We start from the raw sequence: 144179 nt of genomic DNA, 5'->3' as shown, positions 1-144179 counted from the left end.
AGTTCTCCTTTAAGGCATGTCAAAGGGATTTGCTCTCTCTTGCTCACTGTTTGTTGGACTTCATCAAGCCTAAACCTAAAATTCAGGTTGTAAGGCTTTACCACATCTGACACTGCGCCACCATTGCCATGTGTGAAAGTGAGGTATCATAGGTTGGGGTGCAAATGTTTTATTTTGGGAAATCTAAAACCTCTACCCTCTGGCTAATGTAGTGCATAGGAAGGCTCTGTCCACATGGCAAACTTATAAATATGTGGATAAATATGGATACGTTGCACTCGCACATTGCATTTACTGCAAGCAAAGTGTAAAGGGCATGTAAGCTATAAAAATCAATAATATTTGATCTGTTTATGTTACTTGCACCATTTATTCAAAGCTTTGAAGTATGATGTAATGATGCAAACACTTTCCTGCAGGCATATGTGACTTTGAATGTCCCTGATCCTCAAATGGCTGTGAGTATCTGCTTGGTGTCGAGAAATCCTAGGCTACAGTTTTCAGACAATTAAAATTGATCAAATGAGCCATGCATTTTGACATCATTTTAGTGTATTACAGATTATGTAAAGCGGGAACCGATGTGGAAAGATTGAGAAAGTCAAATGTATCACTAAATGAAAAAGAATATAGAGACAATAAAAAAATACAAACAGAGAGAATAATAGGCTACAGGCTTAGAGTGTATGCCTATGCATAGGGCCTTCCTCACCTTTTTGTACCTGTATTTATTGTGATGTTTGTTACTCCATATGTTCTATGTATATAATTCATGTGATTTAGTTGTATAATCACATTTACTTTACAGTGCTACGCAATATGTTGACACTATATAAATACATGTTAATAATAAAATAATGCTCAGTTGGGGCTCTCTTTTCAGCACAAGAGGGGGGTTGTGGGTGCACTCCTAAGGCCATATAAAAAATATTTAAATACAATAATCCCCTGTCTAAAAAGAGAAAAACAGGGTTTTTTGTTACAAAGTTATGATCATAAAATTGGTAAGCCGCCATACCACGTCAAGGTAAACCCCATACGGCGGTCCCTAACCTGTTTACCTGTGATCAAAATTTAAAACCTTGGTTTCAATCTGGACTAGATCCTCCCCCGCCACCTGCATATGCGGCTTTTGAAGGGGAGACTGCCCAGACCAACGCCCATTTAAAAAAAAAAAAAAAAAATGTGATTGTGAAGAGACTATAATGAAGGAAAAGTAAAGTTGTATATATAAGTGCACACTTGTGTGTGTATGTGTGTGAGTATAAGTATAAGTACAGGTGTGAGTATAGATTTAGAGGGAGATGAAAAAGGAAAAGCTAAATGTGGAGTGTGATAGGTGTAATGTGTGTGGGTCTGTGCAAGTGTTACCTAGTGATAAGTGCAGCAAATATAATGAGTGTCTCACAGGCGTTGGTAATAAAAAGGCCAAAGCCTCCCCAGCCGCTAGCATTTGTGGCTTTTAAGGGAGAAAAATTGCCCAAACCAAGGATTAATCAAAAACAACAAGGACATAGGGCCACCGTTAATTTAAGGGGGTGGGTATGAGGGTGCACTAACCACATGAAGCTCAGCCACAGCTTCCGGCTACATTTCAGGTACAAGAGGGGGATTGTGGGTGCACTCCTAAGGCCATATAAAAAATATTTAAATACAATAATCCCCTCTCTTTTCAGCAGCTGAGTTGGCAAGCGTGAAAATCCATATGCACGTTTTTCATTTGGGGTCTGTACATACCACATATTTTGGTAAATCTATGCATACTGGGCATCAAACTATTCAGTAGACCGCTGACCCATATTTAGGGTTATTTTTCTTTGTACGTAAAACATTGTGTGAGATAAATGCAGCAAACTGCGACATTTTTAGACGGTTTTCAGAAATGAATCACTTACAACCCCTTCATTAGTATCCACCCCCTTGGATTTTTCATGAATATCTTGTAAATTATATCCTTATAAACTGTGAGTACTGATGTCATCAGTTATAAACTGTGAGTAGTGATGCCATTTCTGTCACTGAAACTTGTGTATTATAATAAATAAAGTACCCCTTGTTGCAAAATATGAGGATATGAGTCACTGAAACTTGTGTATTATAATAAATAAAGTACCCCTTGTTGCAAAATATGAGGATATTAGAAGTTACCTCTGAGTTCCATGGCCTTCTGCCTCGTGTTTTTATATGGTCATGAAACTCCTCAGTAACTTATAATATACTTATAATTTACAAGAGGGGGTACTTTATTCACTATATAAATAATGCCTAGTGATATCAGAAATTATAATTAGGGCTTAGTGATGTAATTTCTTTCACATGACAGAACGTTTTTGTATTATAATAAATAATGTACCTGTATGTTGTATGAATAATGTTATAAAATATGGGTTTTACTAAACCTCGAATTTATGTAGTTAGGCTTTTTGGAGCAAAAACTTGAATTTTTTGAGATTTATTATACCCCGAAAATCTGCCATCTCAGACCTGTCGAGGCCCTGTATAAATCAATGAGAGAGGCACCTATATCAATTTGAAGTTTTCGTGGTTTGCTCTGTGTTTTGCCAGAAAATCTGACTTTTTTGGCAAAAACTCTAAAAAAAACCCAAACTATTCCGGAAAAAAGTCGGAAAAATTAGAGCGATTTGGGTTCCTCTCAATTTTATCGAGTTTTTCTGCAATCCAATTAATTTTGGTTATTTTATTAATAAATAAGGTCAAATTAAGTATGGGAGTTTTGTTGTGTTTTTAATAAAATATGAGATAAATTCGGATTTTAGTGAATAACCCCCTAAAAGTCACCTTGGAGCTCCATATCTACCTCCTGTAGTGAATAATATACCCTTATTGTAAAATATAAGGATATTATAAGTCACCAAGGAGGTTTCATGACATATAAAAAGGACATACTGTGTGTATATAAAAATATATATACACCACAGTCACAACAGCTGGCATTCATGCATACAAGAATGAAGGATGCAGGAGTACAGTCCAGTATGATAGTAACATAACAGATCCAACAAGTCAGAAAGGTCTGCACTCGCAGGTCTTACGTAGAGACAATTAGGTAATTTTATTGTTGGGGACTGATATCTCGGCTACAACAATAGCCTTTCTCAAACGTATTGTACAACAATTGTGCAATATAGAAAAGTACACATCTAGAAGACAAGCATTATAATAAATACCTATAAATAAGCAGAGATTAGGTGCTATGTGGGAAGAGACACAGGAGGAAGAAAGTCCATACCCCATAGAATTTACATTCAAGGTATTTGATGTGTAATTGATGGACTTAGGAAAGATAGTGGTATTTTCCTTCACGTAAGTTACGATCTTTATACAGATAGTTACTTAAAGATATCATACACCATTACTACAAATTTATACTGTAAATATAAAAGTTAGACAAGCTTTACTTTATGCAAATCAAATCATGCATCTGTTTTATACAAATAGGCCTTACACTAATAAACTCATTGTCCTGCAGACATTTGCCAACTTTTAAACATTTTCAAGCGCACTTTTCTGTTGGTTATGTGTAGCATATAAAGGTTCCATTTAACAGGTAATACAGGGTATACAGTAAATCATAACAGTAATGCAAAACATGCTTTCCTGACTTGATTAATACAATTGTGCTGTATTTTACATCATATCAATTTTTAACTATTCCATTTGTAATGACTACATTAAGAAAAGAAATTGATTCTAGCAATATCAAAAACTGGAATTTGTCTGTATGTTATATAAACAAACAAAAATGAATGAAAACAAAAATGAGGGCATACCAATTAGATACTTACTTCCAAACATCTGACCAATAAATGCTACTTTTGGAGCGCAGTAAATAAAGTAAAAGAGAAAGGTAAGGGAGAGGAGTGCTAGAAAGAAAGAGAACAGGACAACACAAATTTAGAAGAGATGGGGAACACTCTTGCACAGCTTAAAAGACTGATGTTCCATCCTACTGCTGCACACCACTTGTGGCACCTAATTATCTTTGATCCTAACGAAACAGCACTGAAACTAATAAATAGAGCCACAGACATACCAGAAGCTGCTGAATGTAGAGGCGCACTTGGAAACATTTGCAGTCTGAATTCCAGCATACATAAAGGGGCAGATTTATCAAGGGTCGAAGTGAATTCGAAGTAAAATAGTTTGAATATTCGACCATTCGATAATCTAAGTACTGTCTCTTTAAATAAAACTTCGAATTCAATACTTCGCCAAATTAAACCTGCCAAAGTGCTATGTTAGCCTATGGGGACCTTCTAGAGCAGTTTTCTGGTTGATTCGAAGGATTTAATTGTTCGATCGAACGATTTTACTTCGACCGCAGGATACCCAAATTCGATGAAAAAACTTTGAATTCGATATTCGAAGTCGAAGTATTTTAGTTTGTTGGTCGAATTTCTAAGTATTTTTATCTTTGAAATTCGACCCTTGATAAAGCTGTCCCCAAGTGATTGTAGCTTTAGGAATTTTACCCAGCCTAAGCCTCTTGGCTGCTGAAATCTGTATTGTGAAGGCACTGAAAGGCTGAAATATGAATCACAGGGACAGAAGGAAAGAACTTTACTAGCTGTTCATACACCATTTTAATCAGGCTGTGCCTGTGTAGTATCCCCCCCCCCCCCCAACCTATATCAGACAGTCAGATCATGCAAAAATAGGGAGTAGTGCTCACCAATCATTTTTAAAACCATTGACCACAAAATACTTATAAACAAATACAAGAGGTCCTCTGCACTCAACTCATTATCAATATATTTAGGATAATGAGACATTTTGTGCCCTAAGCTACTAAAAAATGCCTTAACCTTTAAACGCAAAACAGGGATTGTTTGTCCATATATATGTATATATGGGACCAAAAGGAGAAAGAATCTTTATATTTTTGAAGAGTTTTTTTAGAGGGAGAGCTGTAAAGTTGTGGAATTCCCCACCTTAAGATGCCTAGCAGTTGTCTTTTTACTAAGTGAGGAAATACAGGGCTATTACTATGAAATCCAAATGCATCATAATTTTACTGGTGGAAACTAAACTGCTCACTTTAACATATGTTTTGTTACTCTTTGTAGAGAAAGCATAAACCACCCTTACCACAATCTTTCTTGGAATTTGGAAAAGTGTCAGGTTATTTTATCAATTGAAAAAAATCCATGGCTATGACTAATAGCAAAGCATATTCCTAAATAGGGAACATGGAGTCTACGGGAGACTGCCTTTCCGCAATTCCTAGCTTTCTGGATAATGGGTTTCCAGATAATGGATCCCATATCTGCACTATGCATTTTACACTACTTACAGCAATTTCACTTCACCTATTCATTTGAAATTGGATTATAACGTACCTACAATTTCTTGATCTTTTAGAACTCTGTCAGACTATTTAGTGCAGTTACCCTTGGCAACTAGTCAGATCATTGCTTTCATTTTCTAATTCTAATTAAAAACTTACTTTTATTGACTGGTGACTTCACTGGTGCAATTTACCGCAGAAGCTAATAAATCAGCCCTATATGTTTATCGTATCGGGGAGCTTTATCAAAATGTAAGATTAGTGCTCACCACAGAAAAATTCACTGACTTTCTTTTCATTCTTATGGGATTTTTTGAATCATATTTATCAAATAATGAACTCTAACTTTCACCCACTGATAAATAAACTTCTCAAAATCCCATCTGAATGAATAGAAAGTAAGTGAATTTTTCTGTTGTAAAACTCTTATCTTATGTTTTGATAAATCTGCCCCTTAGTGCTTACACTACAGGGTAATTTATTATTCCATGAGGTGCAAGTGCTGGCCCACCTACTGTACCTTAGGGGCCTATTTATCAAAGGTTGGATTTTAGTGGTTTTTGAAACCACAACTAAATTCACAAACCCTTAAAACTCCTGGTATTTATTAAAAAATCCCCAAAAAAAAAGTATGAACTGGAAATTATACTGAACGATGCGCTAAAAAATACGAATACCTTGAAAACCTCTAAAAAAAGAGTTTTTCTGACAATTCCTAGCGAAAAACCTCTAAAAGTCCAAATTGATCAGCGCAGCTCCTTTTGACTTCTATAGGACCATGACAACTTTTTATTTGTAAAAAAAATTTGAAAACAAATTTTTTTTGAAGATTTGTGGAAAAAAAATCAAAATTCCATTGTTAGTAAATGTGCCCCTAAGTATTCACTTACCAAGCACTTACTCTGCATTCCTAGCAATTGAGCCACTAGCCATTCTGATCAGACAATCCCCTATGTGCCTATGTGCATATTCATAACAGGAAGTTAATCCACCCCTTAATGCATCACAGACCAGACTGGGCCTTGAACTTTAATTTACAAAATTACTCTTTGGTGTGTCCAACAAGCACTTGTTTTTTGAATGGATAATGGATGTACAAAATAAAATAAAAATTACCTTTAAAAAGATACGGGTTTAAAAGTTTGTAGAACAGAACAAAGGCAATACTATTTGTACTTTAATAAGGGACTGAAGGGGTGTAGTAGAAAATCACTTTTATCACCTAGGCGTCTGAATAGCAGAGCTTGTTACACTATGACCTTATTTCTAAATTGGGCTCTTGCTGTGTTGTGGGAGGAAGAGTGATGGAAGCTCTCAACATACTATGTATGGAGACACCAAGAGGCATCAGACTTCTTTACTGACATCTATCTATCTATCTATCTATCTATCTATCTAGCTAGCTAGCTAGCTAGCTATATAGCTATTATCTATCCAGCTATCTATCTATCTATCTATCTGCTCTCTATCTACTATCTATCCAACTATTAAAATACTATTATTATTAAAATCCCTTTCACAAGAAAGAATGCATGCAAATACAATAATGAAAAAAGAGAAAACAATTGCCTAATAATATTCCGTGCAAAGTGTTTACATTTCAAAGTAAAGGGGTTTTTAGTTGCAAGTTTATGATCATAAAATTGCCACCGTAAGTTCAGACGATCTGGCTGAAACATATTAGAAATGGGTTTTTTTTCACAAGCATTTAGCTACAGTTATATGATCATAAAATTGCCAAGCCACCATACCACGGCAAGGTAACCCCCATATGGTGGAATTTTTCCTTGGTGCTCTTTCCCTTAATTTTGCCTTTAATACTGAACTAGGTTGAAGTATATCATCTGATGCACACTCTTCTTTTCCTTGTATTTTCTGTGCATCTGGTTTTCTCTCTAAGGCTTTGGGATGTGCCTTAGGTCCTTTGTCCAATCTCAGCCTGAAATGCTTGGGGTTCCATAAAGTTACATCTGCTGAGTCGGTTTCCAACTTTTGCTTTCTTGTTTCAGGAATTGAGTTCCTGCATAGAGGGGAATTTTCCTGTACTAAAAATGGTGACTCTCAGATATTTCATTTGCTGCTGTAGAGCCATCTGCTGCTGGTGTGCACGATTGGCACGTTCCATGTCACTTAAAGCTATGTATTCATATATTCCCCTGGTTGTAGAAGAGGGATTCTAAGGAAACATGACATTATTTTGAAGAATCCACTGATTAAGTTGCATAAAATTATGTTGAAGTTGTGCAGAATTGCCTTTCTGTGCCATGGAATAACTAATATTAGGCATCATTCTGTTATCAGTTGCTGGTAATGAAATTCCACCAACAGTCGTTGTTGGTGGGGCAGATGTTTGACTAGTGACAACACTTGTGTTTGCTGCACTGCTAGTACTTGGTATAGCATTAGCATCTTTGGCTACAGTCATTGTTGGTGGGGCAGGTGTTTGACTAGTGACAACACTAGTGTTTGATGCACTTGTAGATATTCGAAGAGCTTTGGCAAATGCATCCTGTAATACTTCTAAATCAGCCTGTTGATGGGTAGATGAACTGGGCTGTGAGATTTTCCTATGCCTTGTAGATTTCTGAGGTTTTTTGCTTCTCTTTCTGCGCTTCTTCTTGGCCTTTTTGTCTTCTCTATGTTTTTTCTTATTTGTTGGCTCTTCGTCACTGGAAGAAGAAGCAGTTATTTTTCTCACAGAGGAGCTGATACTCGGAGCTTCTTCCTCCTGGGTCCTAGCGATGCTTTGCTTGTCCCGAGTGCGTCTTTTTATCTTTTTAGATTTTCAGCTTTTGTGCTGAGGCATTTTGTTGTGATACTGGGGACCATGATATGATATAAGGGACCGTGGAACTGGTCTTATCATCTTTATCAATTCTTTGAGATTTATTACCATGACTATGTCCATATACTGTCATGTCATTGTACACATTCTGTACAAATGTTTTGCTTCAACACAAATTTCTGTAACAATTGATGCCAGCGTCGAAAAAACTTTGATACCGGCGTCAAAACCGTTGTCAGCATCAAAATTTCTCAGCTGTCGTCACCAGCAAATTTTTGCATACAATTCATAAATTTATTCTCCAGCGGCAAAATGGGCAAATTTTCCGCTAATTCACGCCTACCGAATAAATTTGCCCATCACTATTGATGTCATTATTTTCAGCAGTGTTGTCACAATACCACAGATATACAAACAATGATAATCGAATAACAGTGCAATATATTTTATTTTAACATGATTTTTATTTGTTTCTCACATGTAATCATACAAAATACAGTATAAGACTTAGAACACCGCTGTGTGCCTTCCAAATGGTGTATCCGATATATTATAAAATAAACTAGACATACTTAGAACTGAGCCAGGGTTAAATTAAATGTATAACAAGCAAATTAAAAACACAATAGAAATGAAGTTATACAATAAAAACAATAAAACTTTTGACATAAAATGGTATTTCCTTTACATTAGCATGCTCTTCCCTATAGTAACAGTCCCTTGATGAAATATGAATCCATTCTATAACAGATTTTTCCGCTGTTTAACCTGAATAATCACTTCAGAAAGCTACATTGTTCTAGTTAAAACAATCTTTGCATCTTTATATTTCTATCTCAGGTAATGCACCAATAAACTTGTTCCACTTATCCCTAAGGGTAGGACTACACAAACGATTCTGGGGCAATCCAACGCCCTGCTACAAAACAAAAATAAGGTAAGAGATAGAATTGTTGTATGGTGTCGCAGCATTGATCCGACGCGACACTACTGTCTGATGCAGACACAGCACACGTCCCATGCAGTTTGTTGCAGCACGTCAGATCGCGCCGGAATCATTCGTGTAGTCCTACCCTAAATCCTTCAAATATCTCATGACATCATCTGTTGAATGAGCAGTTGGCTTAGTACATTGTAATTGCTTTCCTAGCAGCAGCAAAAATGAGGTTAATAAAAGAATGAGCGCCATTTTGTTCCTGACCTTCTCATTATTGATCATAAAGGATTGTGTAGTATTGAACGTACCTGATCTGATATTTTTTTCTATTATTGGATTAAAAAATATTATCTATTGACCAAAATACTTTGCAGAAAATAAAATACTTTACTCAGCCTTCTCCCCCAACCTTTTCTGTGAAGAATTCCTTTTTTTTGTTTTAAACCTGTAGATTTCAACACAACATACAAAGTCCCCTGTTGATGAAGGGTCCCATGTGGTCAGATAAGTTCAACTGGCCTATGGCTGATACTGCTTGTCAGGCCTTAAATTATCATTGTTAGGACTGAGGTTTTAGAAAAGGGGGCCCCAGACAGTTTTAGCTGTTGATTCAGCTCCTTATGTCGGCAGCTTATCTGCCCAGGCAAGGGGAACTCCAATAGGCCTACCCAACAGATATCTGGAGGAAAATTGAGCAGATATGGATCAGACTGGTTAAAAAATCTATTTGGTCCCACTTTACAGTATGACATTTTTGTTTACTGTTATCTTTACTTTATTAAAAGATGTATGAAAGTGCTGGTGTATCTGTCATCCTACTGCAGTTTTGAGACTATTGAGTAGAGTAAATACATGTTCACCTTAAATGTCACATTAGCTGGACTTCATTTTGAACATAAAAGAATAAATAGGAAATGCTGTCTAACGTTTTCATATATATGACTATGAAGATTTTCATTCATCCAGGTCATAGTATATCTAGTATAGGTCAATCTAAAAACAACTGGACTTGCTGAGTAATCAATGAAGACGTCACTACTCATCCGAGCAGCTTCTTCAGTTCAACTGACTGGTGTGGGAAGTTCTCGGCATATAAACTCTTCCACTAATCCATTTACAATGGCACATTGTAACTCTTCAAAGAGGTGACATCTGAAGAAATTCACAGAGGTGTTGATTCTGTGTAGTTGTGATAGGATTATCCAATGTGTCATGCAACTCCTAGATACAAGTGTTACTTGTGAGAGTTGCATGAATGGATGTGTGAAGTGTTCTGAATCCGCCGGGGTACAGATGTTAGAACAGCATTGTATGTAGCAGACAGGTGGTGTCGAAGTGTTTTCATATATAGTGGTCCATTTATTCACTGTAGAACATTTTTGGAGGTAGACATTAATAAAATTATAATGTTATCAAAATTGGTCAGTGAACAGTCTATGGGGGGATGTCATAAAAATCTGTTTTGGGGTTTCCAATTGGACAACCCTAAATCATCTTAATCTAACTGGATCTTTTGTTTTTCCCCTCTCTCCGCTTTAAATGGACGTTCAGTGGGATGAGGGCAACAGTTTAGGAACTTACAGGCTTCAGAGACAGAATATTGGGTGACTCTTGCACTTGATGGCACCCTGAAGTATTACACAATATCTGGCACTGTACCTCCTTTAAACCCCCTCCCTTTTTTTTACCCTTTTACCACTTTATGTTGCAACACTATACTTTTAATTTAGACTGTAAGCTCTTGCGTCTCATTATGTTATCCCTGATTGTGGATGTTTTTGAAAAGTCTGCACTTTTCTTATTCAAGTATCTTGTTGTGCTAATGTGCATTATTGAAGATCAATAAACAGAGGGTCTCTTATTTAAAGAAAATTTACAGCTAAACACGTGTGTTGGGGTAATTTGGAAATTGCATAAATATTTATTTAAAATTTTTTATGTTTTTAAAGATAACCAGTGATGTTTGTAACTAGTCTTATTTTGCTCTGATAAGCCTCTGATCCCTGCTGGGCTCCACAATAGCATTACAATAAGAGGCCAGGAGGAGTGAGGAGTACAAAAGGAATTTGCATCCCTAAGAACAAACATTGAGGGGGCTTAAACCATTGTGTTGTAATGGGGTCCTCTATGTTTTCTCCCACGTTCTTCTTATGAATTGTTACTATCTATTTAGATATTTAGTGCACTGGGCACAGGGAACCAGGCCCGGACTGGCAATCTGTCGGGTCGGGCAAAGCCCGAGGGGCCGCTTTATATTTTATTGAAGTGGGCCGCTTGCTCCTGATCCTAATTGGAAACTGTGCTGCACCGTCTCTCCCACACTACTGACTCTGGCTGTTTCCGGAAGTCACATGACACACCCCTTCACGGTCAGTGTGATGCTCGTCCCCTGTCTTTCTATCAAGTTAGGGATAGAAAGACAATAAATTAAAAGAGACAACTTTTCACCTTTGCCTTCTTTTAAGTACGCAACTCTTTCCCGGGCCCATGATATCCCACGGCCGCGTTGCCCGACAGCTCGGCCTAGGACCGCATTCCACACTTGATTTATTGAACCCCACATGGGAGGATTAAGACAACCTGGGCTCGGGCGGAAGAGCTGCAGCAGTGTGCTGAAAAGCTATGGCAAGCAAGGGGACACAGACGAGCGAGCTATGAAGATTGCTAACTTTTGGCTGACGGAGAAAGATTTAATTTCCAAGCTGTTTAAGGTACTTGTCCCACTTTTCAACTCACATCACAATAATTATACCAGAATGTATCAGATTTCCAGCCAAGATAACATGGATTGTGCTAAAATGGCAGTAATTGAATACATGGTGCATACCATACTTTAGTATAATACAATATAGTAGTACAGTTGGTTTAGTCAAATTTTAGTTTATGAAACAATGAAATGTGATTATAAATGAAAAACCTTTTTCCTGTGTATTGGAAATACATCACTTGTTTTTTTTCAATATATATATACATTTATAACTTTTAAAAACATTTAAAATAAATAAATAAATAAATTAAAAGAGATAACAAAGTCAGTGTTATGTCTCGGAATCCTTACCAGATGTGAAAATATAGCATGTGCAAGAGAATGTACAACTGTCCACAGCATTCCAAAAATAATGTTTTTTAATTGAAAACTGTATCTTGTGATGGAAGCCGGCCTTCCTGCAGATTATAAGGGATAATGTACCCCCTACTGTAAATGATAAGGATATTAGAAGTCACTGAGGGGTTGTTCTGTGACCATATAAAGGCACAAGGCTGCAGGCTGAGTTATACAGGGAACTCTGAGTATCACTCATGTATTATAAGGGATAATGTACCCCCTACTGTAAATGATAAGGATATTAGAAGTCACTGAGGGGTTGTTCTGTGACCATATAAAGGCATAAGGCTGCAGGCTGAGTTATACAGGGAACTCTGAGTATCACTCATGTATTATAAGGGATAATGTACCCCCTACTGTAAATGATAAGGATATTAGAAGTCACTGAGGGGTTGTTCTGTGACCATATAAAGACACAAGGCTGCAGGCTGAGTTATACAGGGAACTCTGAGTATCACTCATGTATTATAAGGGATAATGTACCCCCTACTGTAAATGATAAGGATATTAGAAGTCACTGAGGGGTTGTTCTGTGACCATATAAAGACACAAGGCTGCAGGCTGAGTTATACAGGGAACTCTGAGTATCACTCATGTATTATAAGGGATAATGTACCCCCTACTGTAAATGATAAGGATATTAGAAGTCACTGAGGGGTTGTTCTGTGACCATATAAAGGCACAAGGCTGCAGGCTGAGTTATACAGGGAACTCTGGGTATCACTCATGTATTATAAGGGATAATGTACCCCCTACTCTAAATGATAAGGATATTAGAAGTCACTGAGGGGTTGTTCTGTAACCATATAAAGGCACAAGGCTGCAGGCTGAGTTATACAGGGAACTCTGAGTATCACTCATGTATTATAAGGGATAATGTACCCCCTACTGTAAATGATAAGGATATTAGAAGTCACTGAGGGGTTGTTCTGTGACCATATAAAGGCACAAGGCAGCAGGCTGAGTTATACAGGGAACTCTGAGTATCACTCATGTATTATAAGGGATAATGTACCCCCTACTGTAAATGATAAGGATATTAGAAGTCACTGAGGGGTTGTTCTGTGACCATATAAAGGCACAAGGCTGCAGGCTGAGTTATACAGGGAACTCTGAATATCACTCATGTGTTATAAGGGATAATGTACCCCCTACTGTAAATAATAAGGATATTAGAAGTCACTGAGGGGTTGTTCTGTGACCATATAAAGGCACAAGGCTGCAGGCTGAGTTATACAGGGAACTCTGAGTATCACTCATGTATTATAAGGGATAATGTACCCCCACAAGGCTTGGGAATCTTAACATATTTTACATTAAACTAAGAGATATCGACACCAGAAATTAAACTCTTTTACATCTATCAAAATATTGCCTTTGAAAGCTACTTATAACTTTGCCATAAAGTATTTGCACAATGCTGTTACATTACCTGCCTGATCCCCCATGTTCCTGTATGAGGGGGCGGCCATATTTGTGCAGCAGGAGTCTGTTAGCATTAGAAACTTTAACTGACAGGCTGAGATGGGACAGTCAGGTTGGCCAAACAGTCAGGTTTAGGAACTTCAACTAACAATAATTTAGATAAACAAACCTCTCAGCTGACCTATAGGTAACTTTTAATGTACATTCATATTTTAAAAAGTAGTTTTTTTAGTGTCAGTATCACTTTAATTACACTTACAATAAGTGAGAAAGGCAGCTCTTTATGCACATATTTTTTTGCAGTTTTACCCATAAGAGTGGATGATTGAAAGACCGTTGCGTGTTTACATGTGGGCTGCTTTGATTTTTTTGCCCAGGCTGCTTTTTACTCCCAGTCCGGTGCTGCAGGGAACATAATACTTGCTATGACACCCCAGAGCTACTCCCCTTTATTTTTTATGGACACGTTACCCCTACAGGCCCATGGTGGTGGTTTACTCCATGGTTCCCCATCGACCGGTACCCTTGTACAAAATTCATACTAGCAGGCACTCCAAGCAACTATGCTGAAGTGCAAGGAACAGGTTTGGACACAAGAACCCTTAATAAATAAGCAATAAGCACACATCCTTGCATCAATTTTGGCTTGGATGATCTTGCACTTGCAGCCAGGGGTGCTTCACCAATGAGGCAAGTTGGGGCTGTCGCCTCAGGCGGCAGCACCCCACTAGGTACCAGGGGCAGCAAAAATGAATTTCCGGTGGAGGGGGGGCAGCAGCAACTGGGGGGCCAGGATCGCCCCTGCTTGCAGCTATAAATGCGCCCTATTATATAATATAATTTTTGTCCTTCTTTGTATATGCAGCTTTTCGTCTGGTCCCCCACCTTATTTGAGTCTGATACTTAAGGTGGCGTCATTTCTATCTATCAGTCTAACTATCCAGCTATCTATTCATCTATATATCATCTATACATCTATCTATTTATTATCTATCTATCCATCTATTTATCATCTATCTCTCTATCTATCTATCTATCTATCTATCTATCTATCTATCTATTATTTCTCTCTCTATATATATATAAATATATATATATATATATATATATATATATAATCTATCAATCTATCTATCTATTGGCTATCTATCTACTATCTATCTATCTATCTATCTCTCTATCTATCTCTTTATATCTCTAACTTTTAATCTATCGATCTATCTACTATCTATCTCTCTCTGTCTCTCTCTCTATATATATTCTATCTATCTATCTATCTATCTATCTATCTATCTATCTATCTATCTATCTATCTATCTATTTATCTATCTATTTATCTATCTCTCTATCTTTCAATTTATCTATCTATCTATCTATCTATCTATCTATCTATCTATCTATTTATCTATCTATCTATTTATCTATCTATCTCTATATATCTCTAACTTTCAATCTAGCGATCTCTCTCTCTCTCTCTCTATACATATACTATCTCTCTCTCTCTCTCTCTCTCTCTCTCTCTCTCTATATATATATTTATATATATTATCTATCTATCTATTTATCTATCTCTATTTATCTATCTCTATATATCTCTAACTTTCAATCTAGCCGATCTATCTACTCTCTCTCTCTCTCTCTCTCTCTCTCTCTCTCTCTCTCTCTTTCTCTCTCTCTTTATATAAATATATATATGAGAAGCAATGGTGCACTCCGTAGACTCAGATGCTACCTGGGTGCCAGCACTGGTTATTTGCAATAGAAAGTAGGCTTGCGGCACTCACAGGGTTTATGTTGCAAAAAACAAAAAAGGTTTATTTAGCCTCAACGTTTCGATCTTCATCAGGAGTAGTATATAGACAAACAAAATGTTGATGCTTAATAAACCTTTTTTTTTTTTTGCAACATAAACCCTGTGAGTGCCGCAAGCTTTCTTTCTATTGCAAATAACCAGGGGGGGGGGATCAAAACATTGTGTGTGTGTGTAGTAATTCCGAATGGGCAGCACTCCGCCTTTGAAGCTTGCCTCGGGTGCAAGGTAAATTAAATAGATAATAAAGAAGAAATGACCGAGTCCTTTAGTGAAAAGATCTATTATCTCTATCTATCTATCTATCTACTATCTATCCAGCTATCTATTATCTATCTATCTACTATCTATCCAACTATTAAAATACTATTATTATTAAAATTCCTTCACAAGAAAGAACACATGCAAATCTATCTATCTATTATCGATCTATCTATATATTTATATATATCTATCTATTATCTATCTATATCTATCTATCTACCTATCAATATATCTATTATCTATCTATCTATCTACCTATCAATATATCTATCTATTATCTATCTATCTATCATCTATCTATCTATCTATCTATCTCTATCCAAATATTAAAATATTATTACTATTAAATCCCTTTCACAAGAAAAAACACATGTACATTTTAATATCTATCTATTATCTATCTATCTATCTCTCTATCTATCTATCTTTCTATCTATCTGTCTCTCGCTATACTTATCTCTATCTATCTATCTATCTATCTACTTTCTATCTACTATCTATCTATCCAGCTATCTATTATCTATCTATCTACTATCTATCCAACTATAAAAATATTATTACTATTAAAATCCCTTTCACAAGAAAGAACACATGCAAATTTAAATATCTAAACCCTATACAGTACTGATAAACCCTACGCTGGTCTTATAGGTCATCTATATATCTTTCTATCTATCATCTATCTTTCTATTGATATATCTATTTATCTATATTTCTATCTATCTATCTATCTATCTATCATCATCTATCTTTCTATCTATATAGGATTATTATTTAATGTATGCTTCTAGGGACACTGCAGGCTTCCAAAAAAGTCATGACATATTTTAATAATAGGCAAAACATTGTAGCCTGTCTCTGAAGTAATGGCTTGAAGAAATACAATAATGAAAAAAGAGAAAACAATTGTCCAATAATATTCCGTGCAAAGTGTTTACATTTCCAAGTAAAGGGGTTTTTAGTTACAAGTTTATGATCATAAAATTGCCACCATAAATAGTAATCTATAGTGGAAGTTCAGGAGATCTGGCTGAAACATATTAGAAATGGTTTTTTTTTCACAAGCATTTAGCTACAATTATATGATCATAAAATTGCCAAGCCACCATACCACGGCAAGGTTACCCCCATATGGTGGGATATTTTTTTTTTTTTAGAAATATATTTTATTATTTAGAAATAATCTATCTGTAAATCATCCTTTTCCTCAGACTACTGAGATTTGATCACACGAAGCAAATCTTTTATTCTCATCCTTAGTGCTTTTTCTTTATGGTGTTAACTTACCACGGCAAGGTAACCCCATAAGGTGGAATTTTGTTTTTTTATCATTTAGAAATATATTTTATTATTTAGAAATAATTTATCTGTGAATCATCATTTTTCTCAGACTGCTGAGATTTGATCACTCAAAGCAAATCTTTTATTCTCATCCTTGGTGCTCTTTCCCTTAATTGTGCCTTTAATACTGAACTAGGTGGAAACATATCCTCTGATGCACACTCTTCCTTTCCTTGTATTTTCTGTGCATGTGGTTTCTCTCTAAAGCTTTGGAATGTACCTTAGGTCCCATGCCCAATCTCAGCCTGAAACGCTTGGGATTCCATAAAGCTGCATCTGCTGAGTTGGTGTCCAACTTTTGCTTTCTTGTTTCAGTAATTGGATTCCTGAATAGAGGGGAATCTTCCTGTACTGAAAATGGAGGCTCTCTCTATTTCAGTTGCCGCTGTAGAGCCATCTGCTGCTGATGTGCATGAGTGGCATGTTCCATGTCACTTAAAGCTATGTATTCAAATATTCAAAGGGATCTGTTAGTAGGGGAACATCTATCAGTGGTATCCTGCAGTTATCCATTTTCTGCCTTATGTCCTCAGTGGAGTCTCAGAGAGACTTTATCCCTTTAATCCGCTGAGCGTGTATTCCTCAGTATCACATAGCATTCTCCGTAGGAAACCTTCAAACAGATAGCGCAGGTCAGCAAACCGCAGGAATTACTGGCAGATAGTATCCCCATTACTATATTTCCTTGCTCTATGGCAGAGGTCAGGGAGCACATGATCAATAGTTATTCTGATGAACTAAAAAAAAAAAAACAATAAGGCAGATCGGTGGTGCCTGAGGGCCACTTTGTTTCCAGGGCCAGATTGTTGGAAGAGTTTTGTTGTGTTCTACAGGGAAGATCTGGTTGTATTTACTATGGTTTTTTTTTATTATTTAGAAATATATTTTATTATTTAGAAATAATCTATCTGTGAATCATCCTTTTCCTCAGACTGCTGAGGTTTGATCACTTGAAGCAAATCTTTTATTCTCATCCTTGGTGTGCTTTCCCTTAAAGGGGAAGGAAACCTAGTCGGCGCAAACCCCCCACCCCCCTCCCATTTGTTGCCCACCCTCCCTCCTCCCCCCTGGCCTACCCGTCCCGCTGGGCAAATGCCCCTAACTTGTTACTTACCCTTCTGCGCAGGTCCAGTCCAGGGAGTTCACAGACGACATCTTCTTCCACGCGATCTTCTTCCTGCTGTGAACGGCGTTTTGGCGCATGCGCAGTAGGATCATTTTGCCGGTACGGATCTACTGCGCATGCGCCAAAAGTCACGCGCATGCGCAGTAGATCGTACCGGCGAAATGATCCTACTGCGCATGCGCCGTTCAAAGAAGGAAGAAGATTGCGTGGAAGAAGATGTCGTCTGTGAACTCCCTGGACTGGACCTGCGCAGAAGGGTAAGTAACAAGTTAGGGCCATTTGCCCAGCGGGACAGGTAGGCGAGGGGGGAGGAGGGAGGGTGGGCAACAAACGGGAGGTGGGGTGGGGGGTTTGCGCCGACTAGGTTTCCTTCCCCTTTAATTGTGCCTTTAATACTGAACTAGGTTGAAGTATATCATCTGATGCACACTCTTCCTTTCCTTGTATTTTCTGTGCATCTGGTTTTCTCTCTAAAGCTTTGGGATGTACCTTAGGTCCTTTGCCCAATCTCAGCCTGAAACCCTTGGAGTTCCATAAAGAGTCGTTGTCCAACTTTCGCTTTCTTGTTTCAGGAATTGGGTTCCTGAATTGAGGGGAATTTTCCTGTGCTGAAAATGGTGACTCTCTCAGATATTTCATTTGCTGCTGTAGAGCCATCTGCTGCTGGTGTGCACAAGTGGCACATTCCATGTCACTTAAAGCTATGTATTCATATATTCCCCTGGTTGTATTAGAGGGATTCTGAGGGAACATGACATTATTTTGAAGATTCCACTGATTAAGTTGCATAAAATTATGTTGTTAGGTTGTGCAGAATTGCTGAGTATTCACGTCGCCGGCGTCAAAAAATTTTCGACGCCGTTGAATTTGCGTCAGCGTATTTTTGCAGCAAATTCGCAAATTTATTTCGCTGTGAATTCGTGCCTGACTAATACATTCACCCATCATTAGTGATGTCATTAATTTCAGCAGTGATGTCTCAATGCCACAGATATACAAACAATGATAATGGAATAACAGTGCAATATATTTTATTTTAACATGATTTTTATTTGTTTCTCACATGTAATCATACAAAATACATTAAAAGACTTAGAACACCGCTGTGTGCCTTCCAAATGGTGTATCTGATATATTATAAAATAAATCAGACATACTTTGAACTGAGCCAGGGTTAAATTACATGTATAACAAGCAAATTAAAAATAGAAATGAAGGTATAAAATAAAAGCAATAACATGTTTGGAGGCAGACATTATTAATATTGTAATGTTATCAACATTGGTCAGTGAACAGTCTATGGGGGGATGTCATAGTTACATAGTTACATAGTTAAATTGGGTTGATAAAAGATAAAGTCCATCAAGTTCAACCCCTCCAAATGAAAACCCAGTATCCATACCCACACCCCTCTCTACTTTTAATTAAATTCTATATACCCATACCTATACTAACTATAGAGCTTAGTATCACAATAGCCTTTTGATATTATGTCTGTCCAAAAAATCATCCAAGCCATTCTTAAAGGCATTAACTGAATCAGCCATCACAACATCACCAGGCAATGCATTCCACAACCTCACAGTCCTGACTGTGAAGAAACCCCTACGTTGCTTAAAATTAAAGTTCTTTTCTTCTAGTCTAAAGGGGTGGCCTCTGGTACGGTGATCCACTTTATGGGTAAAAAGGTCCCCTGCTATTTGTCTATAATGTCCTCTAATGTACTTGTAAAGTGTATTCATGTCCCCTCGCAAGTGCCTTTTTTCCAAAGAAAACAACCCCAACCTTGACAGTCTACCCTCATAATTTAAGTCTTTCATCCCTCTAACCAATTTATTTGCACGTCTCTGCACTCTCTCCAGCTCATTTATATACCTCTTAAGGACTGGAGTCCAAAACTGCACTGCATACTCCAGATGAGGCCTTACCAGGGACCTATAAAGAGGCATAATTATGTTTTCATCCCTTGAGTTAATGCCCTTTTTTATGCAAGACAGAACTTTATTTGCTTTAGTAGCCACAGAATGACACTGCCCAGAATTAGACAACGTGTTATCTACAAAAACCCTTAGATCCTTCTCATTTAAGGAAACTCCAAACACAGTGCCATTTAGTGTATAACTTGCATTTATATTATTTTTAGTGCATAACCTTGCATTTATCAACATTGAACCTCATTTTCCAGTTTGCTGCCCAGTTTTCCAATTTAGACAAATCACTCTGCAAAGTGGCAGCATCCTGCATGGAACCTATATTTCTGCACAATTTAGTATCATCTTCAAAAATAGAAACAGTACTTTCAATGCCCACCTCCAGGTTATTAATAAACAAGTTGAAAAGCAAGGGACCTTGTACAGAACCCTGTGGTACACCACTAACAACACTGGTCCAATTAGAAAATATTCCATTTACCACCATTCTTTGTAGTCTATCGTTTAGCCAGTTCTCTATCTAGGTACAAATACTATGTTCCAGGCCAACATTCCTTAATTTAACCAGTAACCTTTTGTGTGGCACTCTATGAAATGCTTTAGCAAAGTCTAAGTAAATCACATCCACTACCATCCCAGAATCAAGGTCTCTACTTACCTTCTCATAAAAAGAAATTAAGTTAGTATGGCAAGATCTATTATGCATGAAACCATGCTGGCACAAACTCATAGTATTATGATTTGCTATGAAGTCCAGTATCTTATCCTTTATTAACCCTTCGAAAAGCTTTCCTACCACTGAAGTCAGACTAACTGGCCCATAGTTTTGAGGCTGAGAACGGGATCCTTTTTTGAATAGAGGCACCACATTAAAAATCATGAAAATCTGTTTTGTGGCATCCAATTGAACAACCCTGAATCATCTTATTCTAACTAGATCTCTTGTTTTTCCCCTCTCTCCGCTTTTAAATGGCCCTTCAGTGGGATGAGGGCAACAGTTTAGGAACTTACAGGCTTCAGAGACAGAATATTGGGTGACTCTTGTACTTGATGGCACCCTTGTGTATCATTGAATCTTAAACAGCTCCAAGCAGTATTTTAAAACTGCAATGTGTTTATTAGCAGTGATAGCACACTACATGTTTCGGGCAGAGCCCTACACTTGAAAAAGGGCTCTTCCCAAAACATGTAGTGTGCTATCACTGCTAATAAACACATTGCCGTTTAAAAATACTGCTTGGTGCTGTATAAAATTCAATTATTTCTTGGATTACCATAATTTAAGGTGTAACACAGACACCTGAATCTGCAGCCATAAGAAGCTAAGAACTGCAATCTGAATCAGAATAACCTCTTTTGACCCTGATGTATCACACAATGTCTGGCACTGTACAATCGGAGAGACATGTTAGGATAAAGTCACAACACCTCCTTTAAACTCCCTCATTTCTATTTACCCTTTTACTACTCTATATGGCAACGCTATACTTTTTATTTAGACTGTTAGCTCTTACATCTCATTATGTTATCCCTGATTGTGTATATTTTTGAAAGGTCTGCACTCTTCTAATTCAAGTATCTTATTGTGCTAATGTGCATTATTTAAGATCAATAAACAGAGGGTCTCTTATTGAAAGAAAATCTATAGCTAAACACATGCATGTTGGGGTAATTTGGAAATTGCATGAATATTTATTTAATATGTTTTTATAGATAACCAGTGATGTGCTGTTTGTAACTAGCCTTATTTTGCTCTGATAAGCCTCTGATCCCTACTGGGCTCCACAATAGCCTTACAATAAGAAATATCTATCTATCTCTCTATTATCTATCTACTCTCTACCTACTATCTATCTATCCAACTATTAATATACTATTACTATTAAAATCCCTTTCACAAGAAAGAACACATGCAAATTTTTTTATTTTTTTTTTAAAGATTTAAAAAAAAACAAAAAAACAACAGTATTAAACAGTTTAGGTTTACACCAGTCCATCGTGTCTCTGCATATTCATCACTGCAGTAATACCTACTTAGACTGAAACAGGAAAAGATGGTAAAAGCATTTTTAACCTTTTTAACAGAGGATAGCAGGTTTAGTAGAGGGAAGGGTAGCAGAAATAAAAGAGGGGGGGGTAGGCCGAGGGCGATGCATCATAAGAGACTCAGTATATATATCTCGTAGCACATTAACCATTATCCTGCACAGAGGCTGTGTCAAGTTCATCTACCTATGGGCCCCAGATCTTCCCAAATCGGTCCGGGCAACCTCTACTTAGGTATGTTAATTTGTATAGGGGAAGAGCTGCATTCACTAGAGATTTCCAACATCTTAAGGAGGGAGCTCTAGGTAACTTCCAGACTAGGGTAATCGCCTTCCTTGCGTAAAAGTACAGCAACCTCAATAAAATACGCTGGTACTTGTCAAATGTAATGTTTTCAACCAAACCTAGAAGGCATGCCTCCGGTATCCGCACACTCAGTATATTAAGAGTTTGTGTGATGTAGTTAACCACCTTGTCACAAAATTTGATCAACTGCGGGCATGTCCAAAAGGTGTGGAGATAAGTGCCCAGATCTATCCCACATTTAAAGGGGTTGTTCACCTTCAAACAACTAGTTGGTTTCAGATAGATCACCAGAAATAACGACTTTTTCCAATGACTTTCTATTTTCTATGTGTGACGGTTTTTCTAATATTGAAGTGTAAATTGTCATTTCTCTCCTTCTGAAGCAGCTCTGGGAGGGGGGGTCGCCGATCCTGTAAACTGTTCTAAATGGATACATTTAGTTGATACATTTCTTATCTTTGTCCCTGCTGAGCAGAATCTCTGGGTTTCATTACAGGCAGCTGTTAGACTTGATACAATTGTTGCTAATACTCCAGCGATGCTGCTGGGAAATGTATCAACTAAATGTTGCAAAATTGTAACAGTTCAGAGTCTGCACCTGAATTACTGAGCTGCCAGACTCAAACACCACAGACACGAACATTCAACTTTACACTTAGATTTTGGAAAAAACGTAAAAAATAAATAATGGAAAGTATTTGAAAAAAGTCTTTATTTCTGGGGAACAATCTAAAAACAACTGAATTGAAAAAACTGTTTGGAAGGTGAACAACCCCTTTAAAGCATAAATTATCTACTTTAAGGCCCATGGAGTGCAGCCTTGCCGGAGTAAGGTAGGTTCTATGTATCATACGGTATTGTATTAGGATATCATTGCTACCTATTACTGAAGGCAGATATGAATGTGTAATATCGTCCCAGTCATCCAGATCTAAGTGTGGTATGTCATTGTGCATAGGGGTTGCCCCTTTGTTTATTAAGAGTGTTATAAATGCGAGATACTAGCTTCCCCTGATTTGGTGACCTTAGAGTTTCCTCAAGCAAGGAGAGGGACAACTTGGGGGCAGTCGGAAATTGGCTAACTGCTGCATGTCTTATTTGAAAATATCTGTACCACATGTTTCTTGGAAGATTAAACTCAGTTGCCAGGTCCTCATACGATTTAAACCCCTGGTTGTCATACAGCTGGCCAATGTATTTGATATTATATCTTGCCCAAAGTACTGGGTCTTGTATTGTCAGAAAGTGTCTTAGTTTAGGATTGCACCATATAGGTGTGTAGGGGGAGATATCCATTTGACGTGTTTTGTCGTACCTAAGGGCTGTTTCCCAAATTGAAGGTAGCATCTTTAGAGTTGAGGGGGGACAACCCCTATGGGTAGTTCCCCGGAGTACAGGATTGTTAAGTGCCTCAACCGACCCGGCTGCTTCTGCCAAGATAGGGAAGGCAGCGTTCTCAGCTGATAGGTTAAGGCTCCATGCTACATACACTAGTTGAGCCGCCAGATAATACAAAAGAAAATGCGGGCAAGCCAGACCTCCAAGTGTTTTAGGGGCTGTCAGTGTTTTGAGACTTATAAGAGCCTGTTTGTTGCCCCATATAAACGTGCACACAAGCGAGTCAAGTTTGGTAAAAAGATTTAGGGGCAAGGGAACTGGGGAATTATGAAAAAGATACAATAACTTGGGAAGAACCACCATTTTTAAGAGATTGATGCGTCCTAATAGATTAAGTGGGAGTCCCGACCAGCTGGTAAGGTTCACAGTCAGTTGCTGGACTACCGGGTCAATGTTAAGTTCCTTAAACTTGTACGGGTTTGGAGAAACCCAAATTCCCAAATATTTAAATGTCTCTACCCATTTCAAGTCTGCAGACATAGAGTGCGGGGAGGGCTGCTGTCCATTAATAGTCATGTAAGTAGATTTCTGCCAGTTGACCTGTAGCCCTGAAAATTCTCCAAACTGGTCAACTATCCTGAGGAGGGCCCCAAGCGATTGTTTTGCATCTGCAAGAAACACCAAGACATCGTCTGCATATAGGGATATCCGCTCCTCCACCCCACCAAAGCGCATACCAGTGATGTGTGGGCTTGCACGTATCAAGGTTGCCAGAGGTTCTATAGCCAGCGCAAACAAATGTGGCGAGAGCGGGCACCCCTGCCTAGTACCTCTGCCTAAGCTAAAAGAGCTGAAGACTAGCTTATTAGTTCGAATTCTAGCTGACGGATTAGCATATAACAGTTTAACCCAGTTTATAAATTTAGGACCAAAGCCCATGGCTGTCAACACGCCCCACAAAAAGTTCCACTCAACAGAATCAAATGCTTTCTTTATATCGAGAGAGACTATTACCCCTGGGTAGCCGCCAAGTCAATATTGGTGTACAGCCTACGTATGTTGATATCAGTTGCCCGGCCTGGCATAAAACCAGACTGATCAGGATGCACTACAGAAGAGATTATTTTGGTGAGACAGTTGGCTAGCACTTTAGCCAAAATCTTAACGTCATTACAGAGGAGCGAGATAGGCCGATAGGCTGCACAGTCCAGCGGGTCGCCACCTTTTTTGGGTATCAGTACTATAAGTGCTTCCCTAAGGGACATGCTGCCAACCTCCAGTGCAGATTCATATAAGCAAAGTAGTCTAGGGGCTATACTATCTATATTGAGCTTGTACCAGTCTATCGGGATGCCGTCCAACCCTGGCGTCTTACCCGGAGGGAAGGATGAGATAGCATCCATAATTTCGGTAACTGATAGTGGCACCTCCAGTGAGAGGCTTTCATGTGGTGTCAGGGTTTCCAAGGGAATGTTACTCAGAAAGTCACTTAGGGTTTGGTGCGTCATATTAGTGGTGGATTGGTAGAGGTTATGGTAGTAGTGTACGAAGGCGTCGTTAATGCCTCTAGGGGTATCCCGCAGATTCCCCAGTGTAGACTGTATCTGCGTGATTGGGGTGGGAGCGGTGGATTCCCTAAGCAGAAAGGCCAGCAGCTTGCCCCCTTTATTACCTTTTTCAAAAAGGAGGTGATTAGTGTATAATAGCTTTTTTTTCCGTTTTGTCCACTAAGTGAAGGTAATACTGTCTGTGGGCCTGTGCCACCTGTAGATGGTGGTTTGGAGAAGGATCTCTAGCAAATTCCCCTTCTGTCAACAGTATGTCCGCCTCAAGCTCCTCTGATTTACGATTAAGCCGCTTCCTGTGACTAGATATAGCGATTATACAAGAGCCTCTCAGATACGCCTTAGAGGTTTCCCACACCGTTAGTGTAGAGGCTGAGCCTTCGTTTAGAACCCAATATTCCCCCATTTCTTTGATCAGGTGGTCGTGTACCTCTGGGACCTGTAACCACTTGGGGTGGAGTCTCCACTGCATTCGGTTCAATTCCCACTGAGGTCGTAGGGTAAGGGATAGGGGGGCGTGGTCTGATATGCCACTTGGTAGATAAGCGGTGTTGGCTACCTCTGCCAATAAGGGCCTAGAAATTAGAGCAAGATCTATTCTAGATGCTGCAGAGTGGGAGGCCGAATAGCATGAGTACACTTTCTGAGTTCGAAATTTGTGTCTCCATGGGTCTATGAAGTTATACGTATCACACCAATTGGTTAGTGGGTTAATGGTTATATCTGTTGAGTTATGCCTATCCAATGTATGAGACAGGACCAGGTTGAAGTCGCCCATTAGTATCAGCGGCGCTGGGTCCCAGCTGCTGATTTTAGCCAGTATTAAGGAGAGAACCTCTATATTAGCTGGTGGAGGGAGGTAGACATTGGCAATAATGTAAGGTTTGGAACCCCATAAGCACCTCATGAGAATATATCTGCCCTGTGGGTCAGTACATATGTGCTGAATTAAAATATTAGCGGATTTACCAATGAGGATGGCCACCCCGCGGGAGTGTGTAGTGTAGGAGGCATGAAGTCTCTGGCCACCCATGCTTTTTTCAATGCCAGCACCCTACTGCCCACAAGGTGTGTCTCTTGTAGTAAGACCAGATCTGGAGAGCGTTTTTTAAGATACTGAAAGACAAGTCCCCTTTTAATTTTATTCCAGCAGGGTAGCACAAACCTCCCACAGACATACATATCTCCGCGAGCGTGGGCTCCCTTCATCTGGGGTTTCTCACAGTTCAAAGTGTTCCAAAATGTGCTACATACGAATCCCTGCGGCCTTGGGGAAAGGGGAGTAGGGGGAGGGGGAGCAAAGTATAGTGTGAAGAAGAGAGGAAACAATAGCATTAACATCTCAACATAGTTAAGCTTTCCCAAACCCACCCTACCCGACCACCCAACTTGGCGGGCTTTTTCCCAAAACTGTGGCTGAGCATGGAGTGTGCTCCACCTGAAGTTACTCATGAAAAAAGTAATAATAAACTTAAAGAGTATCACTGGCATTACCATCAGGAAAGAAAATATGTAAAGTTCACAGGAACCATAAGTTACCGTTCAATCCTCACACCTGGATATATTTCAGCCGCATCTTACTTTGTCTTTGCTGTAAACCAACAGGGGAGAGGACATCATAGACCCCAACGTGGGTGTGGGATCACAAGGGGAAACAGGTTGTACAAAAATTATGGAGTTCCCATTGAATGAAGACTGACCCTTACGCAAAATGTCCTGGCCCTTACGGTCTTAAAAAAAAAAAATCAAGACCTTCAGTGCAGTGCTATATATCCAGGAAACTGTGAGGTTAAGGTCAGGAGTGAAGTCATTTTACCTTTAACGGTTAGGGCTCACCCGAGGGAACTGGTGAGGACGGCGGTCCAGCCATGCTCCCGCTTCCTCCGAGGAGGTGAAGAAGTGGACCTGCATGCCGTCGGTTACTCTCAATTTTGCTGGATACAACATCGAATATTTCAGCTGTACCTCCCTCATCCGGCGCTTGACTCCCACAAAGGTGTTGCGTTTCTTTTGCAGACTTGAGGAGTAGTCTGGGTATATGGCTATCTTGCTGCCCTCATGAGTAAGGTCTCGCTTGTCTCTCGCCATGGCCAATATGGCATCTCGGTCTCTATAGTTCAAAAGGCGTAACAGGAAAGGCCTGGGGGGTCTACCTGGGACCCGATGTGCCCGTTCCACCACAAAGAAGGCAGACAATGTAGTGGAGCCCAGATTTGCCTTAATCCAGCTTTCAATAAAGGCTACAGGGTTGTTGCCCTCTGCTTTTTCAGGCAGACCAAGTATTCTCAGGCTATTTCGTCGTTGACGGTTTTCGTAGTTATCTAAGAGATCATCTTGGGTATGTAGCTGTTGAGTGAGCTGTTGTATTTGATTTGGGATTGGGTCACACTTGTCCACGAGCCCAGAGAAATGCGTCCCTCCATGGTATTCACTCTCTCTCTGACAGTCTGGAGATCAGCTCTGAGCAAAGAGACATCAACCTTCAATTCTTCGATTTGCGTAGATAGAGCTGTTTTTGATTCTGCTATGGCTGCAAGCAAGATTCGGACCCCGGGGTCATGCTGTGGGTTGTCTGGGGGAGGGGTTTCAGGATCCCCCGAGCCTTCGTCCGAGTCCCTAGGTGGGGAGCTCGAACCTTTGTCGGATTTTTTTGCAAACTGCTCTAAGGTTCTCTGTTTGGGGCCGTGTTTGCCCATTTCTGCAAGTATATCCAGATAATGAAAGCCCTCGGATGTGCGTATTTTATCTAATGGCGTGTAATGCGCTGGACACCTATATTGTTATAGTCTCATGCTGTCGCATCCATATTTTCACCTGTTGGCATGACAGTAAAATAATCAGGGTAATATGAAGCAGGCAGCTATCCGCAACTTGCAGGCGATATATAGAGTCCCAAAATCAATGCAGACACCGAAGCACTAATAATTGATACAGCATATGTGTGTCTGGGCATTTAAGGACTCACTTATTTGAGGGGTGAGTCGTGCAGTAGGTGGTGCTTATACATCCAGGTTAACACCAGGGAACTGGAAGTGGCAGTCAAGTGCTTGCCTTCAGTGGTACTCCGGGGGGGGCCCAGTGTGTGACCCAAAATATGGCCTTTCACCACCTGCGCAATATGTGTGCTTTATGTTTAACAGGTTGGCCAGCAAACAGGTATGATGACCTCGTGGCAGTGGGCACCTTGGTCTCTAGTGGCATATGTATTGAAGGATAGGCTGGGGTGCCCCTGGGGATCTAGAGTCAGGTCAAAGTAGCGAAGGAGTTCAGTGGGGTCACTCTGGCACCAACCTGCTAGCGCTGACAGTGATGCGCACTCCTTCAGGCTGCCAGAGCATGCGCAGCCGTTTGTCCCGCCTGATTGGCGCCTAATTTAGCCCCAGGCTGCCGTCGCGGCAGTAGGCCGCACTACTTTCTCGGCTCTCCTGACCGCCAGCACACCCGTTCCCGCGGGTGCTCGATGCGGGTGCCTTCAGGAACCTCTGCAGGAGGACAGGAGCCTGCTTTAACAGACTCTCCCCGTCGGAAGGCTGATAGTTATGCGATGGCCCCAGGAGCGCCCAGAACCAGCGGCTTGCACGGTTGGCCACGCCCCACACATGCAAATTTAAATATCTACCATGTATCCCTCTCTCTCTCTCTCTCTCTCTCTATATATATATATTATCTTTCTATACATCTATCTATCTATCTATCTATCTATCTACTCTTTACCTACTATCTATCTATCCAACTATTAAAATACTATAAAACATAGAAGTTACAATTACAGAAAACATTTGCTGATATATGTCTTGTCTCTCATATACAAATGTGTAATAAATAATAAAGGGTGTAACAGAGTGATCAATGCTAAAATGTTATTATAATTGCATTCAATTGTGTGGAATTGTATAACTTTACTGTTCCCTTTCCCTTACCTCCCTTTTTTCCTTCTGTACCCCCTCCCCTTTCCTTTTGATGAAAAAACTAAATAAATATTGATTTGAAATAAAATACTATAACTATTAAAATCCCTTTCACAAGAAAGAACACATTCAAATTTAAATATCTATCTCTCTATCATCTGTCTATCTATCTATATATTGTCTATCTATCTATCTATCTATCTAATCTCTATCTATCCAACTATTAATATACTATTACTATTAAAATCCCTTTCACAAGAAAGAACACATGCAAATTTAAATATCTATCTATCTATCTATCTATCTATGTATTATCTATCTATCTATGTATTTATCTATCTATCTATCAATCTACTCTCTATCTACTATCTATCTATCTATCTACAGCGCTGGATTTCTTTGTGGGCCGCCCCCTAGGCCGCGCGGTCCGACCAGGCGGCCGCACAGTCCTAGCGCCCGCCTACACATCCCCTTCCCATCGCTGGTGTAATTGAATGTGGACGCACACGTCCCCATAATGCGGCTGGGCAGCATGCCGCCCCTATTTTTTGCTGCCCTAGGCCCGGGCCTATGCGGCCTTGCCGCAAATCCGGGCCTGTCTATCTATCCAACTATTAAAAATCCCTTTCACACGAAAGAACACATGCAAATTTAAATATATATCTCTCTATCATCTATCTATCTACAGTATCTATTGTCTATCGAACTATCTATCTATTATCGATCTTTCTATATATCTATTAGCTATCTATCTAACTATTTATCTATCTATCTATCTATCTATCCAACTATTAAAATACTATTACTATTAAACTCCCTTTCACAGGGGGGGGCAGAGCCAAATGCTGAACCAGTAAGAAGCATAACCCGGGAGCTCCGCGTAAAAATATCCTGTACAGCCCATATAAAGCTCCTTACTGTGATTTAATTGCCCTCGAGCGGTACCTTAGAACTGTCTCTACCTTCTGACCTGAAATATGCACAAGGGAATGCAAAAGGTACATGCAGAAACGGCTGCAAAGCTTGGGCAGTTTGCTCACAGCACGGAACAGAATGGCGCCCGCAGCCCCACTACACCCCCAAGGCTGGCCTCCTCTCCCAATGCTTCTGCGGCCAGTCAGGAGGAAGCTGCACCATCCGCACAGGATATTATGGCTGCAATTGCGACATGTCAGTCATCCATTACCTCCACCCTCATAACCAAGATAGATGAGGTTAAAGTGGAGATTTCCCAACTCAAGCATGATGTACAGACCATTAGGGAGCGCACTGGTGCGCTAGAGGTGAGAGTAAGTGCAGTGGAGGATCGCACAGCACCTGTTCACAAGGATATCACGCAGCTACAAAAGCAGCTGAGGCTGTGGATAAATTAGAGGACATGGAGAACAGACAGAGGAGATCCAATATAAGAGTTGAAACCTTTGCAGAGCAATGGCTGAAAGAGCTATTGGGTGCAGAGACTTTCGTATAACAGTTTGTTGCTGAACGGGCATACCGTGTCCCCACTAAACCACTACCTCCTGGGGCCCCTCCACGTCCATTCCTGATAAAACTGTTAAACTACCGGGACAGAGACGCAGCATTAAGGGCAGCACGACAAAAAGGTGATTTACATTACAAGGGCGCACGTGTCTCGCTGTACCCTGATTATTCAGCCGCGCAACAGAGACAAAGCAGCTCCTTCTTAGGAGTCAAGAGACAACTACAGGATCTGGGAATCAAATACAGCATGATTTTCCCCGCCAAATTGCGCATAATAGATGGAGACAGGCCACAGTTCTTTGAACGTCCATAAGTGGCACTCCACTGGCTGGAAACACATCCTCAAGGCAAAGACAAAGCCTATGAAAGAGCAACCCTACACTTCAGCTGCAAGACTCTAAACTGGAAAGTTTGAGAAGCCCCTAGGGATAAGGGTCGGTATGGTATCATCACAAAATGGATACCAGTAGGGGGGACAATTTCAATTTCAGTCTATATGTTATATATATATATATATATATATATATATATATATATATATAATTACCTAATAGTAGGCTCTCCTCACACTTTTGTGAGGAATGCAACATTTACAAGGAATGGGAGGAGTCCTGACACCTTAGTAGCGGACATACCCATGGATTGACTTTAATTAACTGTTGGTACTTCCGTTGACCAAGAACTACTATGTTTTGGAGAAATTGCTTTCTTCTGATTTTGATATTTCTTGACTAGCGAAGAATTCTTTGGTTTGGTAATTTCTGGAATACCGTATACCCCAAAGACAAGGGAAGTTCATAGTTAATGGGATTAATGTATCTCCAGGTTTGGGTGGTGATACTGGGTGGGGGTGTTCTGTGGGGGTTTAAAATTATGTACTTAACTGTTCTTCTCCTTTCTGCTTCTGACTATATCTTCCGGATGGGCTCTCCAAGCGATTATTCAGTGGACCAAGAGTCAGTCTGTGAGCGGTCTAAAGGTACTTAACACTGTCCAATCAACACAACACATTCATCATGGCAGGTACTAAAATTAGGCTAATCTCTTGGAACGTACGGGGTCTTATTGATAGGGTAAAAAGATCCCTGGTGCTGGACCACCTTAAAAAAGAGTGGACATTGCACTCCTGCAGGAGACTCATTACGTAGGGCAAAGAGTAAGGGCTCTCAGGAGACACTGGCTGCATCCCACCTTTCATGCTTAGTACTCTACGTACTCTAGGGGGTTGGCAATCCTTTTTCGGAAAACACTTTTACCTATAATTGAGTCTATTATCTCGGACCAGTATGGCGGATATATAATTCTTAAATTGAGTATAGCCTCGACCCCAGTTATATTAGTGTCTACTCCACACCTCCAGGGGGCACTGTTCTCCTGCAGACTATACTGGGGAAAGTGGCTACCCTGGGGGATTTCCCCAAAATCTGGATGGGGGATTTTAATGCAGTACCAATCCTGGGGATTGACGACTTAAACCTACCTACAATCAGTTATAACATGCGTATTTGCTCGGACCATGCTCCTTTGCAGATGGATCTGAGACTTAAACTTCGACCTGGAGAGAGGCAGTGGAAACTACCCCCAAATGGATTCAACATGAATTCATCAGGCAGGAGTTTGTACAGCAATTTATAATGTGTTGGGAGATTAATTCAGGCTCAGCAACGGCTCAAACAGTATGGGATGCAGCCAAGGCCTATACACGAGGCACATAGCCGCAAGGCTGTGGAGGAGGTAGAAAAACCGCACTCAGATAATCCTACAGAGGATTCTGGTGAGGCACTGTTAACTGCAAAGAAATGTCAACTTAGCGTATATGGAGAAGTATTCACAGAGGGAGATGTATCGTGTAGCTAGTTGGTACGTCAAGGGGGACAAGTGCGGCAAGCTGTTGGCAATGCTATGGAATATGAAATGCCTCGTTAATAGAGACACATATGATTAAGTGCTGGAGGGTATGAAACGTGTAAGCTGGGCCAAGTGGGGTCAGTATGTATCCAATTTTTAACATGAATTTGAATAAATTATTAATTTTTACTATTGAAAAGCTTTGGGACATATATCTTTTGATATTAATTGCAAAAACTGACTAACACATCTTTGTCCACTCTAGGCTGCCCAATTAGACATACCTGTGTCAACAATACTTTGAGACACCTAAAGGAGACCCATCCCCTCCTCACTCTCTTTCTTCCTCAGACTATTCTGAAGCTCTATCTCTCTTTCTTCTTTTCTATATAAATGGATGTAAAAACTGCAATAAAGGAAATCTGTTAAAAAAAATCCCTTTCACATGAAAGAACAGATGCAAATGTAATTATCTATCTGTCATCTATCTATCTATCTACTCTCTATCTGCTATCTATCTATCTATCTATCTGTCATTTATCTATCTGTCATCTATCTATCTATCTACTCTCTATCTACCATCTATGTATCCAACTATTAATATACTATTTCTATTAACTATCTATCTATCATCTATATATCTATCTATTTCCTCTCTATGTACTATCTATCTATCTATCTATCTATCTATCTATCTATCTATCTATCTATCTATCCAACTATTAAAATATCATTACTACTAAAATTAATTTCACAAGAAAGAACACATGCAAATTTAAATATCTATCATCTATCTATGTATCTATCTATTCACTATCTATCTTCTCTCTATCTATTATCTATCTATCTATCTATCTATCTATCTAGCTACTATCTATCTATCCAACTATTAAAATTAAAAAAAATCCCTTTCACAAGAAAGGACACACATGCAAATTTAAATATCTATCATCTATCTACAGTATTTATCTATCTATTCACTATCTATCTTCTCTCTGTCTATTATCTACCTATCTACTCTCTATCTACTATCTATCTATACAAATATTAAAATATTATTACTATTAAAATCCCTTTCACAAGGAAGAACACATGCAAATTTAAATATTTATCTATTTTTCTATCTATCTATCTATCTAGCTATCTAGCTATCTAGCTATCTAGCTATCTATCTAGCTATCTATCTACTCTCTATCTACTATCTATCTATCTATCTATCTATCTATCTATTACCTATCCAGCTATTAAAATACTATTATTATTAAAATCTCTTTCAATATCTTTATATTGATCTATCTACTGTATCGATCATATATCTATCTATCTTTCTATCTAAGATTATTATTTAATGTATGCATCTAGGGACACTGCAATAATAATAGGCAAAACACTGTAGCCTGTCTCTGAAGTAATGGCTTGAAGAAATACAATAATGAAAAAGAGAAAACAATTGCCTAATAATATTCCGTGCAAAGTGTTTACATTTCAAAGTAAAGGTTTTTTTTTTACAAGTTTATGATCATAAAATTGCCACCATAAATAGTAATCTATAGTGAAATTGTTTTTTTTCACAAGCATTTAGCTACAATTATATGATCATAAAATTGCCAAGCCACCATACCACGGCAAGGTAACCCCCATATGGTGGAATTTTTCCTAGTGATGCTTTGCTTGCGTCTTTTTATCTTTTTATATTTTCTTTTCAGCTTTTGTGCTAAAGCATACGCGGCGCATCGCCGCATGTGCTTTAGCGCAGGCGACTTTTCATTATAGCCTATGAGAAAACACGCTGAGGCAGGTCGGGGAGATTGTCACTCAGAAGACGAGGTGATTAGTCGCCAGGCGACAAAATTTCCCCGAATCTCCTCATGTGAACTAACCCTAAACCATTCTGTTTCAATGGGGCCATCTAAGTTGGCTCCTATGTTCTTCTTTTGAATAGTTACTATATTTTTTGAGATTTAGGGCTCTGGGCAAAGGGCACTTTATCAACCCTCCCACGGTTGATGAATTGTCCAGCAATACTTGCTATGACACCCCAGGATTACACCCCTATATTTTAATGGACACATTACCCCTGCAGGCCCATGGTAGTGGTTTGCCCCATGGTTCCCCAGCATTGACAGGTGCCCTTGTACAAAATTCATACTAGCAAGCATTCCTAGCAACTATGCTGAAGTGCAAGAAACATGTTTGGACACAAGAACCTTTAATTAATACGCAATAAGCACACAGCCTTACATCAATTTTGTCTTGGATGAGCTTGCACTTGCAGCTATAAATGAGCCCTAGTATATAATATAATTTATGTCCTCCTTTGTATATGCAGCTTTTAATTTGGTCCTCCACGTTATTTGAGTTTGATACTTGTAGGGTGGCATCATTTCCAGTGATTGGCATTCAAATGACATCTACATGTGATTCTTTAGCTGCAAGAACCCTGTAATTCTGGCCATCTTGAAGGTGGTGGTTGTTCCATGGTCAATAGGGTCAATAAGTACATGTGCCTGTGATTCAGAACAGAAAGTGGGATGGATACCCAGTGCAACTATATTGAAGTAATAGTTTTGGGTCCAAGTACCTGTAACAAAAGGGTCAATGTGTGCAACCATTGCGTCCATTTTTGTGTGAGCAGTAGTGTTACCAATAAACACATTAGCCAGCAGGACTCTTTCTACAAATATAACTATACTTTACATTTCCTTCTTCTTTCGTAATATCAAAATACATTTGTTTCCTCAACAGATCGGAGGAACATAGCAAAATGCCACATTTCAATGGGATCTTTTAGTAGGGGAACATCTAGCAGTGGTATCGATGCTGAGTATTCATCTGCTCAGCGTGTATTCCTCAGTATCGCATACAGTAGCACTCTCAGTAGGAAACCTTCAAACAGATAGCGCAGGACAGCAAACCACAGGAATTACTGGGAGATAGTATCCTTGTTTCTGTACTTCCTTTCCCATATAGCAGAGGTCAGGGAGCACATGATCATTATTCTGATGAACTAAAATAAAAAACAAAAGGGCCAGATTTTTGGAAGAGTTTTGTTGTGTTCTACAGGGAAGATCTGGTTTTATTTACTATGTTTAATACACACTCTGCAAACATGGCCAAACATTTTGCATGGCAGTTGTCGACACATTTAAGGGCACTTTAATACCCAACTTTTAGCTTATATGGGACGTTGGGAGCTGGTGGGTCTCATTTCAACTGTTGGAGGTCTTTGCCATGTACATACATCACCCAATATTTAACCCAACTTTCAGCTTATATGGGACATTGGGAGTTGGTGGGTCTCATTTCAACTGTTGGAGGTCTTTGCCATTTACACACATCACCCAATATTCAACCCAACTTTCAGCTTAAATGGGACCCTGGGAGTTGGTGTGTCTCATTTCAACTGTTGGAGGTCTTTGCCATGTACATACATCACCCAATATTTATCTTTTTTTAAAGATTTTATTTTTTGAGTTTTCATAATAAACACAAACAACAATACAAGTTATACACCTTAGAAAGGAAAGAAAAAGAAAAGCAAATGAAGGAAAGAAAAAGAAAAGCAAAGGAAGGAAAGAAAGAAAAAGAAAAGCAAAGGAAGGAAAGAAAGAAAAAGATTCTCAAGGGCCATAGGAGGTGGGGTCAAGTGAGTTACACCTCTATATGATTAAGTACCTATACCACTTTATTATCTTTGCACTGCTACCCAGGTACCCCACACTGCATCAAACTTTTTTGAGCAGACTCTGGCTACATATGTAAGTTTCTGTTTAGGTAAAGAATCATTAATTATTTTTTTCCTAAAATTAAGCGAGGGGGCTGTCATAGATTTCCAGTGAAGTAATACCGTATATACTCGAGTATAAGCCGATCCGAGTATAAGCCGAGGTACCTAATTTTACCCAGGGAAACTAGGAACCTGTATTGACTCGAGTATAAGCCTATACTACACTTTTGCCTGCAGGGTCACATTTTCCTTTCCTGGCACAGCTACCCGCCCATTTCTCCTTCTAACCGGATCTCAGGACAGGCATGCAGGGAGGCTTCTGAAGTTTAAAGGGATCCTGTCATCGGAAAACATGTTTTTTGGTTACCTTCCCATTGTTCTTTTGTTTCGCTGCTGGGGGGGAAAAGGGAGGGGCAATATCACTCCAACTTGCAGTACAGCAGTAAAGTGTGTTTGAAGTTTATCAGAGCACAAGTCACATGAATTGGGCCACCTGGGAAATTGACAATATATCTAGCCCCATGTCAGATTTCAAAACTGAATATAAAAAAATCTGTTTGCTCTTTTGAGAAATGGATTTCAGCACAAAATTCTGCTGGAGCAGCACTATTAACTGATTCATTTTGAAAAAAATGTTTTTTCCCATGACAGTATCCCTTTAAAGGTATCTACTACTTGTAATTTACCTACATTTTGAGGTCTGTTCTCTGGGAAGGGGTCGTGTTCCCCTTTCCAAAAGGAAGGTATTGGAGAATATTCCATTTACTAGGACTTTTGCCTGCAGGTGCGCATGTATTGCCCTGATCCAGTCTCTGAATCGGGGTCCTATGTTATTTCAAGCTAATACCTTGCATAGATATGGCCACCTAACTGTGTCAAACGCCTTGGCAGTGTCTAGAGACACTGCAACTCTCTGACCTGCATTGTCATGTTTAAGTACCAGGTTTGTATAAAGGCGTCTCAGATTAATGTCAGTGGATTTTTGTGGCATAAATCCTGTCTGGTCTGAGTGTACTAGTTCTTCTATAACCTCTTTGAGTCTATTAGAGAGAATGTTAGTGAATATTTTCAAATCGTGATTCAAAAGTGATATAGGTCTGTACTAATCACACCTATCAGGCGGTTTACCTGGTTTAGGAATCTGAGTAATGTAGGCAGGGCTGCCATTAGAAATCACGGGCCCCGTACAACAAAATTTTTGGTTCCCCCTGTGCCCCGCCCATACTGGCGCCCAAGCCCCACCCCATATCCCGCCCACTCCACATCACAGTCAAAAGACCACACAGACATCAGTGCTAATAAAGTAACCTCCCCCACACAAGTTATGAAAAGCTATTGATGGTCTTATAACTTTAAAAAAAAACATTGGCACCAGGGCCCCCCATAAAAGTTTTTTAAAAAATCATTGTTGCCCGGGCCCCCCTTACAAATTAAAAAAAATTGGGGCCCCAAAAGAATATTTTTTAAAAAATACATTGGCACCAGGGCCCCCTTACAAGTTAATAAAAAATTGGGACCCCAAATTTTTTTTTAAAAAAACAACATTGGTGGCAGGTGCCCCATTACAAGTTTTTAAAAACTTGTAATGGGGCACCTGCCACCAATGTTGTTTTTTTAAAAAAAAATGTTTTTAAAAAAATTGGTGCCAGGTCCTCCCTTGCAAGTTACAAAAGAGGGGCGGGGCCTATAGAATATTAAAATAGTACATTGGTGGCCAGGGGATTAAAAAAAAAACCACAAACTGGTGTTCAGTAGAATTGAACTCAAGGCTTCAGGACTTCAACTTCACCTCCTTTCGTGACTTTGGGTCTTTTCGCCGCTTCAGGACTTCAATTTCGGCTGTTTTCGTGACTTTGGGTCTTTTCGCCACTTCGGGACTTTGGCTGTTTACGTGGTTTCGGGTCCTTTGGCTGTTTGGCTTTTCGGCACTTCCGCATTCGGGACTTGCGAATTGACCGCACTGCTTGGGCGCTCGTAAGGGGGGCCCAGCTCTTTTCAAAACTGCAGCACTGCCGGGCCCCCCTTCATGCTCGGGGCAGTCTGCTGTCTAACTGACTTAATTAATGAAATATAGGTACCCCATCCAGGGCCGCCATCAGAAATCGCAGGGCCCCATACGACAAAATTTCCTGGGCCCCCTGGACTGTGCCCACCGCAAGCCCCACCTACAGGTCCGCCCCCACCACACAGTATAAAAACAAAAAAAACATTTGTGGCCAGGGCCCCCCATTAATTCTCCCCCCTGTCCCCCCTGATGGCTGCCCTGACCCCGTCCAATGGCCTTAGCTGTATCTAGGGTTGTCACCTTTTAAAAAAATTTCCACCGGCCGGTGAAGGGGACGGGAACAAAAGGGTAAGCCTTGACGTCAAAAGGGGTGGGTCGTGATGTCGAAGGAGCAGAGCCACGGTGTGCGATTTGATATGGCGGGTCATAGCATAAAAGGGGCGGAGCCACAGCACACGAGTCGCAAGAAGCCGGCAAAAAGGTTAGTTTTCACCAGACTGGGGGGCAGGCCACAGGCTTTTGTAAGGTGTATTACAAATTTACCGGCTGCTTCATTGCCGGTAAATTTGTAATACCGGCCCCGGCCTTGACAGGTGTTTTACCAGCTAGGCCGGTAAAATACCGGCCGGGTGGCAACCCTAGCTGTATCCCATATCACAAAGTCTGATGCTAAGCCCTCATTATCCCCCCAGTATTGCTTTAGGGTGCAGGGAATTTCATTTACTATTTTGGGGTATTGTATCCATTTGGGGGTAGCCTCCATAATGGGCCTTGTTGCTCAGGCTTGCCTCCCACACAAAGAATCATTGAAGCATGGTCTGAGCATATTCTAGGTATTATTTGCACTTCACCCAGGGTCTGTAGTATATCTGCAGTGACTAAGTATAGGTCTATTCAAGATATACCTATACTTAGTCAGCCGTGGCTGTTGAGTAGCATGTGAATTGCTTGGTATGTGGATTCCTCCATCGCCACGCATCTGTGAGTCCTAGTGTTGAAGCCGAATTGGCAAAGGAGGGGTAGTCATGTGGGTTGATTTTCAATCTATCTGTTACTGGTTTCATGACCATGTTAAAATCCCCTGCCCATATTGTGGGTAAGTTGCCATACAAAGCTAGTTTTTGTACAATTTTATTTAGCAGCTGTATGTCTGCCGGAGGTGGATGGTAGATATTTATTATAAGGTAGGATGTTCCCCAGATTTTAGCTTGAAGGATCAAGTATCTACCCATTCTATCAGATGTAAGGCCTTAAAAATGAAAGTTAAGAGATTTTCATACAAGTATACCTACCCCCCCTAGAGTAAGTGGAGTATTCTGAGGTATAAACTGCAGAGACCCAATGCCTCTTGAGGGCATTAATACGTTGCCTCACTAAATGAGTTTCCTGGAGGAGCATGAGGTCAGCACCAGACTTTCTGAGTGTGTCTAATATTACAGATCTTTTGATTTTGTCATTTAACCCTCGCACATTCCAAGTAATAATATTAAAGTTACCGTTCCCATAATTTTCCTGTATAATGTGGTGTAGAACTAGCAGCCTGAGGTGACCTAGGGACTCTAGCCAGCCTCGTTGTTGGCGGGTTGAGTTAAGTACCTTAGTAGTGTTGTGAAGGCAGCTGGCCCCAGGGTGCTCCCAGCGCTGAAGTCCACAACAGTGTCATGATGTCTAGAGGTGGCCCTTGAGATGAAGTTAGAGAAAAAGTAAAAGATGAGAAGTAAAGCAATAAACACAAACCCCAATTAAACATTTCCCCATCCCGGTATCCTACCTCAACATGGAGATACATTTTCCCTAACCATAATTTAAAATGAGAGCAGTCAACAGTTGGGCAAGTGCCCCTTTAAATCTAACGCTTAACTAGTTGTGGGTCTTTTTAGCCCATCGTCCCTTCCGGCAAGATATTGTGCAACTTAATAGTCTGCCTGACTAAACGTCAGTCTTTTTGCTTTAAATATCTATGCTAGTAGCATTATGGTGACCCAGCTTATTAGGGTAGTTAGATAGCTTATTGTCCCTGCTATCCATGGCAGGAGATAGGGTGAAAGTACATGTCCTGGTAGAATTCAGTGGAGTCTATTTTTCTCCAAGTGGTACATTGTTTAGAGTTTGTTAGGTCTTTCATGGTCCCTGATGATTGATCTGTTGGGTCTATAGCAGGTCTTGATTGGAGCATTTTTCCCCAATTGCGGCTTAGAAATCAGATTTCTTGCTATATACAGCTGGGTCAATGAAATGGGTGTTTGTTAGTGTCCCCACCTCTTAGAGTCAATCTTTTCCTTGTTGACTTGAAAAACCATAAATAAACCTAGTAAAGGTACACATATGTAGTAAAGTTCATAAGAGTCTATTTCCCTCTCCCCTACCATGGTGTTAGGCATTTGCGTCGGGTCACCAGTAGTCTTTATAGGTTAATTTTGTTGCCAGAGCATACTATATTGTATTTGCGCATCTCGCAGGCGCTTTTTGACTCCCTGGAATGTTGCTCTTTGCTTTTGGACTGCTATTGAAAAGTCAGGGTAGAAAGAGATGCGCGCATTGTTGTATTGTATATCCCCTTTTTGGCGAGCCGCTCTAAGAACAGCATCTCTATCCCTATAATTGATGGTAAAATTGAAGACTTTAAATAGGAAGGGCTGCGGAGAAGCTCCCAGTGAGGGTGCTTCGGTGGGGACTCTGTGGGCCCTCTCCACAATGAATAAATGACTTTCAGTATCTGATTGTCCATCAGTGCAAAATAATGGACCTGCCCCCCGAGGGTTGGACTGGGCTGGACACCGGGAAAAAAACCTAGTGGACCCTGGCCTTGGTGGGTCCTGCTGGCCCAGGCATGATCCCCTTTGGCCGCTGAACTCCCTCCCCCGACACTCTGAAGGTAAGTTAATTTACACGCTCTAGGAGGAGGCAGCCCCTGTAGGGGTGTGTGGGAGCACCCTGGCCCCCTGGGGCAGCAGCCCAAGTGGGTCCTGTACCACCAGTCTGACCCTTGACCCCCCAAGCCAACAAGCAAATGTCGGAAACTGTGCTATATTTATCCAGAATTTTATGTAAGAACATGCCTTTAATTTTCTAGCAATAGCAAGTCATAGCTGCTATAAGATTTCCCTTAATAAAAAGTTTATATACACTTAATCGCAGGAATGCCCATTATTCATACATGTACCTCACACATATCTGCAAAAAAACAAGGCTATGTCTTAGCAAGCACACTGGTCTTACGCTCTCTTTATAAACGGTGCAGGAATGACATCATCCACAGGTCCTGTTTAGATATTGGTTGGGAAGACTGTCATTTTGGCCCCAGGTCAATGAGCTACAGACTGGGTCATAAGTGACCAGGTGAGCAGTAGTGAGACAAGTTCAAGTCTACACATTGCCCTTAGAGGGGGGTTGATGGTGGATGGTGGGCTATATATAAGGCCACTCCGTTCCCTCCTTGACCTCTCCATTTTCCTAGCCCCACTATGGGGTGACACTCACTTAGATGCTTGCGCTCTCCCTGCCCCTTTCAAAGACATCAGAGATGTAGGGTAATGTAAGTATGACCATGATTGAGTTTGTAGTGTGGATGGGGTAGGTTCATATTGACATAGTTCAAGAGGTGGCCAAACAGGAGGGAGTACAGTTGACCTTCAACAGCCTCCCCAGCAAAGTCAGGAGGAATTCAAGTCAAAATTACCTTTACTATAAGATAGTTGACCTGGTCTCTACTGAATGCCTACAATGTTAATTGCTGTGTGGGACCAAAATGATTGCCTGATCTCTGATATCTGATATTCCCCTATCACCCTGCAGTGATCCAGTTGCCGGTCAATGTGGTGAATACTCTGCTTTTACAAACACTGCAAACAAAGACCATGTATGTCTTATATATACATTTTACAATTAAAATTATTTAATCAAAAACATTGCTGGAGAAATACGTAGACATTGCTAAAGGTCTGATTCTGTCCATAAAACCCTGAGATGTTGCTACAAGCCATGTGTCTCAGGCTATTGGAGTTCCTGGCTTATTCATATCTAAACATTGGCGCTAGCCCTGTGCTCCTTGTGGCCAGCGTCAGGTTGTAAAAGAGTTCAAAACGCTTATATGCCAGGTCTGTTTCTTAATTATGGAAAATAAATGTAAGCTTTTTAAACTCTTTTTATTATTTACACTTTTTATTATTTTATTATTTACACTGAACTGTTCCTTTAAAGGAGTAGTAAATCCCCACATGTCCCCCCAGCTTTTTTTTAGACCATTTGAACCTCTAGCCGACCAGAATTCCCTAGTGCTTATATAACCAGAATCCTATATTATTATGCTGCATCATGGCTAGAGTTATCCAGTACATCCCAGTAGGCAACTTAATTATCTAGACTAGTGATCCCCAACCAGTGGCTTATGGACTTATGTTCCTCACCAACCCCTTGGATGTTGCTACCAGTGGTCTCAAAGCAGGTGATTTTTTTTTAATTCCAGGCTTGGAGGCAACCCCTTTAAGTAGCCTCCATCCAAAACCATGCCATCACCCTTTAAAAACATAAAACTAAAAGGTTTAAAGGGGTGGTTCACCTTAAGTTAATTTTTAGTATGTTATCGAATAATGGATTCTAAGAATATTTTCTCAATTGATCTTCATTATTTATATTCTTCTTTAAGAAAAGTTGGCCTTGTTCGGCTATTTGACCTTCATGAACTAAAACACACAGGCAGGACCAACCGACTATTTTGTGTACCCCTTTGCTTTCTAGAGCATTATATTCATGAAATATTGGACATCTGGCTATGGCAGATGGTCCAGTGAGACTAAAATGCCCAAGCAGGACATTATAGATGCTCTCTCAGGCTGGATACATTTACATTAAGAACAAATGCTCCTTTATAAGTCGGCTAATGAGTTGTGAGATCTCTTTAAATTTCTATTCTGCTCATACATTTCATATCCACTAACATTTATCACGTCATAGGGAAGCCTTATAATTCAATTACTAGGGTTCTCCCAATAGAATATTGCCGCAACTTGAACATGCAATAAAATATATATCTAGTTTGAGGCTCTCCAACTTCTTCAGTGTAGTTGGCCATTGATATAATATTTACTGGAATGGTAATGGGCAGATTTAAATGGCAATAGCAATGGCTCACGCAGAAGGATAATTTTCAGTGTGGGAGGCAGGGTCTTTGCACCAGTCTACATGAATTTCCCCAGGTCCCTGTGATCCTATTTGGACAATACTGTATTTCTGAGATGGTTAGTGTGGGGTGGCAAACATTAGGAAAAAAGTATCAGTGCAATTAATTTCAAAACATAAGCCGACGCCGTGTTTTGATGCATAGGACACAATTGGGCAAATTGCAACTCCCTCTGTCTAATAGATGATCCGGTCTAATGGGATCACTGAATAGGAAAGTGTTTCCCAAACTGTGGGGTGCACCCCCTTTGGCGGCAGGAGAAGGCAGTAGGTCCCTATCAAGAGTGGGTGCTTAACAGCATCTGCTTTGAGTCTTTCCCACTTGTGTGTAGGGGGACATAAATATTTAGCACTATATAATAAAAGTAAATAATTATAGTGTTATCAGTTATGATATACAATATAATGGACATGAACATCATTTTAATACAGAAAATATTGTACATAGTCATTGTATACTGTATACAGTTAGAAATGAGAATAGATTTATTATTTATAAGAAAGATAATGTCATACTTTATGGATAAAATGACAATATCACCCAATGCTAGGGCTGGAAATGTGCATTTGATGAGATGCAATTGAGGTGTAAAGGGCTGCCTTTGGCTCCCTGCTGTGTTCTGCAGCTCCGACTGGATTTTTTATGCAGCATGTGGTGCATCAGGGCAGATTTAACTTAGATACTTGAAATCCTGGTGGGCTGGCGCAGCTGACTTTGTTCACATGTTTCAGTGGGCTTCGCCAGCCCACCACCCATTTGCTGTGATCTAACTGGCATGCCTGAGGTTAATGGAGCTCTGATTGTCCATTTTCTGTAGTGGCATATCTGGGGGCATGGTAGATAAACTTGCATGCAGCATTTTTGCATATTAGCAGCCTTGAGGTGACAAAATGTCACAATTCTGTAGGTGAGAGACACCTAGTGCCGGAGGGTACGAAACGCGTAAGGTGGACCATGTGGGGTCAGTATCTAATTTTTTAATGTAATCTTGAATAAACATTTTGTTTTTACTAATGAAAAGCCTTGGGACATATATCTTTGGATATAACTTTTTGTATGTTGATTGTCTGGGAACTGGGGCAAGTCCCTCTGGTTTGACTGAAGATATACAGAGATCAGGCGTGGATTCCCGACACAACAGAGCCGGGCCAAACCCGGCCAGGTGCCCTAGGATACCTTGCCTGCCACGGCGCTGGCTGAGTGCATGCTGAGTGCATGCGCAAAACTACGCTCAGGTGCGCATGCGTGAAACAGCGCTCGAGCGCACATGCGTGAATCTACATGCATGCAATTACTGAGAGAATATCAGCGCCAGTCGGGGAGAGACGGGACCGGACGATGGGGTAGGTGACAGAGCAGGTACGTGCCTGGCGCCCCCCCCAGCTTTGCGCCCTAGGCACGTGCCTACTCTACCCCTAGTTCCAGCCCTACGACACAATATTGTTAAAATTCTGTAGTAGGCATTAAAATTTACACAATGTCCACTAAATTTAAACAATTGTTCATGCATGTCGATGCAAAGTCCCACTGGAGCTACATTCAATATTTGAGGTCAAGATGACCAATTCCATTGGCTCAGTTAATAATTAATTAGGGATGCACCGAATCCAGGATTTGGTTCGGGATTTGGGCAGGATTCAGCCTTTTTCAGCAGGATTTGAATTTGGCCGAATCCTTCTGTCCGGCCGAACTGAATCTGAATCCTAATTTGCATATGCAAATTATGGATGGGGAGGGAAATCTCATGACTTTTTTTGTCACAAAACAAGGAAGTAAAAAAATGTTCCCCTTCCCATCTCTACCTAATATGCAAATTATGATTCGGTTCGGTATTCGGACAAATCTTTCTCAAAGGATTCGGGGGTTCGGCCGAATCCAAAATAGTGGATTCGGTGCATCCCTGCAATTAATATAGGCTACTATGCGAACCCTTTGAGGAGCTCCAGAGTTCCTCTAGGTCAGTTATCCCCAACCAGTGGCTCGTGAGTAACATGAACCCTTGGATGTTGCTCCCAGTAGCCTCAAAGCAGGTGCTTCTTTTTTGATTTCCAGGTTTGTTTTGGTTGTATAAAAACAAAGTGTACTGCCAAACAGAGCCTCCTGTAGGATACAAGTCCTCCTAGGGGCTACCAATATCCAATCATAGCCCATATTTGTCATTCCTAGTAACTTTTTGCTCTCTAACTTATTTCTACATTTGAATGTGGCAGACGGGTAAAAAAAAGGTTGGGGACCTCTGCTCTAGGTCAATAGTCACACTTATGCACAATTGGCAAGAGAAGGCAACTATGCAGAGGAGTATGGAGCATCTTTGGGCACCAATACATGAAAAGACTGTGGCAACAGTTTTACAACTGTAACTTTCTTTTCAATTGCTGGGCATACTATAAACCCACAAGGCAACGTATCAGAATCCCTAGCATAAATAATAGAATTGATTTCTGGCAGCGCATTCCATAAGTGGAATAAGTGATTTGAAAATTAAGGAAAATGTTTCCTTACGCTCCGCCTTACGCGTTTCGCACCCACAGGCACTTATTCATTGTTTCATTCTGCCTAAAAAAAAGGGGGTCAACTAGACATTGTTAAGTAGGAAATTAAAGTTCCAGCTGTTGAGTACGACGGCTGTGCGAGGGTAAGTTGATGACCTCATCTAATCACTCGTTATATAGGGTTTAGGAAAAATTAATGCAGGCACCGTATGCGCAAGGAATGCATCTGATCTGCAAATAAAAGGAACATGAACTGCTCTCTACACAGTCACAAATGGGGGTTTACTAGTATCTGGCCCACTTGGAAACCTGAAGTGCAATGTAACCAAAGCAATACATTTTCATAACCTTCTTATACCTTTATGTTGCAGTTTCCGTTTTATTTTTGGGCCTTGCTCTTAGACAGTAGGAAAATCCCAATATTCAAAAATACCAACTGTACTTCATTTTAAGGGGCAGTCGTAGGTTTTGACTTTCTGTGCATGGAAAGGTTTGTTCCTGAAAACTGTAAAACTGGGCAACTGCACAGAGCAGTGGTTGTCAGACTTTTTAAGTTCAAGCCCCTTGTACAGGTCCAGCCTATGGTCACTTCTCCCTTGGCTCATAACAGAAAATACTGATATAATGGCAGGGCACCCCCCACCCCACAATGTTGTTGGCCCAGTAAGGACCTAATCAGTGTCGGATTTGGGCAGCAGAGGGCCACCTAGGCTGCGATGTGAAAGGCCCCCTCACAGTCTCCAGGACCCCCCACCCTCAATGTACCCCCCCCATCAAGTGAACGTGTGCATGTCACACCATGTACGTTTTGTCTCCTTAGTCTGAATTCTTTACTGAGCTGCACAGATGGGTGTTTCTTAGACATGCAACAATTTTTCTCACTCCAAATACATTGAAGCCAGTGGGTGTTTTCTTTTATGTTTTCCCCCCGTGAATTTTTTCCACAGCGAAAATTTTCGCAGATGTCACGCGAAAGAATTCGCACTTGGCGTAATTTGGAATTTCGCAGTGAATCCATGGATGGATAGCAGGTGTGATTGCTTTGACTCTGTTGAAGAATGCAAAATAATGTTTTTATCACTAAATATTACACATTATCCAAAAGGAAACAAATACCAATGGTATGAATTAATAGTAATGTTTCTGTAAAAAAAAAAAAAGGCTGACCCAGACACTTCCATTATCTGTGGAGTCGGTGTTATTCAGAAATTTCCTTCAGTGGAGTATGCTTACTAAAAAATGCCAGATAAGCTGCTCATAGATCCTTGCTTGGCTCCTTAATTGCGATTTAACTGTTCTTTTCCGAGTGGGTTGCGCCCTTGTTCTCTGGAGATTGGAAGCTGAATTGCATGATAAGAGATTCTGCACTGAATTCACAGCTTGTCCCCATCCACTTAATCACTCCAGCAAGTTAATTAAAGCTCTTGTTTTATGTATATGTTTCAAAGGAAGCACAGGCCGCCCATGCCCACCAAGCCATTTCTGATGCTAATGTCATTGGCCAGCATGCATTCATTTTAATATTGTACAAAATCTAACGTAGAACTGGAATACAATGGGCAGTGTGGACCTCGTTGAGTTATTTGAGAAGGTGGAACTGCCATAAGGGCAACATGAAGGTGAATAAAAGTCAAGATATTTTGGGTGAGCTTTTGCCCTCGATATCTATATAATATTAGCAAAGTATATGCAGTTCAGGGCACATTGCTATAAATAAAATGTTCTTGCACCCACGCATATTCCTAGTAACCTACAAGGAACACCAATAAGCCTGTCCATCCAGCTCTGATGAACAGTGTGCACAGGCGGATTTTCATTAAGCCTTGGAGGCTAAGCCTCCCCAAATGAAAAAAATCCTCTGTTTGAGAAATTTGAGTTTGTTTGGGGGAGGGGCAGCTGGTGGCTGCTGACTAGTGTCTTTAGAAAAAAAATACTACTTGTTGACTCCAACTGTCCCATTTTCAGAGGGGCAGTCTCTCTTTTGACAGCTCAACCCGCAGTCCCTCGTTTGTACTGGAATGTCCCATTTTCTCTGAACCAAACAGCCAGAAAAAGAAACAATGTTTCTAACTTAATTGGCTTTTGGCAGAGAGCCCAGAACAGCCACAGCTGCAGATAAGATACTTTTGTAACAATTTTGAGATAAGCAAATAAGTAATTGTAACAATATCATATAACAGGTCTCTTGGGAGAAGTTAGATTCACCTTCATTAGTAAAACTGTAATAACTGGAAAAAAAAAGTTGTTCAAACTTTCATAACCTGACAATTTTTCTTTTTATTTCCAAAATGTTGGGAGGTATGTGACTCTAGCGATGTCATCATGAGCCTTTACACTGAAAATCCTGTGAGATTTTGGATGGGAAAGCTTATTTTCTGATCTGTGTGCCAATCACAGTTAGGGAATAGGTGAGACTGAGCTTTTCCCAGGATGGTTGTTTGTTTGTGCTGGGGATCAGGCCCAAGAGACAAAGCAACTGCTAAACCTCCCCCTGCTTGTCTGGTATGTGCAACATTGCATCTCAAATCATCCTGGATAAATGGTTTTGGAAGGAGTTATTGAAAGGAGTTAATGGCATTAATATAATGGTCAATGGAGTTCCATTGAACTATTCAGGTAGATGTTATCTGAAAAAGTTGTGATGCAGTTGTTGTGGTGCTATTCTGACTAGATCTCACTTTCGCATCAATGTGAGTTTCAGCTAACACCTACCTGAATAGTTCAATGGAACCACTGTGATTGGATATTGTCACAGTTTCCTAAAGGGTTTAAAGGCCTTGCTTTCCTTAGCTGCCTGGCAAATACAGATGCCATTCTTTCTTACTGGAGTGCTGCCTTCATTTGTATCACAGACTAGACTGCATCATACATCCCTTTATTGTATTTCCTCCTTCTCTGGGTCAGATAGCAGATCAGTCCTGGTTCCTGTAACCTGCATTGGATGTGCTCCCTACTGACCACTTTTTGGTGGGTGGTGACCGCTTTGTTTTGAGTTTAATATATTGAATGGGAGTAGGTTGCTCCTTTTCTTTGGCCTCATCTTCTTTGGGAGCCTGCGACAACAAGGCTCCAGTAAATAGCATGACTTATAGGACAACCCCATTAGTGAAGATGCGGAACATGTACCCCGTAGATAATCTTTACCAAAACTTCTGCAGATACCCAGACACGGGAAACCGCCGGCCGTTAGTATGGTGACAGATCTACTTTGATGAATCCAGAAGCAAGTTATTATTATTCTTATTTGCCCATAAAAGCTACTAAAGTCTGTTGTCATGTAACTGCAAGTAGGACTTACTATGCACCGACCTGACACACACAAAGGCAAACTTTTCCATTCTATATAAGTCTACAATCTATGCCAAATGACCTTTCAGCCCTCGCTTCCTGGGAAATCTCATGCAAAGGATTCCTCTACTGACATGAAGTCAGACTGCCTAGGAAGGAGAGTAGCTTGCTGTAGAGTAAGGTCCCAGCTAACTAGGAAGATCTAGTAGTATACATAGAAAGTAGTGCTACACAATCATTCTCACCGCTCTTTGCAGTGTCGGGTGCCGACTGTGACTCTGTCTGCCCAGGTCAAATCCAATCTCCAAAATATATTCCAGCAGCACTCCAGTTCAGTGAAAAAATAATTTATTTGTGCGACAAGTGAAGCAACGTTTCGGGGCATAATCAGCACTTTATCAAGCTTATCCACAGTGTAACATGAACTCCCTTAAATAGCTAGGTAGGGGGAGGGGGGACATTCACTCCTCCCATTTAGTGTTACCTCATATTAACCCTTGTGACATAAATGCAATAAATATTTAATAAATATCTCTTAAAACTGTGTGAATTGTGATCAATTCAATAAACTGATCAAAATGTATTGCTTTGGTAACTGCTCCAGTGACACTAGTATCTGAGCCCTGGTCTCTACAGTCTAAGACTAGTTTATTCCTAAGGGTGCTCTTTGTTCCATTTATAGACCTGCACATCAGTACACCTGCAAAATCACTAAATAAGCTTAATGAAAATAAAATCTCTATGTCTGATAAATACCTTTTGCCTAAAAAAATTGTATAATTGCTGTTAACGGGAAGGAAACCATGGAATATAAGCTCCATTACTGAAGAAAACCGATGATCGGCTTTGTACCAATTTCGTTATCAGTTTATCAAATATGTAGTATTTCCGTAAACATAACATTTGTGAGTTTAATTACCACTGCACAGGGCATTCCCCTTTATAATGGACTCCTGCTAACAAATCAATTGCTACAAAGGGTTAAGGGAGGGGTGGTATAATGTTAATTTAACAACCTACCTCACTGTAACTAAACACGGATTAGCTTTAGTTTTCCTGTTTATCTTTACAAATAATAAGCATAGAAGAGTTTTGAAAATGGATATAGAGAAACACATTGCGTCACTAAGAGCCTCATTAAAAAAATGCAAATATCAGTTATATTTCCATTTTGGTACAACTACAGTAGTTTGTCTAATAGTTTGAACAAGGTTTTTTGTTTCACACTATTCTCTGGAAAGTGCAAAGGTTGATGTGCCAAGTATGAAAAGGTCATTACTTCAGATTAAGAAAACTGACTTTAGAAACAAAATTTCCAATCTCAGTTTATTAGTAATGAGTAATAAACTGAATGGGTGTGCATTACTGCAGAAAGCAGGAGTGGATTATGGCAGGGACTGTGCAGAGTTGTGGATTAGAAAGAAGAATTTCACCGGCACACAGGAATTGTAGTAGCAGGGCAAGCCCTTGCAATTTTATTATGCAGTAGTGCAACGTTTCGGGGTCACGCCCCTTTGTCAAGCATGCTTGACAAAGGGGCGTGACCCCGAAACGTTGCACTACTGCATAATAAAATTGCAAGGGCTTGCCCTGCTACTACAATTCCTGTGTGCCGGTGAAATTCTTCTTACCCTTGTTGTGAGGCTGCCGATTCCTCTATCACTGGGCACCAGGATAAGAACCTTTGGGAGTGTGTGGTGTGCGGCTTCTCCATATTCTATCAGAGTTGTGGATTGTCATGTTGTTCTGCGCTAGACTCAGTAGATGTTTGATTCCAGGCGACATTGGTATTATATTTAATGCTAGCATGATATTTTAATTTTGTCCTGGCTGTGCACAATGGGAGCAGGCACCAATACTTAAAAAATGCCCTGCATTCAGCACTGGCGTCTGCTGCTGTGGACTCAGACCCACAGTTCAGATTGAAATCAGTAGTGGAATGCACAGAAAGCCTCTGCATGACAAAGGCAAGTAGAAAAGCATGTGAAAACAAAGCATGTGAGCCTTAGATCAGGGGTGCCCAAGCTTTTTGCAATGAGGGCCAGATTTGGTGAGGTGAAAATGTGTGGGGGCCAACCATTCAGCCCGACATTCTTGAGCCATTAACATAAAATTACAGGAATCGAGTATTCATATCAGTAATATTTGGGCACATTAGTAAAATGATCTGCCACTTGGTCTATACTGCTGCCTGTGTGCTGAAGGTGTTCGCAATAGACATGTAACGGCACGTAGTGACGCCATACTTATTTAGTACGTCTATTAACATCTTCAGCCCTAAAGAAGTATGCAAAAACAGTGCGTCTCTATGTGCCAGTACGTGTCTATTGCAAACACCTTCAGCACACAGGCAGCAGTATAGATCAAGTGGCAGATCATTTCACTAATGTGCCTTAATATTACTGCTATGTGATTCCTGATAGCACTGTGCTGGGGTGCCTCATTATTATTCATTTCATGATGGAGGCTGAGGGCCGGTGTAAATTTGAAAATGGTCCGAAATTGGCCCCGGGCCGCACTTTGGACATGCCTGCCTTAGATGCTTTCCCCACCTTAATTATCATAATAAAGACAACTAATATAGTTATTAAAAAGTCAGATTCAACATATTATTAGAAATTAAACTCTTCCATTTCATTTGACAGCATTTTGATGTAATAAAATCGTTTCGGTAAAATTCCAATTACCAGAAATCCAAGTACCGTGTATACTCGAGTATAAGCCAAGCTTTTCAGCACCCAAAATGTGCTGAAAAACTTTACCATGGCTTATACTAGAGTCAATACGCGAAAGGCTGAGAAACCGAAAGGCTGCGCTTCAGGAGCTCCTGCTCTCTCACCCATATCCTGGCGGAAGTCCGCTTCAGTGCGTAATCAGGTAGCGCCGATGTCTCCTGGCTGGTGCGTGTGGCGTGGGCGGTGTCCATGTGTTTATTTTGGCTGTACAGACTGAGCAGGGAGAGGAGTCAGTTCCAGGGATGGATGGGACACGGAAAGTGATGAGGTATCCCTTAGCACTTCCCTGGGATCACTTCTCCGCCTGGCTGCACGCGGTGTATGTGGTGGGATTTGATCTGGAGCTGGGACAGACCGTGGAGGTGAGTGTGTGCGGAGTAGAACTTGCTGCAACTTTCCGGTCACACAACTATGTTCAACCTCAGTCTCTCCAGCCCTCCTTCAGCTTCAGCACCCACTGTGCTCAGTTCACTGGCTTGTAGTTCGCTGGTACCTGCACACAGTCGGGATCAGGAGCGTGTTCTGCTGAAGATGTCCTAAAATGCATTTCTCACCCTAGACTTATACTAGAGTCAATAAGTTTTCCCAGTTTTTGTACTGGGCTTATACTCAGGTCGGCTTATACTCGAGTATATATGGGTAAACACTTAATTTTTCTCACTGAACTTTGTGCTTGAGAAATGTCTTGGAAACGTTCTCGATTTTTTAAGTTTGTTTGTATTTACTTAGCCATGAAACTAAAAATATATAAGAATTGTCCAGAATAATGGTAAAGCAACTCATTTATGAAATAAATAGGTGGTAGGGAGATTTAAATTAAAACTAATACAAAATGCTGTTCAGAAGACATGAAAAAAATAATATAGGTGGAATATGCCAGTACAGTGATGCATTTGTACCGCTATTTAAGCATCCCATTGGTATTCCATGAAAACTTCTGCAATTTACATGTAGACAATACCTTTGCACATAGCAGTTGTTACATCCAATCCAAGTTGAATTGCCTTGTGGCTTAAATATTGATGTTAGGATCATTTCATTGTACATTTATAAACCACCTTCAGTATTATTAGGATGGTTGTAGTGTTGTTTCATGTTTTGTAAAGAATAAAATGAAGATCATGGTGAAGCTGTTACATCGACAGTCCGTTTGTTTATGGCTTAACTCAAACCTTATCTGGGTTGGATGGCAACTGTAGAAGACATTTGTCTTTTGACTCCTGAGTATTGATGTCACTTTTTTGGTTATTTTGTATTAAATGAGAAGGAAAGGCTAAAATTAAGTAATCTTTATCAGAAAGGTCTATATAAATACACCAATAAACCCTCAGAGTAATGCTGCTCTGAGTCCTCTGTCAAAAGAAACACCACATTTCTTTCCTTCTATTGTGTATACATGGGCTTCTGTATCAGACTTCCTGTTTTCAGCTTTCCTTCTCCTTTAAGGATTTTTTGTTTTATACAACTGGTGAAAGAGTTACTTCCTAACATATGATTTTAAGCAGTGTGCATGTTGGAAACCATTCAATAAACAACTACCAACCAATTATTTGTGGTTTTTCCAAACTCCTATTACAGAGACAATTACCAGACACCATTTAATGTAAGCAAGCAATAGAGGCTCAGCTAGAGTGCTACAGACAGTTAAAATGATCTTGAAAATGATTACCCTAAATTCAGACACCTCACCAATCTTTCTACCACCTATAATGTTACCAGTTAATACAGCCTGATGTGGTAAGGTCGTGTACTCAAAAAGTGAGGCTGTGCAAACAGAACTTTTATCCTGGGTACCAATATGGGCACTAAATATTAAAAGTGTAATATTAGGCTTCATTTATTATTAGAACCTTGGCGGTGCTCAAATTTGCAACTTTTTGGGTTTTATGTAATAAAAGGCACTAAATTGGCCCAGGGGCACTAACCCATAGCAACCAGTCAGCAGGTAGAATTTACTGGTCACATGGGTGACTGCTATTGGGCAAACAGTGCCTTTTATTACATATGGGGGGGTTTTCTTGAAGCTGTGCTCTGTGCATGGGCACTAATGTGTTGCCATGAGGGATGGATGTTAACAGGTAATATGTGAAATGCCGGTTGTGATGCAATCTAGCTACAATTTAGATTGGGTTGTAGCTGTAGCTTGGGTAACTCCAATACCGATATAATGTGTCCACTTTTCAACACAAGTTAAAAAATAGGACTTCTGCTGAACATAAATGTTGCCTTTTTTTTTTAAAACTATGTTTTTTTGCTATATCTAAACAGGGAAGAAGCTACATTTTTGATTCTTGCAAAACAGATACTAGATTATCAAAGGATATCTGATCTTTGATAATCTAGTCTACCTTACAAGAACCAAACATGGAGTAGCTTCAATTTCAATGTTTGATAAAACAATAGGAGCAATATATATTGAGCACAAGCAATATTCACTAAACTTATCTTTAATAAGTTTATTTTGGTATATACACAATACACAGACACCTATGTACCCGGCAAGTTTTTCTTTAAAAAAACAAACAAAAAAAAACAAACACATTGTTTGAACTTGCAGTAGTTAACATAATGATGCTGCTTGTTCAGGAGAAATGATTAAGAAAGCCATCAGGATCCCAATTCCCACCACTGCTAAATTTGAGGAAACTGCACAATGAAAAAAATATTTGTCTCCCATGGAACACCTGGCTCTGGCAATGACAAGTATCACATGATTTCCTTGATCAGTCATCTTTAACCTGTTCTTTATATGGCACAACACAACAGAGATATAAATTAATCAATTAATAAATATCTAAATGCAAAGTACTCAAATTACTATTGCAAGAATCTTTAAAAGTTGCACTGCTGTAAAAAATTATAATAATGTACAACTTATTTAATAATTATTTTCTGACAGTTGTAAAAAGACAGACTGCTTTTTGACAGAAGAACAGATTACTTCTTGTATAATGCTTTATGAAAAGCTTCATGCAAGAGATGACAAAAAGTTTTGCAAATCTCCCTTTTTACTTGGCTCTCTCTCTTCCTGACTAAGGAGCATTTTTAACTTTGAAAAATGAAATTTCCCCTTTTTTGAAGACTTCACAGAGGTGGCTGGAGATGAATGCGCAGATGCACAGGATCTATAAAACAAGCATAAATAATTCAATTGTAAAGTAGTCAATATTTTTCCTGTACTTTTTTTTTTTTTTTTTAATATAAAAAAAAATCCAAGCGCAGAGAAAAAAGCAGTTGTCCCATCTATTGACATGATTATTTGTGTTTAAGGTCTAAATAGGGCACATTTGCAATGTTAATGTCTTGTGAACAGAAGTAATTAAGCAATATTGCAACTTTTATTTTGAACTTTTTTTTTAATTTTTATTAACAGATCTTGAAATCTATTGAATAATTATGATAAAATTACAGATTATTTAAACAGTCTGAAGAAAAGATGGTTAGCTGGGGGACAACACAGAGAGGAGAGATAATGGGAGAGAGAACCTTGAGATTTCTGAAACAACTTGAAACTAGTTTGTTACTACAGTAACTTGTGTGTTCAGAAGTCAACAACAGAGTCCAACAACAACATAAACACTAGACTTGACATCAATTTCTTGTGCAATCTTAGCCCTAGTTTTAAATGAGTGTTTATTCATCAATAACTGAATGTTAATAATGTAATCGATTATAAAAACCCTAGAGTACTCTAAAGAAATAGACTTTGTACCTTGGTGTTAAAACAGGACTTCTGCCTTTTGAGCTCAGCTTCTCTTCACTGTAAGAAAGGTTTGCTTTTCTGCTTGAACCAGGTGTCCTTATTCTTAAATCTGTGGGTGCACTCATTCGCAAGGGCTTTGGGGTACCTGGGCAATTCGCAAGAAGATGTCTGCTTTCACCAGCATACTTTGAGACTTTACTGCATGTACTACAGGTAACCATCTAGAAATATAAGTGAATTTTACTTTTTTTTTTATGCACAGATTAACACTCAATTGGCAGCATTGAAATGAACAGCTTTGAAACATAAGGCAAATTATGTGTGAAGTGTTAAAACATGCACTTTTTTTTAAGGAGTTGTTTTCAGACATAGATGTAAAATACACCAATGGCTAGCACCAACCCTTTGAGAAAAACAGTGCTTTCATTTGTTGTATACAATAGTTGGGTCAGTGTCTCAAATCCCACTTGAAAAAGAAAAAAAGCAAATAGTACATATACAACATCAAATGTTGCATCTGAGCAATTTTGTTTTCTGAAAAGCATATGCTTGTTTTGAATTTTATGCCAGCAACACATTTCAAATAAGTAGGGACAGGAGCATCAAAAGACTGGAAACTGGAAGTTGTGTAGTGCTAAAAAGAGTGGATCCCAGAGAGGCTGGGTCTCTCAGAAGTAAAGATGGCAAGGGGGTACACCACTCTGTGAAACACTACAAGGGCAGGATGTTCCCCAGCGTAAATATGCAAATAATTTTGGGATATCGTCAACTATAGCACATAGTATCATTAAAAGATTCAGATAATCCAGAGAAATCTCTATAAGCACAGGACAAGGCAAAAAGCCAATATTGTCAGGACCTCAGGAGGCACTGCATTAAAACCAGAAACTATTCTGGTCTGTGGTCCGACTAACATTTGAAATTAAAAACACACAATAGGAATTTTTATATTATTGTATACTGTATGTATGTATGTATATTTTTATTTGTAAAGCGCTCCTTGAGGGCAAAGCACTGTACAACAAAACAATAAATTAGTAGTAACAAACAAGGGGTCATTGGAATAAAAAGTAACAATAAGTGCATTATTAGAATACAATTAACAAAAATATAATTACAATGCAGATTAAGTGCTCAGTGTCAGCTGATGAGCAGCAAATCAGCAGAAAAGAAGACGGGAAGCTACTGGGGCATCTTTGGAGGTAGGGCTGTGGTTGCTCTTTAGTTAAGCTTTAGTTCTCCTTTAAGGCATGTCAAAGGGATTGACTCTCTTGCTCACGGATTGTTGGGCTTCATCAAGCCTAAACCTAAAATTCAGGTTGTAAGGCTTTACCACATCTGACACTGCACCACCATTGCCATGTGTGAAAGTGAGGTATCATAGGTTGGGGTGCAAATGTTTTATTTTGGGAAATCTAAAACCTCTACCCTCTGGCTAATGTAGTGCATAGGAAGGTTGTTATGAACTTGTTCTGTCCACATAAACTTATAAATATGTGGATAAATATGGATACGTTGCACTCGCACATTGTATTTACTGCAAGCAAAGTGTAAAGGGCATGTAAGCTATAAAAATCAATAATATTTGATCTGTTTACGTCACTTGCACCATTTATTCAAAGCTTTGAAGTATGATGTAATGATGCAAACACTTTCCTGCAGGCATATGTGACTTTGAATGTCCCTGATCCTCAAATGGCTGTGAGGATGTGCTTGGTGTCGAGAAATCCTAGGCTACAGTTTTCAGACAATTAAAATTTATCAAATGAGCCATGCATTTTGACATCATTTTTGCATATTACAGATTACATAAAGTGGGAACCGATGTATATAGAGACAATAAAAAAATACAAACAGAGAGAATAATAGGCTACATCAGTGAAAGGAAAACGCATATTGAAAATGACAGTGCTTAGAAAACCATGCAAACTTTATTCAAGGGAAAGTCATAGGATGGTATACAGAATGCATATTTTTATTCACCCAACACTGACAAAACATTTGCTTAATACTTTAAAATCAGTAATTATTTTATGATAATAAAGCAAAAATACAATGGAGCTTTTAGCAGTCCCTTAGATGGTAACTGCATATTAATAAGCAGAGCTTATTTGGAAAACATTAAGGTATTATGTGATATTGTGGGTCATCCCCCTCCACCCTCACTATACAGGCGCTTGTATCCCCTAGTAATGGAAAACTCCCACCAATACCCTGGAAATAGTTTGAATCCACAAAAAAACACCATCTAAAACGTCAATGTAAAGTAGGAGTCAATGGAAGAGGTCACTTGAACCACTTGAAGACGTTAATAGCCTTTGTGATTTTCAAGATTTTTTTGGAGGGTTTTGCCTGAAAACTCAACTCAAACGTCTTGAGGGTTTTTTTTTTCGCTGAAAGCTGAATCGAATTTTGTAAACTGCCATTTTAAGTTTTACGGTCCTCCATTTTGGCTCATAAGAGGCACAGTACTCACACAAAAACCAAGGGAATGCATACATGCTAGGTTATATCAAGTAATGAAAGTTTGCCTGGTTACGTGTGGTTAAGGACTATTGCACTGAAATATATAAAGTTTTTCTATACTTTGGCCACTATTTGCATGAATACAAAGTGTAATGTTCAAATTGTATTGTCTACATATACTAAATATCCTCTTATATTCACCTACGGTTTTAGAATACAATCAAATGAATGTAGCAACCACCTCACAAAAATAAGTCTTACCAGCACACTCTTTGCACATTTATATTTTCTCAGTAATCTTGTTTGTTTCAAGGTGAGTCGGTGGTTCTTTGCTTCTTTTTTTAAAAGTCTTTCAATAGATGGAGATATTTTCAATTTTGGCTTCAAGCGAACTTTATAATTATCAGGCATAAACAACTGGAAACAGAATGGGCATACATTTTCTACAAGGCCTTTCTTTTCTGCATAAAAAAATAAATAAAAGCATCATTATGCTTCTTCAAAATACTTTATCCCCTATGTAATAAAACTCACAAAGTTTCCTCGGGTGCATATCAACAAATAATATGTATGGCCAATAAATGGCACCTGCTGGTTGACATGGATGATGAGACCTGTAGCAAACTCTGGACCTTATATTAAATAATCCCATATTAAAGTGGACCTGTCACCTACACATAAAAAGCTGTATAATTAAAGTCCTTTGCAAATGAAACATGGAAAACAAATTATTTTTTCGTTAAAACCTGTCATAAATGTGTTTAAATATCTGAGCTGTCAATCAAATATTGTATTCTGGTGCATACACAAGATTTTTTTTTTTGGGGGGGGGGGGATACACAATTTGTCTTAATAACAGTGTCTACAAAATGGTGCCTGCCTTCTTGCTGTGATTGTGTAATTCCAAGACTAAATGAAACACAATTTAAATAATAAATATAGTATAAGTGAAGTTTATTTTGCTCAACTAATGTGATAGCCAAGAATTTGAAATTATTTCTTAGGGTGACAGGTCCCCTTTAAGGATAAATATATACAATGAAGGACCGGCACCTGATTATGTGTTAATAGTAAAAGTATTTTATTAGACCGTTTGATTAGGCTAATTGTGAGGACATATAACCTTATATTTTAAATTACAGCATTATTTTCGTTAATGGATGTAAATGTTAGAAATTAGTTGCTATGGGGTTACTGCTCCTGGGGAAACTTTGTGTCTTTTATTACATAACCCATAGTGTGTAATGGAAATACTTTAGACTTTTGTCTATTGCATTAACGGCCTGAGGTATTTTTGTTGTTGTTTTTTTAATAAAATATCTTGACCTCCATTTACCTAAACAAACTAAATAAGGCAATGACCAGACTGTGGAATTGGCTTTAAACATAATATTTTACATGTACAAAATAGCAATAATTGAGTTAAATTTAATTAATAAATGTAACTGTTTCTATTGTAACTGGTAACAATAACCGTTAGACTCTATATTAACAGTAGTGCAAATGAGGGTAATTTGAATTTTAAATTTTTCTGTTTTTAATTTGTCACAACTTTGCCCATTCATATTGTTCCAAATTATTGTACTTACTTTCTGCAGTGCCTCGTACGGATCTGAAAAAAGGCAGAACAATGTAATATAAACCAAACCAACTGACCATTTATTTGAAATAAACCTGATCACCCCCACAAAATCAAACATTCAATATGTTTTAAAATAAGCATCAAACTCTTTTATCATTCTCTGGATAGCAACATACAATAAAAAGGACTGCAGATAACTACAACCTGTACAGTATAATACAGAAAGCTCCATAATGCATACATTACATTAGCTATAAAGTCCTATTTAGGCAAACTATTCATATTCTTTTAAAAATGTCATTTTAGCTTTTTATTCAGAAGTTCTCCAGTCTACAGTTTTAGAAATCTGGTTGCTAAAATCCAAATTACCCTAGCAACAGAGCACTGATTTGAATAAGAGACTGGAATATGAATAGGAGAAGTTCTGAATAGCAAGATAAGTAATGAAAAGTAGTACAGGTATGGGACCCGTTATCTGAAAACCCGTTATCCAGAAAGCTCTGAATTACAGAAAGGCCGTCTCCCATAGACTCCATTTTATCCAAATAATCCAAATTTTCTAAAATGATTTCCTTTTCACTGTAATAATAAAACATTACCTTGTATTGGATCCCAACTAAGATATAATTAATCTTTATTGGAAGCAAAACCAGCATACTGGGTTTATAAAATGTTTACATGATTTTCTAGTAGACATGAAGATCCAAAATACGGAAAGATCCGTTAACCGGAAAACCCCAGGTCCCAAGCATTCTGCATAACAGGTCCCATACCTGTAATAACAATACATTTGTAGCCTTACAGCGCATATGTTTTTTATATGGGGTTATTGACCCACATTTGAAAGCTGGAAATACACACACATATCACAGTTACATGAGGTCTTATAAGACTTCACGGACGGTACCCCCAACATTTTGGAAATAAAAAGAGGGACATAAAAAGTTGGTGCGTGTAGTGCGGCAATTTTTTTTTTTTAACCAGGCACATTGTTGTGGCCACACCCATAATTACCATGTTCATTTTACAAGCTTGAACATATTTCTGTGTTTTTTTCAATTACGGTTTTGCTAATGAATGTGAGTCCAAGTTCTCACAAGAGACCTATATTTAATCTAAATTGTTGCAATTACTTATTTGCTTATCTTAAAATTGTTACAAAAGTATCTTAGTTGCACCTAGTAGCTGTTCTAGGCTCTCTGGCAAAAGCCAATTAGTTTAGAAACTGTGTCTTTTTGTGGTTGTTTAGTGCAGAGAAAATTGGGACATTTCAGAACAAATGCGGAACTGCTTGTTGAGCTGTAGAAAGCGGGACTGTCCCGCTGAAAAACTATTGATAGTTGGGACTGGTATGGTATGTGTTTAAGTCAGATGAATGATCAGAGATGATGCGGTTGATATAAGATGTTATTTCTCTGGAGGATACTAGAACTGTAGAGTCTGCAGACAGGCACACTCTGAAGGCTTAAAAAAACTATTGGCGAGCGTTTTCTAATAAAGCACATGGCGTGCGATCACACAGCCACCGTAACTTACAGCAGATAACGTGACATCTCTGGACAGGAATCTTTCAAAACTAAGGCTGCCGATTCCAAAAAGCGCGTTCGAGAACCCATGTTCACCAGTTTTTCGTAACCAAAGGAAAAGCACTACGAACCCGGAGTCATGTGACTGAAGCCGGGCCAGTTTATATCTCGTGGTGTCCGTAGTACGTAAGTAGCATCTAGTTCCTGTTCTCGGAAAGGACGTTAATGGCGTCGTGATCATGTGACTGGCATGTCACTGCCCTGCGGAGGATTAGTAGAGCGGTAGATTCAAATGGATGTGGGTTTGATCTGTGAAACTGTGGGTAGGGGAACTTTTCATGAACTTTTAGCTTGCTGTTAGGGTGGGAATATTCTGTGCCACATGCTGCTGGTGAGTTTGGGGGAGCATTTGTTGTTGGGGGGGGGTACATAGTGCCACTTACTTTTGGTGGGAGTGGGGGGTCACTGTACCACATGCTGCTGCTGGAGTCAAAAGGGTCACTGTGCAAATTGCTGGGTTTGCGGGGAGAGGGTACACTGTGCCATTTGCTGTTGGTGGGGTATGTGGAGTCACTGTGCCACCAGATGCTGTTATAGCAGTGGGGGATTCAGCGCTGTCAACCTCACCTATTTTTTCTGGATTTACCAGATTTTGGCCTCTCCCTCCAGTCTCCCATACCATGTTTTCCTGCATGTTAAGCATTATTTAACCCTTTAACCGCCAAGCACGTACGGCATACATGCTGCTGGTTCAGGAATCAGACTGCCAAGCACGAACACTGTTCAGCAGCTAAACCCTTCTCTCTGCATTGGCAGCTTTTTTTGAGGGATGACAGCCCCCTAGGCAACAAGGCTGGGGGGGCTTTCAAGTCGGATCTGCGACACAATCATCGCAGGTCCGACTTCAAAGTAGCAGATGCACCATTCATGGCGCTTCTGCTACTTCCCTTACCTCCTCCTCCCTGCACAGCTGCCCAACAACTCTTGATGGATGTCCAAAACTTATTTTGGCAGCGTGACTAATGGATAATCGTTTTTGGCCATGAATTACGCTATCAGTTATTTTGTTATTTCATTGATTTACACAATTTTTGTGGTTTTATTGTAATTTTATCCCTGCAGTATTGTTACTTATGTACCTTTTAGTATAGTTTTGCTGTTTGGTGCTTTGGTATAGAAAGATATATTTTACTTAGCTTGATCTGCCAGAATATGTGCTTTCCAAAAACATATGGTTTTTCTGGGGGGCTTTTAACAGTTTGGTGGTCTTACGGCACATAATGCACAGCTCTCTTTTCAGCAGCTGAGTTGGCCAGCGTGAAAATTCATATGCACGTTTTTCATTTGGAGTCCGTACACACCACATACCTTGGTAAATCTATGCAAATTGGGCATCAAATATTTCAGTAGACCTCTGACGTCCATATTTAGGGTTATTTTTCTTTGTACATAAAACATTGTGTGAGATAAATGTGGCAAACTGCAAAATTTTTAAGCCATTTTCAGAAATGTTGTTAAAAACCTCTACATTTAGAAAAGGTTTGCAGGTTGGTAGTGTGCAAATTTGCCCATGGGCAGTTACCTATAGCAATCAATCAGTGATTAGCTTTTTAAAGCCAGCTGCAAATAGGACAATGAATGCAGCAATCTGATTGGTTGCTATGGGATACTGCCCATGGGCAAATTTGCCCATTGTTGATAAATGACCCCCACAGAGTTTTTTATGATCCCTGTAGGTATGAACTATGTTATAATAGAATGACCATAACTTATTATGTGAAAAAATAGTCAAGAAATCATATTACATGTATGGGACCTGTTATCCAGAATGCTCGAGATAAGGCATCTTTCTGTAATTTTTGCCCTCTGTATTTGTGTTAAAAATGAAAATAGTAATATGTAAAAAACCGACATTGACAGATGTGATGTATCTTTAAAAAATGTATTGAAGTACAAATTTTCTTCATGCCATCTTGTTCATAAAACACTTTCTTTGGTATAACTGCAGTAAAGCACTGCGTATCTTGACAGCGCTATATAAATAAATGATGATGATGATGATGGTATGAACACATGAAACCTTTAAAATGTAAATATTTTCTGGTACTGTTAAAATATTGCAAATACACTTGCTGGTTCTTTCGAATAAAAACTTTTATTCAAACAAAAAAGTGAAGGAAATAATGAAACATACAAGTTAAAAATCTTTTCTTTGAATACAATATTTAGAGCATATACCATTGAATACATTCAAAAGAAATATATATTATTTAAAAAGCTATAGGAATGTACAGTAATACTGTATAAACAAATACTGCAGGTTATTGCCATCTTGATTACAGAATTGTAGTTACTAAAATAATATGTATATTATACAATTTACAAATGAAGGAAAAAAAAAAGAAGAAATTTTTTATATATATATATATATATATATATATATATATATATATATATATATACTATTTTTGGTACATATCTAAGGTTCCTTTAAAACACATTTTAAAAATTTTTAGCAGCAGTTTGTAATTAAAATTGTTTCTCAATGAGGCTTTTCAGGCTTATTATAATAAAAAAGCTTTCTGCAGATTATATTTTTTTTTTTATATACTTTTTTTTATACTATCCCTCGAAACAATATGGCATCCCTAGGCCGCAACATAACAGTACCACCAAATTAGGCATCTGCTGCAGACAAACCAAGGGTGAGTATCCAATAAGTCAATGCACTCAAAAGTCAGTGCAGTCTCTTAAATAGATCCTTGCATACAGTACCTTAAAGGGATACTGCCATTATTTTATACATTTAATATTAACTTTATATAAAAGGCACATGGTAATCATTTTACTGTTCAATATCAATGCACATGGTGCTGCTCTAAAAGCAAGCACAGCATTGTACATGTGCTTGGAGGCAAGCTGATAACCCAGCTGCTGTAATGAGCAACACCCATCTCCGCCCTATATTTTTTTCCCTCCCTCATACTTCTGAGTCCCTCCAAATGGTAATGTATAACCCGTATGTAGTTTTATATTCTGCTCCATTTCTGATCCCTCTCCCCTTTTAGCGCTGTATGTGGCTTTGTGTGACCAGAACTTTGCCCTGGTTGACATGAGATTCAGTCATTTGCAGGCTGCACACTTCAGAGATCACGCACACTGATTTCAATATCAGACAATATTTCCCCTTTCTACGTCACATGCTCCACCCCATGTCTGGAATCAGATGATTAAAGGTTGTAACCTTACCCAAAACAGTTTTTGAAAATGGGATTTCACTACAGAATACTGCTTGAGGAGTGCAAATTAAGAATTGGTTGCAGTGCCTTTATAAGCCTATATATATGTGTGTGTATGAGTGTGTTTGTGCACTTGCCCGAGTCCCTGATTGAGTAAAGTTCATGTAAACTGCTGGCAGGACCTGCACCCTATTTATTCTCCCATGGGATCTCAGATATCACCTTTATAACTGGCACTGTGTATCTATCCAGTCTTGTCTTCTAGGGCCATTATTAATGGAAATGGCACCATTGTTATTGGCACTATATTAATTCTGGTGTGGTTTCTGGTTTGTTATAAAAATTCTGGGGGATTCTTTATTAAATTGAGACCATGTTTAGACTGTGAGGTATTTAGGTCTATTATACACAGAGCTGACCCTATTACCACATGGAGACAATTACATTGGCACTGAACCTCTATTCTGGGGCATTACGTATCAGATTGGCACTGCACTGTATGTGCTTGCATGAAGTGCCATTTGACTATGAAACAACTGAGTTTATAGCTGTAATTAACCTTCCCAAACCAAAACCTCACTCTCTGCCTGTGCCTGCACCACTACTGGAGCTCCCAGTACCACTAGTGTGTAAAGGATCAAATGAATGTCTTCTCCGAATAATGCAGTTTTTTCTTTCACATGTGTCCATCTCAGGCTAGTGCCACACGTGATGTTTATTGGCTTCAATCTACTTACTTATGTCTTACTGCAATGTGAGCACTGTTTCAGCCTGCGCAGTGTCTGACTGTCCCTGTGGGACACCGGGAAAATACCCGGTGGGCCCCGACCCTTAATGGGCCCCGGCCGGGCCAGACACCGCTCCAATTCTCTGTAAAAGGTGTTTCACGCTGGTGCGCCGCCTTTGTGTGCGCGCACTCAGCGCGTCACAGTAGGGGGCGGGGGGGTCAGAAGGGGCCCTGGACAGTAGGCCCCGGGCCCCCCAGTCAGACCCTGAGCCTGCGTAAATATACACAGAATGGGTTTCAGCACAAATACATGTTTTCAATCCAAAATCTGCTCTGTGTGTATGCACCCAGGCCAACACTGTGCCTGTCAATGAAGAGGCAAAAGTGAGTGGGTTCCAGCAGATCAGTTGTTTCTCACTAGTCTGAAACTGTTGGTGCAAGTGTGTGAGTCAATGCAAGCGTGTAAGTAAAAAATATGGTTACTGACCATTGCATCTAATGCACTGATTCATCTGCTAATATGTGTGTGCCCAAGGCATGATTTTGCTAGCGAAAGAGAGACTGACGCTGGTGCTCATTCGCACTCAATCGCCAGACGAAGTTGCGCTCTGGTGATGGGATGTAACTGCGCAAATTCACTGAGGCGGATTTTACTGAATGTTACCTCTTGCGCCAGACTTGCCTTCGCAACCTAAGACCAGGTGAAGTGCTATAGATATTTTTCTAAGTCCCAAAAAACGCTGGCTTCTTTTCCTTTGTTTAGGGTTATTGGCTGCAAAAGAGCGTAAATTTTTTTGGGGTAACCTGCTTCCCCCCTACATTTCCTAACATATAGCACATAAATTATACACTGGGCTCATGTGTAGTGCACAATAACAACTCTATTTTATTTTATTAAGCTTAGGTAATGTAATGTATTTGCTGCAACATATATGTCCATTCAACTTTAACTTCCTGCTGTATGCAAATTAGCCAACGCAACTTTGCTCTGCTTCTTGAATTAACGCTAGCACAACTTCACCAGCGTTCGGCGCCCTGGACGCAATTTCACATGTTAGTGAATTATCGTTCCAAAAAAACAAAATAGAAGGTGAGCCCAACGCGTTTCAACCAAAATGGTCTTCTTCAGGGGCACAAATAATAAATATTTTTTGTTTTTTATATAACCCCCTCCTTTTTTTGATAATTTTTTTTTATAATTCTTGTAAATTGAGTGTGCAATCCGTTCCCGGTTATTTGTATATTAGTCTTGGAGACCCTTATGGGGAGCCTCCCATGGATTAGCACCTCGTACCTGAGCTTTAAGGGTGTGTGTCTTCCTACTTTGTTTTTCCAGTAAATAAGCGTTGTCTGAGCGAATTTTCGCCTGGCGAAGTGTTGCACTGCCTGCGAAGCCGTCACTGGCGAATTTTAGCCGCTTAGTAAATTTGCCCCGAAGTCTCTGAATGGGTTTTAGTATTACGCAGAAGTTGATCTGTCTCTCAATAAAAACGTTTCTCTGGAACATATGTCAAAATATAATGTTTTTTAGGCCAAGTAGCCTCCCCAAATAAAAAAAAAACCACCTTGTCAGGTCAGGCTGCTGATTGGTTTCTATCCTACAGTGCAGTGTGCTGAGTGCCACCTGCTCCCCTGTACAGCCTGGGAAAGGAGGCAGTGGGAAGTGGAATAAATGGGCTGGACTAGTAAAGTTTTGACTTTTTACAATAAATCAGCCCAAAAACTACTTTTTTGAGCACTTTCCTTTTATATTCAAGATTATAATGCACTGGCACATTAATGATTTTTCACACAAAATGTCTCCTTCAAATATGGACTGGTAATTTGATTACCTGTCTTTTTTTCTCCTCAAACAATTGCCCTGTTTAGTGCAAGAAATTGCAAAAAGCATATATATACCTTTATCAAAACAATGTGTCTGCTTATTCCTGGGTTGCAACTAAAATTGCTATTGGTTTGTGAGGGTCACTGACCACAGCATCCAAAAACAGACTCACTGTTGCCTGGTTGCTAGGACAATTGCTCTAGCAACCAGGCAGCTTTAAGGGTGGTATATAAGATATTCATCAATAAAGCTGCTGTAAAAACTCCAAGCAAAAAAATTTCCAAGCCTAGTAGATTTTTTTTTTTAAACTACTACAATTGGAAATTGTCTTGAATACCGCTATGTACACAATTTTATACATACATTTTAATGTGGTCCACCCCTTATAAAGTCTAATTGACAGCAAATAATACTCTTTAGAGTGCATGGAGTCAACGACAGCAAATCAGAACAGCAGCAGTCATGCCAAGATGGTCACCATGTGAAATAAGGCTACCAGCTGGAGCCATGAGAAACTTGCCTCAGACCCACTGATAACTGAGACAAAATTCTATATTTTAAAATGGAATTTCAGCTCTACCTTGTCTGGCTCCAATGCTGCAAAGCAGGAGGGCGAGGTGGGATGGCATCAGTTCAGCCACCCCAGAAACTCCCCTGGCTACCAGGCCAGACAAATCATTTTTAACAAAGAGGAACAACGGCCAGAAAACAGACTAGTGACAAGGGTTTACTGGGGTGGGGGGAAGTTTAAAAATAGTATCTCTTTACATTACAGCCTTTATAATTTAGCAACAATATAAAACCTTGTTAACATCCAAATAATACTTCACAGTTGATATATTTAAAAATTACATTTACATATTATAATTGTATATACACAGCATTTAGCTTAAATGTATCTGCTTAACCTATTTATAAAAAAAAAAATAAGCGATTTGGTTTCATAGAAATAATGATCCCTCTGACTGTTTGACAGATACAAAATTCATTGCATTTTTTGTGTTTTGCATATTTTGTACATTACTTATTACAGAAATAATTCTCTCTTCTTAAAAGCAATTGTGTAAAATATGTAGCTTAAGCATTCAATGTTACATACAACAAAGCTATACCAAGATATAAATAAATATAATGAATACTTAAACATATTCTGTTACAATCAGAATTTAATGTTGTTGATATCTGAACTTCTGAGGTTATAAGTGCTGATAGTGGCACCTGGGATACCAGTGTTGGACTGTCTGAATTAATAAGAGAATTAATTTTCTCAGCCTCCTTATTGCATGCATCAATCTGTAAAAAATAATAAAGAAGTGGAATTAGACTTGACATTTGTTTTTAAAAAAAAATAGGCATGTTTATGAATATTCTTTTGACAGGTTGGATTGGCCTGCCAGAGTACCAGAGAATCATAGTAACATAATAAGTTAGGTTAAAAAAAAACCACATCCATTAAATTCAACTTTAATGTCTGTATAATACCTGCCTAACTGCTTGTTGATCCAGAAGAAGGCACCAATCACCTCAGAGGGGGAAATAATTCCTTCCTGATTTAAATGGTAATTGGACCAGTGCCTGGCAGGGCCAGAATGAAGAGTAGGCAGAAGAGACATCTGGGTTAGGGCGCAACAATGGGGGTGTTGGGCATGTACCTTTGAAGAGTCTTCTGCCTACTCCTAGTCCATGCTCTATTGCTCCTACTGCGGCTCCCCCCCCCTTGTCATTGTGTCTCCCCACACGTTCACATGCAGACACATGTGGGGGTGGGTCAAGCCAGGTTTCCTAGGGCACCTGGACAACTTGGTTTGCCTCTGGTCCCTGGATCAACTTGCACTAATAGCTAATTTCCAATAACCCCCTATTTCCTCACTTGCTAAAAAGCCATCCGACCCCTTCTTCACACTATCTAATGTAGACTGGTTCAGGGAGAGTGTTCCACACTTCACAGCTCTCACTGTAAAAAAAATTCTTCCAAAATCTTTAGATGGAACTTCCATTCTTCTAACTGGAACAGCTGTCTGCTGGAAGAACCTACTGGTATATAAAGGATTATAAAGGTTATTATATGATCCCCTTATTTATATGTAGTTATCATATCAACCTTTAAGCTCCTCTTCTCCAACTTAAACTTGGCCAGTCTTTCTTCATAAATTAGAATTCCCCATACCCCAGGTTTTGGACCCTCTCTAATATCCCATTTGAGCCCTGGAGACCAATATTGCACAGCATATTCTATATGAGGCTGTACTAGAGCTCTGTAAAGTGGAAGAATAATCCCCTCCTCCCGTGACTCTATGCTCCTTTTAATGCAGCTCAAGACCTTGTTTGCCCTTGATGCTGCTGACTGGCATTGCTTGCTACAGAGAGAAGGAAGATGCAATGTCTGCTTGATAAAGGGGTTCGCCCCGAAAAGTTGCACGTCCGCACCTAATAAACTAGCAAGGAGTAACCCTGCATGAAGTTCCTTGTGTGCCAGTGTTTCACTACTTGAGTATTGCTTGCTACAGCCAAGTTTATAATCTACAAGGACTCTACAAGGAACTTTTCCATTATGGATTTGCCTAGTGCAGTCCCATAAATGATATATATGGATTGCATATTTTTACATCACAGGTGCATGATATTGCAATAACTTGAAAAATTCGGTTTGCTAAAAGTCTTGATAAAATCATGAAAACCCAGCGCAGACCACGATATCTTCAAATTGGAAAAGGGACATCTGCCATTGACTTCTACGTAACCTCGACAGGTTAAAGATGGAGTATTTTCAGATTCTGACTTTAAGAATCAGCTTCGGGGTATAATAAATAGGGGAAAGGGTTTTTTTCCTCAAAAAATTGAGTTTTCCCCTTCAAAAGCCGACCAAAACAATTTGAGCTTTAATAAATAACACCCTAAATCTCATTTCACTTAGTCACCCAGATGCCAGTTTGTCAAATCCCGCTTGCAAGGATGCCACATCCTAGAGGGAATTACTTGGGCTGCATAGTTTTGTGCCAATTAACAAAATTCTGTTTTGGGTTCTCATTAATTTATTACAATATCAGAATATTAAAAAAAAAACTTTTTGTGAGTAGTGGCTGGCCAGCCTACTACTCACATTCAATAAAACAACAATAATGAATATAAAAAACTAGTATAAATAATTCATACTACTTTAAAAACCAAAGGAGCTCATACAGTACATCAGAACTAATTAAAAACCTAATTCATAAAGTACAAATGAGTGGAGATGGAATTGATAAGGAATGGTAATTAGTGTGGGCAGTGTTAGATTATCCTATTCACCTTCCTAATAACTGAATCCCCTATAACTATAACCTGTTTTTCTTTTCTTGCACTCTTCTCTCTCCTGCATTAGAGATGCTGCCCCAAGTGAGCTCTGAGAGTCAAGTATGCTCCATACATGCTAATTTACAGCTGTCTTCCTCAGTATCTTCACAAAAATGGTGCTACTGTGCAAGCTGTGGACCAGCCCCCCTGCCCTTCTATCCTCTGCTTCCCCTCTTAACTGTGACAAACCTGTCTCCTTCATTAGCCTCCACTGTCCCTTCTCCACCCCAACTTCACTGGCCCCTGCCAGTGGTTTCTCCTTGAGCCACCTATGCTCCCCCATGTTTGCAGCCCCACTCAGTGCTGCAAGTTGATCTCTTAGAGTCTGCAATTCTGAGAAAAACCCACCTACAAATGAATGTTTCCTGGGAATAACATACAAATTCATATACATGGAACAAGATACACAGATAGTGACCTTGGTGACCTAAATACCTTTTGGCTTCTAACCAAGAGGTTAGAAACCAACCTTTTGGTTAGTAGTGGTCCTCAGCCAAGGACAACTCCTCTTTATTTCCACCAAAGGCCTATATTAGACCTATACGATATGCATTCAACTACATTTATTGGTAGGGTGAATTCCAAAGTCCAGTTGCATCCTTTGCAAGTTTAAAGCAGAAAACAAGTCAATATATATTTTTATTTTTTTAAATCCTTCCATGTATCAGTGTGGTAGAAATTTTATGTATATATCTTACAGAGACATGTTCAGCACTAGAACTGAAAGAAATGGTTACATGTAACAAAAAAGTTACATATCTCCCATAAAACTATCCTTACCTGTATTGATTTTGGGGGGCTATCAACAGGAACAATAAGGATAATGATATCAGATTCCATACTTAAGTACCCAAATACATCACACTGAGGTACAGAGACATGTTGTCTAATTTTCTGTAGGATGTCCATAACAGTTATTGGTGTGTTCTTTGTTGCCTTGGCAGAAAAAATATAAATTATATACACATATTTAATAAAAAAGTAATGTTTACCTTTTGATAAGGTGGTCACTAAAAATAATTCAGTCAATAATCATTTCAGGTGCTAAGGCACTTTGACAGGTGCCACATATTTTGCTTCCAGTAACATTTCTAAACATACTGTAAGAGGTGTCTATGAAAAGTGATTATGACAGATGAATAGTAAACTCCAGGGAAATATGTATAGTGTTGCAGCAAGAGTGGCTGTATTTGTGTACCGGCTCCGGAAGAGCAAAATGAATGGGGCCCTGGGGTAAATGGAAAGGAGCAGGGGGTCTTCCATTCCTTGATCCATTAAGAGTTTTCAGCAGCTAAGCTAGCGGTAGCGAGGTAATTAAGCTGCAGGTGAGCTGCAGTTAAAAATAGGTGTGGGACTACACCTCAGGGCTTTCCCCACCCGGAGACCTCCTGGAGCTGGAAGAGGGTGAGGGGCCGTGGACATCTCCAAGTGCAGGAAGGAGGTGTGATTGTTTGTGTAGCTGGGAAGGAGATTGAGAGTGGAATGCACAGGAGAGAGGAAGAGAGAAACCCCTCGCAAGAGTGTCAAATGACCAAGAGAGGTTTCTGGGATTTGTTTAAGGTAAAAACAGTAAGTGCTGTAAAGTTGTGTTAATGTGTACAGCAATGTGGGTGTTGAACTGGGACTGTTAATCCTATGTGAAGCTAGTATGCTAAGAAGTGGATTTTGTTCCTAATAAAAGCAAGCCAAACTGCATTTAAACTGTGAAAGGTGGTGTCAGACTCGGTTTCTGTGCTTTATCTGTGCCATGGCCTATGGTCTTAGCTACCTGAATGTCACAACACTTACAATATACATTCTAAAATTTGCAAATACCTAATAATTTAGAGCGCTGTCTGATTTAAAAATAAAATGGCATATGTAAGTTAATACATGTCTATCTAATTCATCAACACATCTGATCACTGTGAGTTATCAGAAACCAATACATTTGCTGCTATGTGAAAAAAAGAATAGAATTTACAGTATTTCAGTTATCCATTCATGTAGGTAATGATGTTCCTGCCAGCAAGACGTTTATAACAAAATCAAAATCTGGTAAAAGCTTTGCTGAAAACTAGGGATGCACCGAATCCACTATTTTGGATTCGGCCAAATCCTTTGCGAAAGATTTGGCCGAACCGAATCCAAACCCTAATTTGCATATGCTAATTAGGGGTGGGAAGCGGAAAACATTTTTTACTTCCTTGTTTTGTGACAAAAAGTTAAGTGATTTCCCTCCCCGTCCCTAATTTGCATATGCAAATTAGGATTTGGATTTGGTTCGGCTGGGCAGAAGGATTCGGCCGAATCCTGCTGAAAAAGACCGAATCCCGAAGCGAATCCTGGATTCGGTGCATCCCTACTGAAAACTTCAGCCAGGATACTAAGGTTAGGACTTCATGGTGAGCGACGGCGTGGACCCGATAGAAAACGGAAGTGAAGGACAAATCACAGGAAACCACTACATTTATCCAGCTGCCTTCCCGTAGGCTTGAATGAAAATCGCCTGTGGGAAGGCCTCCTCCGGAGAGATTAGTCGCTCCGAAGATGAGGAAATTTGTCGCTGGGCGACTAATCTCCCCGAATTGCTGTGTGTGTCTCTGCCCTTAGTCTTTATTGAACCATCGGTGTAGATTCTGTCCAGAGGAGTTCACGGCAGCCATCTTCCGGCTCTTCAGGAATCTGTGAAGTAAGTGGCGAAATGCCAATTTCCGTGACTTTCGGCAGTTGTCGCGGAGCAGAAGATTGCTCCAAGAGCCGGAAGATGGCTGCCGTGAACTCCACTGGACGGAATCTGCACTGAGGGGTAAGTGAAGCAGCTAGGCTAAGGGAAGGGAGGGGGGGTCTAGGTAGGGTAGGGGGGTAGGGTTTTTTTTTTTTTAATTTACGGTTGAATTCTCCTTTAAAGTCATAGTGTAGGGGTTCCAGCAGGTTTTTGATAAAGAGGCTTGTAAACTGTAAGTAGTAGGCAAAGGTTACCAAGATTGAAGGGAATGGATAGGGGGTGACAAGGGAATGTTTTAGTTGGGAGGAAAATATTCCACATGAGAGGGAAAGATTAAATAGATGAGTTAAAGGAGAAATACAGCTTAACTAAAGAAGTAGGCTAGAAATGTTGCACATTATGTTTTGGGCATCTGTACCAGCCCATGGCAACCAAAGAACTTTAATAGTAAAGATCTGTGTCTCCAAAGATGCCCCAGTTGCTCCCCATCTTATTTTCTGCTGATTCACTGTACATGATCTGTGCTGCTATCACTTTCAGAGCTCAGGGACCAACTCACAATATAATGTACACATAGAATAGAAATGTCACAAGGCTGATTAGTAATTAATACTAGGGACGCACCGAATTCAGGATTCGGCCAGGATTCGCCCTTTTTCAGCAGGATTCAGATTCGGCTGAATCCTTCTGCCAGGCAGAACCGAATCCAAATCCTAATTTGCATATGCAAATAAGGGAAGGGGACAGATAATTACATGACAGCTCAGAAACCAGCGCAACAAGCATCAGAATATAATAATCGACCCAGTAACCATCTTATATTACAGGCCAACCTCATTTTCTGCTTGATAATTTGTGACGACCCCTAAGCTTAGCTTCTCAACAGCTGCTCAGAGCTCACTGAGCATGTGAGTGTCACAGACACTTTCCAAGATGGTGACCCCCTGTGACAAGTTTGAAGTCCTGGATCATTGCTGCTATTGACAAGCTGAAACTTTAGGCTGGTGCAATAAGTTCAGAATATAAAATGTGCAATTTTTAGCCACATTCATATAAAGGGTTTAGTTCTCCTTTAAGGATTTGATTATACAGGGATCGGCAGTGGGGAGAGCTTTGGAAGGAATGGGATTAAGTAGGCAGGTAATAAGGTGTGAGATAACTAAACATTTTTAGACTTTCTCTTCAGTAAAAAGATTAAAAGCAATACAGAAAAGACTGGGTAGTGTGGAGGAGGGAGGTGAATGGTACGAGGAATGTCCTTAAGTGAAGTAATTTCTGATAGTGGCAGTTTTGCTTCTGAAGTACTCTGCAATATGTTGAGCAGCGACTGACACACAGAGATGGTGAGGAAGGGAAGAGCAAGGAATTAAAGATAGAGAAAAGTTATGAATGTTTTAACTACTTCATTACATTAAGCTATAGTATAGTACACAGTGTAGAGTGGACCAATAGTATACAGTAGCTACTTTACTTCAGTTACAACTAGGGTTGCCACATTTTCTGGTATATTCCTATATTTTTTGGTATATTCTGGTATATTCCTATATTTATAGGGTGGCAACCCTAGTTACAACATTTGACACTTTACCGTTGCAAAAGTATCCAGTTTTTCCTTGTCAAACAAAATTCTTAGGACTCCAGCACACAATGGACAACATGCTCCTATGAAAATAAAAGCAAACATATCAGATTATGTTTTATTTGTAAAGTATTAATTATTTAATTTTCAGAAGTACATGTTTTATTTTTTTATACATTGAAAGATGCAACACACAATACAATTAACAGAAAACTATTATTTTTACTTTATTTTAAGTTGTTATTAAAGATAACAGGTTACAATGCAAATATAGGTAATAAAATGTAGTTTTACACAATTATGCATAAGAACATCAATAAAATTTTCATTTCTTTTGACAATTACAGTGTCCTATGTCTCATTATTAAAGAGGAGTTCAAGGTAATGTAATTAGGACAGCCACCGGGATTGCTTCCAGTAAACAAATCTGGGGTCATTCACAACTATGAACAGTTTACAATCAAAACTTAATAATCATAAAAATCAGAACCATCAAACAATTTAATACGCTGCCTCCTTTAACTCTTCTCCGGGACACAGGGTTCCCTTGAAAGGGAAAACCCATTTAAGCAGTCGTGTTATCTCCGTCGGAGAAAGCTAAACAGTATAAAGAAATAACATAATGGCAAATTTTCTACTGGAATTAAATTTGGTGGGATATTTTCTATATATTTTAGGCGCTGTTCTTAACCTTTTTTTAAACTTTTTTATAGACCTGCATAAAAAAAAGTGGGTGTTCACTATGCCACATGATAGAAGGTGGGGTCATAGGCTGTTTTGGAGAACACATGATAGCAGATGAATCTCAAAGGATACTTTTTGTCCCATGCCACTTACACAGTTAAGATGAATATTGTATTCCTCTGATGAACACTTGTAGGACCATTTGCCTCTAATCTTCTAAAGAAGGTAACATTTAAGACCCAACAATACAAATAATGAATAGTTTCTCACTGGGAATTGGAGGGGGCTGATCAGGGCCGGATTTACATAGAGGGCGCCCCTAGGCCCACTGTCATTCATCACCCCTGTGCCCTTCAATTTATTTGTGCAAATTTTCATCATCAATGGGGAAATGTAAAAAATGATTGTATCTCCAGCTCATCCCCACTGTTTTTGAACCAATGTGGGTGTGGTTGGGCAGCAAGCCGCCCCCCTAAAATCCTGCCACCCTAGGACCGGGCCTAGGTGGCCTTTCCACAAATCTGGGCCTGGGGCTGATTACAAAGTATTATTGGGGTCTGGGCAAATGAAATTCTGCTTGGTGCTTGAAGAGAAGGTAAAGTAAACTTTAAAATTTAAGCTAAATTAAGTTGTTTATATTTTAAACTTGTTCTTGTGTGAGGAGTAAACCTCTTCTCACTTCTGTATGCATTATTGCCTTATTATTTTTAGGTATCTGTTATGAAACGGTTATTAAGCAAGTACTAGGATCCAATCTCTTAAACAGCAAAATAAAGCATGTCCCAATAGAAATTCTGTTCAAAGCACTGTGATAGAAAAAGCTAATCACTTACAACCCCTTCATTAGTATCCATCCCCTTGGATTTTTCATATTTGTTGTGATACAAACTGGGATTAAAATAGATTCAATCTGGATATTATGTTACCAATAACAAAAATAGTCCTTAATGGGACTGCACTAAGTATATCCATAATGGAGAAGGACCTTGTAGTCATTGAGATGATAAACCTGGCTGTGGCAAGCAATGCCAGTCAGCATCTGCAAGGGCAAACAAGGTCTTGGGTATAGAGGGTCATTATTTGCGAGATATTATATTAGAGTGAGTACAAATAGTTGGTAAAGGGTATGTAAGGTCACAGTTATAAAGAAGGACTGGCCAATTTGAGATTGTTTAGGTTGGAGAAGAGGTGCTTAAGGGAAGATATTATAACTATGTAGAACTTAACGGGCCAATTCTCTAGTAGTATTACTTCCTTCCAACACATAAGCTAATGTCAACCCAACAGTTGTATAATACAAGAAAGGATTTTTTCGAACAGTGTTGTATTAATAATTTATCCTTGATCTAGCGATGCAGCAGTTACATAGAATCACACACAATTTCTTTTAGTTTGACTTACCAGGTGGTATGATGGGTTTACAAACTGTGACAGGAATTGCAGGGCACTGAATAGACAAGCATTCATTATGAAGACCTTGGTCTGAGAAGATGCCAACGTCCTGGCAGTGTCCATAATAATCCACAGCAACACGATCAGAATATGCACTGCAAACATTAGGGTACGTCTCTCCATTGTGCCCACAAACTGGTTCTGCAGATTTGCAAAAAGGCTAAAGCAATGTAAAACATAGCACACTTATTAGAATTCATTCTGCATGAATCATTCATTGTTTGCTAATTCCCACAGATCTTTCTGTGGGACCCAATAGCTATTCATTCGACTGCTGAAATTTCATTTTGGTAATAGCTCATATAATTAATCACAATATAAACAGTTGATGTTACTCTGTATTATATCATATCATATAAAAAGTTTAAATAATGAATGTGTTAATAAATCAGTCAGTTCATTAGTGGTCAGTGCAATTTGCATTACGATTTTTAAATGCATTAGTGGTCACTGGAATTTGCATTATGATTTTTAAATGCATTTGTGGTCAGTGGAGTTTGCCCCAACTTTAAACCCTACACACCTGCCTGCCCCTGTCAGGTGTGATCTGACTAATCAGATTGTGATACTGCAGAGTTTCAACTATTCAGCAACATATTGAAGCAAAGCGCAAAGCTTTTGCCTAGGGGTTTTTAAAAGTCACCATCTCTGCACTGAGATTGTATTATTTCATAATATCTGAGAACTACTGGACAAACTGTTATTTACTCTAACAGCCCATGTGCACTCAATTGAAGGAAAGAAATGTGGTGTTTCTTTTGACAGAGAGCATTACTCTGAGGGTTTACTGGTGTATTTATATAGACCTTTCTGATAAAGCTTACTTAATTTTAGCCTTTCCTTCTCCTTTAACATAAGTTACGATCTTTATACAGATAGTTACTTAAAGATATCATACACCATTCCTACAAATTTATACTGAAAATATAAAAGTTAGACTAGCTTTACTTTATGCAAATCAAATCATGCATCTGTTTTATACAAATAGGCCTTACACTAATAAACTCATTGTCATGCAGACATTTGCCAACTTTTAAACATTTTCAAGCACACTTTTCTGTTGGTTATGTGTAGCATATAAAGGTTCCATTTAACAGGTAATATACAGTAAATCATAACAGTAATTCAAAACATGCTTTCCTGACTTGATTAATACAATTGTGCTGTATTTTAAATCATATTAATTTATAACAAATCCATTTGTAATGACTACACTAAAGAAAATAAATTGATTCTTGCAATAGCAAAAACTGGAATTTGTCTGTATGGTATATAAACAAGCAAAAATGAAAACAGGGCATACCAATTAGATACTTACTTCCAAACATCTGACCAATAAATGCTACTTGCTATTTAACCTTTGCACATTCCAATTGATTCCCCCTGAAAGCATGCACCACTAATACTTCAATGCTAACCTTTTAGGATATTATTGACCATAATGCATAAAACCAAAATTATGTCACATGCAAATGATACATATAAATCCTGTGTTTTTTATTTATATGGTTAAATGGAAATGTCAAAAATTAAATTAGGAGACCATGTACCCATGTCTTCCTTGATCATAAAATTCCAACACAGTTTTAGTCAATGGAAATAGGAATAGGTGGTCTTGAAAGAGAATTAGCAATGCATTCAAAATTAAATAGTAATTAAAGGAACAGTTCAGTGTGACAAAACAAACTGTGTAAATGGATAGGCTGTGCAAAATAAAAGATATTTCTAATATAGTTAGTAAGCCAAAAATGTAATGTATAAAGGCTGGTGTGAGTGGATGTGTTACATAAATAGCCAGAACACTACTTCCTGCTTTTCAGCTCTATAACTCTATGTCAGTCAGCGACTTGAAGGGGAGCCACATGGGACATATCTGTTCAGTGAGTTTGCAATTGATCCTCAGCATTCAGCTCAGATTCAAAAGCAACAGATATGACCCATGTGGCCCCCCTCAAGTCTCTGATTGGTTACTGCCTGGTAACCAGGGTAACAAGTCAGTGTAAACTAAGAGAGCTGAAAAGCAGGAAGTAGTGTTCTGGCTATTATGTTACAAATGAAGTCACTCAAGCCTTTATACATTACAGTAACTATATTAGAAACATTTTTTATTTTGCACAGCCTATCTATTTACCCAGTTTTTATTTTTACACTGAACAATTCCTTTAATAGCCACATGTTGTACATCAATCACACATTGAGCATCAGATCTTACTTGGCATGATCCTTTATATGACAGCAGTCTTCCTCTTTGATATAATGTGCAAAGGTTTATGTGCTCCACATTTTCAGTGTCACACATTGGGTCCCGGGAATGTTCACATTTAAGATGCCTTGGGATACATTCATACTGGGCACACCCAAATTTCTCATAGCTGGTTAAGCAAACTTTTCGCTTTGGAATACATCTGCAAAATGCAAACAAAAATATGTAATTGAAAAAATAATCAGTAAAGTCAGAAGAAGATATGCATACTATATATTTGTTTGGTTTGTCAGGTCCATAACTCCTACCCATGAATATGTCTATCAGAAATAACCAAGTACAGGAAATACTGAAATGTACCTTGGTATGAAATGTATGTATGGGTCCATTATATTTCCAATTCAGGAAACAATAAAAGAGGAAGTTGGTAATGGAGAGTGTAGAAGAGAAAAGTAAGAAATGATGCAGAGAATGTTAATATGAGGGTGGGACAAGTGTCAGGTTATTTTAACAAGTGAAAAGAATCCATGGCTATGACTAATAGCAAAGCATATTCCTAAATAATATTCCAATTAAAAAGTCTGGGATGCTGGAGTGTGAGAATGCAAATGAGAATAAAAGACAAACTGTGCAGAGAAAAGGTTACTGTTGCTGATGTATAGTGCAAAAAGTGCTATGTAAGTTAACACAAGATGATCAGATGACCAAGACCAATAGTGAAGATTTAGAATAGCAGGAATCCAATTACTCCTTAAGGTACCCCTAAGTGGAAGTTAAATGGTGGAGCTGGCATGGAAAAAACAAAAGGATTGATTATAAATTAAGGAAATGATTTAGGATAGAACAGTCTCTTGGATCCCAAAAACAGAGAATATGGAGTAACAGGGAATGATCAATTGTGTTAAATTCAGCAGAAATGTCCAGCAGAATCAAAATGTGCTATACAGGTATGGGACCTGGTATCCAAAATGCTTGGGACCTGGGGCTTTCTGGATAATGGATTTTTCCATAATTTGGATCTTCATACCATAAGTCTACTAGAAATATACAACATCCATAAGATTATCGATGTTGTATATGACTTTATTAACCCATGGCAGAGTGGGTGATTGACTGCTAAGCCCCTGGTCCCAAGGGATAAGACACAGAGGTGAGCACTTCATTATTGTGTTGAATAAGTCTACTAGAAAATCATATAAACATGAAATAAACCCAATAGGTTTTGCTTCCAATAAGGATTAATTATATCTTAGTTGTGATCAAGTACAATGTACTGTTTTATTATTACAGAGTAAAAAGAAATCAGTTTTAAAAATTTGGAATATTTGGATAACATGGAGTCAATGGGAGATGGCCTTTCCATAATTCCCAGCTTTCTGGATAACGGGTTTCTGGAAAATGGATCCCATACCTGCACTAAACATTTTACACTACTTACAGCAATTTTACTTTACCTATTCAATTGAAATTGGATTATAAGGTACCTACAATTTCTTGATCTTTTAGAACTCTGTCAGACTGTTTCACTGTATTAACTAAACAGCATTAGTGCAGTTACCCTTAGCAACTAGTCCGATCATAGCTTTCATTTTCTAATTCTAATTAAAAACGTACTTTTATTGACTGGTGACTTCACTGCTGCAATTTACTGCAGAAGCTAATAAATCAGCCCTATATGTTAATCATATAGGGGGGATTTATCAAATTGTAAGATTAGTGCTCACCACAGAAAAATTCACTCACTTTCTATTCATTCTAATGGGATTTTTTGAATCATATTTATCAAATAATGAACTAACTTTCACCCACTGATAAATAAACTTCTCAAAATTCCATCTGAATGAATAGAACGTAAATTAATTTTTCTGTTGTAATCTCATGTTTTGATAAATCTTAGTGCTTACACTACAGGGTAATTTATTATTCCATGAGGTGCAAGTGCTAGTGCACCTACCTTAGGGGCCTATTTATCAAAGGTTGGATTTTAGTGGTTTTTGAAACCACAACTAAACTCACAAACCCTTAAAACTCTTGGCATTTGTTAAAAATCCAAAAGTATGAATTGCAGTGTTGTGGGAGTTAGAGTGATGGAAGCTCTCAACATACTATGTATGGAGACACCAATAGGGATCAAACTCCTTAACTGACACCTAAATAATCCTCAGGCAGATCCACCTCCTACTAGGATTGAGTCCAGCAAGCTAGAGAGAGACATGTATTTCCTCCCCTTATAAAGACTAAGGGCAGGACATAGTCACTAGATCCCTGGGTCAATAGAAGAAAGCTTCCCTCCCACAGGGCATAGCTGGAAACCCAGTGCTTCCTAAGTCAGTAGGGGACTTTAAGCCTGTGGGATTTTAAGTACAGGAATATTTATTCAACAATAAATACAATGCCAGATCCATAAAAACAGATTAAAATAGATTTTTAGGAGTTACCTTTCATTTCTGGAACATGGGTTTGGATTGCACACATCTTTGGAAGAACAGAGCCCAAATTCAAACTGGTGATCCAATAACCCAACACATCGTGCTATACATGCACTTGGGTATGTACGTCCATTCTGCCCACATACAGGAACAAACTGATCTTCACAGTTACAGGGTAGACCTAACAAACATAGATTCATGTGTCATAAACAGCATAAGAACTAGTCTTAACAACAAAATTGTAAAAGAATTATCAGAATTTTAAGACGTTACATGCAAAGTGGCATCAGTAACTTTTAGGGGCACATTTACTATGGGTCGAATATCGAGGGTTAATTAACCCTCGATATTCGACCATCGAAGTTAAATCCTTCGACTTCGGATATCGAAGTCGAAGGATTTACCGCATTTCGTTTGATTGAACGATTCACCGATCGAACGATTTTCCTTCGATCAAAAAATGCTTAGAAAGTCTATGGGGACCTTCCCCATAGGCTAACATTGGTGCTCGGTAGGTTTTAGGTGGCGAAGTAGATGGTCGAAGTTTTTTTAAAGAGACAGTACTTCGACTATCGAATGGTCGAACGATTTTTAGTTTGAATCGTTCGATTCGTAGTCGAAGTAGTCAATTCGATGGTCGAAGTAGCCAAAAAAATACTTCGAAATTCGAAGTATTTTTCATTCTAATCCTTCACTCGAGCTAAGTAAATGTGCCCCTTAAAGTTAAAAAGCAATCAAATGTATTTTAACAAGTGCAGGGTAATAGATACTGAAATAAATATATATATATATATATATATATATATATATATATATATATATATATATATATATATATAGCTCTTGCATCTCCTCTCAGTTTCAGTGTGTGCTGACCATATTTAGTCTTCAGCAATCGATATACAAGAAACTCCTTCATCCTAAAGTTCCAGCATTGACTCATATTGGCATGTTATACCCTGAATTTACAGATTGTTTCATATGTTTGTATACACAAATATATTTAAGGATACTGTTTTTAGCAGCTAGAGAAAATACCTGTAAACATCCTACGATCTTCTTCTGAATGGGGGCACTGATGATTTGAACACCTCAGTGTGCCAGCAACACATGAACAGATGTTACAATCTACTTTAAACGACTCCCCGTGATCTGAAAAAAATGACGCCTTTATAAATTTTAACAGGTTATGCAAGTGTAGGGGGCATAACTTCAAATGAAACAAAACAACTTTAAGGTACACAAGGAGGCAAATGTATATATAAAAATATGCTGATATTTAAAACAAAATAAATTGTCAGAAAGCAGTGCATTAAACATTTCACTAGGGGCCAGTGTTTCTTAGAAGTTTGAACCAGGGACCAAGAAGGGAGCAGAGCTGAAAAAGAGGACTGATTGCCAACTTATATATATTTTATTGAAGCACAGTTAGGTAATAAGTCAGGTAGGAAGGATTATATAAGGAAAAAGCAAAAGGCAATGGATAGGTTAAGTAAGCAAGAATCGACAGTATGGCATGGAAAGTTATAAACAGTGTTCAAATGTCCAGGCAATACCAGGGAATGAGGATGTTGCTGCACTTAAGCTGGCCAAAGACGCAAATATCTGATCGTACGAACTGAGGATTAGTACGATTTTCGTCTGACGGAGATCGGTCGTTTGGTCGATCAGACAGGTTAAAAGATTTCTGTCGGCTGCGGGTAATATTTTTGTATTTATTGCCAATCGTATGATTTTCAGAGGGAGACTGTCACTAGCTTTGGTCGGACATAACTTTCGTACGATTGCTGTCAGGGGCAGAACATCGGCTGATCTGTTCTTTTGTACTGTATTTGATCGGAATGGTTAGTGGCAGGTCGGGAGATGGGGAAGTCTGATCGTACGTTGATTCGTATGATCGAATCTTTGCGTCTGTGGCCAGCTTTACTCTCAGTAGGAAGGCCAACTGCAGGCCAGAGAGAAGCAACCCAACCAGGGGGCCACCAGGAGACCTGGCTGCTGGGAAAAATGACCAAATGTTCAATGTTCACTGGTGTCAGCATGAATTTGTGTTGAAATCATCATTGAGCTGCACTCACTTCTTGGTGTATGCACAATGACAGTGCTGACAAGCTCAATGACATTAGTGGACAAAGAGCTTGCTGCAACCTCACCTACAGTAGCTTTTTGAAGTTATGTTATTCTCCCTTTATTGGTGCCTCCATCTCCCTTTCTGCAAAAGAGACTTTGGCCTTGGTGCTTCTGCAAGGGCAATGGTGGCTGTATTAATGACAGATGAACACTAAGGGGCAAATTCATTAAGCAACGAAAATGCGCTAGCGATGCCTTCGCCGCACTTCGCCAGGCGAAGTTTCACCAGGGCACCGCTAATTCACTAAAATCCAAAGTTGTGCTCAAGGAGGCGAAGGGTAGAGAATTTGCGCTAGCGTTAATTCGTCAAGCAAAGCGAAGTTACGCTAGCGATGCCTAATTTGCATACGGCGCCAAGTTAAAGTTGAATGGACGTATATGTAGCAGCAAATACATTACATTACACAAGGCTGGGAAAGCTTCATTAAATAAAATAAAGTTGTTATATTGCCCTATACATGTGCCCAGTGTATAGTTTAGGTGCTATATGTTAGGAAATGTAGGGGAGAAGGAGGGTACCCCCTAAAAAATTTACGATCTTTTTCAACCTATCACCCTTAAAAAGGAAAAGACGCCAGCGTTTTTTTTTAATTTTAACTTTGTTTGAAGCAATCCCTATCTACTCTAATGCACTTTGCCTGGTCTGAGGTGGGGAAGGCAAGTCTGGCGCAAGAGGTAACGTTCAGTAAAATGCACAAGTTAGTGAATTAGCGTAGTTAAGTTGACCCTTCGCCATAGCGCAACTTCGCGCGTAAGGGTGCGAAGTAGCGCTAGAGTAGGTCCACTTCGCTAGCGAATTTACACCAGCGCCCGTTAGTAAATCGGCGAAGTAACGAAATTATGTCACGAATTTGCACTAACGTTAGGCGATTCGCGCTTTAGTGAATTTGCCCCTAAGAGAAGCCAGAAACCTAACAACTGGACTTGTAAAGGAGTGTGTTTCTGCAACACTACGGAACAGCTAATAAGCCTTTAGCCTGCTTTAGCTGCCACGGCAGGTTTAGGCTGTTTAGGTTTAATAGCAGTAGCTGTATCTGCATCACTATCCTAGGATCTTGTCTGCTAGGAAGCTGTTGTTTCACTGTCCTGTGCTCAATATACATGATAAAGATCTAAAGGCAGCTAAACTCCATTCACTAAGATTTGACCAACAAAGAGTTGGTGTGAAACTTAGAAAAATTGAAAAATGACAGTACTTCCTTCTGATATGTTACAGCATATCATAGCATATTAAGAATTATACTGAAAAGTACACTAAAGCACTGTAAAGTACAAGGAAAAAATAGCCAGTACAGATGCATATAAAGTAAGAGACATCCAAGTTAAACCACAACAAGAAACCTGGTTAATAACTAAAATAAACAGTGACACAGGGTGAATGCATATAAGTTACTATACTTGCATATAAAGTACAAAACAGGAAAATAACTATATGTATTGATAAACCAGTGTTGGAGATGCAACACACCAACTATGCTACCAAAGGCTTTGTGAATGTAGGATTGCTGCACATTGTGTTATGCAGCTGTGAACACTATAAAGATGGTGCAACACGTGGTCAAAAGGTAGAGGAAGGTAACCTAGAAAAAGTTCTCAAAGTTAAAAAAATTATACGTTTGGCATCCCTTATCCATTAACCCATTACAGAGAAAGCTCCAAATTATGGGAAAGCCATCTCTCATAGGGGTATATTTATCAAAGAGTGAATTTATAGATCCCCACAGTCCTCTAGATTGAAATTATGGCACTCATCATTCATTTCTATGGAATTTTAAAAGGTGTATTTATTAAAGGATGAACTTTAAATTTTACCCATTGATAAATACTCTTTTAAAAAACCCATAGAAAATATTGGAGAGTGGCGTAATTTCACTCTAAAGGCCCGTGGTGACCTATAACTTCACTCTTTGATAAATATATCCCATAGACTCCATTTTAATCGAATAATTCAAATTTTAAAAAAAATATTTTGTTTTTTCTCTGTAATAATAAAACAGCACCTTGTACTTTATCCCAATTAAAAAATAAGCAATCGTTATTGGAGGAAAACAATCCTATTGGGTTTTTTAATGTTTACAGGAGAAGTAAACCCTAAAAATTAATATGGCTAAAAATTCCATATTTTATATTCTGAACTTACCAGTAAACCCCCGATTCTCTAAAGAATCGTTAATGAAAGAATGGTAACAACAGTGAGGCAGCAAAATGCGATGGGTGCTGATTCACTCGGCATCCCCAGGCAGCAACTGGCGACGCTAATTTGTGGGGATGTAGAGTGAATCTGTGCCTATTGCTTGTTATTACCTATCTGCTATTAGAATTCTTAAATTTTGAGTTTATTGGTAGTAAAGTGTTACTGAAAAATTTCTTTATAAACAACATTTTTTGTGAAAATGTTCTCCTGTCCTTGAATGAGTTCTCCCTGGTGAGCTGTACTTAAAATCTTGACTTTAACATCAGATGAACGCTGCACTCTTGAAAATGCAACATAAAGTTGACCATGACCAAACACAGGCTCAGATAGGTAAATGCCGACTTTATCCAATGTTTGTCCTTGTGATTTGTTGATTGTCATGGCAAATGCAGCCTTAATGGGGAATTGTCGTCGTTTAAGTTTAAAAGGTAATTCCTGGTCAGAACTGGTAAGGTCAATTCTGGGAATCAAAACAGTATCACCGCTATGGGATCCTGTAAGCACTTCTGCCTTGATAACATTTTGTCTCATGCTCTTCACAACCAACCGTGTACCGTTACATAAACCTTGCTTAGTGTTAGGGTAGGGGCACACGGCGCGATTTCGCCGCGATTCTGCGCTGGGCGAGTTGTCGCTGCGTTTTTTAAGCCGAAATAGCTTTGCTAACTTTGGCGCTGGCGTCAATGCAAATTGCGGCGAAATTGCTGCGCTAATTCACACGCGGCGATTCTTTTTCTACTGTCGCCCGGAAACGCTCAGCGAGGCAACTTCGGACGACAATAGAAAACGAATCGCCGCGTGTGAATTAGCGCAGCGATTTTGCCGCGATTTGCATTGACGCCAGCGCCAAAGTTAGCAAAGCTATTTCGGCTTAAAAAACGCAGCGACAACTCGCTTAGCGCAGAATCGCGGCGAAATCGCGCCGTGTGCCCCTACCCTTAAGGTTTCTTAACAGCATGACTATTGTTCCTACTTTGAGTATAAGATTGTGTTGTGGTAATCCAGCATTGTTGATAGTGTTTAAATATTCTAATGGGAAGTTAAGTTTCTCACTTTCGTCTTCAGAATCAATACAGTCAGTACTCAGAAAGACACAGCTTTGTCCAGGAAGTAATGCAATCACTTGGTTGTTTATCATGTCAACATCAATATTTTTTGGAGATAATATAGCCCGTTTTGCTAAAAATGGCCACCCACGCAGGTACGCAACCGGTTCCCCTCCTAGAGTGACGCTAGCGCCGCCATTAGACAAACTTGCAAAGGAGTAGCAAGATGGCCGACGCTTATACAGACTTTAGTGGGCGGATGACAAACTCGCAGAGGAGTAGCAAGATGGCCGACGCTTATACAGACTTTAGTGGGCGGATTTGGCAGTGGGCGGATGACAAAGTCGCAGAGGAGTAGCAAGATGGCCGACGCTTATACAGACTTTCGTGCAGGTACGCAACCGGTTCCCCTCCTAGAGTGACGCTAGCGCCGCCATTAGACAAACTTGCAAAGGAGTAGCAAGATGGCCGATGCTTATACAGACTTTAGTGGGCGGATGACAAACTCGCAGAGGAGTAGCAAGATGGCCGACGCTTATACAGACTTTAGTGGGCGGATTTGGCAGTGGGCGGATGACAAAGTCGCAGAGGAGTAGCAAGATGGCCGACGCTTATACAGACTTTCATGCAGGTACGCAACCGGTTCCCCTAGTGTGACGGTGAGCGCATTTGCCTCCCTAGATCCTAACCTTCCAGCGGTCGCCGCCTGAGTGAGCAGGAAAGAAGAGGCGGCGGGAGGCAGAAGGAGACGGTGAGCGCATCTGCCTCCCTAGATCCTAACCTTCCAGCGCATCTGCCTCCCCGATCCTAACCTGTTCTGATCCTAACCTTCCAGCACATCTGCTAATCGAAGGCCGCATCTATGTCTTTCGGCTGAAGTTGCGCGTGCATCTCATAGATCCTAACCGAAGTTGCGTGCGCATCTGCCTCCCCTCCACTCGGGACATAGATAGGCCTTCGGTTAGTATATAGGATTGCACCAGCCTAAAGTTTCAGCTTTTGAATAGCAGCAATGATCTAGGATTTCCAACTTGTCACAGGGGGTCACCAACTTGGAAAGTGTCTTACACTCACATGCTCAGTGGGCTCTGAGCAGCTGTTGAGCAGCTAAGCTTAGGGATCATCACAAATTATCAAGCAGATAAGGTTGGCCTGTAAAATAGGCTGATGCTACAGGGCTGATTATTACATTCTGATGCTAGTTGCACTGGTTTCTGTGCTGCCATGCAGTAATTATCTGTATTAATTACTAATCAGCCTGATACTATGACCTTTCTATTCTATGTGTACTGTATATTGTGAGTGGATCCATAAGCTTAGTAAGTCACAGCAGAAAAGAAGATGGGGAGCTACTGGGGCATCTTTGGAGACATAATGTACAACATTTCTAGCTGCTTCTTTAGTTAAGCTTTAGTTATCATTTAAGTGATTTGTTTTGTAGACTGGATGCCAGGTCCTAACCTGCATTAACTAAACCAGTAGGTTGAGCAATTTAACAACTTAATAGTGCTGAGGGAATAATATTGGCAGTCAGTGGACCAATAGAGTATTTTGGTCTGGTGCTGCCTTAGGTAATGTACCATTGCATGTTCATTGATGCATGTGCAATGACATTAGTGGAAGTGACATCACAACGCAATGCGCCTGCATTTCACAAAAGGGACACTCCACCTCTGCTACCTGATTTCATGTGAAAGAATCCAACAGCAGTGGAAGAGGCTTTTTTTTTCAAAATTATTTACTTTGTAGGCATCAGAGGACCGCATCCCCCTAAAGCTGCCACCCTAGGCATGGGTAAATATGCCTCTGCAGTGGACATCAATGTACATGCACTAGATAGCAAGCCTATGCAATACTGCATGCCTGAGCAGCTTGAACTTTGCGCAGAAAGGTAGTTAGAAGTTGTGGCAATGGTGCTTGTAGGGTTAATAAAATTGATAATTAATAAAAGTGCTAAAAAGTGGAATTCATGTAGTTACTACTTTTAAGGTACTACAATACGCACAATAGGGAATTGCTGTATCTGTATCTATATGCACTTTAACTTGTGTAACTTTTTAAGAATCAGTAAGGACAGGGCCGCATTAGAAATCACGGGGCCTGTACAACAACATTTTATGGACCCCCTGGAACCCAACTACCCCCGCCCCTAAGCCCCACTCACCCCAGCCCCCAAGACCCACCCCAAATTCCACCCAGCCAACACCACAGTAAAAAGGCGACACAGACATCCATGCTAAAAACGGTAGACCCACCCCACACACAAGTTATAAAAAGCCATTGGTGGTCAGGGCCCCCTTACAAGTTAAAAAAGAACATTGGCACCAGGGCCCCCTGGCTACAGAACATCAACTTCAGGTCTTTTCACGGCTTCTGGTCTTTTCGCGGCTTCAGGACTTCAACTTCGGGTCTTTTCGTGGCTTTGGGTCTTTTTGTAGCTTTGGGTCTTTTCATGGCTTCGGGTCTTTTCGCAGCTTCAGGACTTCAACTTCGGGTCTTTTCGTGGCTTTGGGTCTTTTTGTAGCTTTGGGTCTTTTCATGGCTTCGGGTCTTTTCGCAGCTTCAGGACTTCAACTTCGGGTTTTTTCGTGGCTTTGGGTCTTTTTGTAGCTTTGGGTCTTTTTATAGCTTCGGGTCTTTTCGCAGCTTCAGGACTTCAACTTCGGCTCCTTTTGTGGCTTCGGGTCTTTTTGCGGCTTCACGACTTCAACTACGGTTTCTTTCGTGGCTTCGGGTCTTTTGCGGCTTCAGGTCTTTTTGTGTCTTTAGGACTTCAGCTTCGGGTCTTTTAGTGGCTTCGGCTCCATAGCTCTTAGGACTTTGCCTGTTCGGAACTTCGGCAAGGCACAACTTTGGCGATGTCTAGGGGGCCCCCTTTAGGCCCAGGCCTGGTACAACAGTACTCCCTGTGCCCCCCTGATGGCAGCCCTGAGTAAAGACCATGTAGAGCTGTTCTGAGATAATTAAGCCTCACTGCACACTATTACATTTGGTCACATCATTATACTGCTTAACTTTGGAGCACTTCTTCTATGTTATACCTAACAGTTAAGGTCTCAATGAGGTAAAAAGAAAATATAAAAACAAAAAAGTAATAAAAAAAGAAAAACAGAACAAAAATAAAAAGATAAATGAAAATATTTTCTTTGATTTCCTTTTATCTCATTTTTTTCTTTTGTTCTGTTCTCTTTTTTTTCACTTTGGGTTTTTATGTTTTGTTTTCATATTTTCTTTATTTTCATTCTTTTTACCCCACTGAGACCTTATCTGTTAGAAAATCAATTTGTAACCACTCATTCCTGTTTCCTGTACCATTTTAGCTGTCTGCACATATTATCAATTGACATGATTTCCTTGGAACTGCAGGGAATTTCATGAACTCTGCCTTTGCTAAACGTCTTCTGTCCACATTTGCCCCCTTGCAGGTATTGGCAGTTGATGACCATTAACCTTTGGAATAATTTCTTAAACAACATACTGTGTGGACCCTAAACAAAAATAAGTTGTCCTCATTATTAGTTGTACTTCCGTTCATACAAATTGCATACAAATATTTTGCCTATATATCAAGGTCGGATTTGCCCTGAGAGTGCCCTGAGGCCGACCTGCTCTGGAATCAAACGAATTGACTGGGCGGCATGCCACCTCTTAATTTATGCTGCCATAGGCCTGGGCCTTTGCGGCCTTGCTGCAAATCCAGGTTTGCTATATATTCAACAAGAAATCTGCTAAAACTCTCCCCCCTCATCTCCCCTAATATGACTGCCCCATTGACCTTATTCTTTGAACCATGCCTCCTTTCCATTTGAGATTTCTCAGAATTCTGTATGGTTTTCTGCACCAAACTTACTGTTAGTGTAATTTTTGGCCCTAAATTACTTTGAAATTACTTTGAAAATTACTTTGAAATCTAAATTACTAAGAAAGACTAAGAAAACTGGCTTCTGCAGCAGTGGGAATTTGGTAGTGTACTGCTGGGAGTTTTTTAAAATCTCCATAAAACTATATATATTTGTTATTTGTGCACTCGGGAGACATGGGACTAAGGAAAACATGATTTTTATTTTTTTTAGATGTTTAGAAGCCTATCTTGTATATATTGCACAAAGGATTTGAAAGCTTAGATTGTCCAGAAAAAAACAAAGTGCAAAGCTTTTGGCAGTGAAAGAGTTAATGCTTCAGCATGCCAACCATAATACTTTCATATGCACAGTAAGAATAAATGTTGCAGACACTTATCAGTGACAAGAAGTTCCATTCAAATAGCTGATGCTAAGATGGCACTTCAGGCCATGTGACTCATTTTTCTATCCCTGCATCTCCTACAGCAGGGAAACGCATCTCCTGCATCCCAAAGGCTCCTTAAAGCATTGCTGCACCCACAATAAGGAGCTGGAAGAGGATCACTCCGTGTGGCTCGTTTGAAGAACCCCAGGCCGGTGCAGTTTTCTACTGATAGGAGCACCGGCCCGGGGTTACAGGTAAGTACATACAATCACTTGGGGGTGCCTAACATTTGACACCCCCAAGTGGAAGAAGACTTTCCTTCTCCTTTAATGGGTTGAGTACTGAGGACCTCTTGTATTTGTCTGTACAAATAAATACACACCCCTTAACCTGCAATTTGTTTCTTTGCACTGGTGGAAGGAGATATTAACTTTTCTTAAAACAGAGCATTAAAGGAGAACTAAACCCTAGCCCTCCTTCACCCCCCTCCAAGCTCCCTTCACGCAGCATCTATTCTTCTGAGAAGTCAGCCTGTATCCTGACCTGCTATAAATCAGCAGAGTTGTAGGAGTTCAAAAGTCTTCTGTCTGTCTCTGATCCGCTACTGTTATAGCAGTGACATGGATCTTGGAAGAGCATGCGAAGTAGAAGCTGATTCACAACAGAGATTGAACTGTGCATGCTCCTCCAAGATCCATGTCAATGCTCTAACAGAAGAGGATCAGAGACAGACAGAAGATGGTGCCTTTGAACTCCCGCTGCACAGCTCTGCAGATTTATAGTAGGTCAGGATACAGATTGACATTCTAATTTTGCTGCTGACTAAAATTGTTAGGGGTTACTATTATGTAGTGCTTACTTTTTCGCTGTCCACCAACAAGACATGATTTATGAAGATCAACACACTGCATGTCCAAACAGTTTTCCAGAGTTCCACTTTGTCCACAGGTGCAAATTTTGTAACAGCCAACGGACCCTGATGGCATTTGAATTAGCACACCATGGCGCACAAGAAAATCAGAAGTCTCTCCTAACTTGCATCCTGTGTGGAGAACAAATGGAAAAAATCATAGTTACTAGCTGTTAAAGGAGTATCCAATTTACAGTCTACCAGCAGTTGTTAAATAGCAACTCTTGTCTTTAGCTACAGTATATAGGAGTATTAGGTGTCATGGTTCAACATCTGCTCCAGGGCCACAGACAGGGCATATCTGTGCTAAAATTATGTAAGAGGTGTTAGAAAGTAACATGGGATCACTTTATCTCATATTGTAAATACTATGTTCTACTGCTAATTAAAGACAAAACTAGGTTTCTCTATTGGGATTGCAGAACTTTGTCCATTCAGATATTAACATAACATTTCAAATCTGAAAAAAAATACTGGCAAAATAATTGACACCCTTAATATACCTGGGGGGAAGTATTGTATGGCGGGCCAAAAGCACAAAGTCACATCATCTATGATAAGTTTGTTATACTGTTCAGTTTGCGATATTTTATTGGAATAAATATCCTATTTTTTATATTCTGCACTATTGGCATTTGTAATTTTTTATGTTTTTTTATATTGTTACTCTAGTGTTTGAGTAACCCTGTACCCTTTAAGGTTGAACTACCTTGAGGGTTTTTTTTGAGGGCTGAGTGAGCACTGGGGATTTTTTTTGGTTGCTACTGTAATTTGGACCATAGCAACCAGATTGCTGAAATTGCAAACTGGAGAGCTGCTGAATAAAAAGCGAAATAACTCATAAACCATAAATAATAAAAAATTAAAACCAATTGCAAAACATCTCAAAATATCACTCTCTAACTCAAATGTGAGCAACCTCTTTAAAGGGGTTGTTCACCTTCCAAACACTTTTTTCAATTTAGTTGTTTTTAGATTGTTCCCTAGAAATAATGACTTTTTCCAATTACTTTCCATTCTTTATTTTTTAAGTTTTTTCCAAAATCTAAGTTTAAAGTTGAATGTTCGTGTCTCTGGTGTTTCAGTCTGACAGCTCAGTAATTCAGGTGCAGACTCTGAACTGTTACAATTTTGCAACATTTAGTTGATCCATTTCTCAGCAGCATCTCTGGAGTATTAGCAACAATTGTATCAAGTCTAACAGCTGCCTGTAATGAAACCCAGAGATTCTGCTCAGCAGGGACAAAGATAAGAAATGTATCAACTAAATGTATCAATTTAGAACAGTTTACAGGATCGGCGACCCCCCCTCCCAGAGCTGCTTCAGAAGGAGAGAAATGACACTTTATACTTCAATATTAGAAAAACCGTGACACATAGAAAATACAAAGTCATTGGAAAAAGTCGTTATTTCTGGTGATCTATCTGATAACAACTAGTTGTTTGAAGGTGAACAACCCCTTTAAGGACTGCATTATGTTAAAATGAAGCAGATCATTGGTATTAGTTACCTTGACTACAGAAATATGGAAGGCAGGGTTCTCCTGGGAGGCACCCCTTCCTGTTCACCTCACATAAATGATTTGCTGGACAAGGATTTGGATTACATGGATGAGTAACTTCCTCTATGGCATTATCCAGTGGGCTTGATCCTGGCATTTGAAAGGGAGAAAAAATGCATAAATATATAAATTAATTTAAATGTAATGTAGAAATGAGGATATCAAACATAAAATTAGTACAGGTATAGGATTTGTTATCGGGAAACCCGTTATCCAGAAAGCTCAGAATTATAGAAAGGCCATCTCCCGCAGAGATAGTGAGATTATAGTGAAAAAATTCACATTTGTAAAAACCATTTCCCTTTTCTCTGTAATAAAACAGTACCTTGTACTTGATCCAAACTAAGATATAATTGATCCTTATTGGAGGCAAACAATCCTATTGGGTTTATTTCATTGTTTAATTGATTCTTTAGGAGACGTTAGGCATGGAGATGTAAATTACAGAAAAACCCCTTATCTAGAAATATAGACTCTTATCTAAATTACAGAAAGACCCCTTATCTAGAAATCACCAGCACCTGAACATTCTGGCTAACAGGTCCCATACCTGTATATGCTTTCCTGATACTTTATATTTGTTTTTATTTGTATTTGCTCAAATTTGGAAGCTATGTTGACGTATATGTGAAATGCTTAAATTAAATGTGAATAAATCAAAAAGTATCTGAAATTAACAAGCCCACATTTTAGAAGATTTTTCCAGTAATCACTGCTGCAACAAAATTGTGCTATGGACCATATTTCTTAAAAGGCAAAGCAACACTTGACCATGTTTTTCAAGTGCCGTGAGTTTTATAAAGAATTTAGTCTATTGTTCCATCATACTTTAGTACATAGAGCCCCTCGCCTTGTTGAGGGATCTATATAATGATAGTCTACAGTTTTATTATATTATTACGTTATATAAATTTATTTAAAAAATAGTAATGTTTTTCTTCTGTGTTAAATACTTAAGCAAGTGTCCTAGGTCTCTAATTCTACCACTGGTTACAACCTCTATATTTACACTTACTAAGATAAGTGTCAAGCGGGATACAGTCCTCATTTTCATCAGAAGGAGAAAGAAGCTCACAAATACTTTCTGCCGTGTGACTCTCAGGAAATCTACTATGATCACCGCACTTTGTGAGTATTTCAACACAATCTGTTCTTCAGATGAGAAAAATTAAAAAGGGTATATTTATAACCTTTTAACAAACAATTTAAAGAAATGTGTCAATTTAATAATTTCTTATGTTACAAATAGGTTTTCCAGCTGAATATGTTTGGTTGTTCAGAGGGCATGAAATCAAAGACCAAAATGCTAATTTATGAAAGACAAGTACAGTAGTGATATTAGTTCTACAAACTATGCTCCTAACCTTCTCCTACCTGCAAATGTGGGTAAAAACATGGCCTGAAATTGCACACTGCACTTACACTATTATACTGAAGTAACACTGACATTTTCTAAATATAACCAATAAAAAATTCTGTATTGTTTCTGAAATAATCAGGTTACTTTTCACTATTTCCCTCCCAGCATCTGTCTCTCTTCTTTCTCTCTTCATGCAGGAGTCTGGAGGAGTCTGGTTTTGATTGACAGTGAGGTCTAATACAGCTTTGGGGAGGGTACTCCTTTTGCTTAGGGTGCTCCCTTTGTATTAGAGCTCACTCTTTAAAAAACATCAACAAATCCTCTCTCTCTCTACATTCAGGATTTGTAACAAAGTCAGTTATTGTTAGACTTTGTTTGTAATGGAGTTGGTTATTTGAGTTAGCTTTAATACTGTACATCTGCTAGGAAATGGACCCAGCCAAAAGATATATTAGATATAATTGGCAATCAAAATTTGACTGAATTAACAAACACAGATGCTGAGAGAGTTACTGAAGAGTAACTTGATTATTTCAAAAACAGAATTTTTGGAAAACTGGGTTGACTTTTCAATCAGCTACAGGCTCTTAGCCAGGGATTGGCTTCACCTCTATAATGATGGTGCAGCTGCTTTGGTGAAGATGATGAAGGTTGGAGGAGATTTTAAACTAGGAAATTGGGGCAATAAGAAATTCTGTGTAAGGAAGACTAGAAGAGGATTTGGGCATAGTAAGGAAAGATAAGGGTGGAAATTTGGATGGGGTATCGGTAATTGCAAGGAGGTCCAGAAGTTACACAAGGCAGGACCAGAACTATAACACAAGTTACAAGCTGGTATCAGTAATGGGTGTATGCAAATGCAATATCTCAGACTGAAAATTATAGGCTCATAATGTTATGACATCTCTGGTGGGCAAGTTATTTAAAAGTCTAAAATTCAATATTGTGGTCTGGCATTTTCATTAGTAACGAGCATGGCCTTATAAAGGATAGGATAGATAAAATTGTCTATTTAATAAGTGTGGATGTGGCATCCTTGCAGCAGGATCCTGACAAACTTGTAATCTGGGCAGCTAAGTCCCCGGCCCACAACTGTACTGTTTTTAATGTAATAAAGCTGATTTTTGAAAACACTTGGATTCCACCTCAGGGTGGTTTTTTTAAGCAGAAAATAAATGAAGGTGCAGTGGCACAATGGTTAGCACTACTGTCTTACAGTGCTTGGGTATTGAGTTTGATTCACAACATGGCACTTTTTTGAAAAGCTGGTAAGGGGTTGACGTGTGTGGATATTGCTCATCAAATCAACAAAGATTGCACTACTCAGTTGGCGACATAATGGGAATTGCTATACCTCCATAACAACAATTCCAATTGTGCAAAATAAAGATCTTCTTTCAAAAAGACCATGTAAATAAAAGAAAATAGCAGTAGAAAAGTGAAATTTGCATAAAATGACGAGAGGAAAATACATTGTTTTTGAAGAAATGTTGAAATAAATTGATTCACCACCATATAAGAGCCCTTACTTGCAGATGATGCTTCCTCTAGATTTACTATGACAAGGTTTAATCTGCAGTGAGCAAGCTATTGCCTTCCACATTTCTGGGTGACATTTTTTAATATCTAGTACAGGAATATTCATGAAGGGCATTTTAATGCTGCCTTTCTCCCATAGTTTCATGTCATTCATAGCACCCTGGTCTGATTGAACATTGCAGCTGCGGAATAACTCTGTTGGTCTGAAAAATAAAAAACATAGATAGTCATTCTTAAATATTTTCTATTTGTGCAGAGACTCTTTGAAAGCAAATGTCTGACTGGTTACTACCAAGTCAGCTGTACTACAAATGTTAACCTATGTTATTAAATGACCCCTGCTAATTTCTTCAATCCTTAACTATAGTGAGATTAAAAATGTAATATGAGCTTCATCTATTGGAAACAAGATGCCTTATTTATTTAATTTAAAAAAGTTGTTCCATCTCTGAAATCATATTACTCTCAGCATTTTGTTTCAGAGTTGGTTATTTTGAAATAATAATTTGAATAACAGTCAGCTCGAATACATTAGAAAGGATAGCATAAACTAATGTATCTGACCTAAAAAATTATAACTCCTCAGCGAAGAGAGGGAAGTATTGAAGAGTAACATGATTATTTCAGAAACGGTACAGATCAGAATGTATGAAAAATATATACACTGTTTTGACACAAGCAAGAATATAATTAAAATGCTGTGTTAACCAAAATTACTTTAAACTTACTATTTACCTACAAGAGAGTGTTTTAGGGCAAGGATTGTAATCTACTGGAAGGATGTTGGATTTGTTAGCACGTCAGCAGACTTTTAAAAGCAATAGATGCTGCGAGCAGGGAGCTTGGAGTGGGGGGCCAATGGAGTGGGCTGTGGGGGGGGTGCAGTAGGGCTATATTTTAGTTCTCCTTTAAGGATGAAGGTTATTGTGGCTTGGTAGAAGGATTGTGGTATTCTGTTACTGTGCCTGGCAAAGGTGAACAGTTCTAAGAGATTTGGTATGAGTAGCGATGCGTGCATTTTGTTTCACTCTGAAGGCAGGTCATCAGGGCCAGTGCCTTTTATGAGAGGCAATTGTAGACTTAATTTTATGAAGTGTAATATTAGGCTCTTGACCTTCTCTAAATCCTGACATTGTTGTAGAGAAGGTAGAGGTAAATGTTTGATCTTACTAGTATAGTAAAATATTTCACAACTATCTTTGGTGTTCACTAGCTGGGTGCATCATTTGTTACTATGAGGGGGATTGAGGTAGATTGGTGGAATCCTTGCTTAGTAATTAATATGTGTTTAGAATTCTTGTCTCTGTGCTCATACAGTTGATGAGATCGTAAATATAAGTGTTTTTATGTCCATCCAAAAGCAGTAGCGTAAAGAGATATAACAACACTAGAAATCAAAATTATTTTTACATCTATCCTAATGTTTTTGCATGCTATTTATAAAATTTGCTTGATGCTTTTAAATTACCTATCTGACACCCATGTTGTTCTAAAGGCACAGCCATATTTGTGCAACAGTAGTCTGTTAGCATTAGAAAGTTCAGGGTGGAACAGTCAGGTTGGCAAAATAGTCAGGTTTAGGAACTTCAAGTAACAATATCTGACCTATCAGCAAAAAATTATCAACATGACATTCACTAAGCTCGAGTGAAGGATTCGAATGAAAAAAATTCGAATTTCGAAGTATTTTTTTGGTACTTCGACCATCGAATTGGTTAAATTCGTTCGAATTCGAACGAAATCGAACGAATCGAACGAAAAATCGTTCGACTATTCGACCATTCGATAGTCGAAGTACTTTCCCTTTAAAAAAAACTTCGACCCCCTACTTCGGCAGGTAAAACCTACCGAAGTCAATGTTAGCCTATGGGGAAGGTCCCCATAGGCTTGCCTGTGATTTTTTGATCGAAGGATTTTCCTTCGATCGTTGGATTAAAATCCTTCGAATCGTTCGATTCGAAGGATTTAATCGTTCGAACGAAAAATCCTTCGATCGATCGATCGCAGGATTAGCGCTAAATCCTTCGACTTCGATATTCGAAGTCGAAGGATTTCAATTCGAGGGTCGAATTTCGAAGTATTTTTAACTTCGAAATTCGACCCTTAATGAATCTGCCCCTAAATGTACATTAATATTTTGAAGAGTTGTTTTCTTTGTTTCGCTTTCAGGTCCTTCTGTTGTAGGGTTTGTGGAATGCTGGGCCAGCATTTGTTTGGAGTAAAGGTGTTTAGCTTTAGATTTAGCTTTGTCCTGTCTGGTATGGTTTGTAAGGGCTTGAATTAGTGAGATATATATTGTCCCCTGGTGAAGGCTTTATAGGTACCCTAGGTTGAATTTATAGGTATCTCTAGGTTGAATTCAGTGGTGTTAGCAGTCCAGTATTCCAGATGATGGTTACGGAGTGTGTGTGTGTGTGTTATGCATACACACACTGAATATACTGTAAATGTATGTATAGTGGAGGTAGGGAATCCGCGCTCTGCCAATTAGCACCTGATGAATGAATGCATCAATCCTCCCGAACAGATGTACCGAACATCCCAAACCATTGAACTTTCAGTAGGAGAGAGGAGAGCACTCTAACGCAGATTAACTGCTTGTGATTAATATTTATTTAAGCTGCTATACACAACATGTTTCGGGCTGTAATTGCCCTTTCTCAAGTGTGTAAGTACTGTAAATGTATGTTTGTAAATAATGTTACTTTTATAAACTTCAGCATTTTGTCTTACCTGTTGTTAAAGTTTGTGCAGAATGTGAGATTTCGGCAGCCCAGTTGACATGGTTCTCTTACATCAGCTAAGCATGTTAACATTGGTGCTTCCAGAGGGTTATATTCACAAGCAAATTCAAATTCTTGCCAAACTTGTGTATTTCCCCAGCTTGTACTGTATAATTTAGTGCACAAATCCCTAGAAAATAAAGAGTTAAATTCTACAAGGATCAATAATAATGTGATTAACCAGTAGCGACAATGCAAAATGTTTCACGTTAACAGAGAATATCCCCAGGTGCTATTATCTAGTTTGATTTTATATGTTACTTAAATGGTTCTTAGCGTCTCTGTGGTCTGATGCTGGTTGGGTAAGAAAATACACTGATACTTGTCATAACTATTACAAGAAAATAACATTATGTTATTATGGGATTATGTTTTGACATTTGATAAATTTACCATTATATCAGGATCAGTGCTAAGTTGATCTTTTAGTAATGTAATATTGCCCCAATTCCATTAAGCACTTGTCTGCGAGAAATTGAGTAAAAGGTTAAACTTCGTGTGAGAGTGAACACAATTTTAAGCCACACCCACTATTATAATAAGCCTTGCCCATTAACATTTTCTACTTTAAAACAAAGCCAATTTGCTATTTCCATCTGTTGAAGAGTTTGATGCTTATTATGCATAGATACACCAAAGTAAGTGACCTGTAACAATTAAAAAAATACAATATAAAAATGAGTGCATACAAACTGCCTGCAGATTATGTGTTGTAAGATCCTCGGCTTTAACAGTAAAAATACCCCAGAAAACCATATATTTTTGGAAGTACACATTTTGTTGGATCAAACATGGTTATGGTAACCAGAAATATATGCCATATTAGACTCCTTATGTTACACATGTTCATTGCTTGTATTTACAACTTTATGTTTAAGGACTCCAGAGCATATGGCTACATACAAACATTGGCAACTTCTTTACCAGATGTCTACAGAACACTTAGCAGTATACATGTAGTGCCAGCTTCACACTCTGAAGCATATTGCAGTACAAAGGCAGTGCCGGCTTCACATTAAATGTCTTTAGCCACTACAGTCTACAACAATACTGTATAAAGACATATATAAAGCCAATTTCATGTTCAAATGGTCATATTTTCATATTTAAAGGGCAAGTCAACCCCAAATTAAAAATCTGCCTAAAAGAAAACATAATTCTAAGCAACTTTCCAGTATACATTCAGTAAAAATGTTCAGTGTTTTTAAAGTTATTGGTAAAACCAGTTGCCATTGAAACCAGCATTTGCTTAACTCATGGCTGATACTTTTTAAACAGTGTTGCAAAAGTCTTAGTAGCCCATATTTTCTATGGATCATTCAGCAGAGTAACACACCAGGCAGAGAAGCTGCAGCACTCTGATCAATATGCTTGCCTTCCAAGGAATCTGAAGATATTTACCTTAAGACAACAAACCAATTTCATAAAGCACCCCAATAAATTATATTAATTATGTGTAAAAGTATTAATTATATGACCTGTTAGGCACACTGCATCTGGCAATGTTTAGGAACGCCTGCCATGTGGGTATAGACTTTTAGGAAAAATGATTGCAACTTTTCAGGCTGGCCTTGTTTGAGGTCAGAATTCAGGAGGCCAAGTGCCCCCCCCCCTTGCCTCTATTTGCAGACACCCATGTGCTTCAGACTCCATTAAGGTTACCACTAAATGCTAACTGCTGATTGACAGCTAGAGGTAATATTTGCAAATTGTAATCCTCATGTGAAAAATTATGGTCACTTCTAGAAAATCCCCAAAGAAGTGCTGCTTTGTTTGTACTGAATATAATTAAAATACAGTCATTTTTCAGATAAGGTGCAACCTTATCTCAATATCCTTTTAACTTACTTGCTTACCTACAATTTGAGGAGTTTGCTTTTGAACAGCAATGCAGCTCAGCACCATCAAGACCTGCTGAAGGTGGAGGAACAATGTTGACTCCAGAATGAACTGTTCTTGAGCTTTCCAGGAAGCACTGCCAAAGGGGATCCTGGGGTAGAGGTTTGGTGCAGCCTTCACTTAGGCTATCAACAATCTCAGGCTCTGTTTTCTTAGACATAAGTATTCTTTTGCAAGCTGACTGGCATTGTGGATCCTCAGCTCTATCACAGCAGTACAAACCTATGAAGAAAAAATAAAACATATTTTAGCCTTAGCTTTGCAGTGATACTACATGTACCTCTGACAAATTTCAAGAAATATCATATGACCGCTTTTAACTGTTAAATTGCATTGCTCTCTTTGAACCAGTGCAGACTACTTTTTTTCAGCAGTCACTCAATAGTGAAACTTATTGACTATATATCTCTCTCTTTACATAGACACACATAAAAATATATATATGCATAGCAATCTATATATCTATCTATCTATCTATCTATATATCTATCTATCTATCCAGGGAGAACAAGAAACTTTGACCATATTTGAAGCAGAACTATGAACCCACCAGAAGATGACCAGCTTATTATTATTTTCTATCAAGGCACTCTGTAGATTGAATGTAGTCTGCCAAGAGGGCACAGAAATCAATGTGCCTGTACACACTGTTCCTAGGTAAGAGGTCTGTAAAGCCAGTGTTTTCTTTGTCTGTTTTCTTGGTTATTAACTATTCCTGTACTTTTAATATTGAGTGTATTAATGGGGATAACAAAATCCTACAACCAAGGTAACCTTAAAGGTCAATGACAGTCTGTAAAGAGGGTGACAAAAGGCTAAAATATTGTAACATGTTATGTTGTGTGTGATCTATATATTTTTCAACAATAGAATGCAGATAAATTAAGATATTAAGAGATTATAAGGATGTAATTTCTACAAGTAACCACCAAAGAAAAAGGAACCTCCCTGGAAAGATTCTAGAAAAGAGGTGACAAGTCCAAAGGGTATAAAGGGGAGACAGGATCGGGTATGGCCTTCTTTGGCTAATAGGAATATCCAAGGAAACAAGCCAGGAGCCTGAGATGCCAAAAGGAACACACCAGGAGGAGGAAGCTGGTAGGTTTAGCCAGGACAGGGATAACTTGTATCATACCTCATTTAAAGGATGGGAGGCAGAGAGAACAGCTAGTAAAGGCAGCCTGTGCCCCACCCAGGTGTGAAAAGGGGTTTGAACCCTAGGGGGTACCAAGCAAGTTAGGGCCCAAGTGGAAATTTTGTGTATAGGAACCTAATTCCTGGGAAGGTGTTTGGAGAAACCCTATAAAAATCGTCTGGCAAAGCTGGTGCTGTTGGGTTAAACCCTGAAAAATAGGGTATGAGAGTCCCCCTGAGGAAAGGTACTGGAGGCTAGCGGTGGAAGGATAAACAGACAGAAGAAGGGAAAAATTAGTAAATATTTATAACTAATTATAATTCATAAACTGAACAATTTAACTGTTTTGGATAATTTACCAACTGTGGATATTAATGCTTCCTTGTGACCTTCCTGAATGTGGATTCTTGTACAGAAGCTGAATAAACATTTTTGGGGTGCAACCTTGCATTTCTGTGATGACAATTTGCCAGATGGGGCAACTTTTATTTATATTTATATTACACTTCATGTAAGTGCTTACAAGCCAATTACCCGTAGTGGGTTATTTATCAAAATCCGAATTTATTTCATTATTTTCTGAAATATACTCCGACCAAATCCGCAAGGGTGAAATCACCCTTGCGAATTTGGTCTGAGTATATTTCAGAAAATAATGTGATAAATTCTGATTATTTATCAATACATTTTCCCGAAAAATTCCAGATCGGGAAAATGGTGAAAATCGTACGAAAATTTGGATCTTATATCTTAAACTTACTGTCCACAGGGTTCCTCATTGGATATGATTGGGTGTAGTTGTTTACACACTGAACTAATGGAGGACTGATGGAAGCGCAGAAATTTTCAACTGCTTTAATTTGGGATGGACCTGGTGATGAATCTGTCCGAAAGATGGCTTGACAGTACTCCCGGCAGTTTGTGTGGCGTCCTGCATAACTACAGCACACTGATCCCACTGAAGGCAAAGCAGAGAAAATACAATAGCAAAATAGCACGCAAAAAAATTGTTACAAGTTGCGGAGAAAAAAACATATGTGACGTAGATGTAAAGAAATATAGAAGAATAGTTAGTAAAAATGGATCCCCATCCCAACTTCCCTGCTTTTGTGTCAAATGTAAGTTGTAGTTACAGCTTATTGTTTAAGCGGAATATTTTTTGTGCTAATAATTATTCTAATTGGGTGTTCCAAGACCTAATAATGTCGGCCAGTGTCATTTGAATAAAAGAGGGCTTGAATAGAAAGATAAACAAAAAAATTATAATGACAAAACAATGGAACCCTCATAAACGATTTATAGACACTGGGGGTTCATTTTCACTATCGCCTCTATTGTAAATGTGAGGCAGGAAGCTTAGATGCATGTAATATATAGCACTGGTTAATTAAATGCATATAATGTGCCAATATTAGGATTGCATTCTTGCCAATTACAAAATAATTTTTAAAAGTACCCAGGTAATTCCAGATTTGTACTTATAAACATTACTAGGAAATACATGATAAACTATCATATGTTACTGCTTTTGAACAGCTCCTAATGAAGTATAATGTATAATAATATTTTGGCTGTCAGTATTTTCTATGTTTTTTTTATGTTTTAGTGCAGGTACAACCCACGTCCAATAGCCTAGAGAAAATGGGAACATTAGAAAAGAGTATTTAGGTCACTTACTTTCGTTTCTGTTAATGCAGCTAATAAGGGCAGTCTGTGGGAAAAAAACAATTATATTTCCTGAAATATATATAGAATGGTTTATAAAAAGTTTGAGCTTATAGTTAAACCACGAAAGAATAATAATACAGTATTTTGTTATATTTCGCATGCTTTAAAATGCATTCACCACAGGCCAAAATTAATTTGTAGTTTAGTTTTTAGAACTTACACATCCACTGTGTATATCCTTATTTATTGAAACTGAGTGTGTGTGTGTATACACAGTGACCATCTATAAAGTGCTCTGAGTTGTGCTGAGGAAAATTCACATAAGATGCACCCACAGTTAAACCTTCTCTGCAAATTAGTCAGGCTGCCCTCTGTAAAAGCAAAGCATATTCCAAAATACTGGCAGTGTTTAAAGAAATGTGAAAGACTTTTTTTGAATATACTGGGGTTAATGGTTAAATTAAGGAATATTGGCCTGGTATTTGTTCGTGACTAGAACTGGCTAAAGGATAGATTACAAAGAGTGGTTGTAAATGGAATATGTTCTTGTGGAACCAGTGTTGCTAGTGAAGTATCACAGGTGTCTGTCCTTGGTCCTTTGCTTTTTAACTTGTTTATTAAAGGTGAGCATTTATTGTTTCTAAATTATGAGGGTAAACTGTCATGGTTGGGGTTGTTCTCTTTCTTTCAAGGGGAAATGATTGACATGATTACTCTTTACAAGTACATTACAAATATATTATAGAAAGATAGTGAGGGATATTTTTTCCCATAGAAAACATCAAAGATTGAACAAGCATAATATCAAAGGCTATTATGATCTTAAGATCCACAGTTAGTTAGTATCGATATTGATATATATACTTTTTATGTGTTCACTGGGGTTCATTTGGAGGGGTTGAACTTGATAGGCTTTGGTTTTTTTCAACCCTACTTAACTATGTAGCTATATCTGCATAATGCCTGTGAAACACACGGTGATACTAGAATAGCAGATACATTTGTTCCAAATATGACTCAAAATGCTATTTTAACAAATAGATTTAAAATCATACCTCATATTGTTTCCTGCAGGATTTTGAAATATCATTTTGTGAGGATGCCTAAAAATAAAATAAAAATAAGGGACATTGTGAGCAGCTGAGAATTAGATTGTTATCTCTAACTGGACAGTATAAGGGTAAAACACACAAGGATTTGTCACCCCCAGTAGTAATATAATAATATTATTATAACTATAGCAACATTTTTAAAATCATAGTATTCTATGTTGCTTGGTTGCTATGTATGGGTTATTAGGCCTGGAGTAAGTTCGGCACCAGTCGCTACATTCTCAATAATTATGCATGGGTTAACAAAATGCCAGCCCACACCTAACCCTGACCTGCCCTCTCAGTATGCTATCATTACTTATATACCCATGCACCTCAGAATTCCTTGATATGGAACTCCTCTGTGACTTATAATATCCTTCTATTTTACAATAGGATGGAAATTATCCAGACCTTGACTGAAGCAATGGGGTAGCCACGTCAGAAAGAGCATGCTTGTAAATATGCTAAATGAATACTTTTTATTTAAGCCAAGGTAGTTCAGGAACACACTAGAAAAGATGTTCTATTGGATCTTACAAATAATAACAAATGTATCTCCAGAATTTGAGTGGGTGACCATTTAGGCTAATGCCAGACAGGGCTGAAAATTGGCATGCTGTTGCAGGCAACAGTTTTAAGGGTTATAAGTTAGGTGAAGACAGACAACTAAAAAACTTTCTTAATAAACAGTACAGTTTGAAGTATAATTGCTCAGGTCTAAGAGTTAGTTCAATGAAAGCTCTGAAGAATCATTAACACTGAAAATCACCATCCCCAATAAATTACCAATGATCCCTTGGGGTTGTCCAGGACCAACTGCAAATGCTTTATAGTAGCATCACAAGTTATAGTCACAGTATAGTAGTATCGGATTTACTATATTGTACATGTGAACAGTCTTGGACAGTTGCAAGTGATGCCTGAGCAATTCCTGAAGATGGCAGCATTCAGAGGAAAAGTTCCCCAAGCAAATCACTGGGGTGCTTAACAAATTGGCACAACCTACTGAATAGCATTTTGCTTGTGATTTAAAATGAATACAGTTTTTTTCAACACTTTCTTCATAACTAGGTCACATTACAGATTAGCATAGAAAATGGCTACAGAAGATTTACCTGCTTGCAAGCTCTCCGACACTCCACAGCTATTGCTAGTTCACAACATCCAAGGCCTACCCAGCCTTCTGACTTCTTGGAAACACCTGGCAAATACAAAGTGAACAGCAGAAAATGTAAATTGAATGTGCAGCATTTCTACCCCAGTTCTTTGTTAAGCTTTAGTTCTACTTTAAAAAAGTTTGCCTCACGAGTAAACTTCGGGCGACTTTGGAAAACGAAGTGCCGCGTGTGCCTTCCCCCAGGCGATTTTCATTTTAGCCAGTGGAGCACAGGGGGAAGGCAGTTCGGGGAGATTGTCGCCCTGAAGAAGAGGAGATTAGTTGCTGGGGCGACTAATCTCCCCGAATCTGCTTGTGTGGCCAGACCCTTAAAGGGTGATTCAGTCAGTACTCCCCCAATAGTATCCCTGATTAGTTCCATGTAACAACCAGTGCCCTACATTTACTAAATTTAAGATGTAATTCACTGCCTTACATAGATAAATCTTATTTTTTCATATGGTTTAGGATCCACATTGTGGTAAGCCAGTCCTGCTTTATAATAGTAATGGACCTATCAGGTTTATTAAATTAGTGTGCTCTTTTATTCCTGCTATTTAACCCCAAAGAACATTTAAAAACAAAAATGTGCATTTGAAAGTTATTTGAGAAAGCAGCATTATCTTTGGTCTTGCCATTGTCATTAACATGACAAAAATTATAAAGCATAAAATTGGTATGCAATATAGGGGTTGCCAACTGGACAGCTGTGTTTTGGAAGGGCTGTTTGGGTGAAAAATGCCTGTCCAGGTTTTCAAATTAGGACTCTGAATAAATGACACAGTGATCAGCCAATCATCTCATCATAGCTCATCCCCTGATGTTACAGGCCAGTTCCTGAAATGTCAATGCCCCGCCCCCTGATGTCACTGACCTAATGCGGTATCACCTGCAAGAAGGTTTTAAAATAACTATCTTACTGCAGGAGAGTTCCCTACTAACATAATACATTACAGGAGTAATCCTAAAGACACACATATCCACTGCAAGAGGTATGCCTTCTGCCACAAAATGACTATTGGAGTCACCGAAACAAAGACTGCAAGAATATGCATTGCCAAACAGTAGCTGCAGTAAAGATGCACACTGGCTTTTAAAGAAACAGTAACACCAAAAAGTGTCTTAAAGGAATGACAATATAATGTATTGTTGCCCGACACTGTTAAAACTGGTGTGTTTGCTTCAGAACACTACTATAGTTTATATAAACAAGCTGCTGCATAGCCATGAGGGAAGTCATTCGAGCACAGGATACCCAGTAGATAACAGATACGGTCTGAAGAATCCCATTATATACTACATAGCTTATCTGTTACCTGCTGTGTATCCTGTGCCTTTTCTCCTTTTTCAGCTTTGAATGGCTGCCCCCATGTCTATGCAACTGGTTTATATAAACTATTGTAGGGTTTCTGAAGCAAACATACCAGTTTTACCAGTACAGCACGACAGTACATTATATTGGCATTCCTTTAATACACTTTAGTTTTTTGGCATTACTGTTCCTTTAAGATGGCCATAGATGTTACAAGATATCATTCCAGGAAAGATCGTTTGTTTAATTACATGTGTAGAGTTGAACCGTCAGATAAACAGGTAGAAACAATAGAGTTCTACCTGTATCTGATGATTCAGCACTAACAATGGCCAATGTTTAGGTGCCTTCTGTTATTGTCTGTTAGACTAACTCATCCACCACTTGCCTTGTATATGGTGGAACCTTGTTCTTAATGTCCAAAATTCTAAAACAGATGAGATTTAAATACTTTTGTATGTGAAGGTGAACAGTTATTATCTAAATAAATTAAAATCCTGGTTTATCTTACCTGGCAGTGATGAATTAATACACGTCCAAACATCAATCTAAGAAGAAATGAACAAACAATTACTACAACTGAAATCAAAAACTTTTTTCCAGTTGTAAAAAAATATTTTAAATTAAAAGACCAGTGGCAAAATGTGAGAATACATTTTATTAAAGGAAAACTATAGCCCGTAGCATTGCAGGTCTCACACCATATGTAAAACAGATTGCTACTGCCACCCACCCTCCCATATGCCCTCACCTTTTTGTGGGGGTTCACAATGTTGATGGAGGGGTCCAGGGGGAAGAGTGATTTCGCTTTCTGCCCTAGAAGAGCTGGTTTGAAAACTACCACCAGCCCCCCACACCTAAATGGCCAGTTTATCGGCACAAAAAGTAAGTAACCTTAGTTAAAGTACCAATTTACCAAACAAGATCTAATCTCATCTAATCTCAATAATTCAGCACTCTCCAAATCACTCTACATAGAGGTTTCTATATATGGGAGCATACCATGTCCAAATAGCCATCCCCATGTTGAAGGTAATATGTTCAATTAAACGTGAACAGATACCAAATAGCTCTAATAATAAAATCCTGAGTGTTTTCTATATAATTGCTAAATCGTATTAAATAATTTACTGCAAGTATTCCCTTTTGGTACAGGATACAGGAGTACAGTGAGGTCACATCTGCTGTACCACATGTATAGGTCTCATGCCATTGCATTTATTGAAATATATTCATGGAATCTCTAGTATATGTGGAAAGACATAATACACCAGGGGCTGTAATATCAATCGTCTCATTCAAGGAGCCCCCATCCAAGATGATTGGTTGACCTTTGGAAGGGGGTGATCCAGTATGTATTTTAGGTTAGTGATAAAACATTGCAACAAAATTTAACTGTCAGTTATAGTTCCAATGTGAATCCCATATTCAATAAAACTCAGCAATTTCTTTTTAATTTTTATACTTGGATTATTTGTTAACTTCTTATATGTGACCCTACCATCACACTGCCAATGTGTCTTAGCCACATAATCTAATGCATTTATCACAACCAGCAGGGCACCCCTGTTTGTCTGTGTGAACACCAACATCTATATAATTTAGGGCAGATCTTTGAGTTAAAATCCCTCTGAGTGTAACACTTTAAAAGGCACATGTTCAACGTTTCAATCAGCACATAGACCTTTCTGTTGTGAAAGGTCTATTTGGTGACCTAAACATTGATCGGGGTCCGAAACGTTGCCCTTACCTTGTATGTATATGGGCTGAATAAATAATATCACTTATCACATCAAAAATCAGTGTGCTGCTGGATTACTTTCTACATTGTATGCTGGACCCTGTCGGCAGGAAAGGGTCAACCAGAGTAAGCACCTGATACCCTGCATAGGGTTCTCTTGAAGGGTCGAGCACTCCGAATTTTGCAAATACTAAACATTGATCATGGCATATTAAATTGTTTTTACAAATCCTGTTGGCTGTCAGCACCTAGGTGATGTACACTGTTGATGTGTGCCCTCTAAATTATGATTAAGATATGATGATGAGATATATATATATATATATATATATATATATATATATATATATATATATATATATATACACACACATGTAATAGATCCTATACCTGTATATTGATATTGTTAATACAAGCCTATAGTTAATTAACATATAAATAAGTGAACACTTTGAAGAGGCAGTGTTATTCCTTAGTGTAGTTTGAACTGAAGTATATTTAAGCATCCTGGCAGATGACATGTTTTGTCACTCTTACTTAATCTTCCCAAGTGTGGGTGATCTGATGACTGAAGTCTCCTTCCTACCAAGATTAATGTAAATTGCCAGTGGTAAAACATATGCGCTAGTGAACACAAGCACCTATACACAATGATACACAATTACCATTGAAGTCGGGCAGTAATCCGGTGCTCTCAGCAACAGGTGTTTTATGCGAGACTCACTTTTTGAAGATAATATCTAAAAGAATAAAGCAAATAATAAAAAAATAATAATGCCGTTATTCTATGCTGTAAGTAATACTGCATATATATAACAAAATTTCCAAATAAATATCTATTGGAGCCACCCACAAAATGCATATAAAATAATTCAATCATAAATCTTGCACTGAAGACTTTGGATGATGGAGCACAAACTTTTAGCTTGGTTGCTAAAGGCATGCTATATTAGTAACCACTACAGTAGTACTTAAAGCTTGCCATATATCAGCTGGTGTTTGCTTCTAATTCAGTTGTCTGCCTATTAGATGGTTGGAAAATCTCACTGAGAAAGGGCAACTATTTGTCATGGATACAGTCCACTGTGGATGAGTTTGTGTGTCGTCTTTATATGATGTGGCTGTTGTCCATGTGACCAAACTATCGCATTAGGCCAATTTGGCATTCTGGTTGTGTGTTTTGATAAATCTGGTGTAGTTGTATCTAGACTTTGTAAAAGGAGGATTTACGTTGTTTCAGGCAATCAGTAGTAATATGACTTTTCCAAGTTACTCACTAAACAGAAATTGGCTGCATCTATAGACAAATCCCTCCAGGGTTTCATTGCGTCAATTGGTGCACTTTTGCTCGATCTGGAAAAAAATGTGGGATGGACACAAGTGCAAGGGCACCAAGTGCAACTATAGGTAAGTACAAGAAGCATCTTTGGAAGCAAGTACCTTTAAGGAATGAGCGCATAATGACTGTGTCCATTTATGTGCAACTACAACAGTGTAGTGGTAAATAAGCCCTTTTGCTGGGAAAATAAATTTCCATTTTTACCCTTGTTTACAATACATGCCACACAATGTGTGGAATATTTTTTTTTAAACACCAACTAACTCAAGTAGTGTTATGCAGTGAAACTACAGAAGGGCAAAGCACAGCAGTCACTTGAGAGAACACTTTGGGAGAACATGTTTCGGCCCCCCAAGGGCCTTTCTCAAAGTACCTAACAAACAGTGAAATTATCTTAAATACACATAGGGGCAGATTTACTAAACTCGAGTGAAGGATTCGAATTAAAAAAACTTTGAATTTCGAAGTGTTTTTTGGGCTACTTCGATCATCGAATGGGCTACTTCGACCTTCGACTACTACTTCGACTTCGAATCGAACGATTCGAACTAAAAATCGTTCGACTATTCGACCATTCGATAGTCGAAGTACTGTCTCTTTAAGAAAAACTTCGACCCCCTACTTCAGCAGCTAAAAGCTACCGAAGTCAATGTTAGCCTATGGGGATATTCCTTCGATCGTTTTATTAAAATCCTTCGAATCGTTCGATTCGAAGGATTTGCGCTAAATCGTTCGACTTCGATATTCTAAGTCGAACGATTTTAGTTCCTAGTCGAATATCGAGGGTTAATTAACCCTCGATATTCGACCCTTGATAAATCTGCCCCTTACTGTCGGGAAAGACAGCAGTGATGACGTGCATACATCGTCATAAAACCAGCGACTCACTTTTTTACATCCCACTGTAGTAGTAATGAATAATCCATAGAATTTAAAATTTACCCATATGCACATTTAAATTCTTTGTGCCAAAATGTATCATAATAGTAAGAGAAGATAAAAACAAAGCAAAATGTAACACTGTTATCGTTGTGGCAACATTGTAACTTTCCCTTACAGAATCACACCTTATCCCCATGGTAGCATTGTAACATTCCCATACATAATAGCACATTACCAAAAAGCTTTTATGCCCGTGTTACTCATATGCTAAAAGTTGAGAAGATATTTTTTAAAAATTGGCCCTCGGTATACATCGCCCGATCTAAGAATTCAGTATTCATCCTACATTCTTATGAATAACTACAATATCATTAATAACAAACTACTCTGACATTATGCTTAGTACCTTACAATTATTCATGTTTCAAACTTAATTGTATTCTATGGCACTCTACATCTGACTTCTGGCTCCTCAGGTGATCCACTATCTCTTTCTATATATTTATTTATTTTCATGTCTATATTTTTAAGTTTTTTTGTGTGTATTTTAATTTTATTGTGTACCGCAGGGTCAGTGGGTGCTACTCTCACACCTGTATGTTGTAATCAGTTTTGTGTATATAATTCTGAGCTTTCTGGATAACAGGTTTATGGATAACAAATCCTATATCGATACATTTAATGTCAGTCACTTTAAAGTGGACATGTCACCCAGACACAAAAAGCTGTAGCTGTTGTAAGCTCATTTAAAAATTTCAGCCATCAATCAAATATTGTCTGCCCCTCCTCTATGCCTTAGGCATAAAGGCGGGGCAGACAATTACTTTCACTTTCCATTCAGCACTTCCTAGATGTCACTGCTCTCCACACATTCCCCCGTTCTCTTCACCATTTAATTGTGTAGCCAGTGCATGGGGATGGACATTGGGTCCCCCATTCTGGTACACAAACAAGATTGTGAGATGATGCAAGGCTTGCCTTAATAACAGTGTCCACAAAATGGCCTTATTGCTATAATTATGAATTCCCAGATTGAAGGAAACAAGATTCAAATAATTTATATAGTTTAATTAAAGTTAATTTTGCTTGACTAATGTGATAAAATAGGATTTTGTACAATTCTTTTGGGTGACGGTCCCCTTTAAGATGTCCAAACTGTCTTTCCCTTGAAGACAATGATAATGATTATATTTACCTAAATAAGAAGTTTTTGGATTACTTATTACACTAAGGGGCAGATTTATCAAAATTCAAACTTCAACTTTTGACAGCTTTTGCAGAAATTGCAAATTCTAGTTTCCAAAACTCAAATTTTTAAGAGCAAAAAACTTGATAACTCCAAAATTTGGCATCTAAAAGCTGACAAGATCATGTAGCCAATGGGAGTTGGATAAGTAAAATTCAAGTTATTTTTCAATTTCAGTTTTCAAGATTAATTTGAAATTTGGCAGGCTTGTGAAAATGATGGGTAGATGTGATTTCACTGTTTTTTTTCATGTTTTTACAAATTGAATTTTTGAGATTGAAATTTTTTTGCACATTCAAGATTTAGGATTTTCGAGTGTTTTCAGATGAGAAAAGAACTCTAAAATTTAGTTTCTTATAAATCTTCCCCTAAGTGTATGTTGTATACTATTTGAAATGTTCATTTGTAAAGTGACAAAAAATCTTATTGTCATCATGAATGCCTTTTAAAATCTTGTACATTTAGAAAACTGTTTAATATTAATGTTTTCAGGGATTGTGTATTATTTGCATCAGAATCAAATCACAAATCCTATATAAACATACCTGTTCACATACATCACGACACATTAAATTATCCTTTGCCTGGTTACAGCATGAAGCATCTGCAAAACAAATTAGGTTACTAAACTTAATGCATGTGTACTCATACAACATTATACTATACACAAATAAGGAATTTGGGAGGTTTCTAACTTAACTGCCACAGAATGAATCTTTGATCTGTGGACAAAGACAGACTGTAGAGGTTATGTTTTAAAGCGCATTTTATCGGAGAGTGTCTCTTAGTGCTGCTCCTATGTTCCCCTGTTTATCCCTGACCCTAGACAACAAGGATATTGACCACCAGGCTTAAGTTCTATTACCATAATAGCTGCACACCAATTTTTTTTTTTTCTTTCCCTGTTTTTAAAGGGTGGTTCACTTTTAGTATGCTATAGAATAGCTAATTCTAAGCAACTTTTCCATTGGCCTTCATTATTTTCCTTTTTATAGTTATTATTGTGAATTATTTCCCTTCTTCTTCTTCTGATTCTTTACAACTTTTAAATTGGGGTCACTGACCCCATCTAAAAAAACAAATGCTCTGTAAGGCTACAGATTTATTGATATTGCTACTTTTTATTACTCTCCTTTCTATTCAGTCCCTCTCCTATAGTCCAGTCTTTTATTCAAATCAATTAATGGTTGCTAGGATAATTTGGACCCGAGCAACCAGATTGCTGAAATTGCAAACTGGAGAGCTGCTGAATAACCAATTGCAAACTGAAGAATATCAATCTCTACTAAAAGTTGATTTAAGGTGAACAACCTCTAGAATGGAATAGATAATGAGACATCTACTGTATGCCTTTATTGTATTCAGCTTATTCTTTGCTGAATCAGTTGTGGATTATTTGATTTATCAAGGCAGTCTGCACACCTTCTGTTAGTACTCTGTTAGGCCACCATCAGAAATGTTGGGCCTCATCCAAGTCAGTTGTTTGGGGCCCCCATGAACACAAGAGTGTACTACCAACATTTTTTGGTCCCTTGTATGTGCTACACAAACATTAACTAAGCATTAAGTAGGCTATGCTAGAAAACAACACAGGCTAAGAGCAGTGCTCTGTGTGCTCTCAGCCTTGATGCCTGATTTGCTTGCCACAATTTAATTACAACCTACTATGGAAACCCTAGAATGTTGACCACATCCAGGCTGGTGGAAATTCTAGGGTTCCCCTGTGGCAATGCTCGCATTTTAATAAATTATCAAAGCAGACTAGGTGGGCACAATAGCAATATCGCAAGTTATTAAAAGTATGTTTGGGCACAAGTACCTTCGTGAATAATGTCAATGTGCACTCAGTTATGTAACCATTTTATAGCATTGCATTAGTAAATGAGTTTTTAGAAGAAAACGCGAGAGAGCAATAAAGACAAGTGCACAGATAAAAAGAGGAGAACTATAGAAAGATGTGCAAAAGCATAAGATTAAAAAAAAACAAAGGGATAAAATGTAGTTCACTTCATGTCCATACTGACTAATATAGCTCCGAAAACCTAGCCAGTTCACTGGAAGCATAAATGTGTTTATATTCAAACAGTATAACAGGTGCCTAATGCAGTCACATCTCCCTCTGATTGTCAGCCTCCAAGTGGCATTCAGTAGTCGTTACCATGGCAGCTTACAGCATGAGAGAGAAAGAAAATGTTTCTAACTATAACAAAAAGTTTATTTTTCATTATAGTACTACAGAAATACATCATATACAGCAAATATAAGATGAAGTTAGTTGCAGTACTAGTTGTTGGAGGAAGAGGACGAGTTTACCAACAATCTGCAGCATATGTGTATTACAAATGTTTTATTAATTTGAACGTATTATTGTCTAACAACAGAATATAATTGTATATGCCCAAATTTTCACACAGCTGGTCATGTTTTTCGATAATTCACAGTATTCTGTATTTATATAATGCAGAACTTTTTAATTTGAGCCCTGTAGCTGTTGACTAAAAATCCATAGTAACCACTGGCAGCCAACGTCTATTACCCCACAGACCATATTATGTTTCCTGCACAGAAGGGTAAATTTATTATGATATTATGCTTAAACTCTTCCCACCTAAATTTCTGGCCCACCCAGGCAGTCACCCATACCCCTTAAATACTGCTTTAATTTTGGAATGCAAATATTGGAACAGTAAGGGCTTTAATATTAGATCTGACCTATATCCTAAGTAATCATGGGACAAATCATTTCACCTACTATGTTCTTAGCAGTCATAGCCATAGATTGGGCAGAATTAAGCTGCCAATTTGGAACATTTAGGGTCGACAGTGTATCTGCCCGTGTATACAGGATCGGATTTACAAAGTGGACTCCCCTAGGCCCAGTGCTGCTTGTCCCGTCTCCTCTCCTTCATTTGTGTGCATGCGCAAATTTTCAAATCATCAGGTCCAGAGCAGTGGGGATTGGCATGCAGTATCTTTTGTGTATCTCTATTGCTTAGGAACCAATGCAGACACAGCTGGATGCCATGCACCCCAATAGTCCTGCCACTCTTTTCCACAAATCCAGGCCAGTGTGTATGGGGCCCTCTGATCGGCCTGCCCTACTGATATCTGGCCGAAAATCAGACAGATGTCAAACAGGCAGGTTTAAAAATCCCATCAGGGCAGTGGTGTAACTACAATACAGAATACCCCACAGCCTGGAGCCAAACAATCAGATCAGCCCGATATCATCCACCTCAATAGAAGAGCTTTCCATGTATGGCCAGCTAAAAGCTGTGGTTTCCAAATTGAGTCAAAGAGTGCAGACAACAACAAGTGGAGCCAAAAAACAAACAAACTGTGAAGTGGATGCAGGTCAATGGAATGTTGAAGTATTCACACTGGGTAATTAAACACACATACGTTGCTGAATCTAATGGTGTGTGTTAATTAGCATAATACAATTAACATGCACTACTAGAATATGCATTTCAGCCCTGCTATCTACAGGTAATTAGTGCTACTGTGTATAATTACACAGTATGTCTGCTTCTTAGATTGCTCTACACCAGTGATCCCCAACCAGTAGCTCATGAGCAACATGTTGCTCTCCAACCCCATGGATGTTGTTCCCAGTGGCCTCAAAGCAGGTGCTTTTTTTGAATTCCAGGTTTGGAGGCAAGTTTTGGTTGCTTAAAAACCAGATGTACTGCCAAACAGAGTCTCCTGTAGGCTGCCAGTCCACATAGGGGCTACCAAATGTCCAATCACAGCCCTTATTTGGCACCACCAAGGAACATTTTCCATGCTTGTGTTGCTCCCCAACTCTTTTTAAATCTGAATGTTGCTCACAGGTGAAAAAGGTTGGGGACCCCTGCACTAAACTCCTCTTGATACACTGACACAATAAGAATACACTTGTTTTGAGGCCTGCCCACACTAAAACTTTATAATAAATAACAATAAATTGAATGTATATTAAGAGACTTATTGGAGCAAACAGCAAAAAGAACTGCTAATTAATGGACAACACTGTCAGAAATCCAAACTATACCTTCCTAACACGATAAATACAGAGGAGCTGAAACTGATTCATTGTGTTCTACTGGTGCAACAAGACACAGGTCGCCATACTTCCGCTTACGGCACAATAGTGCACACAGTCAGACTCACTTAGTCACACACAGACACAATCACACAGAAACAAGTGAATAATGTGCAGGGTCGGACTGGGCTGGTGGGACATTGGAAAAAGCACTCTTCCTTACCTCCCTCTGATTGTGGATGCAAGGGAAAAGAACAAGGTACGTGCAGGGGGAGATGGGTCTGCATCGCCGGCATGTGGAGGACCCCACAACTGAGGCAGGGGCCCGAGGTTATGTGGTGGCCCCTGAAGTGGCAGCCACGATGTGCCCCAGGCCCCCCAATCTGACACTGATCAAGTGAACAGGCTGTTGCTCAGTCTCTGGATGAACAGAAACAAGCAAAGGCCTTGACAGATGAGGAGGTTGACTAATCTTCTCCAAATGCTTTCCCTCCGGCAATAAAGTGACTCACCAGTTGGGCTGAAGCAACTTGTATGTTTTCCCACTGGTGATTCACATTATTGCCAGTGGGAAAGCATTAAAGGTGTTGTTCACCTTTGAGATAACTTTTCGTATGATGTAGAGAGTGATATTCTGAGATAATTTGAAATTTGTTTTAATTTTTTATTACTGAAGGTTTTTGAGTTATTTTGCTTTTTATTCAGCAGCTCTTCAGTTTGCATTTTAAGCAATCTGGTAACTAGGGCCAAAATTATCCTAGCAACCATGCATTGATTTGAATAAGAGACTGGAATAGTAGCAATAACAATACATTTGTAGCCTTACAGAGCATTTGTTTTTTTTAGAAGGGGATAGTGACACCCATTTGAAAGCTGCAAAGAATCAGAAGAAAAAGACATAACTATAAAACTATAAAAAAATAAATAATGAAAACCAATTGAAAAGTTGCTTAGAATTGGCCGTTCTATAACATACTAAAACTTACTTTTAAGTTGAACCACCCATTTAAGGGGAGATTAGTCGCCTGCACTAGAGGATATTAATCATGGTGCAACTAACCTCCTTAGTGGCCTACCAAATATCAGGCTGCAGCTGGCTACCTGTGACCATGCAACCTTATCAGGAGACAGAGGATCAGCATTTGTTGAATCATGAAATCCATTATTGAGGCATTGGGGCCCTTGCTTCTGTCCTGCTTGAGGTGAAAAGAACAAGGAGGGGCAAGTGAACCCCCTTGCCCACCCCACAACCTGTGGACTCCTATGAACAAAATATTGTATTTGTTGTATGTGCAAACTTTGCTGTAGTAAGTATGAAAGTAATGCGATTGATCCCTCTCACTAACTGCCTGAAGAAGCAAGATAACCATATGAAACTGGCACAATGAAACAAATGGCTGGTCACAGACTAATCCTGAGGTTGTTATTTTTGCCCATGCTTAAACAGCTGCAGAAAAAGTTATACCACCATAAATTTGCCCAGGTGCAGTAACCAATAAACTGTTTGCTTTAAAACGGGTGTCAAGTAAATGCTACCTGCTGCTCTACATTTCTATAGGCAATTAGACATATGGTGCAAGAACGTTTGTGAACCCTTTTGAATTTTCAATATTTCTGCATAACTTTGAACTTTTTAAAATTAGAAGCCTGGGTCTTTACTATCCAAATCTGAACTTAAAGGGGAACTCTGCCCTTCAAATCAAAATCCGTTAAACACAGCCTCACACAATACAGAAACCCCTAGTGTACCTTTCCCTGTCAGCTGTTCCTTTAGAATGTCTTTAAAAATATCATTTTTATATGTTAAAATACAGCTGCAATTTCTGCATAATTTGACATCCTGGCAGGGGAGGGGGGGATTGACACTGATGTTACAATATAACAATTTCCCACTGTTTACAGCATCCAGAAACTACATAGCCCACAATGCAGTGTCCTGTAGTGTTCTATTCCTTATTGTCGCCATTACTTTGCAACATTGACATTGTTTTTTTCTTTCTACAAAACTACTCAGCATTCCCAATAGGTACAATTATTGTTGTGCACACCATGCTGAATTGCACTGTTTACACTGTGTGTTTTGTGGCAGATGTTCGACCTAAATCAAAACTACAGGAGATTTGAATCATGAAAAACACACATTGCGTCTCCGCCCCCCCCACACACACACAAATTAAAGGTAATTGCCAAGAAGCAGCACTCAGCAGAACCTAAAAGCTTTCAGTGCTATGGAATGCTTGCAGTTATAGTTTAAAAGAGAGGAAACACTGCTTTACAAAAGTTAGGCCCTGCATCCATCTACTCTCTACTTCATCGTCCATATCCAGCAGCCTTTTTTTCTTAAAGTAAATCAACCCATAAAAATATTTTTTTTCTTCTGAGCACTTTGCCTCTGAATAATATGTATTTATTGTCTTTATTTAGTGGTTTCTGAGATATTGCACATTTAGACAGTTTTAGGCTGCTAATATCTGTCTTTGGAGGTCAGCAGCCCTAAAAGGCTATTAAACACACATACTTTTTTTATCTTTATTTGTAGTCATTATTTCAAAATGTCAATGAACAATATATATCCATTTCAATAGCATACAAAGTTGCAGTTAAAACATTGCCATTTAGAAAGAATCTTGGTGTACAACTTACTTATTTTGTTGTGAGTATACAAAAATTAAACAAATGATAAGTTATGTAAGCATTTAACTGTCCATAACAGTTAAAAACTAGTACTATAGATAAATAGATTATGATAGATAGACAGACAGACAGACAGACAGACAAATAGACAGACAGATAGAAAATAATAAGAATAAAAGAATGAGACAGGAAAGAATAAAAGAATGTAAAAACACAAAATTAACACCAGGAAAATGAAGTAATAGAGGCCTAATACATTAGAAAAAGACAAATGCCCTACTGTTCTGCTCTATCTTTAAAGGGATACTGTCATGGGAAAAACATTTTTTTTCAAAATGAATCAGTTAATAGTGCTGCTCCAGCAGAATTCTGCACTGAAATCCATTTCTCAAAAGAGCAAACAGATTTTTTTATATTCAATTTTGAAATCTGACATGGGGCTAGACATTTTGTCAATTTCCCAGCTGCCCCAAGTCATGTGACTTGTGCTCTGATAAACTTCAATCACTCTTTACTGCTGTACTGCAAGTTGCAGTGATATCATCCCCTCCCTTTCCCCCCCCCCAGCAGCCAAACAAAAGAACAATGGGAAGGTAACCAGATAACAGTTCCTTAACACATGATAACAGCTGCCTGGTAGATCTAAGAACAGCACTCAATAGTGAAAACCCATGTCCCACTGAGACACATGCAGTTACATTGAGAAGGAAAAACAGCAGCCTGCCAGAAAGCATTTCTCTCCTAAAGTGCAGGCACAAGTCACATGACCAGGGGCAGCTGGGAAATTGACAAAATGTCTAGCCCCATGTCAGATTTCAAAATTGAATATAAAAAAATCTGTTTGCTCTTTTGAGAAATGGATTTCAGTGCAGAATTCTGCTGGAGCAGCACTATTAACTGATGCGTTTTGAAAAAAACATGTTTTCCGATGACAGGATCCCTTTAAATGGAATGAAGGTAAGTTGGTAAAGTTCCAATGAACATAAGTAGGTTATCCACAGTTGCCATATTTTTAAGAATATATTGTATTTATCGTTACTGAGTCTTGTAGAAATCCATTAAATTTTATTTTTTAACATAGAGTAGTTTATTAAAGGGGACCTCTATGATTTTACTACAGTCTGTCTTGCTTCCAAAAAGTTGGGATTTAGCAGTTTGCTTTTAACTTTGGGGACCCCCATTAGTGGGGCTCCCATTATTGTCTCATATGTATTGTTTGGTAAGTTTACAAATACATGAATACAAATAGACACAATATAATGAAATCAATTAGCTTAAGTTCAATTAAACTGGCGTCAAACTCACACAAAAGAAAAAAATAACTCTAACTGTGTATGCACATCCTGTGTTCAGTTAGCCCCAGGGTTGATGATTCTCATTTGAGAACTAAAAATAGCAAATACATGTAAATTCTAAAATACTTAAAGCCAATAGCTAATTGTTGTATATGCTTTGCTGAAGTTTATCAGCTGGGGAAGATGCATGATTGTGGCATTGCAGCCTATAGTTTACTTTAATGGAAAGGGCCCCACTTTAATAGAAGCCACATGTAACTAGTGGTGGCAGAAAACTCCCATTTGACCTTTGAAATTAATGAACAGTCTGGACAGACACATCCTACCTCTTCTCCACTGGCTGAAAAATGCCAGCAGAGAATACTCAATGTATGCGATTAGTTTTATAAAAGGGGGCATGCTCTTAAGTAGTATGTTTACTACAGGGACTGGGTCATGAGACACAATGATTCTGCTAGGTAGATAAAATATGCAGCACTTGGGCCCACAACGATTTACACATAAGCTGTACAAATGTTCTCACCTTTAATTTGTTTGTTCCATCCACCCTACTTTTGCTTCTTTTCCCTCTACCTAATGCATTTTTTTACCCATTTTATGTTCTCATTTAAAAAACGTTTTTAATTTTGTTTCATAAACACGTTTGCTGCTTTTCTTTCCCCTTCTCAACATTCCTCAATCCAGTCCCCTATCTGTGAAAAGGCCACAAAGGCCTAGGGCGGCAAGATGTTAGGGGTGGCAAGCCCTGCATTAAATTGCATAAATCTCCTTATCTTAGCCTTTAGCCTTTCCTTATCTTAACCTTTAGCCTTTCTGTACTTTACAGTATTATGCCTGCCTTCAAGTGATGTCACATTTGCAGGAATTGTGGGATTTGGTTTCATTGAAGATAGATTTTTACTTTAGATGTTAACTGAACCCTAATATATTTTCACACAATATGCATCATTTACAAATCCCACAACAGATCAATCAACATGTTTACTGTGTTTTATGCAGAGTAAAGCCCACTAAATCCAAAATGAATAAACGTCTTACTACTGCAAACTACCAAACTGCAAAGCTTTACTAAAGCGAGAAGTTTTGATAAAATATCAGATAATCTCCAATGTCTTTAGGTACCAAGGTAAAACGTCTTAAAGAAACAGTAACACCAAAAAATTAAAGGAGAAGGAAAGGTTAAAACTAAGTAAGCCTTATCAGAAAGGTCCATCTAAATATACCAGTAAACCCCCAAAGTAATGCTGCTCTGAACCCTCTGTCAAAAGAAACACTGCATTTCTTTCCTTCTATTGTGTACACATGGGCTTCTGTATCAGACTTCCTGTTTTCAGCTTAAACCTCATTGCCCTGGGCAAGAGCATGCTCAGTTTGCTCTTCTCCCCGCCCCCCTCCCTTCTGTACTGTAATCTGAGCCTAGAGCAGGGAGAGACTCAGGCAGGAAGTGATGTCACACCATGTTAATACTGCAGCTCCTATCCTAAACAAAGAGAGTTTCTAGAGCTTTTTTTTTTTTTTCAAAACATTTTTATTGAAAAACAATGTCATATTCTCTAACATATCTTATTTTTCTTTTTATGCAGATGGAATATAATTCTCCTGCGCAGAGGAGAGCAGTATTTTCACTTTTCAAGCACATTACAGAAAGCAAAAGAATCAGAACTGTTAGAGTGTTTCTAGAGCTTTTTACTCAGGTATGGTAAAACATTCTACAGAATAAATATAGCATTCTAGCTTGCACTATTGCTGCTAATCTATTGGCAATAAAATCCCTCCATAGCTTTCCTTCTCCTTTAAAGCGTTCAAAGTCATGGAAATATCATGTACCCTGCACTGGTAAAACTGATCTGTTTGCTTCAGAAGCACTACTATAGATTATATAAACAAGCTGCTGTGTAGCAATGGCTGAAATTGAAAAAAGGCTATAAGGCACAGGTTAAATAGTGGATAACACCATTATGTTCTACAAAGCTTATCTGCTGTGTAACCTGAGCCTTTTCTCCTTTGAATGGCTGCTCCCATCGCTACACAGCAACCTATTTATATAAACAAAAGTAGTGTTTCTGAAGCAAACACAGCAGTTTTACCAGTGTAGGAAAACAATGCATTATATTTTTATTACTTTAAAACACTTTTATTTTTTTGATGTTAATGTTCCTTTAAATTTTAATGCTGGGGTAATCCAGTAGACATTGGATTAACTAAGCATCTGGCATGCAGGAAACCCAAAATTACTAAAAACTAATACATACTAATTGTAATAATGTTAATGTAAGCTACTGCAAAATTCCACATTTGTCCCCTGTTCTGCAATATTTTGTACTATGCATTCCTGTGTTGTGCAATGTGCTATTTTTCTATACAGTCCTTCGGGAAAAGTGAAATTTGATTTCAATAAAAAGAAAGTTGACTAAAATTCCACATTTGCTGCGGTTAATGTGGAGTAAAGCAGCAAAAACATAAGTTCAGCCCAGAAGACCATATATTATTGGAAAGTATACATTTTGTCAAAATTCAAAATAGGCAAATCTGTCTTTCTTCTACAAACTAACATGCTACAAAGCTTTGCTAATTTAGTTATTTCAATGATATATCCAAAACTGACACAACTGTAATTCTGTACCAAGAAAAAACACTGCAAATATGAATTTCAAGGGTCTTCTAAATAGTTTATGCTCAGTATGCATAGACTGAACCAAGTAGAGACAATTAAAATAGTGCATTTGACTTGTCATGGTGGACATTTAAGCCAAATTTAAGTAGAAGCTTACATTTACTGAAATTTACTGTGGGATAAAATCCACAAAAAATGCATTTACCACAGAAAACCATATACAGTTTATACAGTATTTTTTATAATACAGTATTTGACACATTCTGCCAAATCTAACATTTTCTTAAGTGAGCTGTTTTGATTAAAGGGGACCTGTCACCCAGACATAAAATTCTCTAAAGTATTTAAATTAAAAATAAGTGAGTTAAAGGGGTGGTTAACCTTTAACTCTATGCGATTTTTCAATTGGCTTTCATTTTTTCTTTTTTATAGTTTCAAATGGGGGTCACTGACCCCATCTAAAAACAACAAGTTAATACTGCTTTCTTTTTGGTTCAAAATAGGTTTATTGAACAGTTCAAACATGACAGAGTACTCAACAGTGCATTTAAATACTGCTTTCTATTATTCATCTTTCTATTTAGGGCCTTTCCTCTTCATTTCAGTCTCTTATTCATATCAATGCAAGGTTGCTAGGGTAATTTGGACCCTAGCAATCGCATTGCTTAAAATACAAACTGGAGAGCTGCTGAATAAAAAGCTAAATAACTGAAAAACAAATAATCAAAAAGAAAACCAACTGCAAATTGTCTCAGAATATCACTCTGTACAGCATACTAAAAGTTAATTTAAAAGTGAACAACTTCTTTATGAATAAAAATTAACACTTTCATTAAGATTGGAGCGGGGGTCCTTATAAAAACATTATATATATTTTTATATATATATATATATATATATATATATATATATATATATATATATATATATATATATATATATATATATATATAGTGAATAAAGTACCCCCTATTGTAAAATATAAGGATATTATAAGTTACCGAGGAGTTTCATGACCATATAAAAATACGAGGCCGAAGGCCGAGTATTTTTATACAGGTCATGGAACTCCGAGGTAACTTCTAATATCCTCATATTTTGCAACTGGGGGTACTTTATTTATTATAATACACAAATTTCAGTGAGTGATGTGACAGAAATGACATCAGAACTCACCGTTTATAACTGATGACATCAGAACTCACCGTTTATAAGGATATAATTTACAGGATATTCATGGCTTTTGTGTATTATAAAAATATATCTGAAGTTATAACTGCTACTTTCTGCTGTTGCTGCCATGAGTTGTCAGACTCACTAAACTACAGTATTTCTGCCCCAGTGTCAAGAAAGGAAATCACAGACCAGACACCGTTGCTACCCTACATACTTTCCTCCAAAACCCTTCTCACTGCTACCCCCTTCTCTCATCACTCCCTCCTACTTTCCCCCACCTGTTCTCTTTTGCTAGTCTCCTTCCTTACCAGCCAAACTCTCTATTCTTATTTCCCAATCCTGCCTTGATGCTCCCTCCACCCATTTTTCAAAACATTTTCATGCTGCATATGAAGTCTCAAGCAGATCCAAGGGAAGGATGTAAGTCTATTTTGGTAGCACGTCTCTCTGCATCTTGGCTCTCATGCCAATATCCAGGCAAACCTGTCATTACAGCACCAGCTAAATTAAATGAATAGCTACTGTTTTTGAGATGGACAGAAACTTTTCATTGTACCTACAGCTTCACAGATGCAGACAAAAAAACTGCTAAAAAACTATTTAAGAAATGTGGAATACCATTCACACACTTTTCTGTCTCAAGATACATATGTTACCAGGCCAGTCATGCCTTTATTTATGGAAGAGCAAATTTTTTTGGAAGATGCATTTTTTTGTAAAATCCACTGTTTCATTCGTGGCTAGATTTTACACAGAACCACGTCAGAATTTCATGTGGTCTATTTTTTGAAAAACATGCATGGTACGGTGATAAGTATTTGACATTATACTCCCTTTGCCTTCCACATCATCTGATGGGATTAGAACCCTACCACTGTCTATATAAGGAGCGTTCTGGCCAGACATTGCTAAGTGTGTTGTAGTTATTGCATATAGCAGGAGCTAGGAGTAGGGTTGACACCTTTCGGTGAGGGCAACTCCGGGAGAGGCCATGATGTACAGGGGGCCAGCCCTGTCTGGCAATCTGTGGAGTAGTTTCTGCTAGCTTCCCTGCATGCTTGTTCACTGTAATACCCAAAAGCCCTTGTTCAGGTTATGTTTGTCTGTATCTGTCTGTGTACAGCCCTTATGGGTGGACACTACTGCTGATTTTTAAAATTCTTCCTGTTCCTTGTTTTCTGTTTTTTTTTTTAAATTTAATTGAATGCAGTCTAGTTTAGAGCTAGTTAGGGACCTAATTATTGGTAGTTAGGTTCATTTACCCCACCTACACCCTTTCCTTCCAAATACATACCCCCCCCAGCCTTTTCCAGATTGTCTATCTTTTAATAAATGTATATTTCATATTGACCCAATATGAGGGGATGTGGGAACAGGGGTGGAAGGCTTGGTGGAGTTGGCCATGAGTGTGCTGTTCCATAAATGTCCAGCCCATGTTCTGTTCCCATTGTAGGTAATATGCAGCAGCAGAATGCATGGGGTCATAGTGGGACATCTGGCACAATGCGAGTTTGCCATTTAAAGTGGATGACCCCCTAGCCCAGACATGAGCAGTTGTGGACTGTCTGACTCCACTGTCCCTAGTACCATGTCTGCACTGGGGCAGGAGTTTGAGCACTGTTTGAGCAGGAGTCAGACCATAAGGTGGACCTGGGTCCAGATACCCAGGATCTCTTTGAGGAGCAGGGAGGCATGGGGGTGCATTACTGTCTGAGGAGGAGAATATTCCAGCACCCCAGCAATATGGAATCTAAGGCAAGGACCCCAAATGGCAGGTCAGCAAGCTGCTGGTTTTGAGGCACAGACCATTATGCTGGGTGTGGGCGCCACTTATGATGTAGGGTCTGAGCCAGGGCAGGACAATAATGAGGACAATGACAGACATTGGGGGCTGGCTCAGGAGGATTCCAACAGCAGCAGTTCAGGGGAAAACTGTATGTTGATGATGAGCTGGCCTCAAAAAGGCAGTCCATGCTTACCACTGCTATAGGAGCAGACAGAGAAGCAGCACTGCAACATATCCCAGGGGCACTGTGCAGCAGTGTGCAACCTCTGCCACCAGAGCATACAGTCATGGCAGTCAGGGTAACATTTGGGAACTGCATATGAAGTGACCCAGTTCTGCCAGCTGACAGGCACAATTTGCCAGCCAGGTGCCTCAAGGCCAAGTCCCCCTTTGACGATCTGTCCTCCACCATACTGCTGCTTGGCTTACACACTTCTTCTCTCTCTCAACTCACGCACTTCTGCACCCCCATTTATTTTCACAAGCGTACTCCTCTGGTTTAAATCTCATGCATGCCCAATTCTACAATATTGCTTGGCAGAATGCCATACCATAATTTGTGCTGCCCTAGGCCAGACCTTTGTGACCATTCCACAAATCCAGGTCTGTGTAATTGCAAGTGTGTTAATGTAATAGAGTGTTTGTGTGACTGCCAAGCAGGAAAACAGGCAGTAGAGATTGAAGGGATGTCATTTTTGCCATAGAAGATGGGTTCAGCAAGTGAAGACAACAGCAGAGATGTAGTTGAACATATCTTGTGGTGATCTTGCCCCAAGGGCCACTTGTTCCCTGCCTCTGCTCATTGCCTAAGGGCAGGGGAATGAAGGAATGGCTTTAAAAGACACACCAATCTCCTATAGCAGAATGTAGAAACTATTTTGACTTTTCAAGAAAGTGCACCAGAACTCTCATTTATAACACTTAAACTGCCAATGCACCATTGCTTCTACTTACAAAACAAGAAAAAAAGTTCAAGTTGATTGATTTTGATATCCTGAAGCACCTTCAACATCTCCTGCTAGGTTTTAATAACAAGCATGTGCAATGGGCCATAAGGCAACAAAACTATAACAGGTGAAGCAGATTCCAGTCCAACATGGCAACCGTGTGTGCTGTTATTATTAGCTTTGATTTATATAGCACTGACATATTCTGTTTAACATTACAGAACTTGCATCATCTGTACATCTCTCCGTAATTTGGATTTTCATACCTGAATTCCAGTAGAAAAACATGTAAACATTAAATAAACCCAAAAGTCTGGTTCTGCTTCCAATAAGGAATAATTATATCTTAGTTTGGTTCAATTACAAGGTACTGCTTTATTATTACAGAGAAAAAGGCAATCACTTTGAAGAATTTGGATAAAATGGAGTCTATGTCAGATGGCCTTTCCGTAATTCGGAGCTTTCTGGATAACAGGTTTCTGGATAACGGATCACATGCCTGTATCCAATGCCAGCGCCGAACTTCAAATCAGTGCCAGACTGCGATCATGCCCCTAGGCTGGTCATTAATAGTGTCGCTCATCCCATGCACACTAGGAGCACAGAGGCTAAGTGCCCGCATCTTTCCCCCATCAACCAGTGCATGCTCCCGTTGTCCTATACCTAAAAAACAGGAGCCACGCCAGATATACACTGGAGATACAGGCATTTTGAAAGCTTGTGCAGTCGCCGGTGCAGTTCTATCAATATGGCAAGTCGCCGGCATGCTGCCCCTAAAACTTTGCTGCCCTAGGCTCGTGCCTTTGTGGCCTTACCACAAATGCAGGCTCTACCTTTGGCCTTGTGCTTTTCTACTATCATGGAACTCCTCTGTAATTCTTGTTTTTCTTAAATTTAACAATAGAAATTACATTATTCACTATACTATATATATATATATATATATATATATATATATATATATATATATATATATATATATTCCTCCCCTCTGGCTCTTGTTGCACTACAACTGCCAGCAACTTTTGCTGGGTTTGATGGGTTTTCCAGTGCATCAGTAGCTAGGGGTTGCAGTTTCCAGATCCACTGAATTAATAACATTATATTGTATTCAGCCCAACTGTACCGAAGAATTCCACAAACATGCATATAACTGCCAGAGCCAAATCAGCAAGTACCAGCATCCCAACCCAACTACAACACACATGAAAAAAAAAGCATTTTTGATATAACACATTAATTCCTTACATGTCTCTAACAAAAACTATTTTTGATAGAGATTTACACCAGGAATATCTAATCCTAAGCAACTTTTCAATATTCATTAATCACACATTGCCAGTGGTTTTAAAGTTCTTTGAAATTCTTATTGAAAGCAGAATTTAATTGTTTACATTCTCTGCACTCCTGGTTCTGACTCCTGAAACAGTGTGGACACAAGACAGAGCAGACAGGAGCAAAACATCTTTTTGTCCACTGGCATAGATATGCCAGAGGTTAAACACTAAGGTTTATCAAAGTGTGAAATTAGAGCTCACCACAGAAAAACGCACCACTTTCTATTCAATCCTGAAGCAAATCACTTCCAAACTAAGGCAAAGCCATTTTCTAACACACACACTCACTCACTCACTCGCACAGCATCATGTGATCAAGCTGTCTCGCAAGCTCTGGATGAAAAGAAACAAAGTAACAAGTATCAGGCTGCAGCTGGCTGCCAGAGACTCTGCACTGTTATCAGGGGACAGATGGAGAATCAGCAGTTGCTGTGATCTTAAACTCAATTATGAGAACTTGGGGCCCCTGTTCTTGCCGTGCTTGAGAGGAAAACTCCAGCGGTGGAAAGTGACCCTCCCCCACATGGACATCTATGCCAGTAACTACAAAGTAGTATGACGTGTACCCAGTAGTTACAAAGTAAGATGACGTGCAAAAACTCCTATTCTAAAGTGTTAAAGTTCTGCCCCTTCCCAAGCTTATCTTACCAGCTGCCTCCAGGAGCAAGAAAATCAGAAGAAAGAACCAGATCCCCAGCAGTCCCAAACAAGAGGCACTGGCAGACATGACCCGCACAGCAGCATGCATCACATCCCCACTCCTTCTCTTCATTGCCTGGATCCCGAATCTTGCTTCCTGCCTTCTTGCCTTCTCCTCCTCTTCCCTTCTCTCCTCCTCTCAGGCTGGATATCTCCCCCCAACCCACCCAGTTCTAACATACTCCCCCTTCATTCCTGCATCCTGTGCTGGGAGTGATACTGGATATCTGACCATAACAACCGTTATACTTTTGTGACTTAGATCTACATTTAAGTCTGTGTTTTTTCTTGGTTGATACTGCATAGTTCAATTATCTCAAAAGTTTACAAATGTTTTTTCCATATTTCCTTTTTCTATGAGCCTTAAAGTTTCTTTGTTTTCTGTTTTTTGTTTACACTGGGTGTCAAAAAGAAATAATGAATGAATAGTGGTTTAGATTTCATACATTTAAAATCATTGACTTTTTAAATGAATACATAGTGTAAAGCAGTCTATCATTACATTTTCTTTCATTAAGCATGGGAAAAAAAATATTTTTGGATGGAATTCCCAAGCCATACAACTTTGTTATTAACTTTTTCAAGATAAAAATATTACCATATAAATCAGGTTAAACTTAAAAATTTTAATAAGTGGATCTCGTGCAATATTAAGCAGCAATGGCCAGAACATATAGCCTTGCTTAGTGTCCTTGCCTATATTGAATGGTGAGGAGTTCACCCCAATAACTGATGCATGAAGTGATTTATATAAGGCTTTATAAGGTTCACAACATTAAATGGGTTGTTCACCTTTGAGATAACTTTTAGTATGATGTAGAGAGATATTCTGAGATAATTTGCAATTTGTTTTCATTTTCTTTCTTTTTATTGAAGGTTTTTGAGTTATTTCGTTTTTTTATTCATCAGCTCTTCAATTTGCATTTTAAGCAATCTGGTAACTAGGGTCCAAATTACCCTAGCAACCATGCATTGATTTGAATAAGAGGCTGGAATATGAATAGGAGAGGGCCTGAATAGAAAGATGAGTAATAAAAAGTAGCAATAACAATACATTTGTAGCCTTACAGAGCATTTGCTTTTTAGAAGGGGTCAACGACGCCCATTCGAAAGCTGCAAAGAGTCAGAAGAAAAAAACAAAGCTAAAAACAAAGCAAATAACTATAAAACGTTAAAAAAAAAAATAATCAAACCCAATTGAACAGTTGCTTAGAATTGGCCATTCTGTAACATAATAAAAGTTACGTTAAAGGTGAACCACCCCTTTAAGACAAAAGTTTTTCAGTGTTAGGATGCAAGAGAGTACAGGCATCCACAGTGGGGAACAAGGGGGGTCACTTCCCCCCTTCCAGAGTCTTTTCCTTAAGCCGGGCAACAAAATGGGACGTCTCATAGATTATAAGAGCAGGGCAATTACTGTCTACTGATAACACTGCAGGGTCTGTGACAGCCGTGTGTGTTGTAGTGTGTGTGTGTGTTGTGTGTTGGTGTATTTGTCTCTGCTTTTCTGTGGGGGAGAAGTGATTTGCTTATGGAAGGTCAAGCAAAATTCCTTCCTTACACAACTACTTCTCCATTTTGCAATGTTTTACCCTCTCATTAGCTAAGCGCCGTCTGAAGTGTGGAGGAAAGTTTGATGCAGCTGAACTACTCTCCGTACTACGCCAGTAACAAAATTGGAACAAACCAACCACCACAAACATTTTGTGTACAGTAATTATGAGGCCCTAAAGCAAATGTTGAAATTGCTCATTATTTAGGACCCTCTACACTTCTGCCCCCCCTCCAATAACAGTATCGCCCGCAATAAATCTTCACTACCGTGGGCGACTAATCTCATGCAAATGCTCCCCCCCCCACGCTGGCAATAATGTAAATCACCAGTGGGAAGACATTCATGCTTCAATTTTCCAAAGTTGTGTGAAGCTGCCTTGGACAACTTTGTAAAAAAAGGAGTGCTGCATATGGTCCATTCCAAAGGGGTGGGTGGGGCAAGGCACCCCCCTTCCCCCTTCTCTTGATATATATATGTCTATACTGTATATATATAGATGCACCATGTTCCAATAAAGATCCACTGATATACATTTGAACTGTGGCTGCCGTGAGTGCTTTCATGAACTATTGTTAATTTATTTGGTTAGCACCCGGTGAAAAATCTCAAGTGAATGGTGAGTGCCGATATATATATCATTCAAAAAGACTAGCAACACTGGGAGTTTTGGTGAAACAAGTCAAAAGTTTGTATTTTAAAGTGCATATACATTCATATCTCGTCATTCTAGCAAAACAGTTCAAGGGCCATCCCTGAGACTATGTTGTTATTGACAGGTTATTTGCTTACATTATTGCATATGGGAAATTTTTTTATATGGAAATTTTTTTTACAAAGTATTTCAATTAAATTTAATACGACCCATGTCCAAAGCATATTAATCCTTTAAACATAGTGTCTGAATATATATCATACACCTCCATCTGTGTAATGCATCACCTATCTTGTAAAAAACAGTTCAATTGTAATGCACCATTCAAACACCTGGGGCCACACAATCCAATTCAAAGGTCCAAAAAGCTTCCCGTTGGAGTAACATCAATATTTCCCCCTCTTGGGTTATCCGGAATACAGTCTATAGGCATGCATTTGATAGATGAAGCTGGATGTTTAGCTTGTAACCAGTGTTGGGCTACCGGTTGTTTGGATATATCCTGTTTCGTGTTCTATCTGGGTTTAGGGTCTAGTGCCACACGGATTGTAGAGCGATGCATACTAATTCTCTCCCGTAGTTGTCTATTTGTTTTCCCGCAGTTAGGGCTCTTACACATGAGCGTTCTGACCTGCGCTCCCCTGCGTTCCGTTTTTTGGCGTTCAGCCGCAGGGGAGCGCAGGAATAGACGCAAGCCTGAGTGAGTACAGCCCCATTTCAAATAATGACTTGCGTCTATTCCTGCGCTCCCCTGCGGCTGAACGCCAAAAAACGGAACGCAGGGGAGCGCAGGTCAGAACGCTCATGTGTAAGAGCCCTAAAGGAGTCCACATGGGCACTTAATTATGTAGACCACGTTGCGTGAGATACATGTGAGCCTATGTTTGATGTGGTATGATTTACCGGTATGTGGATGGAAGAATTTTTCCCCAATAATAAGCGTATTACACATTACACAATTGCTGCACTTAAATGAACCAGTTTTCTGTATCCCCCGTTGCACTGTATTATATTTGCTTACCGGATCGGCAGATGATAGCAGTTCCTTAAGGTTCTTGTTTCGTCTGTGTCCAAACCGGATTTTGCTCATATTAACTGCTGTTAATTCCTAATCCGTTTTCGCAATCGGCCAATGCTGTAATACAGAATCTTTTATCAAGGGGGTATTTGCATCATATGTGGTAGTGTAATATAGTACATTTTCATTGCTCTTACTCATCCCATCCTGGTTAGTTTTGCCCTTTACATAGTTACATAGTTAAATTGGGTTGAAAAAAGACAAAGTCCATCAAGATCAACCCCCTCCAAATGAAAACCCAGCATCCATACACACACCCCTCCCTACTTTCACATAAATTATGTGAAAGTGAAATGGTTATGCTAACCATAGAGTTTAGTATCACAATAGCCTTTGATAAAAAGCAATAGCCTTTGTAAAAAGGAAAAATAAAAACCTTTTAAAAAACCTTTTAAAAACCTTTAAAAAAATGTTTTTATTAAATAAAGCTCCCAAGTCATTAGTGATAACAAACATAATATCCATTATGCTCAGTGAACTGAATAACCAGCGAGTCAATTTAGCAGTATTTTTTTTCCAAAGAGTTGTTAAAGTGCTCCTTGGTATAGTATTTCCCGATGGAGTTTGGGATTATAGTGTACTTGGTGCATTACAGTTTGTAATAATATGGAGGGTGCATAACAAGGCCAACATAGGTTGTTTACTGTTATAGACAGGGCCGCCATTAGAAATCACGGGGCCCCGTACAACAAAATTTTTGGGGCCCCCTGGGCCCCGCCCACACTGACGACCAAGCTCCGCCCCATATCCCGCCCACATCGCAGTTAAAAGACCACACAGACATCAGCGCTAAAAAAGTAACCCCCCCCCCCCACAAGTTGTAAAAAGCTATTGATGGTCAGGGCCCCCTTATAAAAAAATTGGGGCCCCAAAAAAAAAAATTAAAATTTTTTTTTTTTTAAAAACATTGGTGGCAGGGGCCCCCTGTTAAAAAAAACTTGGGGCCCCAACAAAAAAAAATGTAAAAAAAACTAAAAAATAAACAAACATTGGTGGCAGGGGCCCCCTTCTAAGTTAAAAACAAATTGGGGCCCCAAAAAAAATTTGAAAAAAAATTAATTTTTTTTGAAAAAAAAAAAAAACATTGGCGGCAGGGGCCCCCTTATAAGTTAAAAACAAATTGGGGCCCTAAAAAAAAAATTTGGAGAAAAAAAATTTTTTTGAAAAAAAAAAAAATGGTGGCAGGGGCCCCCTTACAAGTTAAAAACAAATTGGGGCCCCAAAAAAATTTAAAAAAAAAAAAAAAAAACTGGTGGCAGGGGCCCCCTTACAAGTTAAAAAAATTTGGGGCCACCAAAAAGAAAATTAATTTTTTTTTTTAAAAAAAAACCCAAAAAAAAACAATGGTGGCAAGGGGCCCCTTACGAGTTAAAAAAAAAATTGGGGCCCCAAAACAAAAGTTTTAAAAAAAAGATTGGTGGCAGGGGCCTATAGAATATTAAAATAATACATTGGTGGCCAGGGGATTAAAAAAAAAAAAACACAAACTGGTGTTCAGTAGAATTGAACTCATGGCTTCAGTACTTCAACTTCGCCTCCTTTCGTGACTTCGGGTCTTTTCACCGCTTCAGGACTTCGGCTTCGGCTGTTTTCGTGACTTCGGGTCTTTGCGCTGCTTCAGGACTTCGGCTTCGGCTGTTTTCGTGACTTCGGGTCTTTTCCGCGCTTCGTGACTTCGGGACTTCGGCTTTTTCCGTGACTTCGGGTCTTTTCGTCGCATCGGCTTCGGCTTTTCGGCACTTCCGCATTCGGCACTGAAGAGGCAAGACGTACGGCTCGGGCGCTCGTAAGGGGGGCCCGGATCTTCAAAAAAATGCAGCGCTGCCGGGCCCCCCTTCATGCCCGGGCCCGGTACGCTTGTCCCCCCTGTCCCCCCCTGATGGCGGCCCTGGTTATAGATAAATATAAGCCTGATTGGTGGAGGCTTTACTTGGTACGCATGGAATAAGGAGCATCCCTCGCAGCTCCAGTCCAAAATCCTGATAACACTGCAAGCACTGATCTCTATTACAAATTTAACCCCCATGCAGGAGGTATATGGTCCTCTTAACCGATTGAGCAGAAAAATGCACAAATGCTGCACAAACTTTAAATAAATATACCAGAAACCTACATTCAACACACCTGATCAAATTAGACCCCACACTAATGCTACAATCGATTCTTCAGGTCATACACCCCCTCCTCCCCCTACATGAGCTTCTGAACCAAAACTAAGGAAAATTGTTCACCTTTTGGGGACTAACTGTGCTACAGTCCTTAATAAATTACAGTAGATGAGCCGAAACTTGACTTCAATATCATCAAAATTAAGTTCAAAATTTAAGAGAACACGCTAAGTAAACCGAGAAGTGCATATTTGATGTAGAGGATAGAACCAGGGTCAGACTGGCCTGCTGGTGACTGGAAGAAAACCCAATGGGCCCTGGTCCTGTTGGTCCCCACCAGCACAAGCACACCAGCAGGCTGTGTGATGCAGTGATAGAGTGCTAGGGGGTCATAATGCATTGCACAATAATTACCTTAGCTGGGGGTGGGGTGAGGCCAGAGTGGAAGACCCTTTGCTTGGTTTTCCAATGGGCCCCTCCACCCCCAGTCTGATACTGGATATAACACAGCCCCTCTCTAGCACACTGGGAGACCAGCACTAGATGAGCTGAATTAACAGTTTAAAAGCCAGAAATTCAGCTCTTAAAGTTACCAGGAGTGGCTTTATGCTGCCCCCGGTAACATGCAGGGCAATGCTGCCTGAGGCAAAGTTCTCACTTTACCTCATGGCAGGCACATCCCTGCGCTATAAGCCCAGTTCAGTAACAGCATAGAAAAAGGTTTTCAACCCCAATTTACCTCAACCAGTCTCCCAATTTAATTCCAATTTGAACAAACCTGGAACCCTGTACTACATAAGTTGTTTAACAAATGGTTACAGGACATACCCCAAAGCACTCTGTAAATGTGGATCTATATCTTGGAAACTCATAGCACAATGTCAAAAAACAAAGGGGGAATGTAATATGCTTCTTGAGCGCAAAATACTTTGCAAAGACACTTGCAAACGTTAGCGACCATATTTGCACCATTTTTGACTGTTTAAGGCCTCAACAACTTTCTTGCAAAGTTTGCAACCAAATTGCTTTTGAGAACGTTCACAGTGTATGTAATACAATTTTGCAATTGCAAAACGGTTTTTGCAGCAAAATATTTAACAAAACTCCACAGCAGGTGTTAAAGGTTTGCAATGCGCAATTGAGATTTGCAATGCAATAAAAGCCTAACAAAGAATATTACATTGCAACAGGCAAATTTCTATTTGCAAAGTTTGGCTCTTTATTTTATTACATTCCCCCAAAATCTCAAAGTTTAGACCTATTTAACCCCTCACAGACCCCACCAGATGAACATTCCTGATATATTCCTGAAATGTAACCATTCACCTACAGATAATATTCACCTGGTTTACATTCCAGATATATTCCCAAAATGTTCTGGAGAGAGACCAGCTAAATCCTGGCACCTACCCCCCCCCCCCAGCATTACTACTATTGAACAAAGTGGAAGAAATGGTCCCTAACCCAGTCGAAAGGGCCCTATTGTGATATGTATTTATTCAAGCCAAGAGGCTGATAGCTCTTAACTAGAAATCTGATCAACCCCCCAAAAAATGCAATGGATAGAAATGGTTAACAGCTCAGCCCCACTTTATCGACTCACATATCTACGTAGAAGATGCCCCAAAATGTTTAGTAAAATGTTTAGTCTGGTCTCTGTGGATTTACAAACACTTAGCTTCGCTATTACTATTATTATCTTGCCAAGTCCACACAATCCCCACCCCCTTTCCATGTTAACAAATGACAGAAGTTGGGGAAAAAATGTTGGTTTATTTGTAAACTTATCTAAATTGGTTGACATAACAATGGCTGTATTGTATATCAAAGCTATTCCAATGGTTTGTTATACTATGTACCCTTACTGCCTTCCCATTCTCATGCAGTCCGTCACTAGTTAATGATTATGTCACTTTCCATACAATGTAATTTGCATTGTTTTGGTTGGGTAAAAAGAAAAACTTAAAAGAAATAAATGTGAGAAAAAATATAAGCCTTAATGGGAAACTCCATCAATATATAATTGTATTTTGCCTATGATGTTATGTCACAGTTCAGAGTGCCCTCCTGTGCTGAATTGTGTTGCTTGCTAAATCAGTTTTGTATGGGTAAGCATTATAGTTAAGGTAATTACAGTAACTCCATGTACTGCCACCTAACTTTTCCTTAGTGGCATAATAAAATCTGAGAATAACTTTCTAAGGTAGCCCATTTTCTCTTTTAGATCAAAAGGATGTGTGAATACCCAAGTCTTTACATAAGGAACGCCAAAACTTAGCTGTAAATTGAGATCCCCTGTCAGAGACTATCTCAGCCAGGAAGCCATGCAACCGAAAAATAAACTGGATGAAGAGCTGGGATAGTTCCACTGCTGAGGAAAGTTTTCGCAATGGTATGAAATACGCCATCTTGCTGAAGCGGTCAATAACTACCCAGATCACAGTGTTCCCTCTTGAGGGTGGAAGCTCTACAATGAAGTCCATTGCTAAAGGAGTCCATGGATGAGAGGGGATGGGTAAAGGTTGTAATAACCCGCTAGGGCGAGTATGGCTAGACTTGGAAGTGGGACAAATAGTACAGGCAGCAACAAAGTCTTTGACATCTTTACGGATAGTCGGCCACCAGACTAGGCGTCATAACAGCTCAAGAGTCTTTTCAGGACCAGGATGTCCAGCTTGCTTGGAACAATGAGTCTGTTGTAGGATGGGCAGGCGAAGCTCAGAGGGTACAAACGCCATCCCAATGGGAGTATCAGAAGTAGCAGAAGACTGACCAGCCAAGATTTGTTCAGCAAATTGAGGAAACAGAGATGCAATAATTTTGTCAGAGGGAATAATTGGTACTTCACCCTGGCTCCAAGCATCAGCTTTCTGATTCTTGGAGCCAGGGTGATAAGTCAGAAAAAGTTGAAGCGAGATTCAATCTCTTGAGAGAATGTATGACCTCCAAGTTCTTATGGTCTGTATAAATTGTGACTGGAATCGAAGAACCTTCAAGGAGGTGACGCCACTCCTCAAGAGCTAGCTTGACAGGCAAGAGTTTACAATTCCCTACATCGTAATTCTGTTCTGCAGGAGAGAACTTCTTGGAGAAATAGACACAGGGGTGTAGTTTTCCATCAGCAGGATGTCTTTGGGACAGGATAGCGTCAGCTCCAACTTCAGAAGCATCCACCTCAATGAAAAAGGGTAATTCCGGATCTGGATGACGGAGAACAGAGGCAGAGGTGAAGGCTTCCTTTAGGGACTGGAAGGCTTCTACAGCTGATGGGGGCCATGAGTTGGGTCTACCCCCTTTTCGGATGAGGGCAAGGATAGGTGCAATGCGAGGAGAACCCGTTGTTGAATTTTCGGTACTAGTTCGCAAACCTGATGAACCTTTGATTTGCCTTGGTTCTCAAAGGAAGGGGCCACTCCTGTATTGCGGAAACTTTAACGGGATCCATCTCGAAACCCTCTGGGGAGATGATGTAACCCAGAAAAGTGATCTTGGATACTTCAAAGACACATTTCTCCAGCTTGGCAAAGAGAGAGTTCTTCCTCAAACGAAAGAGTACTTCCTTTACCTGGGAGCGATGGCTTACTAGATCCTTGGAGAAGATCAGGATGTCATCTAGGTACACGACCACAGACTTTCCCAAGAGATCCCGGAAGATGTCGTTCACAAATTCTTGGAAGACAGCGGAGGCATTACAGAGGCCGAAGGGCATCACAAGATATTCATAGTGCCCATCTCGAGTGTTGAATGCCGTCTTCCATTCGTCTCCTTCACGGATGCGGATGAGGTTGTAAGCCCCTCGTAGATCCAACTTGGTGAAGATCTTAGCCCCTTTCAGTTGGTCGAAAAGTTCTGCTATCAGAGGCAAAGGGTACCGGTTTTTAACTGTAATCTTATTAAGTCCACGGAGATCTATACAGGGACGTAGACCACCATCCTTCTTCTCCATGAAGAAGAAACCGGCTCCAGCAGGAGAGGTAGAAGGGCGAATAAACCCCCGCTGGAGATTTTCTTGGATATAGTCCTTCATGGCGGAAGTCTCTGCTGGGGAGAGAGGATAAGTGCGACCCTAGGAGGCATGGTTCCAGGAAGGAGGTCGACTGGACAGTCATAGTGTCGATGAGGAGGGAGGAATTCTGCAGAATTTTTACAGAAGACATCAGAGAATTCCTTGTAGAAGGAGGGCAGCGTTTTCAAATCTGTCGTAGAGATATTTACCCTCTGGAGGGGTTTAGCAGGAAGACAGTGATGTTGACAGAATGGACTACAGCGAGAGATCTGCCCAGAGGACCAATCAATGGTGGGGTTATGCAAACGCAGCCACGGAAGACCCAAGAGGACTGGAACAGAAGATCAGGAAATAATCCGGAACAATAACTTTTCTTTATGTAAAGTCCCAACCTGCACAGGTAATTCCCCAGTCATCATGGAGATAAACTCGGATGCTAGAGGCCTGTCATCAATAGCAGTAACTCGAAGGGGAGTAGACAATGGATACAGGGGAACATCCATATATTTGGCAAAGAGAGCGTCCATGAAATTCACAGCAGCCCCAGAATCGACAAAAGCAGAGCCAACAATAGTCTTATTGGCCAGACGAATCTGTAAAGGCAGAAGAAACTGGTGAGAGTTCTCTTGGGAACCTGGGGTAACACCTCCCACGTATGTCTTTCCAAGTTTACCTGGAGGAAGAGGACCCTTAGGCTTCACAGGTCAGGAGTTGGCAAAGTGAGACTGACAACCACAATATAGACAAAGTCCGGCCAAACGCCTCCAGAGTTTCTCTTGCTCAGAGAGATGTGCTCTTCCAATCTGCATGGGTTCGTCGGGTGGGATAACGGAAAGTGGCTGAGGTGACGGAGGCAGCAGAGGTCTTTGGAAACGGGGAGCCAATGTAGGTTGGAACCTCTTGACTCGGTCTCTCTTGATGCTCTCTTTGACAAGTGTCCACCTTGACAGCCAAAGCAATAAGGTCTTCTACCTGTGTAGGTAATTCACGGGAGACCAGGTCGTCTTTTAGGCGGATAGAGAGGCCGTTGTAGAATGCAGCATGATAGGCATCATTGTTCCAACGAGTCTCTGCAGCAAGCATATGGAATTCGATAGCATATTCAGAAATGCTGCGATTCCCCTGGCGAATCTGGAACAAGCGGGAAGATGCAACTCGATGCGGGAGCATCAAACACCGTCCGGAATTCTTGGAGGAAAGCCTTGGCATCATCAATTAAAGGAGACTCTTTCTCCCAGTGCGGATATGCCCATTCAAGCGATTTTCCAGCCAGACGAGTGATTACAAATCCAACTTTAGTAGAATTCAAAGGGTTGCAGGGCAAACCGGACCTGGCACTGGTTCACAAAACCATGACAGGCTTGGGGATCACCACTGTAGAGAGGCGGTGCTAGAATACGCGGACCAGTAGTGAAAGACTGTGGGGCTGCGGCTGCTACAATTGGAACTGGCGCTTATGTTGTTGGCATAAGAATGGATAATTTTTCCAAAATCGCCTCCGTGTGTCCGCCATAGGATTGCAGAGCTTCATACGCCTCCATGCGAGTGTGCAGACCACGAAAGGCCCTGCAGATATCAGGATGAGCTTCCTCAGTGGGGTCCAGGGCCCAGTTATAATGTCAGGGGGCCTAGTGGCTCCCAAAGGGAGTAGTCCGGACCAAGGAGGAAGCCAGGAACAAGAGTCCAAGATCGTGGTATCCGAGGGGTTAAACAAGAGAATAGTCAAAGTCCAGGCAAAGTTTCAGGAGGCAGGCAGATCAGGTTCAGGCAGGAATCAGGATAGCAATAGCAAAAACACACCCAGGATCTATAGCACAAGAAACCTATAATTGGGCAGGGTTTCAGTGTCCAGGGTGCCCTTTTATGACAAAATCCCGGCACCAGTGATGACGTCACCATGCAGCGATGCTGCACCCATGTGTTCGACATGGGCGCCGCCATCTTGGATTTTCATTGCGACTGCCGGGAAGGTGACAAACTCAAACTCAAAATTTGAGTTTAGAACTACATAAATAAAAGCTTGTCAATGTTCTATTCATTCCTATGGAATTTTTAAAACAGTATTTATCAATGAGTGAAAGTTAGAACTCCCCATTTGATCAATATAGTTCTAAAAACTCCATAGGAATGAATAGAAAATCACATTTTGATAAATATGCCCCACAGTCTCTCTCAGCATCATGCAACCAGCTTGTGGCTCGAGAGTCTCTAGATGAAATGAAACAGTAGAGCATTGTTATATTGCAACCCTCTCAACTGAACTCTTTCTGGAAGTTTATGGAGGAAAGGCGTTGATCCTAATCTGTATCCTCCTGTAGACCAATTATGTGCTTTTATACATGATATGTATAAGACTCTGTCAGCAATGTTTTTTATATGAGTATATGTTTTTCACTTTTTTTGAATTCTTTGATTCCTCACCTCCTTTTTGACTAGTTGAAGGTTTTTTTATCTGTTTACCTTGTGGACTGATAAGTTTTACTTTGGATACTTTGTGGTTTATGTTTATTTACTTGGCCTTTGTTGATTATTTTGAAAGCCCCCACCTCCTTGTTATTTTTAAGCAGATGTACTGGTAGCTGAAGGTTTGGGGTTTGTGCACCTGGACCACCATTGTTCTTCACCATAAACTGAAGCTTTATTGAATAGAATAAGGGTTAGATACAGTGAACACCACAGTGATTTAGGAATGCCACCTATTGAAGCTACTCAGGGATAAATAATAGCTTTTAAGTCCCTTTATAGTGGTGGTCCTTACCAATATTCCCTCGAATTCCTACTTGGCTATGTGCGCAAAAAAAATCTTTCCTGCGCATATTTTAACCTTTTGAGCATCGCACCAGGGCCCGCACCCCCTCAGGCCCGCTGAAAAGATCTATTCCAGAGGGTGAGGGAGGCCAAGCTACATGGCCTGCATTCAGGCCTCGCACCCTGTAGTTACCTTACTGTCAGAATAAATACAAAATACAATTTGTGGTTTGCGCTAGAAAGATAAGCAGATAAAAAACAGGAAGATATAAGATATATCTTATATTTATAAGATATAAACCTATTATATAGTTATATTTATAAGATATAAACAGATAGAAAGATATAACATCGTGAATGGGTTGTTCACTTTTAAATTAACTTTAAGTATAATGAATACAGTATTATTCTGAGACGTTTTGCAAGTGATCTTAATTTTTTTTTTTTTTTAAATCTTTGGCTTTTTATTTTGCACCTCTCCAGTTTGGACTTCCAACAGCAGTCTGGTTGCCAGGGTGCAATTTAACCTAGCAACCAAATAGTGGTGTGAATGAGAGACGAAGATGTAAGTAAAGAGGGCCTGAAAGTTACAAAATTGAAGCCTCGCAAACCCAAAGTTTTTTGGTAACCCCCATGTGAAAGTTTAAAATAGAGGCAGAAGAAGAAGGCAAAAACTATAAGAAATGAAAAATAAGGATAAGACATTCTATAACATACTTAACATTAACTGAAAAGTGAACTACAGTGGTGCATTTAAACATTTGCAAGAGGCACATTTATCAAGGGTCGAATTTTCGAATTCATGTGAGTTTTTTTTTTAAAACTCTACTAAATTTGATTTACCTCAAAATTCGATTGGGGGTTATTCATTAAAAAAATTAAAAAATTAAAAAAGAATATCAAACCAAAAACTTGAATTGAATTAGATTCGACCAAACTCGATTCGAGTTTTTTGTCCGAAAAAAACTTGAATGTCAAGAAGGCTACAAATATCTTCAAATTGGTCATTGGACCTCTCCCATTTATACATGAATTCGGCAGGTTTTAGGTAGCGAATAGTCAAATTTGAATTCTTAAAGGGCCAGAGTATGATTAATCTCAAAAATCGAATTAGAATTTTTTTTTAACACTTGCATCGCAATATTTACCATAAGAATGGTTGCAACCATTTGTTTGAACATTTTTACGTGACTATACAGCTATGTACTTTGAATGGGTTGTTTACCTGTGAATTAAAGGAACAGTTCAGTGTGAAAATAAAAACTGTGTAAATAGATAGGCTGTGCAAAATAAAAAATGTTTCTAATATAGTTAGTTAGCCAAAAATGTAATGTTTAAAGGCTGGAGTGACTGGATGTCTAACATAACAGAACACTACTTCCTGCTTTTCAGCTCTCTAACTCTGAGCTAGTCAGCGACTTGAAGGGGGGCCACCTGGGACATATCGGTTCAGTGAGTTTGTAATTGATCCTCAGCATTCAGCTCAGATTCAAAAGCAACAGATATGAACCACGTGGCCCTCCTTCAAGTCTCTGATTGGTTACTGCCTGGTGCTCTGTTATGTTGGTTACCTGGTGACCTGCAACCAGTGTCTTTTTGGAGCTATTTCTCACATCTGGGCAAAGAAAACATTGCATTAGGCACTGTGTGCTTGTTCCTTAGGAAGGTTACAATATGTATCTAAAAAGTTGGAGTCTTTTCAATAAACTTTTTTTATATATATATATACATATATACCCTGTATTTTGTCAGGCAGTAATTACAGGCTCCTTTACAGTCTGTTTCTGTCAGTACTCCCTAACTTGGACAGCTAAATGACACACACAAGTTAGAAGGAGGGTAGGGGTGGGAGATGGGAAGCCTATGTGCCTCCAGCTCTTTTGTTTTGGCTGGCCTGAAACCGCCCATGCTGTTTTCTATTATTGTAAATTGAAATACTGCTTGACATAATTAGAGCATTGTAATTTGAACTAGCAGTGTTAGGCAGTTTCCATTAAGGAATTGGCACACCAACCATTTTTTCTACTAGTGGTCAACAGCAGCTAAAATGCCCATTACCACATACCATATAAATGCATCTTGTATGACAAACACAGAGCAGTTGGACCTCATTTACCTGTGATTACACAGATTGAAAGGAAACATGATGATCACAGTGACCAGTTCACAACCGCCTGACTCACAATGTAATTCAGCTTATATTTTTCATTATAAGCATCGAAAATCGAAGTACTGTCTCTTTAAAAAACTTTGAATTCGACACTTCGCCACCTTAAACCTGCCAAATTGCTGTTTAGCCTATTGGGGGACCTCCTATAACCTAAGTTTTGGCTATGTTTTGGGTAGTCAAGGTATTTTTTTGTAAAATCGTTCGTTTTGAACAATTTAATCGATTGAACGAACGATTTTTACTTTGATCGAAACCAGACGTTTTCGATCAAAAAAAATACTTTGACTATCAAAGTATCAAATTCAATGGTCGAATTTCGAAGTTTAACTTCGAAATTCGACCCTTAGTAAATATGCCCCCTAATAACCATCAAAGCACTTTGGTAGGTCTGCCTGCACATTAGCCAGCATTGTCTTCCCAGTGTGTATACAAGGATGTTGTGCAGTACGCACTCAGCACAGTAACAAAACCTGTCCCTAACACTACCTTGTGTTAGGAACAGTTCAGTGTAAAAATAAAAACTGGGTAAATAGATAGGCTGTGCAAAATAAAAAATGTTTCTAATATAGTTACTTAGCCAAAAATGTAATCTATGAAGACTGGAGTGACTGGATAGCCAGAACACAACATCCTGCTTTTCAGCTCTCTAACTCTGAGTTAGTCAGCGACTTAAAGGGGGGCCACATGGGACATAACTGTTCAGTGAGTTTGCAATTGATC

The 144179-nt window shown here is 39.1% G+C and overlaps 2 protein-coding genes across 3 annotated transcripts; both read right to left on the bottom strand.

Annotated features, from left to right (window-relative positions):
- Positions 1-54393: 54393 nt before the first annotated feature.
- Positions 54394-61446, bottom strand: c18orf21.L (chromosome 18 open reading frame 21 L homeolog). Its single transcript, XM_018267619.2, has 5 exons — positions 61240-61446; positions 59711-59733; positions 58383-58582; positions 55665-55876; positions 54394-55077 (listed from the first exon to the last, which is right to left on the bottom strand). Exons 1-5 carry the CDS (start codon positions 61317-61319, stop codon positions 54921-54923), a joined length of 672 nt encoding a protein of 223 aa, XP_018123108.1. The 5' UTR covers positions 61320-61446; the 3' UTR covers positions 54394-54920.
- Positions 61447-67746: 6300 nt separating this feature from the next.
- On the bottom strand, positions 67747-129301 carry LOC108719031 (reversion-inducing cysteine-rich protein with Kazal motifs). 2 transcript variants are annotated; one of them, XM_018267617.2, is made up of 21 exons: positions 129092-129300; positions 113176-113234; positions 109829-109903; positions 107934-107970; positions 106070-106155; positions 104916-104963; positions 103870-103903; positions 102953-103150; positions 101015-101279; positions 99109-99288; positions 96366-96578; positions 94492-94628; positions 93426-93566; positions 91864-92046; positions 82446-82559; positions 81417-81588; positions 78988-79180; positions 76725-76935; positions 74649-74722; positions 71134-71289; positions 67747-68313 (listed from the first exon to the last, which is right to left on the bottom strand). In XM_018267617.2, exons 1-21 carry the CDS (start codon positions 129213-129215, stop codon positions 68098-68100), a joined length of 2916 nt encoding a protein of 971 aa, XP_018123106.1. In that variant the 5' UTR covers positions 129216-129300; the 3' UTR covers positions 67747-68097. The 2 variants fall into 2 exon arrangements, with proteins under 2 accessions (XP_018123106.1, XP_041422106.1); XM_041566172.1 differs by lacking the exon at positions 71134-71289 and having other exon boundaries at positions 129092-129301.
- Between the last annotated feature and the right edge of the window lie 14878 nt (positions 129302-144179).

The sequence above is a fragment of the Xenopus laevis genome, chromosome 6L (assembly GCF_017654675.1).
Source record: "Xenopus laevis strain J_2021 chromosome 6L, Xenopus_laevis_v10.1, whole genome shotgun sequence".
NCBI lineage: Eukaryota > Metazoa > Chordata > Amphibia > Anura > Pipidae > Xenopus > Xenopus laevis.
This window is presented reverse-complemented; position numbering and strand designations above follow the sequence as displayed.

What these genes read in the sequence shown, in the direction of transcription:
- c18orf21.L (XM_018267619.2), bottom strand. Translation starts at nt 61,319, where the DNA reads ATGGGTTCTCGAACGCGCTTTTTGGAATCGGCAGCCTTAGTTTTGAAA. An exon ending in CGTACGAGGCACTGCAGAAA is followed by an intron (nt 58,583 to 59,710) that starts GTAAGTACAATA and finishes TTTTTTATGCAG; the next exon opens with AAAAGAAAGGCCTTGTAGAA. An exon ending in AGTCCTGTTTTAACACCAAG is followed by an intron (nt 55,078 to 55,664) that starts GTACAAAGTCTA and finishes CTTGTTTTATAG; the next exon opens with ATCCTGTGCATCTGCGCATT.
- LOC108719031 (XM_018267617.2), bottom strand. Translation starts at nt 129,215, where the DNA reads ATGAAGAGAAGGAGTGGGGATGTGATGCATGCTGCTGTGCGGGTCATG. An exon ending in TATTAATTCATCACTGCCAG is followed by an intron (nt 106,156 to 107,933) that starts GTAAGATAAACC and finishes TGTATTTGCCAG; the next exon opens with GTGTTTCCAAGAAGTCAGAA. An exon ending in CCATGTTCCAGAAATGAAAG is followed by an intron (nt 79,181 to 81,416) that starts GTAACTCCTAAA and finishes TGCATTTTGCAG; the next exon opens with ATGTATTCCAAAGCGAAAAG.